The 121896-nt window shown below is 35.7% G+C and overlaps 7 protein-coding genes across 14 annotated transcripts in view; 3 read left to right on the forward strand and 4 right to left on the reverse strand.

The window, feature by feature from the left end:
- LOC123528696 (uncharacterized) overlaps window positions 1-10713 on the forward strand; it is a 52416-nt gene extending 41703 nt beyond the window's left edge. For all 7 annotated transcript variants that reach the window (XM_045308629.2, XM_045308633.2, XM_045308630.2 and 4 more), the window contains 9 exons: window positions 1-163; window positions 422-631; window positions 2554-2686; window positions 2812-3035; window positions 3433-4740; window positions 4920-5175; window positions 5557-5703; window positions 6294-6704; window positions 6983-10713. The exon at window positions 1-163 is cut by the window's left edge and continues 12 nt beyond it. In XM_045308629.2, the coding sequence (XP_045164564.2) occupies window positions 1-163; window positions 422-631; window positions 2554-2686; window positions 2812-3035; window positions 3433-4740; window positions 4920-5175; window positions 5557-5703; window positions 6294-6704; window positions 6983-7440 (3310 nt within the window). In that variant the 3' untranslated portion in view covers window positions 7441-10713. The remainder of the gene's footprint in view (window positions 164-421; window positions 632-2553; window positions 2687-2811; window positions 3036-3432; window positions 4741-4919; window positions 5176-5556; window positions 5704-6293; window positions 6705-6982) is intronic.
- A 1286-nt stretch (window positions 10714-11999) lies between these two features.
- LOC123528698 (protein mab-21-like) lies at window positions 12000-13971 on the reverse strand. The gene has a single exon (XM_045308637.2). The coding sequence runs from the start codon at window positions 13019-13021 to the stop codon at window positions 12164-12166; it is 858 nt and encodes a 285-aa protein (XP_045164572.2). The 5' UTR covers window positions 13022-13971; the 3' UTR covers window positions 12000-12163.
- Window positions 13972-22645: 8674 nt separating this feature from the next.
- LOC123529950 (protein rolling stone-like) lies at window positions 22646-31618 on the reverse strand. 2 transcript variants are annotated; one of them, XR_006682237.2, is made up of 5 exons: window positions 30858-31618; window positions 29854-30088; window positions 26905-27015; window positions 25024-25612; window positions 22646-23961 (listed from the first exon to the last, which is right to left on the reverse strand). XR_006682237.2 is itself a non-coding variant. In XM_045310571.2 (4 exons), exons 1-4 carry the CDS (start codon window positions 30948-30950, stop codon window positions 25209-25211), a joined length of 843 nt encoding a protein of 280 aa, XP_045166506.1. In that variant the 5' UTR covers window positions 30951-31618; the 3' UTR covers window positions 24858-25208. The 2 variants fall into 2 exon arrangements, 1 of the variants encoding a protein (XP_045166506.1); XM_045310571.2 differs by lacking the exon at window positions 22646-23961 and having other exon boundaries at window positions 24858-25612.
- A 10498-nt stretch (window positions 31619-42116) lies between these two features.
- LOC123530276 (uncharacterized) lies at window positions 42117-43337 on the forward strand. Its single transcript, XM_045311046.2, has one exon. The coding sequence runs from the start codon at window positions 42117-42119 to the stop codon at window positions 43335-43337; it is 1221 nt and encodes a 406-aa protein (XP_045166981.2).
- A 3693-nt stretch (window positions 43338-47030) lies between these two features.
- On the reverse strand, window positions 47031-52570 carry LOC123529176 (protein rolling stone-like). The gene is made up of 4 exons (XM_045309399.2): window positions 52347-52570; window positions 51772-52006; window positions 51024-51134; window positions 47031-49709 (listed from the first exon to the last, which is right to left on the reverse strand). The coding sequence occupies exons 1-4, from the start codon at window positions 52437-52439 to the stop codon at window positions 49318-49320; spliced, it is 831 nt and encodes a 276-aa protein (XP_045165334.2). The 5' UTR covers window positions 52440-52570; the 3' UTR covers window positions 47031-49317.
- A 5858-nt stretch (window positions 52571-58428) lies between these two features.
- LOC123530600 (protein O-linked-mannose beta-1,2-N-acetylglucosaminyltransferase 1-like) lies at window positions 58429-111850 on the reverse strand. The gene is made up of 26 exons (XM_045311381.2): window positions 111751-111850; window positions 110281-110344; window positions 105642-105719; window positions 104762-104806; window positions 102697-102799; window positions 101802-101860; window positions 100608-100658; window positions 98528-98612; window positions 90022-90148; window positions 89307-89373; window positions 87570-87753; window positions 85495-85604; window positions 84583-84667; window positions 82682-82808; window positions 81881-81950; window positions 79773-79871; window positions 78901-78999; window positions 78393-78469; window positions 77263-77356; window positions 76727-76776; window positions 75505-75631; window positions 74537-74669; window positions 73708-73866; window positions 70519-70677; window positions 69234-69362; window positions 58429-66085 (listed from the first exon to the last, which is right to left on the reverse strand). The coding sequence occupies exons 2-26, from the start codon at window positions 110312-110314 to the stop codon at window positions 65989-65991; spliced, it is 2448 nt and encodes an 815-aa protein (XP_045167316.2). The 5' UTR covers window positions 110315-110344; window positions 111751-111850; the 3' UTR covers window positions 58429-65988.
- A 2510-nt stretch (window positions 111851-114360) lies between these two features.
- LOC123530274 (uncharacterized) lies at window positions 114361-115563 on the forward strand. The gene has a single exon (XM_045311045.2). It carries the CDS (start codon window positions 114361-114363, stop codon window positions 115561-115563), a length of 1203 nt encoding a protein of 400 aa, XP_045166980.2.
- The last annotated feature ends 6333 nt before the right edge of the window (window positions 115564-121896 follow it).

Below are 121896 nucleotides of genomic sequence, written 5' to 3' on the forward strand. Positions count from 1 at the left end.
CACAAGTGGAGCAGGCAGTATAAGTACAGAGACACCATCAGAATCAAATGAAGAGAACAGTAACAGTGCCCCGCCCCAGGCAGTCAGCTGTCCAGTGACCCCAGCAGTACAGATAGAGGCCGCAGCAACACCTCCCTCTTTCCTCCTCCGTAAAACTAAAAGAGTAAGTTTCAGTTTTTGAGAAGAAGCTAAATGTTTGACTTTATACATTTTAGCAGGACAGAAGCTTATTCTTTGAGTATTTGAGAGAATAGTAAAATGCTCAGTTTATAATAATGTAAACTTGCAAAAAAAAAACTGAAAAAGCAAAGATTTTTTTTTTCACAATTTCTGACTGTGAGGCTCATTTTGGTGTTTTGTTGATAATTTAATTGCTGTTTTCTTTGTTAAAAAAGTAATGGATAATTCAATTTCTTTGTAGCATTTGATGAATGAGTGGTTAACGGAGAAGAGTTTTGAGACTAAAGCTGAACCCTTGGAGGTTACTGTTGAGGAAGATAACATGTTTGTCACTTGTCTGCCAAGTCCCCGCAACTCTATGGACAGGTTGAGACGTAACAGTGCTTCTGCAGGTGTCCGGGAACGTTCTTCTTCACTACTTGTAGAGACAAGTGCTGGATCTGCAAAAAAGGTACTTTACTTAAAAGACTGTTGTTATGTTGATATTGCTGCCGTCTTATAAGATATTTATGTACTCGTTGCACTGCCAGAGATCTAAAATCAAGAATGTTTACTTCTATACTTCGTGTTTTTTTGTTTTTTTTTTACAGAATTAGGACTGTTAAAACTAAACTTAATCTCCATTGATGTATTTTTAGCTCACCTGTCACAAAGTGACAAGGTGAGCTATTGTGACCGCTTGATGTCCGGTGTGTGCGCAGATTATACACAGGTATAGACGATTTTCCAACTTCAAAACAAGTTTGTTTCCGATGGTCGCCATTTTGGTAAAGGGAAACTACTCTCCGCGCTAACTGTCACCGCTAAAATCCAAGATTGTCATTACATTCTGTAAAAGATAGAATGGTTTAATTTTCTTTCAAACAAAATTTAATCAGTAAAAGAGCTTCAAACTAAAAAGAAAAAAAAACAGACGAGGAAAAGTTGTTGAACACAACTCAGCATGAAATTGTTAAAAAACAAAAAGAATTAAAATCTGTGTGTCGTGCATCAACAATTTGTAAAAAAATCTTCTTCTTGAAAACCACTGGGCAGAATTACACATTCACAGGAATGTTCCTTGGGTGGTCCCCTTTCAAAATTGTTCAAAGAATTGAATTCCATGGAGAACTGTGGTTGCCATGGCAACCGAAAGGAAAAACTTTAAAAATCTTCTTCTAAAAAACCAGAAGCCCTAGAGCTTAGATATTTGGTGTGAAGCATTGCCTAGTGGACCTCTACCAAGTTTGTTCAAATCATGACCCCGGGGTCAAAATTGACCCCGCCCCAGGGGTCACTTGATTTTACATAGGAATATCTTAAAAAATCTTCTTCTCAAAAAGCAGAAGCCCTAGAGCTTAGATATTTGACATGAAGCATTCCCTAGTGGACCTGTACTAAAATTGTTCAAATCATGACCCCGGGATCAAAATTGACCCTGCCCCAGGGGTCATTTGATTTTACACATGAAAATCTTCAAAAAAATTCTAAAAATAAACCAGAAGGCCTAGAGCTTAGATATTTCACATATGGCATTGCCTAATGGACCTCTACAAAATTTGTTCAAATCATGACCCCTGGGGTCAAAATTGACCCAGCCCCAGGGGTCACTTGATTTACATAGGAAAATCTTAAAAAATCTTCTTCTCAAAAAGCAGAAGCCTAGAGCTTAGATATTTGACATGTAGCATTGCCTAGTGGACCTCTACTAAAATTGTTCAAATCATGACCCCACCCCAGGGGTCACTTGATTTTACATAGGAAAATCTTCAAAAAATTTCTAAAAATAAACCAGAAGGCCTAGATCTTAGATATTTGACATGTAGCATTGCCTAGTGGATTTCTACAAAATTTGTTCAAATCATGACCCCCGGGGTCAAATTGGCCCCACACCATGGGGTTACTTGATTGTACATAGAAAAATCTTCAGAATTTTCTAAAAATAAACCAGAAGGCCTAGACCTTAGATATTTGACATGTAGCATTGCCTAGTGGACCTCTACAAAATTTGTTCAAATCTTGACCCAGCCCCAGGGGTTACTTGATTGTACATAGGGAAATCTTCGTAAATTTCCTAAAAATAAACCAGAAGGCCTAGATCTTAGATATTCAATTTGTAACATTGCCTAGTAGACTTCTACAAACTTTATTCAAATCATGACCCCCGGGGTAAAATTGGCCCTGCCCCAGGTGTTACTTGATTGTACATGGAAAATCTTCCAAAAAATTTCTAAAAATCATCAGTTTGACATTTGAAACATGTAGCTCATATTACTCAGGTGAGCGATCCAGGGTCATCATGACCCTCTTGTTTATATGCATATACGTATGATGTTCAATAGTGTATTTTCTTTTTGAACTGACTCGCAGATAAATCTCTTGTTCATATTTCAGCGTTGGTTGAGGCAAGCTATGGGAGAAGGTTCTAATGAGGGCAGTGGGATGTCCTCTCCTGCCCCTGGGTCTGGAGGCATGAGTCCAAACCCACAGGCGACAATGCCAAGCCCAGGAGGGTCTCCACCTGTAGGTAAGTAAATAATACTTTTATACCTACTTTCATGTCCATTCTCTGCATCGTTTACCTCATGTGAGAAGTTATCTTGAAAAAAGGTAGATATTTTTCTTTGATCATTATCCTTTTATCAATTTTAGATTTTGTGACACCTTTGAAGAAACGTCGACTGGCAAGGGAATCATTATCACATGATTCGGTTTCAAGTGATTCGCCAGCCCAGACCCCAACACCAGCACCACAGGCTGCAAGCAGTTACTTTGCAAGTCTTAATGAATCCTTTGAGAACTTCAAGAACAAAAATGGTTTCAGTACTCTTTTCTCCCCATTGAAGCCAGATGTGGATACAGATGTCAAAACTGAGGTAAAAAAAGTAAACATGTTAAACAGGTTGATTATCCTGTAAGGTAATTTCAGTTAAAAGATTTTCCTGCCTTTGATTAATGCAGAAGTTGGTGCTTCATTGGTTGTTCAGTGAAATGTGTTGCATATGAGATATTGTCTTAATGTTAGTTAATTAACTTGCGCTACATTTGAAGTAACGGAAATAATAGTTAAACTTAGAGCAGTCTTGTACATTCAGAGTTTAAAATACTGAAAGGTAAGTTTTTGTCCAGAATTTTAATTCTCGAGGTTTTGTGAAGTTCATTTAGGATTTTAGAACTTGTGATCAGCAGATATGGACACTTTGGCAAATACATGTCAGAATTCAGACATCTTGAACTTGATCATGTCTTTATCAGTAGTTTTCTTTTAAACAGAAATCTGAAGAATGTGCACTGCCAGGAGGTAGTCAGATCGAAGTTTCTACTATTGAAGACCTTCCACATGAAATTGCTGGGCCTTCAGATTCAAATACTGACCAAAATATGGATGTGATTTCTGATAATAATACTGGGGAAAATGGAATAGTTGAAGTGAAAGAAACTGAAAAAGACGATGTTAGTTCTTGTGCAGAAATGGACTGCTCTGTTTCGTGTGACACGGGTACGGAAGTTTGTCACGATGTGGCAGACGCTCAGATCTCAAACACAGAAGTGAAGTCGTCTTCGGAAGTGGAAGATATTCGGAAGGTAAATAGTGAACAAATGAATGTCTGTGATCAAGATAAAAGTGCTAATTCTGAACCAGATAGTAGTGACAGTGTCTGTCGAGGTTCAGAAACTGTTCATGTGGAGGTGGAGTGTGACAGTGGTTCTAGTGGATCTCAACCTGTTGTAGTAGACACAGGTAATGAAGTGGACAGCACGGAAACAAGTGTTTCTAAACTGGAAGTAGAAAGTGTGTCAGATAACACTCGGTGCGATAGTTGTAATAGTGAACGAACAAGCTCTACTTTGTTAGATAGGAATAATTTACCTGGACCATCTAGTATCACAGACAATAAAGTGTGTACATCTTCTTCGTTATCATCCTCATCTTTAGTATTAAACAATGTCAGTGACAGTAGTTTTACAAATAGAACTATATTGGATAGGCTAGCACAAGTAGATTCAAGTACTGATCAACCTCGAGCTAGGAGTAACAGTGTGTCAGGATCACTTTTATTAGAATCTGCTGTAACATCAAATTCTACTTCAAACATTTTATTGACAGATCACAATATTCATACTAGTGCACACCATATTCATGATACATTAGAAAATGAAGTTTCTAATAGCTTTGCTATTGATAATGTTCAGTCTAATATTAACCGAAATATTGTAGGGAATGTAAATTTCACGGACCCGTTTTCAGTTTCATCAAATAGTTCATCAGAAATAGCACCAATGCCAAACCGTCATCTAAAATTCTTAAGTGACAGTAGTTACGGTGCAGATATGACAGTTGATTCAACAACTCAATTTGTGTCAGGCGTTGGAACCAGTAATTTAATGAATTCATCAGTTTTACCTGGCATGGTGGGGTACGACTCAGATTCTATGGATGTGACGTCTGCATCAGAGACAGGAATAGGAGCTGGGTATGATGAAACAAGAAGAGGCAGTGAGGATTCCCTTACTGGTTTTCCAGAGCCCCTGTCAAGTACCAGTCATGATTCATCACAGATTCCAAAAGAGAAGAAAAAGGTACTTTATTGTTAGCTTTACTCCTTTGTTTTTGGGTAGTGAGTAATACATTTTGAATGAAACTTCACTGGATAAGGATACATAAATACTTCTGAAGTTGTCTTACTGGAAGTCTTAACTGTATTGCTTCACATTTAGAAATATGTTTTCAGTTAGACATTGTCCTGTTTTATTTGTAGGTGAGCTTACAGGAATACTTAAAACGGAAGAAGGAGAAAACTAGCTCTGCAGTTCCCATTGTATCACCATCTTCATCAAGTTCAGCAGCCATTGCAGGACCAAGCAAAGTGTCAACTGTTTCCAGTACAACAACAACATCACCACTGAAACTCTCTAACCCTATCACACTGAAGAAACTTGATGAGAAACTACCGCCTCTTCCATCATTACCCTCCTTACCCATGTTCGAAAAAACTGAACGAAAGGAATTTAAAAGTGAGTCAATTATGTGGATACTTTATGTTGGAAATTTGATTATTTAGTTGTGATAATTTTCAATATTTCTGCGTAATGTGCTACAAGTGTGAGATACAGTGGTGCAAAAAGTAGAACTTTTAGGCATACTAGGTCACTAGTTCTAACTCTGATGAGGCTGAGATTTGATCATTGTCACAATATCCCTCGGACAGGTACTGATAAGACCATGGAGCATAGTAACATTATTTATGAGAACTTCAATCTATGTCAGATAAGTTTCTGATGAAGTCAGACAAGTATTAGTGTTTAGCAGAGATGTGTATACTTTGAATACTAGATGAAATGTGTTTACTGTCTTGGTTAAAGGGAACATTTCATTAAACTTTTGTTATGTTTAAGGTTCGTCAGACTTGCTGTCTCCAATATTCAACCGTGAGAAGAAACAGGAAGAGGTGCGGAAGCCAATGAGTTTATCAGAAAGATTACGTCAAGAGTTTGGACTTGATGACAGTACTGACAACGACACTGACTCAGATAATAAAAATGGTAAGTTGGTAGTACAACTTAAATGTTCCCTTCTAATTTCAGCGAAAAGTCTTTATTCTGTAAGTGTTTGAACAGACTGATTTCTGTCATTTAGGTGTCCACATCTTCTTTGCCCCACTGCTTCAGACTAAGAATCCTTGCATCTTGAGTTTACAGATGTTCTTGTCCCCTATAATTTATGTAGGTCTTTGTGACCTACTCTGAGTTAGTTTGTATGATTGGAAATAGAAAGATGTACTGCAAAGTCATTGTTAGTCATGACTCACTGTCACAGTGGTGTCTGTCCACACTGAGAAACAAGTAAAATTCTATTCACAAATCCCAAATATTTTCAAACAAAATAGCTTTCTTGGCCAAATCATCATAATTTTATGCAAAGAAAATTAAATGGTTCTACAGTACTTTGGCTTAGGGAGGTCTTTGGTTCTAAAAATTTCACTCTAACTGTTGAAAAAAAGGAATGAATTGGAGTAGACATAGTCGTTGTACTGGTAATTCCTTTATATGTGAGATAAGATTTTTTATTTCAAGTTATTTTGGGTTAATATGCGATGTCAGACATATGTAAATAAGCTGCATTTTATGTTTAGACCAGTCAGTGAAGGGATCAACAACTAATGGTGATGGAGCAGATGTACCACCCCCACCCCCTCCACCTCCACAAACACAGGGGTCAAGGTCATCAAGGATCACAAATGGAGGTGCAGTACAATCACTTCTCAACATTAAGACATACCCGACTTCTTCACTAAAAACTGGAGACTCGGCATCATCAGTTATGGGACCGTCTAGTGCTGTACCCCAGATGGTTCCACCCCCGCCTCCTGCAACGGGGCCAGCAAAGAATAACATTGGGGCAGTTCCCAGTATGGTTCCACCCCCTAACAGCAAACCCCAATTAACGTCAGCACTTCATGCACCTCTCACTAACCTGTTGTCAAATGTGAAGAACCCTCAGAAATTGCAAAATGATCTCACTGCACAACTAGCCGCTATCAAAGGTAAACTTCCTGTTATGCAAAAGTTTTATCATTTCTTTAACAAAAATCTGATGTCTTATGCTTGATACAGTTGAACTGTTACTGGAAATGTACTAGATAAAATAACTTGATAGTAATAACAGTATTATGTAAGACTTCCTTGAATGTTTTAGTAATTTAATGTGTGTTTTCTTGCATCTGTCATGAGTAAGTTATTCCACGTAAACTTTATGTGCCTTGTGAAAGTTGTTTTCTTGACTTTTAGGTTTAGCTGACTTAGTGTTATTTCTGTATTTCAGCTCAGATAAGCAAAGTTCAGAAATCACTGCCAAATCCATCATCATCTGTCAGCTTATCATCGGGTGTTGAGCAGATGGGTAACAGTACTACTGTAAATGGGATATCATCAACTGGTTCAAAACCCCAGGTGTTTGACTATGGTCATCAGTCAAGTGCTAATTTCCTCAGGCAAAACTCTCATCCTGGTAGCTCTGGTAAAAACTTCCATGGCTACAATAAGTCTTCACCATCAGCAAGTTTCGGCAAAGTTTCTCCACGATTGAAAGTATCGCCAACATTGTTGAGTCATTCATTCAATAACTCAAACAATCACTCTCAAAATGGACCCGGGAACCAATCATTCAGTAATCATAGAGACTTGTCACCATCATCATGGAACCAGAAACGTGCTGCTCCTACTAATAATCACCCATTGAATAGGAAACCATTTACAAAACAGACTTCACATAAATACTGATTCTTAGTAGTTTTGTATTTTACAATTGAAGATTGGTCATTTAAAATAAGTAACTTTATTTTAGAGATACAAAATTGAATGTTACGGACGTTTTGGTGTGCTTTTCACCAACGATGATGCTTTTTTAGATGATTTTATTTCAATGTTTTGTGTGTTTTGAGGGAATTGGAGATAAAGCACGGTAAAGGGATAGTTAGAGAAATAAGGCAGCATTGTTTATACTTTGTTTATAGTTTGTAAAGTAAGCCAGTTTCAAAACTTGTTATTGTGTAACGTTGTTGAAATTGCTCATTTATGTTGTAAGCTATCACATTTACCATATTGCTTGTTTTATGATGTTACATTTTAGTTTCAAGTCTGAAATCATTGCTTTGTCATTTTGTACAATATTTCTTACGTAAGAACATCAAGTATCACATGAAATGTGACAGGAACCACAAAGTTGTTTTTTTAAGTGTTCATGTCATTCATTTTACTTGTAAATAACACATTAGGAAGTATTTATTGTTGTCACTAGCAAGGTAGACTTTGTATGAAAATCCACAGGTGAGGGAAACATTAGTGTCCAGAAACAAAGTGCACTCCAATATTTTTTGTTCAATGACTTAGGAAAAGATAGATCCTTGTGTGTATGTAGAACGTAGAGGTATAAAGATGGGGAAAAGTTAACATATTTTAAATGTACAGTTTGGGATAATCAAAGATAGAAAAACTAGATGTTTTAAAGATACACTACAGCTGTAACACAGTTTGTTAATATCCTAGTACAATATTTCATAAGTTGTGTGTAAATATGACTGTCTGACAGCAAAGCTGATTCAGTTGACACAAAAACTGTCCCAAGAGAGATATGTACCATGTTTTATGCCCTCTTGTATTTGTCTGTCTGTACGTTCTGTCTTTCTGTGTTTTTGTTCTTTCCGTCCCCTTTGAAGTTCTCTTTTGTAGAAAATGTAAAAAAAATCTATCCTATTTATTCTATTTATCCAAAGGTATAACAAAATAATCTATACGTTTGTATAGTGCTCTTCTTTGATGCAAAACCTGTGCAATTTTACTTCAAATTTACTTCAATATTGATGTGTCAGTTTGAATCAACTTTGTTGGAGATTTCTGTATATAAGCAAAGGAAAAAACTTTATATTGTAGAGAGATGTCTATTTTTGTACATGTACATACATTGAGATAGAAATTTTTGCAGACCGATGTTACTACGTAGGGCATTTTGTTTTTGTATATTTTGTTAGATATATAAACCTTCATTTTGTGTTGTTATACCACTCAAATCTTGGTTGTATTACAGAGACTATTTCTTCATATTTACTGTGTGATGACCCTAACTTACAGTCGTACCAATTCTGGTAAAGTTTGCAGACACATTAAGGATTTTTTTCCTTTGTTCACCCAAATGTTTACATGGTTTGGCTAAATTTATTTGTTTATTTGCCACCAAATAGATACCTTAGGCGATGAGGAAATAATTGGGCTCTTTTGTAAGTGATGAGAAAATACTGTGGATATACAACTTCATTTGGATTTTCGAAATAAAATTTCAGTGAAACACATGAAATCGACTATTGACTGTAATTGCATGCTTTAAATAGATAATTTGTAATAGATACTTACCATTGAATGGATCTTTTCTGTTGAATGGATATGTCTCAACCTCCACTGTTCTTAAACACCATTACCACTTTTTAGCTTGTTTGGTCGAATAACAAGAAAATATATTTTTTATTCAAGCCTGTTTGAGATGAAAAGTTTGTATGGTTAGAAATAGTTCAAAATTAATGAAGGAACTATAGTTACACACTTCCTGAATTCTTTTTAGTTAAAAATTTGTTTTGAAAGAAATCTATGAGGTATTGTTGTCACTTGGTAGTCGGCATTGGTTAAAAGTTTTGTTTAGGTCCACCTTTTCTCAGAAACTGTAAGAGCTACAACTTTGAAACGGTCATTATTAGATGACTTTGTAGGCCAAGAACTATAACTGCCCGTCTGTTCTCAAAAACTTATTATAAGAGTCACAACCTTGAAACTTTGCAGACTTGTTTACATCATTAAGTGACTGTAGGCCAAGAACCATAACTCTATCCTGCAATTTGTCAGAATTATGGCCCTTTCTGTACTTAGAAATTCTGAACTATAAGTCTTTTCTTCACACTGACCAGCACTTGCAGATGAGCGATGGCACTTATGGGCGGTGCTTTTGTTTCTTATATTGTCAATGCTAAAATTATTTATTTGAAGGCGATTATCAACATTTCAAGACATTTGGAGTTACACCGGGCTTTCTGAACCATAAATAGAAGTGGAAAACTTGACTTTAGTTTGGAATCTACAGCTATTTTAGAATCTTTCTTCTAAAATTATGATGACTACTTAGGCACAATAACATCATTGTCTTAGCCATGTATGGGCATAATCTCGTGTGGTTAACTTAGATGAATTATTTAAATAACTGTACCTTTTTGTCTGTAGTCCAGTTTTTCCACTTAATATGTTTCAGTAAGTTCTGTTGAAAAGTTGTAAAATGTTGCATACTTCCCTTTAAAATGGGCCCCAGGTATAGGACTGATCATAATTACATAGAAAGGGATGTGTTTTAACTTTTCAGAAATTTGTTTTTATGTTGAAAATATGAGAGGTGTTCTTTTTTTCCCTTTGTCTATTTTCAATATTAAAAATAATGATCTGCAAGGTTGAGGTAACATTTCTTCATTAGATGTTTAAATGTGGGAAAGTAATATTAGTTGAGCTTTATTTTCATTTTCGTAAGCCTTTTAATACTTAGAATATTGTTCCTGTAAAGATAGATTTTTGATTGATATCACATTTTGAGGCTCTTGTACTTGGACAGAATATAATCAAAACATTAAAGAATTGTGATATAAAGAAGAACAGAAAAACTTGGAACAAAATGGACGTCTTTGATAAAAGATTTATTTGAGGTTTTGTCTTAATAGACTTTCAGATATTAAAATATTCTTGTTTTTTCCCATTAACATTAAGGTGATTGCATAAAAAATTATGTTTTAAACAGTCATTGGTGCATATTTAGGGAAATGTTCAGGCCAAAAATCTCTTGTCTTTTGACTACATCAGTTACATTGTTTTGTATACAAGCACAGAGAGGTGTATATTTGTTGTAGGGTAGCTTTGTGAACAGCTCTATCTATTGTACTGTATAGTTCATGGTTTGAAGACAGCTACATAAATTATGTACTGTACTGAAAACTAACCTATTGAAAAGTAAATGAAAATTATACTACATTTACCATCTTTCTTATTTCTCAGCTTTCCCTAAATTTTACTTTTGTTATAGAACCTTGGTATACCTCTGGTATGCGAGAATGTATAACAGACAAATGTTCATTCAACTGCATCTTTTCTTCAGTTGTCAAATGAGCCGAATAACTTGGGGGTCACCTTGCTTTGATTAAGTTTATTACATGTACTCGCAGTGCCAGGTGTTCCAATATTGGATCACATCTCCCAACAAAATATAAATTAAAGAAAATCCTTCTGAAAAGGAATGGCTTGGCTTACTGAGGCAATTGTTTCAAGCAAGTTAGTGTACCGGTGCTTGAAAATATAGTATTTGTTCACAATATCCTGAAAATACAATTTTTGTTACCTATTTGCCCAAGCTGCATTAGTAATGTGATCTACCAAATGGGTATCGCACAGGAATTTGCTGCATATTTTTGTGCTTATGTTGTGACCTGTCCAATTAGTGTAAAGCACCCTTGAACATGTCTATCATGAAAAGAGTGTTATATTAATCTGGCGTAATAATAAATATCGCTTAGTCTGTAAAGGGGTAGTGTTAATCGACAAACAGAAATCTTTCATCCCTGGTCAATATTCTTCCGTTGAATATCACATCATTATGATCAAATTCAGTGGCTCAAAAGTCAACAATTGTTTCATTATATCCGAGTTCCTTTTTAGGCTAAATGGTAGTAACTAATATATTAATACGATTACCACATTTTATCTCCGGTCAGATTAATACAATGACGTCATTACGGAAGGCGAAAATACAACGATTGGCGGGGCGATTGGTCGAGAGGGCTAAGACGCTTTCCAAGGAGATGAAGGCCCCGGGTTCAATTCCTGGCTACTCCTATTGCGGTGTGTCCTTGGACAAGGCACTTTATCATGATTGCCTCCGACCCAACTGTAAATGGGTACCAGCAAATTGCTGGGGGTAAGGTATAATTGGTTTTAACAGTTAAAATAGGGCCGCTCAAAAGCTCTACCTGAGCTTATGTCCATTGTTTTACGAAGCGACGGTAAATAAAATTTACCTTTAACTTTACGACCAGAGCATACTTGAGGCCGAGTTACCTATAGCGGCCCATCTTACTGGGCGGGACTTTTGGGCATATGAGTTTCACAAATATCTTGTATACTCATTGAAATATTGGAATTAAATGTATTTACATTTCTTGTCCGGCAACAACTGCAGGAAAACCTGAAAGTAAATGCATTCACATTGTCTTTTATCTCTCAATTAAATAAGTTTCATTGTAAATTGCATTATGGCATTGTCCTTGGGGTTTAAACATATTTTATTAGCGTAATAGGTGGTTTACAAATTGTATACAATGTAACAAATTCAGAAATACCCTTAGGATAGGATCGAAAGCCGATGGCTTATATAGACATTTTCCTGCATTGTCACATGCTTCACGAGCACAAATGTCATATACTTTGGCTAGTTTCTGAGATGCTTGAATGATTTACAGCGGAGAAGAATCCTCCAGTCGTCCCTTTCAAGTTCTGCTATAAGCCACTCTCGAAAACCCAGAATAAACATTCTGTGTAATTTTGTTCTGAACAGATTGTAATCAGGGATGAAATAATTTGGACAGAACCCGACCTTCAACCACCGTTTCAACTTCTCTAAACACAGACTGAGACAAACTGTCATGTTGCTCTCCTCCCAAACTGACGCATCCGTTTCTTCTATAGTCCAAAACACCAGTGTTTTCATGATATAACTCGACATAAAATCTTTATCCGGGAACTTGGATTCTATGTGCTCCTTGACCAGAACCTTGAGTGTAATTAGGCACAACCTTTGACATTCACTGAAAGACTGAACAAGCATAGTTTCCGCAGTCCTGAAAGATATCCTCCATTCCAAGTCCGGGTTTTCAGTTCCTTGTATTTTAGAAGCTATTGGAACAACGTGAAACCCCGAATTAACAATTTTTGTAACTAGGTCTTTTTGTGGCCACTTTCTCGGTCGATTTTGCCATTCCTTAGCTGAGTCAGGCCAACCTTTTGAACAGTTAAAGGAGTTGACAATATCCACGTCGAAACATCCAAAATACGTTTGTTTGAATGCCGGGCCATGATTCATCCATTTAGGGAGCATTTTATTGAAAGTATTTAATACCGTTAATCCATTAGTGGAGTCAAATTCTTCAACCATTTTTCTTGAGAAGTAATGATATCCATCTTTATTCGCTTGTAAAGCAGGTGTACTGCAAACAGAATAGTCAAACATTGATTTGCGTGGTTCATGTGTGTCCATCAATTGTTTTAGCACGACATACAGTGTTTGCATATTTGATTTTATCACCGCACTTCAAAAACCATTCTACACCGTTTCTGTGTTTTGGTGGATCCGAATATCGGTCAAACCTGGTCGTATTATGATATCGAAGCCAACATGAACCAGGCGGCATTCTAGAATGGTCTGTGGTGACTATTAACCCACTCATCCTGTCATTTGGTATATCATCAGCGTCTGCGAATACCTCACCAGTATCACGCATGAAATCGACGTCAGAACTATTCACGCACGTTTTCTCTACGTAACTGCCAACAACCGTCGACCAGTCCTTTGCGTATATGTTGTCGTCTCTGAAGGAGTTTATAAATCCTTTATGGATAACCTCATTGTAGAATTTGTTGTATAACACGACACATCGTACTTTAAATGGTACTCTTGAAAGTTTACTTGCAATTTGGCATATGTGTTCAGATACGAGTTCTCTCTCGTTTCCTGGCGTTCTGATTTCCTTTCCTCCACACACAGAACACAACGTTCCCATTCTATTATTCAAAAATGAGATTAACTTAGGACTATAAATGAGATAACTTGGAACTACGTGTGTTTATTATTATATCTCACAAAGTACCAATCCTTTTTGGTTTCCCGAAATTTCTTAAAGGGATAAGCATTATTTTATGACAGTTTTCACCTTAAGGGATTTATTCAAGGAACAAGAAGACCCGGGATATAATGTTAGGTAAAAATGACTTTAACAAAAGTTTTTAATTATCCCCTTTAATATCGGGATATTTCAACAATATTAACCCAAACTGTGCCTAGCTTCTGAATTTATTTATTTCCAATCAATGCAATCCGGCTCGACAAGGCAAAGGGGGATAATGATATAACTGCCAATCTAACAACAGGTCTTGTGTATTTATATTCCTTCTAAGCAAAGTATGTTTATCAAATTTATACTTACTCTAAAATAGTGCTATCTTGGTAGGCATATCAAAGTTTTGAAAATACCTCCTGTGAAAATCTAGATTTTGTGATTTTGTGTGTTAGTGATCAGATATTAAAGTTTGGTAATCTTTATGCACCTAATGTTTCTTATTTTTAGTAATTTTGTTATTAAGTAAAATGTGTACATGCCCTTCTTATTTCTTTATAGAAAATCTGACCGCTATCGATTAGTGGCCGGAGGAATATTCTTCGGTATGTTTATGACTAGGCCAAAATCTGGTTAACCCCCTTTAAGCTGCGGCTCCTAGTATCTAAGCGAGACTATGATTATATTTCTTGTGAAACCTTTAATGTTTTTTAGCTGTAAAGTAGACGCCAGCCACGGCGCAGGGAAAATTGATATGGTAGATTATCTTTTCCTCTTGTTATTGTTGGTTACATTGTTTGCTGAGAATGTTGAGCATTAAACCCCGCCCCATCTCCACTCCCAAGGTTTAAGTGGTGAAAGGAAAACCCCAGCTACCCATCCTTGCTTTTTCAGTCATAGGCAGATACACATATCAGCTGCTTCCCGTAGGCTATCTGGATGGAATCTTCGCTGGAGACTCGAACCCATATGCGATGCGAAATTAGTAGTTCGAATCAGTAAAAAGAAAAAAACGAGGCTCCTTTTTATGAGTTTGAACTTCCGCACTGACCACTGCGCTGCGGAGGACTCACTGGTTTTTACCTATATATGCATGTCTGGTTTGCTGATTCTAAATGCTGGTCCGGTTGTTGCAAAGGGAAACAAGCCACCCGCTGAAATATTGGTACATAGCTACAGAAATCACTGATGTCATGTATTTGTATACTAGTATACGATATGTTACTATGTCATGAAATTACCTCCATAAATTCCGAAACACTCGACACATTCAGGGAGTGAGAACTTGATTATAGTTTATATTTAAAGTTTATACGACGTGTGTGTCAAGTCAGAAATATATGTAATTTATTTTTAACTCAAACATCCGCTTCTACTTGAACTTCTGGTGCATATTTCAGAAGTAACCGGATATACACCACTCCGAATTTTTGAAACATCAGAGGTTTCGGACGAGTTACATTTCTAACTTTTGAAATTTATGTCAGAAGTGTGCCATTTTACTTTCATTCGGTATATAATTCAGTTCTAAGTCTAACCCCAATTCTTAACCTTTTGGTACATATTTCAGAGGGAACCCCAGTGTTACCCATTTCCAAACTTTTGGTATATATTTCAAAAGTAATTTCAGAAGTATAAACCCGGATATACCTCATAACTATCTTCTGATAGTCACATTCATTCATCAAACACTCCTGCATCAAAAACAATATTTGTACTGTTGTGGCAACGCCAAACATGGGATTCCGTGCGAGCTATTTTATCTGCCTTTGAAATTAAATGATGTATAGGTAATTCGATACGTATATTAATATGTTTACTGTAAAGTATGTACAATGTATACATGCATAATTTTAGTTTCATCAAATAGTATTATCTCATCTTAAGAAGGCATAAATTTAACCACTTGTATGAGGTTTTAGTGTAAAAGTTAACGACGTTGGAATGTCTGAAATCTAGTGATAAATTGCCTGTGCTTACAAATCAAAATAAAAAAATATGAAAATACTGTAACTGCTTTTTGAGGGTTTTTTTTTCAACAATGTGTAAGTGCTGACTCAGAATTACAGAAAAATCAAAGAAAATAACAATTGGAAAGCAGTCAGGACGATCCTTTTGGTGAAACTGGACATATCCATTTAGATTCTGTTGAAAAAAAAATAGTCATGACATGTAACATACGTGTACACAGGTTTTGAAATTGAAATGGAAGGGGACATTGATGGCACAGTATCAAACTTGATGCTGGTTGTACTAGTTATCAAAGTGTTTGTTTTGTTTTGGGTTTAAAGACCTGCTCCAGTCCTACCTTTTGACCTTAAATTGTCACTGAAAAAGCATGAAAATCCTGACTATAAACAGTGACGCCTGTCAAAATAGAGTCTATTTTATATAAAATTCTATATAAAATACCTGTGGTTTTGAGTGCTAAGTGTGGCGCGTGGCCGTTAACTGTTACATATTGTAATCATGGGTTGCATACACACAACAGAATTTGAATAGCCGCGGAGCAGGGCTTTAACGCCGTTTTTCAAAAGTATATCAGTTATGGAACGGCGGGCAATTAACCTAACCAGTGTTCCTGGATTCTGTAACAGTACAGACCTGTTCTCCGCAAGTACACATAAATCAGAGGTGGATGACGAATGATTTCAGACACAATATCTTTTATCAAATCGTCACGGACAACATACGCCCCGTTCGGCCGGGGATCGAACTCACGATCCCGCGATCGTAGATCTGCGCCGCTCCCTAGACACTAAGAATTCTCTGAAAACAAGTCTAAGTTTTAGTAAGCTGAGGCTTAGACCCGAGGGTATCAAGCTGCGTTTGAAGACCATTCCTAAAACTCTAGCATCTTGATGCAATCTTCATACTAACCAGTAGCAAGCTCACATCCCAAAGCAGTGTTTATAGCCTCGGATTAATATCCCGTATTCGATTAAAACTCCTTCATTTATAACGGCAACAATACTTATATCGTCGTTTTTTCCCAAAATGGTTTTGTTTTTGCTGGATTTAGAGTCACACCGACACACTTGAGGTTATTATATCGACTTGTCCAGCTTTTGATGGTAGGGGAAGATTCCAAGTGTCCCAAAGCATTTCAGGTATGGGCGAGCACCTGAGTAGAACCACCGGCTTGGATGACTTCCTCGCATGAAGAAATCTACACCATATGCAAGGTTTCGAACTCACATCGGTGAGGCTCGAAAAAAAGACACTGTTAACTTATTTATTGTTTTGTGTATACGTAAGTAAAAATATTGGGTACCATTTGGTTTGACAAATTGAGAAATCGCTTTTATCGCACCATTTATCTGCGTTTGACTGCCCGCACCGGTGGCATGAGGAACGGTCTCCCACGGGAAAAGCTTCGCGGGTGCAATGTCATTACCTTTAGTACAAGTTGACGCAAAACAAACAACTTCAATTAATGCCTGCTTATTAATTCAGTAAAATCAAATTATATGAATAAGATAATGGACATAGATTAACTGACCATTGCGTGACAGATAGTTGCGGACAACGTAACATTCTTCCAGAAATATCCGCTTAGGGAGGCTTGTCGGATAAATTTCGTATTTATTGAAATAAATTTCATTACCTGTTTGACCAGTACAACAGTCAGTATGGAGATGTTTCTACATGTACTCAGTGTTTTGGTGACTTTTACTGTCTGTGAGTATAGTTTTCTATTCTGTTAACGATAAATGCATTTAGTTTCATTTAAACATATTTACATTTTTGAATATGGGCATGTTCTAATCTCTGGCCTGGCCTGGCCTGGCCCGATGAGCCCAATTTTCGACTGGGCCAGGCCAGGCCAGGCCAGATTTTATTGTACATAGAGAAATGAATGGCATGAAATCTAAATATACAATTACAATAGCAGGCAGTATTAACCGGAATCCTGGAAAACCTGGGATGGGCTCATGGGATGGGCTCTGGGGATGGGATGGGATGGGCTCAAGGACATGGGCTGAACTTATTTGCCCCTAAAATTTTCTCAGATTCTCGAAGGTTTCTTAAGGTGAACAGTTCTCTATAAAATAAATGATACTTCTGGGAATTCATGCCATACTGTCAATAAGATCTGGCCGAGAGTAACAAAATGGGTTAATGTCTTATTCTGTAGGCTAATAACAGTATATTGCTATTATTATTATTGTTAATTCTCTTGATTCAGTCAGTAATACACTTAATAAAACAGTAACAATTTTAAAGTAATATTATGAAAAATAAAAACACGTAGAACAGTAATAATTTTAAAGTAATATTATGAAAATTAAAAAATATATACTTCTTGCATGTGTATTTATAATTGATACCTTTATGAAATAAAAGTAGACTTATTTTTATAGCAGAAGAAATTGAATATCAAAACAAAACAATTTGGTATAATGAAGAATTATGAAGATAAAGGGTAGAATTACATGTATATATGTCACAGGGAGAAAAATGATGAATTCAGCAGTTGACCTCTAACCCAAGTAAGAGAATGAACCTACAACATTAATGTTTGATGAAAATTCATTTTGAGAGAAAATATGAAATGGAGCTTATGACAAATCAGTTCTGAAAAAAAAGTTACTGAAAAGAAAACAATAATTGACAAATTTCAGAATAAAAAGATGACAGAAATGAATTTAATGTATTAGACATATTATAACATACGAAAAGGGGGATTCTCAAACATATGACAGTTTTCAATTTATTGGTAATAGATTTTGATGTTTACATTAACACCAAGTGGACAATAAATGATTATATTTTATCCAAATTAATTGCTCTTTTTTTTGCTTTAAATATAATAAAAAATGATGTTTATATTAACACCAAATGGACAATAAATGGTCATATTTTGTTAAAAATAATTGCTCTTTTGCTTTACTTATGATAAAAATACAGTCCATAAATTTTTCATCACTTATATTGGAACCGTAGAAGTACATTCTAACAGGTTAGAAGACTAAGTGTTGGTATTTTCTTTCTTTGTTTCCCTTCTTGGCAGCCAATACAGTGTGAGTCTCACTCTGGGAATTGTAATTACAGGCTGTGTCCCTGTTATCCTTAGCTGACCTCTTAATTGCCCAGTTGAACTTTTAATTCATGTTTCTCACTATATATTTTTCTGACCTTGGGCCCACGATCCCATGACCTTCAGCCCATCCCATCCCATCCCATGAGCCCATCCCACGAGCCCATCCCAGGTTTTCCAGGCTGCCGTATTAACCTGCATTGTTTACTTGGTGCATGTCAAACAAAATGAGAAACCAGTCCCCTGGAGAATCATTAATTAGCCATCATTCATCTTATTTGAAATACAGATTTGCACTGAAGAAAATGGTGTAACTAAATGATAACTACCCATTTTTTTCTGTGATCAAATTATTTAAAGTCAGCTTTAACACTTGGTTTTAAAACTAATGGCTAATTTCATTGATAAGTTTACCTGCTGCAATATAACTGAATATTTGCATGCATCTCTTTGGGAATTGTAATTACAGGTTGTGTCCCTACTATCCTTAGCTGACCTTTTAACTGTTCAGTTGAACTTTTAATGTGTTTGGTTTAGTTAAGCTGATGTTCAATTTATGGAAGAGTAATAAAAATAATATTCATTGTGGGACCTCTAACTCATTGTCAGGGTGTTTGCATTTTAAATTATTGATATTTGTCTTGCACAAAAAAAATAATGGTGCATTGTGTTTATGTTATTTCTAAGTGATATATTTAATGCTAAAAGATGCTCTTGAGCCTGTTTTACAAAACTTTGTAGGATTTTTTTCCACATACTTAGATCAATATAAAAACAATCTTACAAAAATATTCAGTATATGTATAACCTAAACTACAAAATTCATATATCGCTTTCCGCACTATACTATCCCAGGTTCTAGAACGGATGTAGCATTATTTTAGAAATTGAAAGTTGTTGTCCGTTAGTATTGACAGGTGCCACTCTTTATTTTACACCGTATTTGTAACCTGAAAATATCTAAATTGACCAAAATAACATGCAAAGTTTACCAATGACACAGTGGCGTAGTGATAAGTTCTGCGACTTTCACACATGTTACCATGGGTTCGATTTCAATTCAGATTGTTTTCATTAAATCAATATAATGTCATTTTATTGATACCGGTTTTATAATTTTATTCTTACAACATTTCATGGTAATAACTTGTATGTAGAAGAATGTCAAATACTTGTGTATTTCTTTCAAAAAATGAACAATAAATCATAAGTGACAATTCCTGCATTCTAAGTTTACAGAGAAAAAATGATAATGAAAATGGTCAAACAGGTCACGGTTTCGAACTTACAGTCCCGAGATTGGTAGCTGAACGTTTTGTCAGCACAATTTTATCTGCATGTACGACCTGGCAGTAAAGAAATGTTTATACCGGTATCTTATTTGGTTTTCAATATTTATATATTTATTTATGTTTGGGCACCGATTTTTTATGGAAGCATATGGAATACTCTTGAGTGCTAGTTCAATAATTTCGGACAATACTAAATAATCCTCAATAGACAAAATAATGAACTTAGTTATCTTATTCAATTGGGGGAAAACCAAGCCACCAGTCAAGAGTCAATTGAGGTGGAAATCCCCTGATAATAGTCACAACAATTAATCAGGCATCACCTTTAAATTAAACATAATAGTTATGTTAGCTACAGGCTTATTCCCAGGTGTATAATTTTACAGAGTGGGAGTTCAAAATGTATTTATATAATGTCTGAAATATCTAAACTTATTCAAAAAGTCAGATTTTAAAGAAGCTATAAAAATCACTTTCACCTTTTACGAAATTGAAATCTATGGCCTGGCCTGGCCTGGCCTGGCCCGGCTCGGTCGAAAATTGGGCTCATCGGGCCAGGCCAGGCCGGGCCAGGCCAGGCCAGAGATTAGAACATGCCTTGAATATGTATAGTTTATATATCTCTAATATGTCTAATTTCTGTTATGAAAAATTTAATTTACGTTTGCGCTCATGTGGCAACGAAATTCAAGTGAAACTACTTTTTTGTTTGTTAACTAGCCTATACCCTTTTCTTGCTATTTAAACTCTCAACTCCTTCGTTCTGCAAAGAGGAAAAAAAGGTTGAAAACTTGAGTGTGACTGAGTGTATTGAAAAACGGAAACCGGTTTAGATGGGATCCATCTGCATGCTAGATATATTTTATTTCCAAATTTTGATGGTACAGAATTCTATTCTATGGACCTTTATAAATGATTTCATCAGAAGAATGCGCAACTTAAAAATCGGGTGGAAACCAGGTATTTACTTAAAACTCAAACTACATTCAGGCCTACCGTTTATATCTGGAAGTGAGTGCGACTTGGCCGAAGTAGAGATCTGCGCTAGACCCGCCGCTGACCTGGTTCCTCGAATCTATTTCAACCCGACAAGCTCCCAACTTTTAAGTGACATTAAAGAAAACTACTGTGGAAAAGGGTAAGAATTTATTTTCTTTTAAACAGTAAATCAACTAATTCCTTCAGTCAGATATCCAAACCAGGCAATTAAGTGTTGCGGAGCTTGAAGGTTCAATGATCAATGACAATACCTTTCTATTTAAAACCATGTAGGCCTATAGGCTACTTTTGCATGGTTAGAAATTTCGTCGATAATAATTGTCATAACAAACAAAAAACGCTGATTTCATTTGAACGTAGTTGAAATATTCTATATTCTACTTTTGAAACAATATATGAGCCGTGCCATGAGAAAACCAACATAGTGGGTTTGCGACCAGCATGGATCCAGACCAGCCTGCGCATCCGCGCAGTCTGGTCAGGCTCCATGCTGTTCGCTTTTAAAGCCTATTGGAATTGGAGAAACTGTTAACGAACAGCATGGATCCTGACCAGACTGCGCGGATGCGCAGGCTGGTCTGGATCCATGCTGATCGCAAAGCCACTATGTTGGTTTTCCCATGGCACGGCTCATATATCTATTTTCTCCTTATTCATTGCATTTTACAATGTATGCAAGTACGGCAATACTTCAAAGATAGAGTCAGAGCGCGCGCTTTGTGTGACGTCAAAATAAAGAAAAAAGTTTCACCACAAAGTGAATGAATGAGGCGGGGTTAACCTGTCAGCACTGCTCCAAAAATAGCTTCAGCTTCACCGTTTTTGTGACGTAAAAGAGTAACTCTATCGATTTCAAAAAGGAGGAAAGGGCAATTTGATCTGCAAACAGTAGTACCAATATCCAAAGCAGTGAAGGAGAAACTCGATGACTTCAACTGGGTTTACCTGGACAACTGAACTTATCTTAAAAACATGTTACAACTTAAGTTATTTCATTTTACAGTAAATGTATATATTGAATCTTTACATTAAACTATTTTCAGGATAGAGCGCTGTCTGCAGCACGGATATGGTAACTGTTCAATGAATGCACTGGCTCCATACCAGACCCTCACCAACACCATCAACCTCATATGCCGCACGGGTAAGTCGTGCAGAAGCCACCCGCTGTGGGCGCAGCTTTACGCTGTTTCATTCCGACATGTGCTTAGAACAAATAGTGCAGCAAGCAAGCTTTTTCGATTGCAGTAAACACTAATCGTATTCTAAAACCATTTTTCTTTGTCCAAGAAGGAGAACAATCAATTATGGTTAAAATAATCTAAAACAAATGTCAAATATACAATAGCTAACATAAATTGAATTTTTCTTGCATGCTAAATTATCAAAAAATGTTTCCCTGTAGCAAAAGTTTCAGAATGAATGTTGTTTGCGGCCGCACTATGAAAGTCACTTTTAACCGCGACAGTGAATGAGTCAAACTCGACTTCTACCTTTCTGGCACCGTTCATGTTTTACAGAGTTGGTCATTGAGCCGTGCCATGAGAAAACCAACATAGTGGGTTTGCGACCAGCATTGATCCAGACCAGCCTGCGCATCCGCGCAGTCTGGTCAGGCTCCATGCTGTTCGCTTTTAAAGCCTACTGCAATAAGAGAAACCGTTAGCGAACAGCAACGATCCTGACCAGACTGCGCGGATGCGCAGGCTGGTCTGGATCCATGCTGGTCGCAAACCCACTATGTTGGTTTTCCCATGGCACGGCTCGTATATCCTTTTTTTTTCAGATATAGTCACGAGTTCGTGCCTAGCACGTGGTGACCTGCAGCACACGTGCACCTACTGTTTTGAGTTATTCAAAATTGTAGTCGACAATGTAGTCAGCGACACTACCCTCAGTTCGGATGAGCTAAATAGAGGACTCTGTGGGTAAGGTTTCAGATTCATTTCTGTAATCATTTTTTTTTTGCAAGTGTTTCTTAGGATTACGTGTTTCTACGTAACTTTTACGTATTTTCTACGCGATTCTGGTTTATCAGCAGTTTAAGTTCAAGCAATATATAAACAGAAGAAAATAACTCAATCAATTTTATGCGTAAAATGACCTCAAATTAACATGCATTGTGTGCAATTATCATAAATTTTTGAAATATATTTTCATTAGAAGTTGACGATACCAAGTCAGTGAATAGTACGGTAAGAAGTGTTTCTTCACCCTGTTGTTAAAGTATCTGTCTATAGCTATATATGTTTTTTTCGTCCGTTACAGGGCCTATTATGACGTAAAGTCCTGCTGTATGGATGCTGCCTTCAGTGCATGCGACAAACGTGCACAGGGGTATCTCGCCACGTTGCTCAGTACAACGACACGTGCAAACAGAGAGGTGCTAGGATGCTAGGATGTTGAATAGAATTAGCCGATAGATGAAATAAATACATGTAGATAAAATATGAGCCGCGCCATGAGAAAACCAACATAGTGGCTTTGCATCCGCGCAGTCTGGTCAGGATCCATGCTGTTCACTTTCAAAGCCTATTACAATTAGAGAAACCATTTGCGAACAGATGGATCCTGACCAGACTGTGCGGATGCGCAGGCTGGTCTGGATCCATGCTAGTCGCAAAGACACTATGTTGGTTTTCTCATGGTGCGGTTCATATGTAGCGACATCTGTTTTGTGTTGTTGGAAACTATAATTTGCTGAATATATCTTTTCTCTAAAAATGTATTGTGTGCATACTCATTTGTTTCTACATCATGTTAAAGTGGGAGTTTACCAGAAACATATAAATCAGTGTCCAGTTCGAAGCAGATACGCAGTTAACTGATTAAATCGAAATGTTCCCTACAGCAAAATGTTGTTCCGCCAACATGTTCCCTTGAGAGTATACATGTAAACAGATGCCATAATGTTGACAATTATTTAACCCGAGGTTATTGCGTTGTCACGGATGCATTGCTTCATAAAACTTTAATTAAACAAACGGCGTTGTGGCAAAAAGTCGCAGACGTTACTTCTAGTGAGCAATCACTGGTCATGGAAGAATCGGAGTTGTCCAGCAATCTATACAATACAAATAGAAGATAATTTATTATTTTTCTTTTCAGTTTTCTGCCTTTTATTAAATTTTATCATCACGGACAAAGAGCGTTCAAGATACGAAACGTATTCACGCTTTTGTAGCTACCACATATATATTAACTGTTTTCATGTTTCTCTTAATTCTTTTTTACATCATTTTAAAATCGTAGTTGATAACAGCAGATCCAGTGAATAGCACAGTGTGAAATTTTCATGAACATTTGTCTGAAACTAAATTGGGGCTCAGTATCGCGATTATTGCAGACAGGACAAGTGCTATAATTAACTTATAAATGAAATACACAGTTAAAATATCCAGCTAGATCCGTGTAATGTTGCCGGAATCTCTCATTTACAGCATTCAAGGTGGTTAATCCACACGACATTTAGGTACCGTAGATTCTACACACGCTCAGGTAAGAAATAATAAATATGTCCCTATATTTTATCAGTTAATAAAATATGGGCAGGAGTTCGGATGCGTAATAATAAATTAAAACACGAGTGCGTAGCAATAGTGATTTAATTTGTTTGCATCCCAACGACTGACTGATAAATCTATTGGAACATATCTATCATTTCGATTCCGACCGCGCAAATACTTCGCATTTTACATCATCACATTTTAATTAAGCCCGATACGTCATTCGGTGGGCCGTATGCTACGGTGTCCCGTTAGGACCATCGTCGCATCCTGTGAGCTCGATACTACGATAATGAAAACACGAAACTACGATGATGAAAACACGAAACCACGATAGTGAAAAGTCGAGGTGATTGCGTTATCGTGGATGTATTGTTTCATATTAACTGAAATGTTTGGCAAAGTTATAACCTAACTAAACTGGAGTTTTTGTATCAGAAAGCGAATGCAGACGTTTATAAAGTAAGTTTTAGTCGTAAAATGCACGTACTAAAGTTCATAAATGATAACTATATAACTAATATCAATGTTAAGAGCACCGATATCGGTACAAAATAGGGGCGGATGTGTATCAAATAAAATTAATTATTTAATTAAGTCTCACAAACGGCATAACCTACCAAACCTCCAACGTTCGTGACATCCTATAAACGAGAGGGTTCAATATTTTATGCTCCAGCACATTTTAACACGATCCACCCAATGCCCGGGCCCCTATGGTACCAAAGAGCTATAAAATTTTTTTTAGTTCTTTGTTGGTACGTAGTATTTGAAGAAAAACTCGGGGCATCTTGTTATTCTGTTCCTAATACGGATATTGTTGTTTCATTTCCACGGTAGAATCTCTTTCATTTCTTGAACTTCTGCAACAGTCACATTTCTGGTACAGCAAGATTTTCAGCCGATGAATTCCATATAGAATTAAATGAACTACTGGCACCAAAACAAAACACACTATTACACAGTACAAAGTAGCAGTCCCCGGTGTCCTCCAATCAAGTGCCGGATACACATACGGGTTCTCATTATGGTTGGTTCCCCCAGCCAAATAATAAAATAAGGTGAACAAAGCGTAAACCACACCGAATACAACAGAGAACCAGAAATGTAAGACTCGTTTCGGCATTCCAGTCACACTGATATTTAAAATCACATACAAAGTGTTGATTATATGCGTTGCAATGTTAACTGATGTCATAGGCTGACTTCCTGTAATGAAATAAACGGTATTGCTTTACCTTTATGCATAAATAGACGTCTTAAAACATTATTAATTACTACAAATAATAATTTTATTAGTTGATGTAGCTACCAGTTGGCACTACCGGTCTAAGACCGGACCTAAACTTCTGCATTGAAATACCATATATTGGAGGAAAGACTGGTGTCTTTGATATATTCAGAATCTCTTTTTTTTAAGATACAACAAAAATGCGGATTATACTCTCTAGCCTAATACGGCATCTCATAAGCTATTGTTATAGAAACCTTATATATTCTATAATAGTAATGTGCCACTGGGGTGCAAAACATGGGATCAATCAATTACGTGTCATTGTATTGTCATTACTAGTGTTGGGCCAGTAATGAATCAAGTTACCATTATATATGGCCTAAGTAATGCATATTACATTAATCTGAATCATTACAGAGAAATTTTAATGTTATTAATCGAATGATTTCACAATGGCTATAATTATTTTTCCCAGGAGGTCGTATTGGTTGTTGTATTCGTCCAAGGCTGAAGGCGAAGGGCAAATACGACTATCAGATGAGAAATAAGACCTACAGTCATGAAACCGAATTATTAATTCTAATAATATTATTCAACTCCGTGTTACACCCTTCAATTGAACCAATGAAAATGCTTGAATTCTGTATTTGTCCCGATTTCTCATACTGGCCCTGAATTTTCATACTGGCCCGGATTTCTCACATTGGCTTAGTCTGTTTCATGTGATTTGTACCATTTATCTATTGAATACTGGAATAATAATCTAATTAATAAAATTCAGGGTGTGGCCATACTGGCTAAAGCTGAAGGCCAAGGACAAACAATGAGGTAAACTTGAAATTACTTTAATGAAAACATTATTAAGCAACTCCGTATTGACCGCTCTTACAATTTTTTCCCCATCTTTACTGTACTGGTTCTGATGTTTTCATATAGGTCTTGGTTTTTCTCATACTGTCTCAGATGGGTTTTGTATGGTTCAGTCTGTTATATATGACAAATTACCTCATAGTGTGTCCAATAATTCATAGTTTAATAATAATCGTTTGTTTTATTTTTGATGTTTATTGTGTAGTTCTTTTGGACATGTATCCATACGCATGGAGAGAGGAATTCATATGATATGTGTTTTTTTCACTAATCCACTTAACAACCAGGACATTTCTTTTCTTTCCAATATAATCATGCAAATAAACACATTTCAACTTCGCCCGTCCTGTTTAAGATTGTGATTTTTTGATAAAAGAAAATGAATATTATACTTTACCATCATATACTAGCGCCCAATATGCTACTGATGTTGAGACACTTATAACGTTGCCCATGTTGAAAATGCACCAATCAGCTCGTATATACCACGGTAGGCCAATCTCTATACCTACAAAATAGCGCTATGTACAGCTCATTACACTCGTATAACGAAAACTACTAATTTATTTAAACAAATCGATCAACATGTTCATCTTATTTCCTCCAACAAGTGCTCCTTTGAACACAACAGTATCAATTAAATTCAGTAGTTTATTTTCGTCTCGTCCTATGGTACAACACAATAAACCATAATAAAATCTATTCTAATATGCTTTTCTCTGTTAAAACACTCACGCTAGAATGACATTACGTTAACGTGCGGTGACGTCAATGTTTTTGTTGCGACCAAGAAAGAGCGCTGCTATATTTTATCTACTGTTTTAGATTAAGGGCATATTAGGATCGGAATTATTTATACCAAAACCGTATTTTAACACTGTTTATACACTCGGGCGGTAATACGCCGTACAAATAATTTCACGAGGGCTGCACCCTCGTGAAATTATTACGCCCGACGTATAACCGCCCATCGTGCATAAATTAAGAAATAATATATCTCAACCAGTGATTTGTCGTTGAATAAATCATTGCTTGGAGTTCAGATGCGAAGGAATTATATCACGAGGGCGTAGCCCGAGTGATATAATAATACGCATCTGAACGACAAACAATGATTTATTCAAGAGCAAATCACTAAATGAGATATATTATTTCGATTCTAACACGTTATAAAGGATTTTAAAGTACATCCTTGATGGCATGAATTAAATATTTGCCCATTTTCAATCAGTTTCTTTTCCAGCGCGCCGCTATGCCGCTTGACGCCATGACGTAATAATTGTGACGTCAGAACAGTGATTTGTTGTATGATAATTCACTGCTTTCTTCCTTCTTTGTTTAATAAGTGTAAAAACACCCCTTTGCTATAAATTATTTCTTAAATTAAAGTACATAAGCCATTCTACGGGTTAGCATAGCTTATTTTCATTGATAGGCTATAGCTTTTATTACATGTTTTTCAGTGAACTATCAAAATATTTGAGTGAAATAGAGGCTTGTATTTTCACAGTGAAGGTATCACTGGTATGGGTAAATAAAGTTGAAACATGAAAAAAAAAGAGAAAATTTGTTTGTTTTACATGTTTTGTAAGATCGAAATATATTTCACTCGTGGACACCATAATTAACATTTGCACTCGTGGCCGTGCCACTCGTGAAAATATAGAATTAGTGTTTACCCGATGAAATATATTTTGATCTTTTGACTAGGAAATCCCACTTCCCAAGTCCATCAAGGGCTACAACTCCAACAAAATGTAAGTCACAGTTACGGTTCTTGGTCTAATTCTAATTTAATGATGACAGAAAAGTTTGCAAAATTGCTCTAATAGTATTCAAGTAAACTGTACCTGAACAAGACAATTAAAAATAGTAATTACTGAACCAAGAAAGAAAAAGGGATTATAACTCTGACGAGCAACACTTAACTTATTCATATAAGGCCACACCAAATTGATAAGTTGTTCATCGGATTTTTTTCTGAAAAAATTGAGGCGGCGAGCGAAAAAATAATTTAAATATTTCTTTAGGTTTTTGAGAAAATCAGGAGCAAGCGAAGAGCGAAGAAATATATTTATCTTCATTTGGCTCTCGGCTGACTAATAAAAACCTTAAAATAGAATGCATAGCCCTTTTAAATTAAAAAGTAAGTCCCCAGGGATTGAGAAAATCTGACCTGCAGACGCACAACAAAGCGAACTCGTGGAAAAAATGTATTAACAGTGTCATACAGTACACTGTAATCAAATAATGCATGCTTTTGAAAATGCTGTTAGAAAATAAGTAATAAACAACAATGCATAACCTTACACCATACTTATCACATACATAAATTATATGACTTGAATATTTACTGCTATGAAAATGTAGCATTCTTAGCTGACTTTACAAAGTTTTTGATACATCAAATATTAAGTTTTATATAATGACCAATAGCTCTGTACTTTCAAAGCTTCTGACTATCATGCCCCTTTTACTGGCAAAGCTCTAATTCAGAAAAGTCGAGCATGATGTCTTATTGTACAGCTCTTTTTCTAACTTTATTAAATTAAACTTTCATAACATATTAAATTTGTTGAAACAAAGTCTCAATTAAAGTCTGAAATGGAGATTAATGTGCATTCACATTAGTCAACTAATTGATTGGAAAATTTGAAAATCGAAACGGTTCTGAAAACAATTCATAATGTAAATTTCTTACCCCACCAACTTTCGTATGCAAATGCTGATCATTTGGACAGGAAAAACAGAAAACAGATAAGTGACATGCATCAATAAGTATTTACCCTTACCAAAATAATGTAGATTGATGTTATCAAATAAATTAGTAAGCTTTTCTTCATCCAGTTTTCAATGAAATAAATCGATTTTTTAGCATGTAATTTGGTAAACATTTGAAGAAAATGGCCTAACTGCATAAAGGGGAAACAACTTTAATGCAACTAAATATAAGTGTTATGATTTATTATAGACGATGTGTGCGTAGTATGTGTTTATTTCGATTAAAATCCATTTGAGAACAATCTAGGACTGGAATTATAAGCATTTACACACTTTTACGTCCGTAAAAAGTATCGCACCAAAAAATTTTGGATTGATTTTTTTCAATGGGGCGAGCGCAAGCCAAAAAACAAAAAAACAAAAAAAATTTTTTTGTGTTTCTGAAAATATACGAGCGGCAAATCCGATGAACAACTTTTTAATTTGGTGAGGCCTAATGATCTTATTATTTAAAAAAAAAAAAAAAAAAGAAAACGTCTGCAATAAATAGTACTAAAGCTTTTGCTCTTATAATATTCAAGACAAAATGACTTTAAAAATGTTTTGACATCTGCGCTGGCCTTACCTTCCCGAATGTCTGTTCGTCTAACAAACACATATGTGACCATTGTAGCGTCCACAATTGTAGACAGTGTCAGTATAAAGTAAGCCCAGTCTGTGAGGAAAATGAACCATTTTATATACTGGCTATTGTCTTCTCCGGCCCACAGATCAGACTTGACCCCTGACACTATAATCCAGGCCACGTGGTACAGAGCCCAAAATATCCGCCACACTAGGTACAATTTCTGGGAACCAAACTGAAAAAGAAACTGCTTATTACAATACATTTTGCTAACATATATATATAACTTTAAAAGCGCTGATCTTTCACGAAAATAACTTGTCATTAGACATGATTTTATTATCATCGCGGCTATAAGTTTATAAACTGTCTATGTAATAGTATATGTATACTCTGTGCAATAGTATATGTATACTCTGTGCAACAGTATATGTATACTCTGTGCAACAGTATATGTTTACTCTGTGCAATAGTATATGTATACTCTATGCAATAGTATATATATACTAAGCTTCGGTCACAAATATCATTCATTTAGTTATAGAGGATATGTGTTTGATTCAGTAAATACGAGTGGATTATAATAGTAGCTGTAATTTTGGCAGACTGGATCTCACGAGGCAGCTATACGCGCCTGTAGAAACATACATGCATATACATACATACACACATACATGTACATGTATGCATCCATATATACATATTCAAATAGTACATATAGATTCATGAGGTTATATAGGCCTGTGTACAGTCGTATAATATGGTCAATTAAGCTGCTTGTAAATTACAAATATTCAGTATTTATTTATTTATAGTAATGATTCGTTATGTAGATACATATTATTATATCATTATTTTACATCACGAACAAACCATGACGAGTGGGCAGCTAAGGCGACTAAATGGCCTCATATAATTTAGGTTTATCAGAATGTTATAGTTATTTCTAGTTAGCTCTCGCAAAACAGTATTACAAGTAAATGTAAACACAATAACAGACTTGCCTGAAATTGAATGAAAGTTTGTGGATCTTCGTGCTGTAGCAACAAATTCTTCACTTTAAATTCACTTTTACACCATTCTGTACATCCTCCCATGATATATTTCCTTGTCGTGAATCAACTCCTTCAAACACAATAACCTCTTAATATAATTTATGAACAACACATTCCAGATTTATTGGTATTGACCTGGTTACGATCAGTTACCGTGAGGCCTGAACGTATTCAGCAAAATGGTTCAGTAACTGTTGATGTTTGTAACGTAGGTCACGGTCCGTAGAGAGGCTGTTTTAAAAGTGTGTTTCGGCCCATCGATTCTTCAAAACAATAACCTCTTAAACTAATTTATAAATAACACATTCCAGGCTGATTTGTATTGACCCGGATACGATCAGCTATCCGGAGACCTGAGCTTTCAGGAAAAATGGTTCAGTAACTGATGTCGACGCTGGTTTAAAAGTTTTTCGGTCCACCGGTTCATTTTTATATCCTTTATATACTAATGTACTATTAACATCTGCTTGAAACATCAACACGGGCAGTGCTCATTCATTATTTATATTACGTAACGAGTACGTACTAAACAAGGTGGAAGATGATTGTCAAATACGGCGTGCATTACGCCGGGAGCATAGTAAATTAAGACATGTTCAAACTTGACAATGAAAAATTTAGTGTTTTAAACCGTTAAATACATGTCAAATTAAACACGGCTGCAAAACTGTCGAAGTTAACAGATTGAGACAGCTGTCCGTAACTATGAACACGAAGTCTAAAATTGATGCGATATTTCACTTTTATTCACTTGTTTTTTAAACGTTATAAAATGCATATAACAAGACATAGAGGATATTTGTTTGTTTTTCGTGAATATGGAATATATCTCACTGAGAAGTGAGAAAACAAATGTGAAAATTTTCTCACTTCGAGGTGACATATATTCCATATTCACGAAAAACAAACAAATTTTCTTTTTTATTTTATGCTTAATTACGTTGAGACAAATTTTAATCTCAGCGCGGGAAACAGGCGCGCGTAAACAGACATGACGTCAGACGTGTTGTGACGTTAGAAAGACGCACACAACATAAAGTTCTATTTTATTTTATTTTTTGCTGCATAACGTTATGAATTCTCATTAAGTAAAATAATTTGAATCGAGAAATATACTATAATGAACAAAGTGCGACTACAATTTTCATCCTGTTTTAAGCAAATAATTTAAAATTCATACACAATGTAGCTATATCTCTCGCCTTTTTGTAACGTTTTTTTATATATTTAAATTTAAGGAATCTGTGTAATTTTGTATGTTGAAAAAATGAAGCAAAATCTTAAATTGGATATACCATAGTAGTGTTGAAGATAATAAAATTTCCATATGTTGCTTACGACGTATGGTTAGTACGTCAAATTATATCTAAACAAACATGTACGACTTGCATCCATATTAAACTAAGTCTGCCTCCCGCGTGGGATTGACAGGAGCGATACTATTAACAAGCCGGAGTCACGCATTTACTTTCACTTATCATTTTTTTGTTTGTTCAAATGCAGACCGAATGTGTCTTTCTTCTATTTTCTGTGTAACTACCGAAAACTATGCAGAAACACTGAAATTGGACATACACAAAACACACCCTGTTAATTCATTTTGCAAAAATTCACACAAGTTTCTGCATATTCATTGTTCTGTGAGGATTTTCCGTATAAGTGCGTAAAAGTCCGAGTTTCTATGTCAGAGCACAAAATGATATCATAAATGACACAAAAAAAAAAAAAATGAATTTCCGAGATTCAGCGTAGGTACGCAAAAATATTTCACGTTTCTATCATTATGTTAGGAGAGGTTTGCTTACATGTATGCAGCTCATCCAAAGTGAGTTTCTGTGCATGTACTGAAAGTCACTGACTGGACGCGTAAACGTCCAATTTCAGAGTTTTTCGAACTTGTACAGAAACTACGACCAACTCTATGCTATGGCAAATGTTATTTATGTGTAGTTAAAGGTCCATTACTAAAACCCGAACGAGTATTATATGAAAACCAGAGTTTGTAGCTGGGACTTCCTATTTACTGAAAATATGGTCCACTGCATCGGTTCTGACCAAATAGTCATGAATATGTTCAAGAATAACTAACAAATAAACAAAAAATGTTGCCTATGTCAAACCGAAAGTATGCTTTCCGACTGCTTACGAACCCGTCGAGCATCTTCGGACTTTTTCGGAAGAATCCTCCGAAACGAGGCTATAATTTAATATATCATATGCCCAAACGATAACATGATTTTTACAAACTTAGCACCTGGAATTCAACAATTTTGTAACTCACAAAAACTTCATGAAAACCATTCTTATAATACAGGTAATATACAGCTATCTACTACAAGTTTTCATAAGGACAATTCAGGCCCTTCCCGAATAAAAGTGTTTTTACAACTTCATCTGTAAACTTTTTCAGTTAATCTCTTTTCAGTTTAATTTTAAGAATATAAATGAGTAACTGTCTTACACTGCAGAAACAAAGTATGATTGAAATTTACCTAAATACACTTATTTATGTACACATGGCTACATTAATTTTATGTGCATCTACTGACCCTGAGGACTATGTATGGGAAAATATAAGAGTGAACTAAGTGTTGATTGAAAAAGGGCAATATTTATTTTGCCGAATAATACCTTAACAAATATATATTTTCACATATCGCGAAAAATACCGCCCCATACCTTAACAAATATATATTTTCACATATCTGGGCGAAAAATACTTAACAAATATATATTTTCACATATCTGGGCTACAAATACCGCCTTTGCTAAGTAATACATTAACAAATATATATTTTCACATATCTGGGCGAAAAATACTTAACAAATATATATTTTCACATATCTGGGCTACAAATACCGCCTTTGCTAAGTAATACATTAACAAATATATATTTTCACATATCTGGGCGAAAAATCCCGCCGAAAAATACCTTAACAAATTTATATTTTCACATATCTGGGCGAAACATACCGCCCTTAACAAAAAGATATGCTCTCATATCTGAATGAAGTTACAGTCCAATACCATAACAAATATATATATTCACATATTAGGGCGGATAAAACCGCCGAAAGCATATCACGAAATGTAGATGAAATTGCATATTAGGAGAAATCTTTCAAAATAAGAAAATTGTCACTTGAAAGAGGAGGTGGAATGGGAGGTGGTGGTAAGTTAAAACCAGAAATTAGTCAAAATAAAATTAAAGAAAGAAGCGTGCTATTCACTCTTGAATGCTGACGGAGATGGAAGATGCCGTTTCTCGATTGGTTCAACGGTATCACGTGATAAAAGGAATTCATTGATTGGCTTTTATCGTAGTATATAAATTAACATAATTCAGAATAGGGCCGATTCGCCCCAAACAATGACATAAATAATTTTATCTACCTATAAAATTCATTTATGTGCATCTGTTCACAACGAAGCACTGACCCTGAGGACTATGTATGGGAAAATATAAGAGTGAACCAAGTGTTGACTGAAAAGTTACCTGGGATGCCGCCCAGAGACAATTTTTTTTAAAATTTAAATTTTGTACATCTCATATTTTTCGTGCAAGTCGTGCATAATCATGGAAATATAGTTATTTTGTTGCGCGTCTTAAATGGATATTCGTTTGAAACAATTTTAAAATCACGTGATCCCGCAGAATTTCCGACCGATTACGGAAAAGCGATAAACACGAAAGTAGGACAAAATGACCCCCCATGTCAGTCTAAGAAAATACAGAAACAATCATTTGTTTCTCTGTACATGTGTTGATTTCAAGGGAATATTGCACGGCAATCGTAATGTTTAGTACTATATTTCAAAATGTGTAGTCTATTTTTAAGATTTAGCGAGACCACTGTCTTGTTTTGTCTCTCCGCGTGACCAGTTATGCAGAAGACAAGACCGTTTGTTTTTTTTTTTGATAGACTGTTTAAGAAACAACATTTTATTCAATAAATTTTAATTCCATTTATTTATTTTTTTAATTTAAATAAAACATGTTTATAATACACATGTATCTTTACAAAATTAATAATTTAGATGAATTAACAATAATAAGGTGAACATAGACACATTTTTTTAACTGCATAAATTAAAATATATAAAAATATTTACATGGCGGATAATACTAAGGGTTTTCAAAAAAGTACATTATGCTTCTAAAAGCAGATCCAACAAGAGACCATACTGTTTTCTTTTAACTAAATAACATCATAAGGTAGGCCTAGTATTACCCTGTTAGTACCAATGAAAACCCTCACTGTCAAAATTTACAGCTCTCAAAAGTTTGTGGAGACAGTTTCTCACCTAATATGAATAAGTATTCTAAGTAAAGTTACTTATTAGTAAAGGTTTTCCTTTTGGTTGCCATGGCAATCAGAGTTCTGTATGGAACTAGAAAATGCTTTTGTAAAAAAGCGCATGTCTCCCCCAATGCAAAGTCCTATAGGCAAGAAGTCAATAGGGGTCAGGAGCGAAAGTCAAAGAGACACTGATGGTTGGCTGCAATAGGGATCATCTACTTGGCATGTCCAGTCATCCCGCTAAATTTCAACACTCTTGGCCTAGTGGTTCTCAAATCACTGTTCATGCTCCTTTGACCTTGACCTTTGATCAAGTGACCTCAAAATAAATAGGGGTCATCTACTCTGCATGTCCAATCATCCTATTAAGTTTCAACGTTGTAGGTCAAGTGGTTCTCAAGTTATTTCCAAAAAATGATTTTACATGAAGAGGCCACTGTGACCTTGACCTTTAATAGACTGACCCCAATATCAATAGGGGTCATTTACTCTGCATGTTCAATCATCCTATGAAGTTTCAACATTCTGGGTCAAGTGGTTCTCAAGTTATTGATCGGAACTGGTTATCAATGTTCAGGCCTCTGTGACCTTGACCTTTAACGGAGTGACCCCAAAAACAATAGGGGTCATTTACTCTGCATGAACAATCATCCTATGAAGTTTCAACATTCTGGGTCGAGAGGTTCTCAAGTTATTGATTGGAAATGGTTTTCCATGTTCAGGCCCCTGTGGCCTTGACCTTTAACAGAGTGACCCTAAAATCGTCAGGAGTCATCTACTCTGCATGACCAATCATCCTACGAAGTTTCATCATTCTGGGTCAAGTGGTTCTCAAGTTACTGACCGGAAATGGTTTTCAATGTTCAGGCCCCTGTGACCTTGACCTTTCACAGAGTGACCCCAAAATCGTTAGGGGTCATCTACTCTGCATGACCAATCATCCTATGAAGTTTCAACATTCTGGGTCAAGTGGTTCTAAAGTTACTGATCGAAAATGGTTTTCCATGTTCAGGCCCCTGTGACCTTTACCTTTGACGGAGTGACCCCAAAATCAATAGAGGTCATCTACTCTTCATGACCAATCATCCTATGAAGTTTCAACATTCTGGGTCAAGTGGTTCTCTAGTAATTGATCGGAAATGGTTTTCAATGTTCAGGCCCCTGTGACCTTGACCTTTGATGGAGTGACCCCAAAATCAATAGAGGTCATCTACTCTTCATGACCAATCATCCTATGAAGTTTCAACACTCTGGGTCAAGTGGTTCTCTAGTTATTGATCGGAAATGGTTTTCAATGCTCAGGCCCCTGTGACCTTGACCTTTGACGGAGTGACCCCAAAATCAATAGGGGTCATCTACTCTTCATGGCCAATCATCCTATGAAGTTTCAACATTCTGGGTCAAGTGGTTCTCTAATTATTGATCGGAAATGGTTTTCAATGTTCAGGCCCCTGTGACCTTGACCTTTGATGGAGTGATCCCAAAATCAATAGGGGTCATCTACTCTTCATGGCCAATCATCCTATGAAGTTTCAATATTCTGGGTCAAGTGGTTCTCTAGTTATTGATCGGAAATGGTTTTCAATGTTCAGGCCCCTGTGACCTTGACCTTTGACGGAGTGACCCCAAAAACAATAGGGGTCGTCTACTCCAGCAGCCCTATGAAGTTTGAAGGTTCTAGGTCAAATGGTTCTCCAGTTATTGCTCGGAAATGAAGTGTGACGTACGGACGGACGGACGGACGGACAGGGCAAAAACAATATGTCTCCTGGGGGAGACATAATAAAATTATTTGAACAATTTTTAAAGAAGACCATCCAAGGAACATCCCTGTTACGTTACATCAAAATTGGATTGTCGGTTTAACAGGAAATGTTGTTTAAAGGAAAGTGTGGACGGATGGATGGACGGTGAGCGATCACAATAGCTCAACCCGAGCATTTTGTGCTCATGTGAGTTAAAAAGCAAACACAGGTACATGTAGTTTAATATTTCCTTTCCACAATGTGCACATTCAGGTCATTTTTTTACACTCTAGATTTACTAAGACCATGATTTTTTTTCCAAAGCTTCTGAACATAATAAGCAAATCTGGCAAATAAAAAAGTGAGGGTCCTTGATTTTTTGCAACAATGATCAGAACAATTTGGACCTCATGCAAATTTTCATGATGATCAGCATATCACAATGTCGATGACATTTTTACCAGATTTTTTTTTCAACAATGTAGATTTTAATATTTCATACATTCAAGTCAAATACATTCTGAGATACACGTGACAAAAACTTTAGGGCCCTTTCCATGACTATTTTTACTTAGTCAAAGGCCATCCATAACTCTGGTGTTGCTGTGTGAAATCTCCATTAAAACAACAGATGAACAAATTAACATGCTGAATGGCAGTCCTGTGAGGTTTGATGACCTTGGTTCAAATACTTTCAAGATATGCAGACACAAATTTGGTTAAGAAGACATGGAATGGCCACAAAAAGTAAAGCTATTTTAAAGCTATTTTATGAAAGTTTGACCTCAAACCTTGACCTCGGACCTAGTGACCTGGGTCATGCATGATTCTCATTATATTATGATGGTGAACATTTATGTGTAATAAATTTTAAAGCTATCAAACTGTTTGAAATAAAACTATTTGAAATCTGATCTCCCAATAAGAGATGTACATAGTGAAGATTGACAACGGTTTAGCGATGAATAGGGGAGTTTCTCAAAATTATTGTATGTCCAGTATAGACCATTTGTTTTCGTTTGTAATGTTGTTTCTTTATTTTTCGTTGATGTTATGCCCGAGGTAGGCATATAGGGCCTGAACTGTCTGTCCGTTTGCCATTCTGTTCGTCTGTTAACGTTGAAATAACTGACAGTTTGAGGTAAAATGTATGTACAATTTTGTATGTTTTTGTAACAGTGTGCTATTTAATATTGACATTGAAACTGCAAGTCCATTTGTCTGTTATAGCTGCACGTACACTCAACCCATCAATCGTTCGACATTTTTCAAATGGAACTTGGTATACATCATCAACTTGAGGCGGACATGAGCAAATTTTCCTGAACTTTCATGTCAATTTATTTTTCTGAAGTTATGCCCCTTCTTTTGGACTTCACTATATATATACAACTACATGTATACGTTATATATTTAACTCCTCCTATAGTTTTCATCCAATTAAAACAACAACATTACCTTTATTAAACTCAAATCACAAAGTGACACAAGAGTATACAGTAAAACATTACATATATCTGAAAAACGTGACATGGTGTAGAAGCTACAAAAAAAAGGACAAAATTTACATTGACTTGAGATATAAGATACAATATATTATAGAAAAATAGAAAAAAGAAACTGAAAAAGAACTAAAAAGCGGATTTCATTCAAGAAAATGAAATGAGGGGGAATGTATACTTTGACCTATTTTTTTTTAAACATATTTGATGCACACGCGATCTAGAGAAACAGACTATAATTTTGGATTTCCAAACAATTCTATTTAAATAATCTATTTTGATTGGTCGTTATGTCACGCGCTGTGTCAATTGAAACTGTGTCAGTTGTGTATTAAACCCAGATACGGGTCAGAAGCGTGCAATATTCCACAGGAGCCTGAAATTCTATCTATAATGCTCCAAATGGCTAAATATAAAAATTACCCCTCCTATATATATAAAAAAAAGAACAGGAATGAAACAAAACCGTACCCCGCCCACTTTTTGTAAACAAGAAACTTCGAAAAACAGAAAAGCATCTCTATACGAGCGGTCTTATTTTGAAGAGGACAAAAAAATCTACTAGAAACACTGCTTACTGTAAACTGTCTTCCTTTTAACTAACATAAAATCATCATTTTCAATACCTTTTCGTTCATCGCCGAAACCATTGCGTGACGTCACATACATGTACCTGTTTCACAGCCTCGCAGTTAATTCGATATACTTTCACTTCGATGTGTCATAACTAATTAAGGGTCAAATGCAACATTTTTATAAAAAACAAAGGATTTCCATACCATATCGCAGCGCTCAGGTTATCTGCCATAATAAAAAATAGTCACTATGGAAGTTTCCAATTTTTAAATTTCCCTCCAGTGAATAATGGAGTTACTTCCCCTTTTGTTTACGTTTTTGTTTTGAAAATATTAGTTGAATACATTGACAAACAAATGCAAATATATAATTTTTATTCATGGAAAAATGAACAATAAAATATAGAACATAAACAATATCTTACCTTTATTTCTTATCGAAGTGAAAGCACATCGAATTAACTGCGAGGCTGTGAAACAGGTACATGTATATGTGACGTCACGCAATGGTTTCGGCGATGAACGAAAAGGTATTGAAAATGATGATTTTGTGTTAGTTAAAAGGAAGACAGTTTACAGTAAGCAGTGTTTCTAGTATATTTTTTTGTCCTCTTCAAAATAAGACCGCTCGTATAGAGATGCTTTTCTGTTTTTCGAAGTTTCTTGTTTACAAAAAGTGGGCGGGGTACGGTCTTGTTTCATTCCTGTTCTTTTTTTATATATATAGGAGGGGTAATTTTTATATTTAGCCATTTTGGAGCATTATAGATAGAATTTCAGGCTCCTGTGAATATTCATAGACAAGAAATTTTCGTTTAAGTAAATTCAAAAGGAATAAAAAAGTGTTTTAAATCTATATGACGCGGTGTGAAAGTGTATGTTCGTATTGATTAACATTGGAATAAATTTTGCATCTCTCAACATGCTCAATATGTGGTCAAAAACAGAAAAATCAAGGCATGATGTAACAGTACAATTAAATTGATACTTGGTATCAAAAGAGGATAATACATGAGTATCTCTTCATATTTAATTCATGATTAAACGAATTGAATAAAATAATAAACTGATAGGACCTGCCGAGCGTTTTATCAACTTTATTTGAAACGAATTTAATAAGACACAAATGTAATATTCTTTTTATCTCATGTATTACATGATGTAAGCTTTTCCTGCTGAAACATTATTACAGACTAGTGCATTATCAAAGTTATGTAATGGCTTTATTTCACTCTTACGACGTCAAACATATGATTTTTAGGTAACTTCTTCCTTATTTACAAACATTCATAATAATACATCTATACATCAATGTACATGTATACAAAGAATTTCAGACAACATGTATATATAATATGGTATACATACATACATGAATACATACGTCAAACATATAGAGAATAATAGGTTAGTGCCGTAGATGAGAAAGTTTATCTGGCGAGGTGGAGGAGGTTATCGGGTGAGCCGAAGGCGAACCTGATAACGTCCGGAGCCGAGCCAGATAAACTTTCTCCATCTTAGGCACTAACCTTTTATTAGATTTATCTTGTCATTACTTCATTTTCCGATATTTGGCAATTTATTTTACAAAAATAAGTGTGCGACAACCGCTTTAATGACGTCATATTCGTAATGACGTCACTTATATAATGACGTGATTACCGGCAAAATCGCAATAACTTCTTCGTTTTTGAATAAAAACTCATTATTTGACCACTCATTTTCTTAGTTCGGACATTTCCAACACAATGATGATGGTTTCGTTGCAAATTTTCTTATGACAACAATATCGATCATAAGGTCACATGATCAACTGACCGTATATCACTGGTCACATGATCAACTGACGGTATACTATTTTAAATAAAATACTGTTTGTTAATACCCGTTAATGTTCTGCGAAATTCATTGTGATATTATATCCTGGTCGAGCTTGAGCTTTTTTCGGTTTTAATGTGTTGCGTATTGCGCTTTGTTGTTGAAGGTTATTTTCATGCCATATTCATTCCAAACTTTCAACATTATTTATAACCTAGAATTTGTATTGTAACGTAAGCCGCTGTTTAGTATTAGCAAAAGCAGATTCAGCTCTTACTCATCTTCTGTTTCATCAATATCCGTTACAAGTGAACTTTCTGTAAATCATGCATTTTTGTAATGTTATCATTATTACCTACTGGTTTTATGTTTATTTTTTATATCTGCATGACACGTTATATGTTAGCATGCACGCAATTTGAATCTATCATACCGTACTCTAGGTTTCTAACAAACCATGATAATAAGAAATGTATTACTTCGTAAAACATACGGTATCAAACATTATTTCGCTACGCTTAGTTACTAATTTTTTAAAATCTTATAGAAGTTCATTAAGTCTCTATCTCTTATTTTTTTAATGCACGATGGAATTAAAAACAGTTCATACTAATTATTCTAATTATCATTAATCGCTACATATCTTATTCTCAAAACATTAGTCCGATTTCAAATACTGATTAGTTTTATCATTCAAATCATGTTTTGTTTTGTTTCTTTTTTCGTTTGTTTTCTTTGTATTGTTCACGGTATTGGCGGGGTGTTAGAACCGACAAGCATGATTTCCCTTCTAGGTAGTCCTGTTGTCTATTACTGTCTGGCGGCGCAGCACGTAACAGTATGTATGATATTCGATCCGCCTTGATTATGTGTATGTCCTTTAACTATTGTGCGCGCCGTCCATTGATTTTGAAGTCCTACTACCTGTTACCGTATCTTGTAATAATCAGCGATTTCTTATTTATATTAACTTCGGTATATATATACTATGTACTTCTTTTAATCTCTGGAGATGTTCAACCCAATCCTGGCCCTGACACTACAGTGTCAGATACATTATCAATTTCTGGATACAGTGAGGTGTTGAACAGTGGTCTTAGTGTTTTGCATCTAAATATACAGAGCTTGAAACCAGAGATCGAGATCCTTGAAGTCGAGTCTCAATCATATGAAATTTTAGTTTTCACGGAGACTTGGCTGAATATGTCTGTTGTATCTGATGACCTACTCTTGCCAAACTTTCAACCACCCTTTCGATGTGATAGAATGAACCGTATTGGTGGTGGTGTCGCCATTTATGTCCGAGAGGGTATCATTGCTTCAGAAAGAGTAGATCTTGCTATTACTGGTCTTGAGGCGCTTTGGTTAGAACTTATTGTTAACAAACGTAAAATTATCTTGGGAGGTATCTATCGACCACCTGACTCAAACAATAACCATTGGCTTCTCTTAGAACAAAGCATAGATCAAGCCTTCAACCAATCGTGTGATAACATACTTGTTACAGGAGACTTTAACATCAATGTTCTTAACACCACTTCAAATAAAATAACAAACCTAATGGCATCGTACAATGCAGAACAACTCATAACACTCCCTACCCACTTCACTGAACACTCTAATTCTCTAATTGACCTTATGTTTGTGAAGAACACAAACCAAGTCATTTCTAGCTTTGTTGCTGACCCTTTCATTCCAAACCTCACTCGTTTTCACTGTCCAGTCGTCGCGGTTCTAAAATTAGACAAACCTAAACATACTTCATTTAAGCGCAAGATTTGGCTGTACGACAGAGGTAACTATGATGACTACAGAGCAAAACTCCAAGCAACAAACTGGGAGACTCTGATGGACAGTAATGATCTCGAAAAGGTTACTCAAGACATTACAGAGAGTATCTTATCAGCTGCATCAGAATCTATACCAAATAAAGTAGTAACCATCCGACCAAATAACATCCCATGGCTAAACACTAAATTACGTAAACTCATTAGAAAACGCAATAAGATACATAAAAGGGCAAAAAAGTCTAATACAGTTGAATCATGGGCTACATTTAGGCAAGTACGTAACGAGGTCACTAATCAGATACACAAAGCAAAACTAGATTATCAAAATGAATTAATTGAAAAAGTTAACTCATCCAATATTTCAGCCAAATCATGGTTCAAAACAGCAAAACAACTTACACACAAACAAACATCCAAAACTATCCCAACCTTATACGAAGGCAACATGGAAGCGTCCACAGACCAGGGAAAAGTAGAACTTCTTAACCAGTACCAAAATCGTCCCTTACCACATAGCCAAATGTTAACCAACTCATCTTTATCTAATATTACTGTCACTCCCCAGGATGTAAAAGATGCTCTTACTCTTATAGACCCATCAAAAGCCAGTGGTCCAGACCTTGTCAGTCCAAAACTTCTCCGCGAAGGCACATCAGCACTATCCGAACCACTTTCCAAATTTTTAACAAACTATTGATGGAATCTTACTTTCCAAATTCTTGGAAACTTGCAAATGTCACACCGTTATTCAAAAAGTCAGATCCGTCAAAACCATCTAACTACCGTCCGATATCCCTACTCAGCTGTCTTGGCAAGCTCATGGAGCGCTGTGTCCATAAATACCTTTACAACTACCTTGTCAACAACAACCTCCTCACAACTTTTCAATCTGGTTTTATTAAGGGCGACTCCACCGTCAACCAGCTTACATTTATCTACAATGATATTTGCCGAGCCCTTGATGAAGGAAAGGAAGTGCGTGCAGTATTCTGTGATATTTCTAAAGCCTTTGACCGGGTGTGGCATCGTGGACTTTTACAGAAACTGTCTTCACTGGGTGTAAAGGGTTCACTTATTCAGTGGATTTCTTCCTATCTGTCGTCCCGTAAACAACGTGTCGTCTATGCAAACGCCTCTTCTAGTTGGTCTCAGATTAATGCTGGCATTCCTCAAGGGTCCATACTCGGACCTCTTCTGTTTTTGACCTATATCAACGACATTGTCTCTATTACCAACTCTAACATTCGTCTTTTTGCTGACGACACCAGTCTGTACATAATAGTCGAAAATCCCAATCAAGCATCAACTGCCTTAAATTCAGATCTCCAAAGTATTCATTCTTGGTCTGAGTCCTGGTTAGTATCTTTCAATCCATCAAAGACTGAATCAATGGTCTTCTCACGCAAACACTCCAAACCACATCATCCAATGTTATCTATGAACAATGCAGCAATCACAGAGGTATCTACTCATAAACATCTTGGACTAACTTTCTCAAACGACCTGAAGTGGTCAACCCATATTTCCATCATACTTAAAAAAGCATGGCAGAGGATTGGAATAATGAGGTCGCTGAAATTTGTGCTTAACCGCTCTAGCCTTGAACGAATGTATTTTTCATTCATTCGCCCTCTTCTTGAATACTCAGATGTAGTCTGGGACAACTGTAGTGAAGCTCTGAAAAATGATATTGAGGCAGTCCATAACGAAGCAGCTCGTATAGTAACCGGTGCAACAAAATTATGCAATATCCAGAAACTATTACATGATTTGAAGTGGGAGACCCTCGCAGAGCGGAGGAAAAAACATCGTCTCATCTTATTCTACAAAATGCTTTATGGTCTATCTCCATCTTACATGTCTGATCTCATTCCAGGTCGTGATCAAATTAACGATGAAGGCTACAATCTAAGAAACATAAGAAGTGTAAACGCCAGGACACAGTCTTACAATTCTTCATTTCTGCCCAAAACAATCCGTGACTGGAATGCATTACCACAAACGACAAAAGAAGCAGCTACCCTAACAGCTTTCAAATTAGCACTAAACAAAAACTTATCTAAATCTTCTCCTCTGTTTAACTGTGGCTCTAGAAAGGGACAAATTCTACATACTCGACTGCGTCTTGGGTGCAGTTCTCTGAATTATGACATCCAAAGAAGATCTTTAACTGAATCCGCTCTTTGCACCTGTGGAAACACTGAGACTGTCGATCACTACCTGCTTCGTTGTCGTAAATATCAAACAATTCGTGAAAGGTTTTTCTTAAATACTCCATGTCCATTGTCAGTAAACAATCTTCTCAATGGCAACGATAGGCTTTCTTTCGAGCAGAATAAATTTCTAATCGTTGATGTTCAGTGTTACATTCTCGCAACAAAAAGGTTTACTACCTAATTCGGCCCTGCTCTTTTCGATTTGCACCCCGGTACCGTGAGTATATACTTGATTCAAGCAACACTCCTTTTTATTTTACAAAATTCAGTAGAAACAGATAGCATTACAACCATGTTATATAATTCTTATTTGTCATATAAAATTAGTTATCACTAGCCATGATTCCTGACAATATGGTATTTGATGATTTGTAGTTATTTCATATATGGAGAGGAATTTATATAAGTTTTAAATAACTTGTTTTCCGATCCATTAATTTCATGTATTTATTGTTGTATACCATGTATGTCAAACTTGCTGAAATAAAGTTTAAACCAACTGACGGTATATCAAGAAAGATATACGGCACCCTGATATCGGGTCGAAAATACTGCAAGTGACAGGATAAATGATAATACACGATTAACATGGAAACAACGATCATACTACTACGATGATGAAAACACGAAACCACGATGATGAAAACACGAAACCACGATAGTGAAAAGTCGAGGTGATTGCGTTATCGTGGATGTATTGTTTCATATTAACTGAAATGTTTAGCAAAGCTATAATCTAACTAAACTGGAGTTTTTGCATCAGAAAGCGAATGCAGACGTTTATAAAGTAAGTTTTATTCGTAAAATGCGCGTACTAAAATTCATAAATGATAACTACATGACTAATATCAATGTTTAGAGCACCGATATCGGTACAAATAGGGGCGGATGTATGTAAAATCAGGCGTGTAGCCGGAACACATTCTTCATAGTACGCATAGGTAATGGGGTGGGGGTCGTGGTATCCTCCTCTTGATTATTGTTTAATGCGAGAACTGCAAATGGTGCATTTTGACGTGTATTTGAAGCAAAAACATTGCATGAAAACCTTATTCGTTCTTAATATATTTTTTTTATATAAAGGGATTTTTACTAGGTATGCACGTAATATTGCACGTGGAATCTGTGGTTCGTTGATCCGTGTTATATGTATGCAAGTATTTATTGAAAACAGATGGTTGGTGGTAACACACTTTCGAACTGTCATCATGGTTGGATATATTATTTAAGACATATGTGTATAAGTATATATACGCTAGTTGTTAAAAGGAATTTTGCCATAACTCCGAACTGAATACTAATACAAAGAAGCGTGAATGAAACGCGAAACCACGATGACGAAGCGCCAGATCACAATGCGAAAGTATGAACATTTCAGCGTTGGGTAGACATTGTACCAGCAATATTGAATCATAAAACAAATATTAAAAAACGAAGCGTGGGGTCTTTTGAAATATAATACATCTCACTGTGAATTCATAGGCGTAGGAGCGGGGGGGGGGGGGGGGGGGGGCGGGGGCCAGGCCCCCCCAAAGCTAGGAGAGGGGGGGCCAAAGTATAGTTTGGCCCCCCGAATATTTTGGAAAAGAGATATAAATTGCAGTCTAATATAACATTTACTTAGCATCATATAATTCTTTTCAACCTGATTTCTGATTTGGCCTTCCCTTGTATTCCGACTAAAAATGTATCTTTCCGTAGTGTGAGTACTGAAATCTGTACACGCCACGCCAATAATTGTTTATATTTTATAAAAATAATATATCATTGAGCGCAATCACTACAGTTCCGGTTTGAGCGTCTGCAAAATCAATGTAGGCCTAACTATTAAGCCTGTTTACGCATGTAAACATTATGTATTTTTTTGTTTTTCATTGTCCATTCAAGGGAAATGATATTTCCACAACTTTGTACCACAGTTAGACAAATGCAGTGCTAATTGATTGTATGTCCAGGGCTTTAACAGAAGAATGTAAAAAATGGCACACTTAATTAGAACAATGATTGCTAAAACATAAAGGTTTGAGGGGCCTATGGCCCAATTAATCCCTGTACAAGGCTTCGAGTCTTTGTCACGAATAATGCACCGGGGATACCTTGCCGCTAACCCCTCCCCCCCCCCCCCCCCCCCGCCACAAACCGCCGGTCGAAAAGGTTTGCCCCCCCCCCCCCCCCAAAGTTAAACTCGCTCCTACGCCCATGGAATTGGTTGTCAAATACTGTAATATCGTATGACTTGTACCGGTGACAATAGCGTATGATTTAACTAGGTTTCATTATAGAATTTCTATTGGATTTTATTTTCTACAACATTGTGACCATGGAATAAATGATAATTTCATACATTTAAGTCAAGTTTCTTTGTTGCTATCAAAGCCTTAATAGCTATAATAGAATGGTCTTGCAATAGTTTGTTAATTGTACACTGTACTAATCCCCAATGATAACGTGATTCCCGCCGAAACGCGAGGACGAGTCTAATTCATGATAACTGATGAAATAACCATTCATAATGCTTGCACATTACTTGACACGCAATTATTAGTATTTCTTTCATTTCAAATATCCACTAAGTATATGGCAACATAGCTCAGTTGGGTAAAATGCAGACATTAATTGGGTGTAAGCAGATCGTTTTGTGGGTTCGAATCCTCACGAGGGTTGTTTCTTTTCAGATTTTTTTTTCCTATTCGTTTTCTTCCGTATTTTTGTTTCTTTCTTTGATGGTTTGTTGTCGAGCACGCTTGCGGTGAGCTCGATATAGTCGCCACTTTCAGTGTATGCGTGTGCGTGCGTCCGTCCAATTTTGTCCGGACCATAACTTTGACATGCATGGACCAATCTTGTTTATATTTCGCATTAATGTTTAACACAATGAGAAGGTATGTCATGCGCAAACCCCATTTTTCTGTCTCAAAGGTCAAATTGAAGTTTGTCCGGAGCATTTCTCCTTCATGCATGGTAGGATTTTGATGTAACTTGGCATAAATGTTCATCATTATAAGACGGAGTGTCATGCGTAAGAAGCAGGTCCCTTGGTTCAAGGTCAAGGTCGCACTTAGAGGTCAAAGGTGCTGGTGGGCTCGACATTCTGCCCGTAGGCATACTTGTATTTGTATAATTTATATGTCTTTATATAAGACACTAGTATGTTCATTATTTGCATGGCTAAGTGCATGCATTTATACAATATCATCTTTGTTATGTAATAAACTATTCTGAACTGCCTTTAGATACCTCTCTGTGGTATTGTCACAGAGCTGATGAAGGAATCTTAATTTTTATGCAAAAGTGAAATAAAAATTTAAAAAAAATATAAATGTCGGTGCTGAGTTTCGAACCCACACGGGAAAAGATATGTTGAACATGGACTCTATGCTTTACCACTGAGCTAATTCGTAACTGCTACAAAACCTGCAAGTACATGTATTTAGATTGTAACATGTTAGGAAAATGTTGAATTCCCTATGTTCCATTTTAATCTATTTATAGTCATGTTTGTAAATATCAAGTTATCGTTGGGGCATAGTAATTATATGTTGTATGCAAGAAAATAAAGATATAAAACTACATTTAAGTACATTTATAAGATATATCTATGATATCGAAGGCTGAGCTTGAAACTATTGTATCTTGTTCTTTATTTATATACCGTTACAATAGTTTTGCGCTCAGCCCACAATAAAGTCATAATTGTTATGCGTGACAAATTACGTCTGCAGTGTTATACAAACAGTCATATTCAAAAGTTTTTATACAGGCTTCCCGATTTCTCAACCAACATTTTATCAATTGCTAACACTGTTTATAGAAATTTCCACCTATAACCGTTAGCATAGACGGCGTATGATTGTAATATTTCACATGGTCATGATTATTACAAAATAAGCAATCAAATAGTAGGATAATGAAATAAATTGCAAATCTGTACCTTAATTGTTATAAAACTACAAAGACAATTGGTGAATTTCAATGCACGTTAGATACTAATCATATAAATCAGTTTCCTATACAAATAATGTCTATAAGAAAAATGTTCGCTATATGTTTATAACAAACTCTGGCTATAACGAAACCACACTTGCTTGTCCCTATGAGTTCGCTATAACCGGAGTTTACTGTACTTCAAACAAAATATGAAGTAAGCAATGATAGTGTATCAAGCCATCTCCGTTGCATGACAATAGCCAATGAATTGTGTATGGTTGCCAGATTTTCCCTACGCAGCTGCGTATTTGCGTAAAGGTAGCTACCCGCTTGCAAATAAAATGACTTATTTAAGTCTTACGAAGCCTAACCTACCAAACCTTCTACTGTTTTGACTATCCCATAGAAGACGAGAGGGTTCAATATTTTAGGCTTCAACACATTAACACAATCCACAATTCCCGGGCCCCTATGGCTCGTAGTATTTGAAGAAAAAACCCGGGGCATCTTGTTATTCTGTCCCTAATATAAATACTATTGTTTTATTTCCACGGTATAATCTTTCCGATTACTTGACCTTCTGCAACAGTCACATTTCTGATACAGCAAAATTTTCAGGCGATGAATTCCATATAGAATTAAATGAACTATTGGCACCAAAACAAAACACACTATTACACAATATAAAGTGGCAGTCCCTGGTGTCCTCCAATCAAGTACCGGATACACATACGGATTCTCATTATGGTTGGTTCCCCCAGCCAAATAATAGAATAAAGTGAACAAAGCGTAAACCACGCCGAAGACAACGGAGAACCAGAAATGTAAGACTCGTTTCGGCACTCCAGACACACTGATATTCAAAATCACATACAAAGTGTTGATGATATGCGTTGCGATGTTAACTGATGTCATAGGCTGACTTCCTGTATTGAAACAAACAATATCGCTGTACCCTTAAATGCATACATACACGTCTTATAACATTATTAATTAATACAAATAATAAGTCTATTTGTTGGTGTAGCTGCCAGTTGGCAATACCGGTTTAAGACAGGACCTAAACATCTGCATTAAAATACCATATACTGGAAGAAAGCAGTGTCTTTGATATATTTAAAATCTTTTTTTTCTAAGGATAAAACAACAAAAATGTGGATGTGTATACTTCGTGTGATCCAGACTCTAGCCTAAAATTATTAACGACATCCCATAAGCTATTGTTATAGAAACCCTTATAAATTCTATAATAATAATGTGCTACTTGAATGCAAAACGTGGTATCAGTTACGTGTCATTGTATTACCATTTACTACTGGTGTTGGGAACAGTAATGCATCAAGTTACCATTATATATGGCCTAAGTATTTGCATATTACATTAATCTGAATCATTACAACAAAATTTTAATGTTATTAATCGAATGATTTCGTATTGGCTAGAAGTATTTTTTCCCAGGAGGTCGTAGCGGTTGTTGTTTCGCCCAAGGCTGAAGACGAAGGGCAAATACGACTATCAGATGAGAAATAAGACTTGATTAATTATAATAATATTATTCAACTCTGTATTACACCCTTGAAAATGCTTGAATTCTGTATTTGTCCCGTTTTCTCATATTTGACCTAATTTTTCATACTGGCCCGGATTTCTCCCACTGGTTCAGTTGGGTTTGAAATCGACTCAGTCTGCTTCATGTGATTTGTACCATTTATCTATTAAATATTAGAATACTAATTTAATTGATAAAATCGGTCATGTTAGTTACGTACCAGAGGACAAATAATAAGGCAAATTTGAAACTACTTATAATCAACTCCGCATTGACCGCGCTTCAGTTTTTGCCCTTTTCTCGTATTGGCCCTGATGTTTTCATATAGGCCTTGATTTTTTTCATACTGGCTCAGATGGGTTTGGTATGGTTTAGTCTATTAAATATGATATGCACGGTTTACCAATAATAAAGTGTCCAATATTGCATAGTTGAATAATGATCGTTTGTTTTATTGTTTAAGTTTATTGTGTACAAACTACCTGTATACAATAAACTTCTTTTGAATATGTATATATACATTAAGCACGAAAAGAGGAATTCGTATGTAATGTTTATTTTTCACTAACCCACTTGGCAACCAAGGCATTTCTTTTCTTTCCAATATGATCATACAAATAAACATATTTCAACTTCGCCCGCCCTGTTTAAGATTGTGATTTTTTTATGAAAAATTAATATTATACTTTACCATCATATACTAGCGCCCAATATGCTATTGATATTGACACACTTATAACGTTACCCATGTTGAAAATGCACCAATCAGCTCTTATATACCACGGTAGACCAATCGCTGTACCTACAAAATAATTTACAAAATAACGCTACGGCTCACACTCGTATAACGAAAACTACATGTACTAATTTATTTTAACAAAAATTGATCAACATGCTCATCTTATTCCCTTCAAGAAGTGCCCCTTTGAGCACAATATACGATTGTATTCAGTTCAGTTCCGATCGATTTTCCGATATATCGATGTTACTAAAAGTTGGTAATGTCAATTAAACAGTTTATTTCGTCTCGTCCTATGGCACAACACAATAAAACATAATAAATTCTAATAAAAGTACATATGCCATTCTACAGGTTAAAGTATAGCTTTTTTTAGTAAATAGACATAGCTCTTATTTCATTGTTATTTAAAAAAATAAGAAAATATTGTGAATCGATCCTTATCCAAACTACTAGGAAAGGGTATTTATACACTTAGATCCTAAAGGCGTACCTTGGCTTTGCTTTTTACAAGTTTGTGCTTGATATATGGCAATATGCAAGAAAATTCGTAGATACTTGAATTACTCACTCGTGCCATACTCGCGAGACAATATGCATTCAAAAAGACATTCGCGACCATAACAGGTAATTACAGAAAGCCGCAACAAGGGATGTTCGCAGCTGTACTTGAATGTTTTGAAAGATGGGCTAGCCTTACCTTCCCGGATGTCTGTTCGTCTGACAAACACATATGTGACCGTTGTAGCGTCCACAACTGTAGACAGTGTCAGTAGAAAGTAAGCCCAGTCTGTGAGGAAAATGAACCATTTTATATACTGGCTACTGTCTTCTCCGGCCCACAGATCTGACTTGACCCCTGACACTATAATCCAGGCTACGTGATACAGAGCCCAGAATATCCGCCACACTAGGTACAATTTCTGGGAACCAAACTGAAAAATAAACAATGCTAATACAATACATTTTACTAACAATCATATAATAATAAATTAACTTCATGAGTTAGCTCTAATCTTTCACTAAAATATTTTATCATTAGACATGAACTTATTATCATCGCAACTATCTGTGTATGCATAGCTTCGATCACAATTATCATTCATCAAGATAATGAATTCATGATTCGTTATATATATATATATATTTAATTTTTTATTATTATTTTATTATTGTACATCATGAACACCACAATAACGAATGGGCAACTTACGCGGATAAAATGGTCTCATAGTTATTACAAGTAAATGCTATTAATAAATACAACGAACTTACCTGAAATTGAATGAAACTTTGTGGATCTCCGTGTTGTAGTAACAAATTTTTCCCTTTAAATTCACTTTTACACCATTCAGAACATCCTCCCATTATGTATTTCCCTGTCGTGAATCAACTCCTTCAAAAACAATAATTTATTGACAATACATTCCAGATTTATTGGTATTGGCCTGCATACGATAAAATGGTTCACTAACTTTAGATATTTTTAGTGTTTGAAATTATTTTTTGTCCAATGGCATTGCAGTATTATTCAAATTATCGGGAAATTTATTTTGGTTAATCAGTATTTACTTCCAGTCGTTTATTAACCCGGTAAGTCACATATTTCACAAACAAGAGGGCCAAGATGGCCCTAAGTCGTTCATCTGAGAAACACACCATAACAGTATAAACATGTTTGAACTAGTGATTTCATGGAAACAAACATTCTTGTCCATTTTCATTAGGACTGGACCAAAAATGCAGTCTCTTTAAACAAGTATATTCTTTGATATGACCTAGTTACATAGTTTTGACCCCAGATGACCCACATTCGAACTTGACCTACATTTCATCAAGGCAATCATTCTGACCAAATTTCATATAGATCAATTGAAAAATACAGCCTCTATCGCATACACAAGGTTTTTCTTTGATTTGGCCTAGTGACCTACTTTTTAACCTCAGATGACAGATATTCGAACCCGACCTAGATTTTATCAAGGCAATCGTTCTGACCAAATTTCATGAAGATCAATTGAAAAATAAAACTCCTATCGCGTACACAATGTTTTTATTTGATTTAATATAGTGACCTAGTTTTTGATCCAAGATGACCCATTTTCGAACTTAGCCTAGATTTTATCAAGGTTATCATTCTGACAAAATTTCATGAAGATCAGTTGATAAATACAGCCTCTGTGGCATACACAATGTTTTTCTTTGATTTGACCTAGTTTTTCATCCCAGATGAACCATTATTGAACTTGGCCTAGATTTCATTAAAGTAATCAATCTGACCAAAATTCATGCAGATCAATTGAAAAATACAGCCTCTATCGCATACACAAGGCTTTTCTTTGATTTGAGCTAGTGACCTAGTTTTTGACCCCAGATGACCAATTTTCGAACTTGACCTACATTTCACTAAGGTCATCATTCTGACCAAAATTTATGAAGATCAGTTGAAAATACAGCCTCTATCGCATACACAAGCTAAATGTTGACAGACGACAGACATCGAGCCATCAGGTGAGCTTAAAATAATTTCAAACACTAGATAGGTTAGTGTTTATTAGTTTACGCATTTATTATATTAAATTGGCCGCGCAGCTGCGCGCCGCGCCAGACCAATTTACTTTCTTGTTTACTAATAAACTAACATATACGTAACGCAGGTCACGGTCCGTAGAGATGCTGTTTTAAAAGATGTTTTTGTCCATCAATTCATTTTTATATCCTTTATATACAAATGTACTATTAACATCTGCCTGAACCATTAACAAGGTCAGTGCAGGCTATGTCACGTAACGAGTACGTACTAAACAAAGATTCAAAGATTTATTTGATCTCATGGCCACAAAAACCCTTATAAACAGCCTGGTTACTTCACGGTTAGACTACTGTAATGCCTTGTTAAGTGGTATACCAAACAGCACACTTAACAAGTTGCAACATATCCAGAACACTGCAGCTCGCGTAATCACTAAGACGCCCCGTCGCAATCATATAACACCGGTTCTGAAGGAGCTTCACTGGTTGCCAGTGAAATACAGGGTGCAGTACAAGGTTCTGACCCACACCTTTAAGGCGTTACACAATCAGTCCCCTGCCTATATTAGGGATATGCTAGAAGTGTATAAACCGGTCAGGACCCTAAGATCGCAAGACACGCTGTCACTGGTTATGCCAAAATCTAATACCATGATGTATGGCAATCGCAGCTTTTCGTGCACTGCTCCAAAGCTTTGGAACTCTCTTCCTATCAAGATCAGGGAAGCTGACACGCTAGCTGCTTTCAAAAGCCTGCTCAAAACCCACTTCTTTGTACAATATTTTGTTAACTGACCGATACATTTATTTTTTTTTTTTTTATCTTGTTTTTTTTTTAAATTATACTTGTTTTCATTCATGATTTTTGTTAATGTGGAATGCATTATCTTTGTATACGTATTTGTTTGTATTTTTGCAATTTATTCTGTAAAGCACTTTTGAACGTGTACAAGTGCATGAAAAGAGTGCTATATAAATGTGGTATAATAATAATAATAATGGCCCGAGAGGGCATAAGAGAATACAAACATAAAACAAGAGCTGTCAGTGGACAACGCGCTCGACTATTCTCAGTGCTTGATAGTATAATATAAGCAATGAGTAAAACTTTAACATTACAGTAAACATATTCTAAGTCGAAAAGGGGCCATAATTCAGTCAAAATGCTTGATAGAGTTGTCTCCTCCTTTTAACAGACTGGGGTCATGATGGTAAACAAGTATGCAAAATATGGAAGTAATATCTCAATGGACTTTGAAAATATTTGGGGTGGTACGCAAACTTTAACATTTATTCCAAGTCGAAAAGGGGCCATAATTCAGTCAAAATGCTTGACAGAGTTGCTTCCTCCTTTTTACAGACTGGGGTCATGATGGTAAACAAGTATGCAAAATATGAAAGCAATATCTCAATGGACTTTGAAAATATTCATGGTGGTACGCAAACTTAAACATTTGTGTGGCGCTCACGCTAACGCCGGAGCGAGTAGGATAGCTCCCCTATTCTTCGAATAGTCAAGCTAACAACAAATATGACAAAACATGTCAAGAACAAAATTACATAAAGATTTTGTAACTGATCATCTATTCCAGGCTACCCTGGATCATTTATGTGTACTGTATTCACTAATTTCAGTAATTTGCATATATAACAATAATAATTCAAGGAATACAATATATTAACTATAAAGTGTCTAAAAGTTTTTAGTTACAGCTTACTGATATATATATAAGGAAGATACTAGTAGTTCGTTAGAATTTCATCATTATTAATTTTACAAACTGAGCTAATTTAATCAAGTTGTTTTTATCAGTGCTACACATAAGCCGGTCACCGTGGTCCAGTGGTTAAGGCGTCTGCCTCAGGATCGGGAGGTCGAAGGTTCGAGTCCCATGGGGGGCGTAGTTCGTCCAGGGGATGTTTGTATGGGACTCGTTCTGAAAAGGCCTGTTCGTGAGCCGCGAGCTAGTTAAATGAATGGTTACCGACTTCTATCCGTCTGGCACCTGGCATAGTGGTAACAGTTGGGAGGTAATTGGTACGCACAATAAAGGTGTCTCATAAGTTAGAGATGGTACCTAAAAAAATTCGAATTCATCTTTACATATTTTTTACAGAGTGAAAAGATAGCTAAGTGCACCAAATTACTAAACATATTTTAGGTTTTCCTCCTTTCCATGTAAAAACAAAAATGTTCTTAAAATATCTGAAGCAAAATGAACAACTCTTGTATTGGCCGTTTTTCAATGGTTTTAGGACAAGAGTGGAAGAGAATGACATGCTTTTTATTATAAGCTTACCAAAACCATACCAAAAATGTACCTGAAAGAAGATATTAAAGATTTAATAATGTAAACAAACCCCTACACCATTTTGCCATCAATATTTTTTATTCATGAAAGCACTCAATTCAGGTGATAATTGTTCATATATTATAAATAAGAGGCCCCAACGGTATTTTTTTTTTCAGGTTGTGTAAGCAGTTTAAGTTGTAAATTAATGTTGATATCTGAAGTTACCCGCTTACCTTGTTTACAAGATTAAATAAATACCTTGTAGTTAATAGTAACGAAAATCATCAAAGTAATCTCCATAATATTAGGCTTTTTCAGTATTTATTTAATTTTCATGGAAAACAATGATCGTGAGAGTTCCATCCAGAAAATGTTGAATTGCTAAAAATACATTGCAGTCATTACCTATCAGTTACCTTAAAATGTTGTACTTACAACCACTACCTTAAAATGTTGTGATTTCATTTGATGATAATGACTTTTTGTGTTACATTATTTGCAGGAAAGTACACTTGGTAAGTATGAGAAAATTCTTTAAAATTACTAAAACATAAGAAACAATTCGAAAACGACCGACTGAAATGACAGTTTGGCTATGTTGTTACACAAACGTGATACCAGTTATGTTTCATTGTTGGATATATACATTTTATGTTTTTAAGATTTAGTATGTAAATTCTGAGTAAGCCAATGTATCATCATTGGGAACAATAAATAACTTTGGCTTAAAGTTGCTTAATGTCGTAAAATTTCTTTAATGGAAGTTCTGCATTATTTTACTTTATTTTCATGCACTACCAAACTTTCTTTCAGGGCCTTACTACAACTTATAAAATAACTGTCAGTGTAAGCCATGAGAAAAGTGTGCATATTGTACATTGAATACAATGAGATTTAAACAAATGTAGGTCATATTTTGTCTGCCTGATCAGTTGTTGTTAAAAGGACCTATTTGATTTTTCTTTCATTTTTGACCAATGTTTTATGTTGGCTTCAGTTTATTGGTCAATTCAGAGTTGTTCCCCTTAGATTTTCTTGGGTAGGTACCATCTCTACATAAGTCAAATTGGCTGGACCTTTCAATACGGGTGAGACTTTAATAAACAAGACCTTTACTTTTACCATTAGCTTTTGACAATTCGCCAAATTAAGGTTCTGAAAAGTATTCTGAGGGATATAAGTTTGTCTGTCATTATCAAGATAGTCACACTTAAAAAGATAGTGTGATTCATCCCCTATTTCTTGTCTATTACGGAGTGTACATAGCCTAGCTGTTTTCTCTAGCAACACCAGAGTGTCTATCTTCTACAAGGTGGAAGATGTGCATTACGCTGGGAGCATAGCAAATTAAGACATGTTCAAACTTGGCAATGAAAAAGTTAGTGTTTTAAACGGTTAGATACATGTCAAATTAAACACATGTGCATAACTGTCGAAGTTAACAGCTTGAGGCAGCAGCTGCTGTCCGTTATTCAAACTACACTATTGCATTTTTGTAATGAAGTCTAAAATCGGATGATGCGATCATGCACTTTTTTTCTCACTCGTTCTGAATAAAACGTCATAAAAATGCATATCAAGACAACGTTATATTCACGCTTTTCGGTAAGGTTTTTTTTTTTTATTTAAATTTGAGGAATCTTTTTTTTTTGTAAGTTGAAAAAAGGAACCAAAATCTTAAATTGATAAATTTATACCACAATAGTGTTGAAGAAATTAAATCTTCATAAGTTGCCAACAACGTATGGTTACTTTAACGTCAAATTATACCTAAACACACATGTACATGGCTTGCACTTACATTAAACTAACTCTATCTGCCTCGTGAGATTGACAGTGGTACTATTAACAAGGAATCATGGATTACTTCCATTTATTATTTATGTTTTCTTTTTTTGTTCAAATGCAGGTCGATTGTGTCTTTCTTCTACTTTCTGTAGTTATTTTAACAGTATATAAATTTCAGAAAACTACGCAGAAACCCTGAATTTGGACGTACACAAAACACACCTTGTTAATTCATTCTGCAAAAAAGCACACAAATTTCTGCATATTCATTGTTCTATGAGGATTTTCCGACATACAAGTATGTATAAGTCCGAGTTTCTATATCAGAGCACAAAATGATATCATGAGTGACAGAAAAAATGGATTTCCGAGATTCAGCATACGTACGCAAAATATTTCACGTTTCTAAAGGTTTGCTTACATGTATGCAGCTCATCCAAAGCGGGTTTCTGTACATGTACTGAAAGTCACTGACTGGATGTGCAAACGTCCAATTTCAGAGTTTTTCGAACTTGTACAGAAACTACGACCAAATATATGCTATGGCAAATGCCATTCATGTGTAATGTTACATACATAACAAGACACAAAATGTACCAAGTACTACTTGGGTCTTTAAATTCTGACATTGACCTTGATGCTCGAGTTACAAGCGAGAACTCTGTCTTGTTTTGTCTCTCCGGATGGCCAGTTATGCAGAAGACAAGACCGTTTTTTTTTTTGTTAGGCTGTTTTAAGAAACATTTTATTCAATAAATTTTAATTCCATATAAATATTCAAAATTTAAATAAAATATGTTTATAATATACATGTATCTTTACAATTAATTTAGATGAATTAACAATAATTCGGTTAACATATACATATCTTTTCAACTGCATAAAAGAACATATATAAAAAAAAACGAAAACATGCATTTACATGGCAAGACAACAAAACATGTTGCTCAGCAACGGATAATACTACGAGTTTTCAAATAAGTACCTATGCTTTTAAAAGCAGTTCCAGCAAGAGACCATACTTTCCTTTTAACTAAATAACATCATTATGGTAGTATAACCCTGTTAGTACCAATCACTGTCAAACGTTACGACACCCAACAGTTTGTGGAAACAGTTTTTCACCTAATATGACTAAGTATTCTAAGTAAAGTTACTTATTACTAAAGGTTTTCCTTTGGTTGCCATGGCAATCAGAGTTCTGTATGGAATAAAATTATCTGAACAATTTTTAAAGAAGACCATCCAAGGAACAACCCTGTTACGTTACATCAAAATTGGCCTGGTGGTTTAGGAGGAAATGTTGTTTAAACGGGAGTGTGGGCAGACGGACGGTGGGCGGACGGACGGTGACAATAGCTCACCCTAAGCATTTTGTGCTCTGAGGAGATAAAAATCAAAACAGAGGTACATGTAGTTTAATATTTCCTTTCCACAATTGTGCGTAAGTACTTTAAGGTAGTTTTGCACATTCAGGTCAATTCTTTACACACTAAATTTACTAAGATCATGATTTTTCATAGCTTCTGAACATAATAAGCAAATCTGGCAAATAAAAAAGTTAGGGTCCTTGATTTTTTGCAACAATATCAGAACAATTTGGACCTCATGCAAATTTTCATAATGGGATTCTATTAGCATATCACAATTTCGAATACATCTTGACCAGAATTTTTCAACAATGTAGATTTTAACAATATTTCATACATTCAAGTCAAATACATTTCGAGATACATGTGACAGGGCTCTTTCCATGACTATTTTTTACTTAGTCAAAGGCCATCCATAACTCACCTGCTGAAATCTCTATTAAAACAACAGGTGAACAAATTAACACGCTGAATGGCAGTCCTGTGAGGTTTGATGACTCTGGTTCAAATACTTTCAATATATGCAGACACAAATTTGGTTAAGAAGACATGGAATGGCCACAAAAAGTAAAGTTATTTTACATCTGACATCAAAGTGTGATCTAGACCTTGGACCAAGTGGCCTGGGTCATGCATGATTCTCATTATTTTATGATAGTGAACAATTTTAAAGCTATCAAACTGTTTGAAATCTGACCTCCCAGTTAGACCTTGACTTTGAACACAGGGTCCTAGACTGTGTACCATGCATTTTGTCCTGAAGAGGTTATATGTGTTGTTAGCTTAATAAAATCCTTGGACCTAGTGACATGCATAATTCCTGTTGTTCTATGAAATGAATATGTGTAAGCGTATAAGCAAAAAATACAGGAAAACGGTTTCAGAGACATACCTGTCAAGAGGAATTAGAGACAGACAAATATGCACGACTCCTACAATAGTCTCTATCTATTTTGTTACTAGGGTATGATAAAGGACCATAACACTGAGAACTATGATCCAATTATTCATGCAGAACATCCAAAAAAATGAGTACTTTCTTGGACTTTTCAACCACCATTTTTCACTTTTACAATCTAAGTTTCAGTAACTTTTATAAACTTTTTTCAAAAATGGTATTCTAGTAGAAACTGAATTGGGTAAACCGCGGCAAAATCTGTACATAGGGTTGTAGTAATTTTTCATGGAGTTTTCAAGGACTAGCCTCAATTTCCATGACTTTTCTAGGTCTGTGTACACACTGGGTCCCTTCAAAAATTCCTTCTTTTACATACATAGACAACAATAAAGAGGCGTAACACAGAAAATTGTGGCTTCCTAACATTCCTTCCTTTGCATATATCAAAATAACACAGGGCTAGAACAACATCAACAATTCCTTCAAACACACTTATATACATAAGGATCTCAACACAGAATTATTGCTCTCGAACATTCATTTTATTGCACATACTGAAAAAACACAAAGGTTTAAAACACAGAATATTATGGTCTACTGAAAGTTCTTTCTACACAAACATAAAACAAATAAGGTCTTTCCCGTGGGCCATGCTTTTTAAAAATTTAACATGACTTCAAGGAATTTGGTAGTGGGTCACCATTGCTGGGAAATCATTTTGAAATCCAGTCAGTAGCTTTGGGGAAGACTGATTTTGTATATCTTTTTGTTTTCCATGGCAAACAGGATTTTGCATAGATGGCCTATTTTTGAATGAACTTGCAAGAGGTCTACCCAAGGAACATTCCAATTATGTCTGACTGAATGTGGTTCATCTATATAAGTCAGAATTACTTCCACAATGAGAAGATGAACACTGAACTTTTGAGAATGGCAAATCTATACAGTCTTACATTTACCTTTTTATGTATATAAATATCATCCATTCATCAAACATGCATCACTCTGACTTGTGTGAAACTTATTTACATAATGATATGCTATAAAATAATAAACAATACAAGAGGACCATGATGGTCCTGAATCGCTCACCTCTTCCCACATGACCCAGTTTTGAGTATGACGTCGTTTTTTCTATTATTTGACATAGTGACCTAGTTTTTGAGCTCATGTGACCCAGTTTTGAACTTGACCTAGATATTATCAAGATAAAAATTCTGACCAATTTTCATGAAGATCCATTGAAAAATATGGTCTCTAGAGAGGTTGTAAGGTTTTTCTATTATTTGACCTATTTTGACCTAGTTTTCGAAGGTACGTGACCCTGTTTTGAACTTTACCTAGAAATCATCAAGATGAACATTCTCACTAATTTTCATGAAGATCTCATGAAAAATATGGCCTCTAGAGAGGTCACAAGGTTTTTCTATTTTTATACCTACTGGCCTAGTTTTTGACCGTACGTGACCCAGTTTCGAACCTGACCTAGATTTCATCAAGGTGAACATTCAGATCAATTTTCATGAAGATCCATTGAAAAATATGGCCTCTAGAGAGGTCAAAAGATTTTAATAATTTTAGACCTACTGACCTAGTTTTTGAACGCAGTTGACCCAGTTTCAAACTCGACCTAGATATCATCAAGATGAACATTCAGACCAACTTTCACCCAGTTTTGAACTTGACCTAGATATTATCAAGATAAAAATTCTGACCAATTTTCATGAAGATCCATTGAAAAATATGGTCTCTAGAGAGGTCGTAAGGTTTTTCTATTATTTGACCTACTGACCTAGTTTTTGAAGGCACGTGACCCAGTTTCAAATTTGGCATAGATATCATCAAGGTGAACATTCTGACCAATTTTTAAAGAGATCAATTCACAAGTATGGCCTCTAGAGAGGTCACAAGGTTTTTCTATTTTTAGACCTACTGACCTAGTTTTTGACCGCACATGACCCTGTTTCGAACTTGACCTAGATATCATCAAGATGAACATTCAGACCAATTTTCATACAGATCCCATGAAAAATATGGCCTTTAGAGAGGTCACAAGGTTTTTCTATTATTTGACCTACTGACCTAGTTTTAGATGGCACGTGCCCCACTTTCGAACTTGACCTAGATATCATCAAGGTGAACATTCTGACCAATTTTCATGAAGATCTCATGAAATATATGGCCTCTAGAGAGGTCACAAGGTTTTTCTATTTTTAGACCTACTGACCTAGTTTTTGACCGCACATGACCCAGTTTCGAACTTGGCCTAGATATCATCAAGATGAACTTTCAGACCAACTTTCATACAGATCCCATGAAAAATATGGCCTTTAGAGAGGTCACAAGGTTTTTCTATTATTTGACCTACTGACCTAGTTTTAAATGGCACGTGGCCCAGTTTCGAAACTGACCTAGATATCATCAAGGTGAACGTTCTGACCAATTTTCATGAAGATCTTGTGAAATATATGGCCTCTAGAGAGGTCACAAGGTTTTTCTATTTTTAGACCTACTGACCTAGTTTTTGATGGCATGTGACCCAGTTTCGAACATGACCTAGATATCATCAAGGTAAACATTCTGACCAATTTTCATGAAGATCTTGTGAAATATATGGCCTCTAGAGAGGTCACAAGGTTTTTCTATTTTTAGACCTACTGACCTAGTTTTTGATGGCATTTGATCCAGTTTCGAACTTAATCTAGATATCATCAAGATGAACATTCTGACCAACTTTCATAAAGATCCCATGAAAAATGTGACCTCTAGAGTGGTCACAAGCAAAAGTTTATGGATGCACGCACTGACGGACGACGGACACCGCGCGATCACAAAAGCTCACCTTGTCACTTTGTGACAGGTGAGCTAAAAAGTATTTACTATAATAAACAAGTTTTCATGAAAAAATATAAAATACTACACAATATATAATTTATATAACACAGCAGTGTCAATATTAACACTTGAGACTAGGCAGACAACAGACTAGCAATCCAAATTTACTTTTCAGGCTTTTTTCCATTTTAAAACAAGTGTAATACTGATAAATACATTTTGTTTGAGGAGACTGGAATACTATAATAAATTAATCAGTGATCATCTCTGTGTCATTTCTATCCCTTCTTGTAGTGTGCCAAATTCATCCAATGAATATCTCCTTATATACTCTAGTTCATATAAAAACAAAGGTAAGTCTACTTTACCTGCAATCCTTGTAAAATTTATGTTTATTAAATATATGTTAGAAGCTATATTTAGCCTCTATTCTTAGAACTGGATTTCTTATTTGGAAAAAAGTTTCCACGAGTTTCCATGAGATGAGAGTGGTTGAGATGGAGTATTGCTGAAACATATTATAGGTTTAAAATGAATGTTAATAGAGGTCCATAAATTTTGATCTGCCTCAAACTTTCATTTATGTCCTACTGTACCCTGAATAATTGCCTTCAAATGTACATCACAAATACATACTTTTTAATACAAATAGCTATGTCTATAAAACATAAAAAAGTTCATAAATTAATATTAATTATCATAATATGTACAACTAAATTCCTTTGATTTTACACTGCATTTTAGTGTGGGACTAACACTAGTAGATAGTTTTTTTTCTGGTTTTACAACAAAAAGAAGTTTTCCTTTTGTAGATAAATAATCACCTCATCACTTTGTTTTTCATTTTCATTACTGATAAAATTTATGTTTCCTAAATTTTGAAACACTGGACGTAAATATGAAGCTTTATATGAGCATAGGCAGTAATTTGGCACATTATCTTTAATAGCACAAACATCTCAAAACATCTGTTGAGGACACTGTTTGGAGGTTGCAGTAAGTAAAGTATAAACAAGAAGGCTGTGATGCCAAATTGCTCACCTGACCCTGACTGTTCGACCTTGCTTATGTTTCATGACAAACTGTATCATGGAAGGTATCAACTGTATTTAGTATAAAACTAGATGGAGAAAAAAGTTCCATAAGATCTATTCAAAAATGCGATTTCTGATTTTCTTTTTCTATTATCTGACCTAGTGACCAAGTTTGTCATTGTATTAATTAAGGGAAAGGTAAAAATTGTGACCTCTATCCTGATTGCAAGTTTTCAAAAGTGTGACCAAGTTTCTATGTCACCTAGCTTTATATTTAATCTAAGATGTCACACAAACAAACATTCTGACCATGTTTCAGACAGATTAAGTAGAAAATATAAGCATTTTTTGAGCATGTGACCCAGTGACCCAGTTTTAGATCTCCAAATGATCAAGTTTCAACCTAAACTAGATTTCATAAAGACAATAAAATATGGCCTCTAGAATGTAAAAAAAGGATTTTCTATGACATGACCATTTTGTCCCTAGTTTTTGACCCAGTTTCATAACTGACCTAGACTTCATTAAGGCAAACATTCTGACAAGGTTCTATGTAGATTAAGTAGAAAAATAAGCATCTAAAGTGTTAAACAGGTTATTCTATGATTTGATCTTATGACCTAGTTTTTGACCTCAGATGATCTAGATTCAGCCTTCATCTAGATTTTAGAAAGACAAACATTCTGAACATGCTTCATACAGATCAAAACAAGAAAATACTTCCTATAGACTGTAAACAAAGTTGTTTCATGATCTGAGATAGTGACCTTGATTTTGCACCCAAATAAACCATCTGAGATTATTTTCAGATTCAAACTATGTACTCGAGTGTAAACAGTTAAACTGTTAACAAGGGACAATGGACACAGAGTGATCATAACAGCTCACCTTGAGTACTTTGTGCACAAGTGAGCAAAAAACTACCACTAAAGTGCCAAACTTGCATTTTCTGTATCTAAGCTGTCTGCTATTTGGGATAAAAATGGCTATTTTGTGCAGGTATGAATTTGTGGATTTCAACTTTGAATATAAAATGAGTCATAACTAGAGATGCTTTTGAGAAAAGCGCATGTCTCCCACAACTGCCCCATAGATAAATGTCTAGTTTCTCTCGATGGCTTTGATGAGTGGACCCCATTACATTGAAAAATGTCTAGTTTCTCTCGATGGCTTTGATGAGCGGACCCCATTGAAAAATTTCTAGTTTCTCTCGATGACTGTGATGAATGGACCCTATTGAAAAATTTCTAGTTTCTCTCGATGGCTTTGATGAGTGGACCCCATTGAAAAATTTCTAGTTTCTCTTGATGGCTTTGATGAATGGACCCAATCAGTAATTCAAGGGCCATAATTCAAAAGCGCCTGGGCGGATTTGGCTAGTTATAGAACTTGGCCCAGGTCTTATGGTCAAGCCCATTTTGTTCAAGTTTGGTGACGATCGGATGAGAAATGTTCGACTTAGAGTGCGGACAAGCTTTGTGACAGACACACAGACAGACAGACTGGAGTAAATCAATATGTCTCCCACACCACTGTATGGTGGGAGACATAATTTTACTTGTACACTGGAATTTTATGTCATGGATTGAAACAACCATGAAAATGAGTCCCTCAGAAATACTACAGATTTCCAAAGAAGTATAAAATACACAGAATGGCAACTGGCTGTAATCTCGCGTGAGCTCGTGTCAGAGCGTGATTCGGCGTTATCTTACTAAAAACAAACATCGGCAAGCATGGAGTTACAATTTGTGCCTTTAAAACTACATTTAAAATACATGTTAGCTTCTAAAACAAAATTAGTTTAATGTGAAATGGTCTTAAGACATGAAGTACACGTTTTTTTTTGCCATCAAAAGAAGCATGGTCATACGGTGATAATTATTTTACCGATGAATAATTGCTTTCGCATACAAAATGGCGCGTGGAGAAAGCGCCACTTCCGGTAAACGAGATCTCGTTTTTTTGTCATGGGAGGTTGGCGAGATTTGCTCTATATGCCTTTCAAGTTGCCAATCTATTTATTTTTATAGCTCTTTGAGATTTCACAGTAGTGATACTGAAGCTTCAGAATAGTACTTGTCATTTCCCTCCCTGCACATCACAATCACAGAATATTATTCAAACACACTGAAAATAAAAGATATCACTCTTAATGTTCTGGAATCATCTGAAGTTGTAATACTGTATTTCGGTTGGTTTCAATGCAGCAAAGTCTGAGCTTGATCCAATAAGCATTATATTGTTCCCCGTGTATGTAAACCTGAAACAGAATAACAAAATATACACATATTTCATCCTTAACTCTTACCATACTGAAGTTCTATAATGAACTTGTCCATCTTTCAATTTAAAAAGTACCACTGATTTTTAAAAGGGGTGCTTACAAAAAAGATACTGACTGAATAGCGAACAGTGCAGATCATGATCAAACTGCACAGACATGCTGGCTGATCATGATCTGCACTGGTCGCAAAGGCAAAACCAATCGTGTCCAGCATGGTTAGGGTTAATATGAATTGCATTCATAGAAAACAATCTTGCAAAAGCTGAAAAAAAATACACAGGGCTCGAGCTAGGGAGCGACTTGAGCGAAATAGTCGCTTTGTAGCTCCCCACTTCGCTCTAATCTAACATCAAAGCGAAATTCAAGTCGCCCGATTTTTTTATTGACACACCTCCAGTTATCCGCTAGCAGCCTGTTGACACTTGACTGGAATACACGAAAGCATAATTTAAGCTCCGCCTACTTCAGATTACGGAGAAGTGCAAAGGTGACACTTGTTTTGTAAACTGACTGCTGATAAACAAAGCAGTAGGGATTTATATTACATAAGCTTACACATTCTTTTTTGACCTTTAGAAAGTATCTTACCATGATCAGCTCGAGTAATTTCCTCAAATCCACTTAATTTTACTCGTTTAGAAACATAATATTATCACTGACACTTTCTGTGAATAAAATAACGTAACTGAAATTTACGCAAATTTTTGACACCTGCCATCAGAAACTGGGTTAAACCTGTTTGACAACTGTTTCTTTTAATGTGTGCCGACACCAGCAAATCAAACAGACACCAGCAGATCAAAGAAGACGTGTATTCTGTGTGATGTCATAGTGATGTCTCTGCTATTGACATGTATTTAATTAATACTGTACACTTGTTATTTAAAGTGACTGACTTTGGGGGCTTGATTTATTTTTTGCTGATATGGAATTAACTTTTTTTTTTTTTAAATTCTTTTCATATTTAAAGGGTTTTCTTGGTTTGGGCAATCATTGCAAGGGTGAAAAAAAAACTTGAATTTGCAGTTTAAGCACATTAGATTCACAAGGTTTAAAATGATAAGAAAACAAAATCACTGACATTTTCAGTGAATTTGTTATTTACTTTAAATTAATAAACAAAGACAGGAAATAATAAAAATAGTAAATTATATTAAGTGTGGTAAACCTCGGTTTTGGCCGTGAATTATTCTGATTTTTGTAAATATCTAAATAAATAGTTTTAGTTACCAAGTTCTTTTAACATACATTAAAGAATACATTATGACGGAGCTTTGCTGAAAATTTGGACCTTAACAAGCAAATATTGTTCGAGCTATTCCCAAAAATATATCTTAAAAACTCCCGACTTCGAGAAAGTTTATCAACAGAAACCATTAAATGCTCCTAAAGTCATATTTTATATTTTCTGGTGCCATTTCTCATTATATATATATATATGTTGTAAATATATGCCTTTAGGTCTATGTAAAATTTAGGGACATGACATTCTGTAGTTTTAGAACAATTTTGGGAAATGCCCTTTTGTCTGCAATTTCTCTAGTCAATTCCTTAGGTGGCTAGAGCTGGCCAATTAGAAATATTTATTAAAAATATTTAAAGAAGTTTTTCATGAAGGAAATTTTACTGCCATGTCAAGAATGATGTTTTTTAGTTGTAGTAAATTGTATAGATTTTTTATCAGCTTTGTTCTCTGGTAATCCTTAAAAATGGCCCTTTGAAGTGAGTGTGGAATTTTGGCGGCCATATTGGATTTTGGGGACAAATTATGCAATTTCTTTGACACTTAATTTTATCATTTCAACAGAGTTATCTGTTATTTAAAACATATTGTTATGATGTAGTTTTTTCTGTAGATTATGTTTATGTTATTTGTTTTTGATGACACTTATCCTAATTCTTGTATTAAATGGGGAAAATATTGAAATTCCTTTAAAAATTATTAGCCAATCAAAACGCAGCAGTCAGGCTCCCTGTCTATATAAGGAAACAGAATGTAGGTCAGTTAACTTTACACTTTTGGATCTTAAAGCAGCAACATCTTTTTGGAAAGCTTAACTGGTAAAATTATTTCTGTGGATATAAATAAGAAATTTGGACTTAGAATTATTTAAATATTAATTAATCAATTTGTGAATTGAAAAATGTGGCTGATAACTATTGCACTGATTCTTAACCTTTTTCTGAATTTGACAGTTTTAGGAGCCATTATTTTGGGTGCAATTCTGTATTTTGCTTTTTATTATTACCAAGAACAGTGGGTGGCAATTTTTGAGAACTGTAGAATTTTTTGCAGACTTTAATTTTAAGTTTAACTGGGAAACTTGTGGAACTTTTATGACTCTAGTGCACTTGCATTCAAACTGAATTCTGTTACCTTTTGTGACTTTGAACTTGTACAAAATAAATATATCTGGAGAAAGAAAAAATATAGAAAAGAAAAGACAAAATAGATTTGTAAAACTGAAATTACTCTTGTGTTTTCATTTAATACTACATAGTGTGTTGACTTTTCCAATTTATGATCTAAGTGATGTTATGATAACTGAACTTATTATTACAGCACTTGGCATTATATATATATAATAACTCTGAAATAGCCCAGAAAGTGGTCTCATAAGGAATCTGGCTTTTCCTGAAATTAATTAAGCCAGTGGTGTCGGTCGTCCTGAAGAATTTACCAAACAACCCGAGCAATCAGAACATTGCAAACAACCATATTTTAGGTCCTCGTTGAACAATTTAACCCCGGGACTGGGGTTTACTACATAAGCATAATTAGTTCCTTTTTCAACTTGCATGACATGATGCTAAAATCTTTCCCATTTTCCCAAAAACTCTCGCCACTTCTCCCTAAAATCTCTCCACTTCTCCCTAATCTAAGCTGAGGGAGAAGTGACTTCTCCCTAAAATCTTAGCCTAGCTTAAGCCCTGATACATTACATGCCTTCACTTCATAGAAAAGAATTGATGAGGAGTACAAAATTTCATTTCTTTACAACAAAGGTGCACCAGTTCTTATTATGGACATAATGTGACCCATACTTATTTATTTTCATGACACAACAATGACAAATACATCATTATCTAAGAATCTCTTCAAAATACAAAACATGTTGTATACCTTAGAACACCTTTATACAAGTGTTTAGGTGCATGATTGACTGTCACTAGTAAATGAAAACAACTCCTCAGCTTCAGCAGCACTGAATAATCTGTTGGTTTTGTTTGGTTATAGAACAGTTGAAAATTCCTGCAATAAGAACAGAAATTGATCATCAATTATATTTTACAATCAGATATGCTATGACTTAACACATACCAGAGAAACAAGGAGATTTCAAATGTGACCTTAAACCTTTAAGGATTTTTATAGGAAAGATGTTGTGTAGGTTGTCAGCCATTAAAATCCAGAGTTGATGGTTAGAAACTAGCTGGGTTCGTGATTGCTCATAATACATCTGGTCCCAGTTGTTCGAAACTTTAACAGGCGATTAAGCTAACGGTTGGTTAAATTTTAGAGTTATATTTCGACATTTTAGAAGACTCAGAAAAACAAATATACGAGTTGAGGATAATGATCACTAAAAAGTCTTTGCAGTAAAAGCAAACATCATGCAAGTTTTTCCCACCAAGATAAATATTTTTAATCAAAATTTAACAGGCGGTTAGTTTAACAGCTGGTTAAAGTTTCGAACAACTGGACCAGGAATAGTTTGTGCTGCCAGCTTAAAAACTTCATTATTTTAGTTTCATTTGCCACTTCTGAAAGAGTCCAAAATACAATTATCTAAAATTGTGTGCCATCGTGAAATAGTGTATATTTTTAACATTCAAAATGAAACAGGTATCTTCAGTTATGTCCTCCCTCCTTTCAAATCTGACTTGACACCTTAAACTCTGTCAACTACTGTCAACTCCAACCCTACATATATGATACACAACACGAAAGCCCTAAACATTAAAAAAGACTGCTTTTCCTCTATTACATCATTCTTGACATAATATATATACAAACTATTTGCCTTTTAAAGTTAACTAGGTAACTTACATGGATAAACATATATTTTTTCACAGAAATTGAATGTTTGAAAATGCCTATGGAAATATCTGTAGTGGAGATCTTCTGTCTCCTCAAGTTTACAACCTCAAGGTGACAGAATAAACAGAATGCAGCATATGGTAGTACAGAAATATATATGAGCCGTGCCATGAGAAAACCAACACAGTGGCTTTGCGACCAGCATGGATCCAGACCAGCCTGCGCATCCGTGCAGTCTGGTCAGGATCCATACTGTTCGCTTTTAAAGCCTATTGCAATTTGAGAAACCGTTAGCGAACAGTCTGGATCCATGCTGGTCGCACAGCCACTATGTTGGTTTTCTCATGGCGCGGCTCATATAACATACCTTCTAGATTCAGGTAGTTTTATAGGAGTATTATTTGAAGAGCAGTTCTTTACATCTCTGTGATTTAAATGTGATGCTGTTGATATAAACTTCTTTATCACTGAGTCATACTTGGACCCTGTAAGCTCCTCTACACCATGTAATGTAGGGTCCTTATCCCTGAAATTATACAGGACATTTATATAAGTGATTGTGCTTTTTAAATTAGAGCAACTCAATGCAGCCTTTAACATAGTTCGGTGTTGCTCATTCTACATGCCAAAAAGATAAGGTAATACAATACTTTAAAGTTTCATGGAGCAGTATTATCATGGATTGTAATTTACCAGTATACTACATTAGGTCTTCTCTAGCAGCTAGCAGATATGTGCACGTGCACATGTATTGGTGAAAAGGCATACGGCATCAGCTGAAGCAGGTTGTAAGATATTTGAGAGCAACAGCCAATGTCCAAACGAAAGCTGGAGGCAGTTGTACTAAAATGGACCATTAGCAAGGAAGGCTACCATCAAGTACATGTCATCACTGATGCCAAGCAGCGATAAATGAACACAGACCTTCAATTTTCTACTCAATATTTGTGCTAAGATGGCAGGGCGGAAACATCTATATATTGTATTGGACTTCAAAAACACATAGGACAGTACAAGCTTCAACATTAATCTTAAGACCATAAGACCAACATCACTATCATAATAACTCTACTTTGGTTCAAAATAAAGACTTGAACAGTAGGCCAGCAAACACATTGGGGATTTGTACTCTACAAAGGTTTGTCTGTATCTGTACTTATGGCAGTGTGCGACATTAACGGTAGCCCGATCGCCAATGGCTACGAAAATTCGGCTCGGGCGACAGAAAATCGGCAGACCGTAGCCCGTCGGGCTATGAAAAATTCTGAGGAATAAATTTACCAAAAAGATCAATGCAAACGTGGGAGCAAAATAGTTGCTTTGAAGCTTCAAACTTCGCTCTAATCCAATCTCAAAGCGAATTCAAGTCGTCCGAATTTTTTTTTGGATGCGCACCCGCTAATCTTTTGACAATTTGCACCATGTCAAAATGTGCGTTGAATACACATACACACTCGCCGATAGCATAATTTAAGCTCCGCCTACTTCAGGTACTTGCGAGATTTTCGCGAGAAGTGTGAAAGCAAATCAAATTACCGGTTTCACCAGAGACAATTGTAATAGGCCAATCAGCGCCGCGGTTACGTCTTTGACACTTAGCATTTAATTGTCAACACGTGCGAGTCGTTTTCTAAAGAATTGTCAATTACATATGCGATTAATTAGAATTATCGCATAGTGCGGCAATTTTCCTTTGATCTTTGCAGCATGTTATACATAGTAACATATATTATTACTACAAAACTGTGCTGATATCTTACAAAACTGTTGCGATATATATCAACACGGAAATCTCTATGGAGTTTCATAAGAAAAAAAGTGTTCCGATATATATTAGCACAGTAAAACTGTTCCGATATATATCGGAACACTTTTACTCTATTGAGGTCCTATCAAGGGAGTATAATTTTTTCCTTTCAAAGAAAAGATGATTTTAGCTCCAATTTACAGTTCACAGAGAAAGAATTGTCACAAACACCTACATTTATAAAGTAAAAGAATAAATAAATTAGAATATTTCAAAAACTTGATAGTTATTGCCAAATTCAGAAATACATGAAATATATGAAATTCTGAGATTTCTCAAATGTTTCTTTTTCTTTGATTTTTTTTACAAACAAAACAACAAGTTTTACAATATGTCTGGCCAATGAAATGCAAAGATTTAAAACCAATGCAGAAATTTGTTGGGTACTTTTATCTGGGGAACACATTTTCTAAAACAGAAGTTTTAGTGTTTCAGTCAGCGAGGCGCAGAAAGGGAATCAAAATAGTAAAAATAATAATAAACAAATTTAAATGAAAATAATATATAATTTTTAATTATAAACTATGCGATAAAACAGTTATAATATGTAATGCTCGTGTGTTACCAGGATATATCAGAGCTAGGGGTACATCTCGTTATTTTTCTCTTCACATATCTGTCTCGGCCTACCGGCCTCGACGATATGTGCAGAGAAAAATACCCCCGATGTACCCCTAGCTCTGATATATCCTGGTAACACACTCTCACACATACTATAACTATTACTTATCGACACAATTATTTGGTATCCATGGTAAAAGAACGACATGTAAAGTATTAACTTCGTAAAACTAACTTTGATGGATGAACTGATTTGAATACCGGTATGTATTTCTAGATTTGACACAGTTTACTTTCAGTTTTATTCGAATGAGAAACTGTTCACACAAGTGGTGACTGGGTATAAATGTGTATGGTAAAATGATGTAACTAAGAAAATGAATGGTCATTGAATCAATTCACAGCGTCGACGTAGAAATATAAAAATTAATGGAGTCTTCCAACTTCTCCCTAAAGTCTTCCCACTTCTTAAATCAGTTTGAGGGATAATTGACTTCTCCCAAAAAAATAATGGGCCTAGCGAGACCCCTGGTCAGTCTACTGCCAAGCTATTTCTTGTCTACCATGTCTACAAAGCTGTTTAGATCTCCTTTCATGACTCTGTGTCTTTGACTTTCTGCACAATTTTGTGAACACTGTTTCAGATTTTGAGATCAATTCTGAAAAACTCATACAAATTTCTGAAATATATCAATATTCACCAACCTACAGCAGTATATTGAAAGAAATTAAATATTACTAGAATGAAAGTCTTGTTCATTCTTGAGCGAAAAATTAGTGGGGCTACGAAAAATTCTGTCGGGCTACAAAAAATTGGAAGTCCGTAGCCCCATTGGCTGCGGTGTTAAAAAGTTAATGTCGCACACTGTTATGGTTAGATAAACCCTTAATAAACACAAACAAGAAGGTAACAGATTAACCATATTCTTCTTCCTACCACATTTTCACAGCTTATTTGTCAGAAATGTTTAGTTTCTTCATTTTTCCTTACCTGCTTAAAATTCAACCTTTTTTTGCTTCTTATAACTGTCAACTTTAAATCTAAACGGTCAGCACAGAAAAACACAAGACAGAACAATCTTCAAAAATAACTAACAAAAATTACAATGTTACACTGCATTTTTCATAAAGGTCTCTTAAATATTTTCCTTAATATTTTCCAACTAATTAAAGATAAAATTTACATACAGATTTGTCTCCCTTGGTTTGTTGAAGAGGCTGACAAGGTAGTCTTCATCAGAATTAAATCCTTGGTAAGGATACCTATAGACCCGTGACACGTCGGGAACCAACATGTACCCAGCATGAGACTGATTGTACATTGGCAGTGACCATCCATACCATGCTCTGAAAAAAAATTGTTACACCTCTAGTTTAATACTTCACATTCCAATAAGCATAAGGCCACCATGAAATGATTTTTTTTTATTTAACTACAGTTTGTCACTGATTTGCAACAGAATTTCAGTTATGTAACAGCAATCAAGTTACTTAACCCCTGTTCCAGGATTCTTAAGCAGAACTGATTTGTTCTTTTAACGTACTGTACAACTTCCTCACATGACTTTGAGGTGAAGGACAAATAGCTTCAGATACAATGCATTGTCAAATCATCCCAGAGAACATACATCTCACAAACTCTGGTTTTACCTATTGAGCTCACCAGAAAGACTGGTTCAAATGAACTTTCAATCTTTGTGGCTAAAAGGTAAAGTTCTGGACATAAATCACATATCAGTGCTTAAATCTGCCTTATCTGAAAGCCCTCCTGTTGCCTGCTTGAAATTTTAAAGGTTAAAGCAAGATGGCAGCAACTTTCTGTCTTCATCAAATTAAGTTCAATATTATCCGGATTGTTGAAGAATTATTACACACTTCTCTTCAAAGTAAATATTTAGCAATGTCCTAGTGTTCACAAATATGTAAATTTTCATCAGTCCAATTCAGCTTAGGACTGTACCAACATCAAGTTTAAGTCTGACTGGGATTAAAGTATAAGCAATATAAAAAAATTTACCTCTCATTGCAGCACGATTTGAGACCTCCCTTCATTCTCTCTGTATATGCAGTCATTTTTATCATGAAAGCCAGGCCTGGAAAATCTTCTACCCTATACACTAATGACTTGTTACTAGATGTCTCCACAAAACCTGCAATTCAAAATACTGGGAAATCATCAGTATTCTGGAAGGACTAAATGTCATGGTTGGGTCAATCCACAAAAATGTATCTCAACAAACAAGTATAATTACCACTTATTTTAGATTCAACAAAGAAAATCCACAAATTGATATGAAGTATTACCAAACAACAAAAACATGCAACTGAAATTAGATAATTTTATAGTACTGGTTTGAAAAATGGGAAGTTAAACTTGTTTATTTACAAAAATTGAGCAAAAAATACCATGAAGTATAATACCGGTACACTGTTTCTTCAACCTTTTTTCAACGGCCAATTTGACTCCCCAGCCCATTAGCCCATCCCAGTGTTGAACTCTTTGAGAAACAGGAAGCTATCCCACTGACTTATAGAAGAATAGTGGTTCCACCCCAATGCTTGCCTTTAGTAATATACTAAGCTCAAAAGCTGCCAAATCACATAAACTATGTTGGTATGACTTCAATCGAATTATTTTTTTGTAAGGTTTACAGTCACACCAACAAAATTAAAGGTCAAATGGCAACTTTTCTAGCATCTGATGAAGGGGGATGAACCCATTGTCCCACCTGGCATTATTTCAGGCAAATGTGCAGGAACCTATGTAGAATCATCAAACTTGTGTAAGCCAGCTGGATGGCTTCCTAACATGCAAAAATTCTACACCCAAACCAAGTTTCCATAAAACATTGAGGACTGGAGTGATTCAAAGTCAGCAAGTATGAAGACCAATCAAACTTTTTCCATGGTTATACAAAAATAATGCATCAACAAAAATACAAAATCAACTAAAACATAGTATTACCAAGCATGAACTTATCTCACCATTAAAGTTGAAAGCTGAAACTCCCAGTAGAGAATGGTCTTTTTCCAATGCAGATGTACACTTTGCCAGGAAGTATAGGAAGTCAGGAGACAACACTAACTCCTCTTCTATAACTATCATGTACTTCTGAAATAGTAATCATCAAGAAGTGAGTTATATCTTGTCTATAGCTTCATTAAAATAACTGATTCTCCACATACAATTACGATTATTTATAAGGGCATAAAATTTTACGCAATCATTTATGACAATGCAAGAGTATTTTGAACAAGAGCTGTCTCCATAGGATGACACATGCCCCCGATGGCACTTTGAATGAATAGTTATGGCCGATGTTAGAGTTTAGGACCTTTGACCTACGGACCTGGGTCTTGCGCGCGACACATTGTCTTACTGTGCCACACATTCATGCATAGTTATTTTAAAATCCATGCATGAATGACAAAGATATGGACCGGACACACCCATCATTGCACTATCATGAAATATGACCTTTAACGTCTAAGTGTGACCTTGACTTTTGAGCTACGGACCTGGGTCTTGCGCGCGACATGTCGTCTTACTGTGGTACACATTCATGCCCAATAATTTTAAAATCCATGCATGAATGACAAAGATATGGACCGGACATGCCCATCAATGCACTATCATGAAAAATGACCTTTAACGTCTAAGTGTGACCTTGACCTTTGAGCTACGGACCTGGGTCTTGCGCGCGATATGTCGTCTTACTGTGGTTCACATTCATGCCAAGTTATTTGAAAATCCATCCATGGATGACAAAGATATGGACCGGGCACGAAAATTGCGGACAGACTGACAGACGGACAGATGGTTCAAAAACTATATGCCTCCCTTCGGGGGCATAAAAAACTTCACCAGACAAAAAGAATATCTGCCAGCACAACCTTTCACTTGAAGTTGTCAATGAGAACATGGGGTCATGACACCTCATTTTATCATATCTATCATCTGTGTGTATGAAAATGTGTGACAGAAAATTATATTTTTATATAATTTAGAATTACAACTTGGACAAGGGCATATCCACAGATGGATGTATGGAGAAACAGACATGGTTAAACATAAATTCACTCTCAACATCATCAACAAAAGTGCATTTCTTAGGGACAAAAAAAACTTTTTTATAAAAGCTATCTAATTTCATAAAATAGATTTTACTTGCATTTCCTCCCAGAAAGAAAAGATGTTCATACTTACAGCAGTGGGGAAAATACTGGCTGCTTTTTCTAAAGCTTTTATCATCTGATCTGTTAGACAAAAATCAAAGAAGCATTTAAAAATGCATAGGTAAAATAGGTGAAGTTGTCTTTGTGTAATAAGCACATAACTATCTAAAATGAAATTCTGGGACTTTATAGTCAAGCGACTTATAGTTCTTAAACCATCTATATAGTTCAGTCTAAATCTTAAAATTAAACTAGGGCATAAATTTGAAAAACAAATATATTTACATTCAATCAAAATAACATAGTTTGCAGAGCATAAATTAGAGACACAAGGTCTAGAACTTTCTAAAGCATGGTCTGGGTTGTCCCTAATACTGTCATGGCTATCCTTTGATCTCGGTTTTCCCAGTGCCCAAAATATGTATTTTGTTTATTTAGAAAGAATCATTAGAACTTCAAACAGAATAAGTATATTTTCCAAAGATTTTCAGTGAGTGGTATATGCAAACAAGCTAACAATTTTTTATCACATGTAAACCAATGCAAATGTTTCTAATAACATACTACCTGTATATACCACACTGCTGTCTAAACTGACATTTCGGAATCCAAACATGTTTGCCAGTTCTGCTAGTTCAGGAAACTTTTCATCCCAGGCCACCTGAAACAGGATTTTTATGATATCTTATTTAGTTTATCTCCATTTTTGGACAGTATTTCAGTTCAGTCAGTTAACCATACCTCTATCAGACTATTCTCCTATTAACAAATCACTAAAAGCTTACGTTATATTGTTTCAATTCCAGTCAATTTCAGAAATTTTTATCTGACTTATAAACACAATAGGTCATTTTATCATGAAAAATCATCAAAAGCTTTGATGGTATATCTTAAGAATATTGTTATCGAAGAACCCTTATACAATTATTCGTCACATTTCTGATAGTGCTGGAGTGAAGAAAGCGCTAACAGTATATTTTTTCTTGCAAAAGTGTACTAACATTTTGATGCTGTTTCAAGTATAGGAGACATGAGTCTTTAATAGGTAAAGAATGATTTTTTGGTGTTTCAACAGAAAATATTAACATGTGATAAAATATATAGTCATGAACATTGTATTACTGCACACCTACAAAACACATTGTAAATCTCTGCACCTTGAGTTTATTAGCTGGTGTCTCTATTGTATAATGTATATCTCTCTGTCAAGCATCAAGAATAGCTTACTTCCAGTTCATTCAAGTAAAGGAAATGAATCGAAAGTATACAGAAAACAGGACATAATGCAAGACAGTTGTACCACTGCTCACTAATCTTGCTTCACCTTCAGACTGCATAACATCAATTTGACAGGCATATCTTCTAGTGACAAAAATAATGCAGGTCTACATCCACTGTCACAGTTTTCTCAATAAATATTTCATAACTGAAATATTATATCATTACCATAATCTATTTATCTATTTTGAGACCTAACCTTTAGCCTGCTGGCAGCAAGTGATTTTGCCTTTGCGACCAGTGCAGACCAAATTTAACCTGCACATCCGTACATGCTGATCATGGTCTGCACTGCTCACTATTCAGTCAGTAAATTTTCAGTGAACACCCCTTCGAAAAATAAATTCTATTGCCCAAACTGAATGACTGACCAGTCCATTTCAGAAATTTAGCAGGGTAAAGGTTAAGAGAAGACTAACGAGGATATTTTCCAGCTTGACTCCTTGCTGCATCACTGTAGTTTCCATGGTTCTCACAAGAGCATTGTGGTTCAAACCTACAACCATAGAAAACTAGATTTAATACTAGTTCCAACAAGCGGACAAAAACTCAATGAGCTATGCCGCCTTGCTTGACATGAGGCAGATAAGGGGCAAATCTTTATGAGTAGTGGTCTCGTCTGTTCAACCTGGGGGTTTCTGAGTTCAAGAATGATTCAGATAAGCTTGAAGCTTTCATTACAAGCAAGTTAAAATAATATAGTATGAACTAAATCTTTATGACCCATTTTGAGGTGGGACAAACAGCCAGATATGTCTCTTGTCTAACAATGTCAAATAATTTTGTCAGATGCTCTGCAGTACAATGTAACTTTATCAAGATAAAATATGACCCATAATAGATAAATTACATATAAAATGAGGAAGAGGCTTTCTGACTGATAAAACTGGTTATGATTCCTTGAATAAAACTGCTCTAATATTTTACCTGGAATTATAACAATAGGTGAGGAATATACAAGGTTTTCCTTCAAATGTTCATCTGTCAGTTCTGCTGGTTGTAAAAATGGATTATCTACATGTTCAGCTGAAAACGAAACAAAATAAAATCCAGCTTTATTCTCTCCAACTCATCTCTCATTCAATACCCTGTCCAGGCAAAGTTTCTACATTATATACATAATTTTACCTCAAATTAAATTTCCCCAACTGAATTAAAACTAGCATGTAGCAATATAATAAAATACATGTATTGTTCACTGGTTCTGGTTCGCATTTTCAAATATATATACATGTATCCTTTATTTGTGGATTACATATACTTCTGCAGTTTGACTCTTATCACTTTTTGAAAACAGCAAAAGACTTTTCATGGGTCATCATGTTCAATTGAACACAGTTTGACTTAACTACTGCAGTAATTTGAGGAACTCTAATACTGCAAAAATCTAGCATGATTTCCATGTCACTATACTGGTTTAAACAATAAATGAGCCGTGCCATGAGAAAACCAACATAGTGGCTTTGCGACCAGTATGGATCCAGACCAGCCTGTGCATCCGCGCAGTCTGGTCAGGATCCATGCTGTTCACTTTCAAACCCTATTGCAATTAAAAAACCATTCGCGCAGGCTGGTCTGGATCCATGCTGGTCACAAACCCACTATGTTGGTTTTCTCATAGCGCGGCTCAAATTATTTTGAACTCTATTTTACGGTATGCACTGTGTAAATATACCTTTAGGATTTTTCAACATACTACCCATTTTATGACTATAAGAATTGTCTTATCTTATGCTAATCATTTCTTTCAGCCTTAGTTATCTGTTGTAAAAATGAACTGAAAGGAAAACATATCTTACGGTGACAAAATTCTCCATATCCATCATATTTCTTACAGAATTCTCTGCGAACATCATTTCTGTTGGCTGGAGGATCAGGTATCATATCACTGCCTTCAACTGGAAAAATATCGCAAAGTTACTTAACCTTTAGCCTAATGGCGGCAAGTGGTTCTGCCTTTGTGACTGTGCAGGCTGATCATGGTCTGCACTGTTTGCTATTCAGTCAGTAAATTGTTAGTGAACACCCCTTCGAAAAATAAATGGTACTACTCAAATTAAATGATAGACCAATCCATTATAGAAATTTAGCGGGGTAAAGCTTAAACTGACCTCAAATAAATTTGACTATATAGCTGAACCTCTGTGAATGGTACTTCTATAAAAGTAGTTCCCACCTCGAAATGAATAACATTCCCCCCTCCCCCCAACAATACCACTACCTGCGTATATAAACCTTTCTTAAGAAACAACCTTCCGTCATCCAAGCAATGTTTCACTACAGACGTTGTGCAGAACATACCAATTTTTGAAACCATATATCAATCTACAACATTTCAGTAACAACTGTCCTTAAAGTGGAAAAATGCGCATTTTTCAAGTACAAATCAAGCTGAAGTAGATGTGTGAGAAAAAAAGGGTGAAGGAAATTACAGCTTTTAACCCAATATAACAAACTCTTCCTGTTACCAGTACAAGATAATTACTTTCCAAATATGACTTTTCTTATTTTGACTGGGGCAGTCATTTTAAGAAAAGTCAAACTGCACGCAGGAGTTGCTTCCCTTCAACTACAGAAATCTCTACCTATAGGTAAGGGAGATCACTGCGTAGAAGACTGAAGAAAAAAAGTATTATCTTATTAGTCTGATTTCTTTATTTCTAGAGCATCAACTTCAAATACTTATACGGCATTATCGTTAATTTAACACATTTAAATGCACAGCAACCGAAAATTGCTTTTATAAAACATTCGCCAAAAACACACTATGTGCAGTAAGATGCGCATAATGCCACTTTAAGGTATTTGACCTGTAATAGAGTACCTCCTTTTTGAAGAGTATTCAATTCCTACCATAAACCTATTCTGACTGCAATTTTCATGGGGGCGTAGGTTCAAGCCCCACTAGGACCAAATTTTTTTTCCACATTTTCCCTTTTTTCTAGTAAGTTTTCACTACTTTCAATACTTATTATGGATGTATTGTACAAAAGTGGAAAATTTTCATTTTATAAGCGATTTCTCGGATGTTCAAAGTGAATTTACCTCTGAATCAGGAGGGGTAGAGTTAGACATCTTTAAAAATACCGAGTTACATGCGGTAAAAGTTCTCTATTTTGCCTTCATTCTTTAGATAACATATTGTGGAAGAAATGCAGGTAGGTTTTACTTCTGCCCCAGGGTTATTTTTGAATGAAGTGAGCAAAATTCAAAACAGACCCACAGGATTCGACTTTAATTTTTCAATGTTGGAGTTAGAATTCTGTCTCATTAAATCTGTTTACTTGAGGCACCCTAGAAAAAATGATATTTACATTTTTATTTTGTGTTTTATAATTGTTTAACAATAGTTTGATGTTTCTTTTATCAAAATTAATGCTGTAATGAATTATCTGCAAACGTTTTAGATAGTGGCCATCACATTGAAATTTGTCTCTACTTGAGCTTGAGGAGATACCATAAATTATACAAAATTTACAAAAAAAAGGCATGGAAAAAGTTGTTTAAAATTGCAATACAGTGTGAAACATGGTCAACTTTAAGAATATACCAAGCAAATGCCATTTTTTAAACATTACTATTAGGGGTCCAATACCTTAATCAAAATACACTACTCTTAATTCCTAGTAAACTTGTCACTGACTTTTAAACACTCAATAACAGGTCTGGTCAGGAAATTCTTTTTCATAAGGATGCTATCCCAGTAGCTTAGAAAAGGCTTGTAGTTCAAACAAAGTGTCAGTTAGTACCTAAAGAAATATACAAAGAGGCACCTACAGTCTGCCTCCATAACTGAAACTGGTAGTTGTAATACAACTAAACCTTGTTTAAAAGGATAAAACTTCAAAAATAGAATGACTTATCTATTCAATAAACAATGCAATATTAGTACTAAAAACTAACATACTTTTACTTGGCACACAGAAGGCATCTAAGATAGGTGTTGGCCACTCAGCATCCATCCCAGCATAACTTATCTGACAATAAATATTTAGACATATTTTAAACAGTCTAAGTGTTACATACATCAAACAGAGTTTGATTCATTCTAATGTGTTTAGTTGATTTTAAACTTTAGTTTAAATTCACTTTGAATAAACTTTTTTTGCATTAATTTACATTCTCCGGCCTAGCACAATTCAGCGCTGGGGCCAGGGTACCAAAAACTGAGTTTGGAGCAAATACTCAGAATGCGGCCTTGCCAATGGTCAAATTTGTGACCGAGCTCAGAATCAACCAATCAGATGCTGTCCTTTTGAGACAGGTCTCCAAAATCAGTTTTATTACCTTGGGACTGATATCCTATATGAAGACTAGATTTTACTAAGTAACTATAAAATTAATATGTCCATCTTGCATGCTTTCTCCCAAACCTCCCAGATCATGATCTCACTAAATGGCAAAATAACCAAGGGTCATATCTCAAAAACTTATCACACTTTCGAATGATTGTTTCTCAACATACATTTTACACATCATTGGTAACCAATCATCTGTGATAGCAATCCTGCACAAGAGGACATTTGAACAGCTGAATGGTCAATTGCAAGATAAGCCTGAAGTCTGAAAACCCTCGAAATTTTGAGGGGATGAAAATTTAATGATTGACTTAGTTCAGCATAGGAATGAATATTGTTCAGTAATACATACCATATACAGGAACAACAAAGTTAACACTGATTTTTAAAGTAAATATAGTGGTAAATACCTTTTCCATGTTGGTGAATCCTTTAATGCCTTTCTGCCCTACAAAGTACCAGACATCTCGGAACTTAATATTCTGTGCCATACTACTGCCTAATTCATTTAGAATCTCTCTAGTATGAAAATTCAGTCTGAAATCAATTTAAACTGGAGTCATTCTTGTCTGAAACTGTCTGTAGGTTCATTCATACACAGCAACATTAAATGAATATATGACTGAAATCAGTTTGTAATCAAGTTCATGTAAGAGTGGACAAGTTGGGATTAATAGCAAAATTATTCTTTTAGTTTTAGACAATTTATACTGTAACTGTTCACTGGTCCTTCAACTCAAAGTCATGAGGAGAAGTAGCCTATTACTTGAGTAGAGCAAGTACTGATGTCCAACCCAGGTTAGAATAAGTGACCATAAAAATAACAAGAGGGTCATGATGACCCTGGATTGCTCACCAGAATAATATGAGCTACATGTTTAAAATGTCAAACTGATGATTTTTAGAAATTTTCTGGAAGATTTTCCGAGTTACAATCAAGTAACCCCTTGGACGGGGCAAATTTTACCCCAGGGGTCATGATTTGAACAAAGTTTGTAGAAGTCTACTAGGAAATGTTACATATGAAATATCTAAGATCTAGGCCTTCTGGTTTATTTCTAGAAAATTTATGAAGATTTCCCTATGTACAATCAAGTAACCCCTGGGGCTAGGTCAACTTGAACCCTGGGGGGATCAAGATTGAACAACTTTTGTAGAGGTCCACTAGGCAATGCTCTAGACCTTCTGGTTTATTTTTAGAAAATTTTGAAGATTTTCCTATGTAAAATCAAGTGACCCCTGGGGCGGGGTCAATTTTGACCCTGGGGTCATGATTTGAACAAATTTTGTAGAGGTCCACTAGGCAATGCTACACGTGAAATATCTAAGCTCTAGGCCTTCTGGTTTATTTTTTGAAAATTTTTGAAGATTTTCTTATGTAAAATCAAGTGACCCCTGGGGCGGGGTCTGTTTTGACCCCGGGGTCATGATTTGAACAACTTTAGTAGAGGTCCATTAGGCAATGCTACATGCTAAATATCTAAGCTCTAGGCTTCTAGTTTTTGAGAAGAAGATTTTTTAAGATTTTTCTATGTAAAATCAAGTGACACCTGGGGCGGGGTCAATTTTGACCCTGGGGTCATGATTTGAACAAAATTGGTAGAGGTCCACCAGGCAATGCTTCACACCAAATATCTAAGCTCTAGGGCTTCTGGTTTTTGAAAAGAAGATTTTTAAAGTTTTTCCTTTCTGTTGCCATGGCAACCAGAGTTCTGCATGGAATTCAATTCTTTGAATAATTTTTGTAGAGCTTCACCCATAAAAACATTCCTGTGAAGTTTGGATGAAACTTGCCTAGCGGTTTATGAGGAGATGTCGTTTGAAGTAAAAGTTTACAGACAACGGACAACGGACGACGGACGGTGACCCATCCTAATAGCTCACCCTGAGCCTTTGGCTCTGGTGAGCTAAAAAGTCTTGTTGAAAAATAAAGTTTAACCAAAGTTTTCTCTACATGTAAATTGCATTCGTGTTGTAACATGATTTTTTTTCTAAGAGAACAAAGAAAAATCCCTCTCAATTTTTTAGCGTGTTCTAATGTGAAACCCTCAGCACTACTTGTTCGTCCCTATACTGCCAGACAATCATGCAGGACCAACAAACTAAATACTTAAGAACATAAATTTTGCTTTGCCAATTAAGTCTTATTCTGTATATGGAAATTACTTGTAATTATGACAAATCTGATTTTACTGCAACTGTTACTGAAGACTAGATAGATATACTTTATTCCCTCCATTGATGAAGAGTTACATAAATGTTTAAGCATCAATCATCAATTTAGAAACAATGTATAGCAATGTTCACCTACTTTCTGGATGCATCATCAAATGCTACTGCTATAACAATATCACCTGCCATCATACTTTCTAGATGTAACTCCAGGTTTAGACTATCTGAAATATTAAATGATTCTATGTCAATTATTGTTATTGCCATATAAAAAGAAACAAACTAGAGCTATCACCAAAAGTGACCACATCCTATGGTTGCCATGTTTTTGACAAATTAAAATAATTTAAACAATATTGGTAGTAAGTCACACAAGCTTCATTTGTGTGAAAATATTTTAAAATCCAGCTTGCAGTTCCTCAATCCTGGCTATTGAAAGTCTATTGAAGAACCATTTCTGCCATATTATTTTAGATTTTCAAAGTTTCCATAAAGATATATCAGCCATATTTTTCACTCAACCACAATGACTTGAACAATTTTGGTAGAGAGACATTTAAGAAACATTCCTGACAAGAAGTTCCCTCTATACATACCTCTATACATACCGGTACATATGGAAAAGTGACCACACCAACTAGCTATAGTTATCTGAAGAATCTTATTGATAAAAGCTAGGTAGAGGATCACCTCAGGAACATTTTTGTGAAATTATTTAAAAATCAAACCAGCAGTTGAGGAGATACTGTTTGACTTTTTTTATTTCAAGCTCTGGCTGCCTCAATGTGCAGTTGTGCAGAACCAACATATGAAGAGGACCATCCGATGAGCATCAATGCCAAGTTTCAACATCAATGTTCACCAAATGGCTTCAGAGGAGATGTCATTTGAAGAAATAGTGGATGCAAGAATGACTACAAATGATGGATGGTGAACAATTACAATCACTTACCATGAGCACCTTATGCTCTGGTAAGTTAATAAAAGCAACAATTAAAGACAAAATTATCTTATCATGGTGACACAGAACTTCTGAAACAAATAATTTTACCTTTTTCATAAGTATCAAATCTTGTGACTGACTTTGCTTTTCCAGTATGATGATCTACAACCACAACATTCATCCCTCGACCAGCATTGTTTACCTCACTATCCATTATCCTGCAAATATACAACATATATATCACACAGGTAAAACTCTCCAAACTGAATACATACATATTTTTATCTCTCATCTGTTGATGAAGATTATACTTGGATCAAATGTCTTTTTGTTACAAAAAAACCCCAAAGCATTTCAGGTTTCAAAAGATTATATTTAAACATTACTGTAAAACTGCTATGGCAATGTACCCTGTAGCTGTCATATTACAGTTTAAACCAAAATTCCTGGCACATCAGATAACTCAGTTTCAAACTTGATCTAGATTTCAATGAGACAAACATTTTGAAGAAGATTTTAGATAACATAATGGCATTTCATTATTTAATTTTATTTTTTATTTTTGCTGGTTTAACATCACACAGACACAATCATGATAGTCAAATAATGTTTTTGACCAAGGAGATATTGTGGCCTCCAGAATGATAACAAGGCTTTTTCATGATATGTTCTAGTGACCTAGTTTTTGACCTTAGATACTCAGTTTCAAACATGACCTAGATTTTATAGAGACAAGCATTTTTACCAAGTTTCATTAAGACTGCACAAAACTCCACAAAACTGGAGTCTAAGGAACAATAAAATTGTTGATGACATGCGTACATATTTCCACAGATACATTACGTTTGGCATCTTGGTACTATCTTAATTTGCATATTTTCACTGACACATTATTCCTGGCAGAGTGGTACTCCCTTTAAATTTTACTTAAATATTTCCACTGACACATATTCTTGTAGCCTGGAGCTTCCAGTACTTACATATATCTACTAACAACATACATCTGGTAGTATGGTAATGCCTTAATTTATACATTGACAGATATTTTTTTTTTTTTATATAACTTCACTTACATAAATCTGATGACACATATTTCTGGAAGTTTGGTACTATATTTACTTACATATATCCACGGACACATATTTCTGGTAGTTTGGTACTATATTTACTTACATATATCCACTGACACATATTTCTGGTAGCTTGGTACTTATTTACTTACATATCCACTGACACATATTTCTGGTATTGGTACTTATTACTTACATATATCCACTGACACATATTTCTGGTAGTTTGGTACTATATTACTTACATATATCATGACACATATTCTGAGTTTGGGACATTACTTACATATATCCATGACCATATTTCTGGTAGCTTGGTACTATATTTACTTACATATATCCACTGACACATATTTCTGGTAGCTTGGTACTATATTTACTTACATATATCCACTGACACATATTTCTGGTAGCTTGGTACTATATTTACTTACATATATCCACTGACACATATTTCTGGTAGCTTGGTACTATATTACTTACATATCCACTGACACTTTCGGTAGCTTGGTACTATATTACTTACAATATCCACTGACACATATTTCTGGTAGTTGGTACTATATTTACTTACATATATCCACTGACACATATTTCTGGTAGTTTGGTACTATATTTACTTACATATATCCACTGACACATATTTCTGGTAGCTTGGTATACTTTATATTCATATCATTACATATTATATCCACTGACACATATTTCTGGTAGTTTGGTACTATATTTACTTACATATATCCACTGACACATATTTCTGGTAGCTTGGTACTATATTTACTTACATATATCCACTGACACATATTTCTGGTAGCTTGGTACTATATTTACTTACATATATCCACTGACACATATTTCTGGTAGCTTGGTACTTTATTTACTTACATATATCCACTGACACATATTTCTGGTAGCTTGGTACTATATTTACTTACATATATCCACTGACACATATTTCTGGTAGCTTGGTACTTTTTACTACATATATCCATGACTTTGTATTTGTACTATATTATACAACCACTGACACATATTTCTGGTAGCTTGGTACTATATTTACTTACATATATCCACTGACACATATTTCGGTAGCTTGGTACTATATTTACTTACATATATCCACTGACACATATTTCTGGTAGCTTGGTACTATCTGAGCCAGTGCTGACCATCACAGAGAACTCTCTATCAGAGCAGTCAGTTTTCAGGCCACAATATTCCATAGGTTTCCCAACATTGACTATTTTACTAGACACAAGCTGGTACATGACTTCCTCAACAGGTAAAACTGGTCCCACTGACAAAACAAACAAAAACAATCAAATGTCTAAATACACCTGAACATGCAAAGAAACTTAAACACTTTATACAGATAGACTATATCATAAAGGGTTACATTCCAGACTACATTCAGACCATCATAATTCTTATTTTATCCACAAAACATACAGCCAAGAATCAATTTTTGATAAAGCCTTTTGTCAAAGAACAAGAATCAACTGTTGTTTTTTATGGGTCACTTTATCCATCTAAATTTAAGGGCACATAATTCAAAAAGTCACAATAACCAACAATTGAATCTGCTCTATTTTTTCTTTCAATATCTGTTTTTCACATTCTTCAACTAAAACAATATGTTACAAGGCAGTCTGAAAGACAGCTAAATCCGCCACCACTGTTATGGATAGTGAAAAGGTAAACCTTTGACCTTGAGCTGTGACCTTGACCTTGAACTAACATGATGTACTACCGTGAAATCCTCAGCTAAACAATACACATTGATGAGGTGAATCATTTGACCCAAAAGATGATCATGAAACAATGCTTCCATTATAATCTCAAGGGGTTTAGGAGATAGAGTGGACCCAAAATGGAAGGCTCAAACCTTTGTGACCTTGATTTTGAGCTGGCATGGCTGACTCATAAGTTCTGCAAATCGTCTTGATGAGGTGATCATTTGACCCAAGTTTCATATGAATCCTTCATGGGGATTAGGAGATACAAAGTGGACACAAAATGGAAGACTCAAACCTTTGACCCTGAGTTGTCACCTTGACCTTGAGCCAACATGGCTAACTCATGAGTTCTGCACATTGTCTTGATGAGGTGATCATTTGACCTAAGTTTCACGAAAATCCTTCAAGGGGTTTAGGAGATACAGAGCGGACACAAAATGGAAGGCTCAAATTTTTAATCCTAAGTCTTGACCTTGACCATGAGCCGACATGGGGTTTAGGAGATACGGAGCAGACACGAAAGTGTTACGGATGGAAGGATGGAAGGACGGACAGAGACCATTCCTATAACCCCCCACCACTTGTGGCGGGAGATTAAAAAGCAATTGTATGTAAAATTCTAAACCATACTGAACACATTCTTATCTGAAATAAGTATAACTAAAGTTGATGTCTGATAAACATTGCCTAAGTTGCCACAAAACAGGCAGAATTTGGAGGATAGCATCAGGAATGTAGAAAGTTACCATTAATAGTATTAGAATCAGAATAGTGTATCTCAGCCTGTGATTTTCTCATTCATATAATCATTGTCATTCTGATGCATATCATATTTCTTGGATTGTGCCCTCATGTTATAATTCCTTCACATCTGAACTTTAAACAATTATCAAATTCAATGATAAAATCATTGTTTGTGGTATTAGTTCTTTAATTTTAAGATTTTAAGTATAATACCTGAGGTAACTTAATGTCACATTGTAGCAACGAAACTTAAAGCTCAGAGCAATAAAAAAATAATGGTACCATATAATATAAAAACAACTTTTATTACTGTCACAGAAGTTGATATTTTGACACAATTCCAGTAAAACAAACTATTTTAAATACTTACAAGGCAGTGTAAAGCACCCTTGTTTCTCTATACCATCACTATATAATTTCTCCCCTTTGTTTTGTGCCTGTAAGAATCAAATGCATAGTAATAAATTACTTGTTAATTACAACAGCAGAAGCTTTACATTTTTGTGTTTTAACTGAACTCTCAGCCTGGATAGGTTGGTGAAAGTTCAAAGTTGCAGTGAGATTTTATAATCTGCATTCTTTATCATATTACTGAAATTTCACATAAATTGACAGTTTAATATGTCTTTTGAAAATTGCTTCCTGCTTTAATTTGCGCGTAAGCAAAGAAAGATATTACCTAAGCAACAGAATTTACAGCAACTATTGTTGGCTGTAACTTTTCAAAATTTTTTAATGCATCAAGTAAGACTTATGTTCAAATTACTGAGTCAAATGCTTTGATATGCAAGTGGTAGAGCATCCGCTTTGAGCGAAGTAGGTTGTGGGTCCGATCCTGACAGTGTCATACTAAAGATGTGAAAACTGGTACCAGTAGCTCCATTGCTTGTTGCTCAACATTAAAAGGGAAACTGGCTTCTCTTTTCTCATACCCTCCTGGCAATGGATTCCATCAGGAATGAGGTGTCAAGAGTGATTAGTATAACTTGTAGAACTTGTTTCACAATCAACCTAAAGTAAACTAGTATAAACTTGATGTGAAATAAAAGTCTAAATATATAGAAAATCTAATGTAATGAACTTACAAACTCAATGGCATATCCCTGTTTCAGGCCTTTTTGTCCAATCAGCATGAAGGAATCCCTAAAGTTGACCTGATCAATGAGTTCGCTACCAAAGATCTTTACCCATCGGTGACCCTCTTCACTCAGACTGTAAAAATATGTGAACATAAACACATAAACTTTAAAGTAAATTCTTGGCATCCTGTTGGAACTAAATGAAGATCAACTTCTGTTCCCTTTGAACTCATTAATTTTCGCGGGGAACTAATTTTCGTGGATTTCATTGTGCATCAATCCATGAAATTAATACCCAATGAATAAGTAAATTTTTCATTCATTTTATCATTTAAATTTTTGAAATCCACTAATCTAAGTTCCCCTGAAATGATCATGTTTGCTAAAACAATATAATTTTATGTCCACAAAATTACATGATTTCAAAGTACATTATATATGAAATAACACCAGAATATGCATTGCTTGCCTGATAATAAACAAGTTATTCTTTTAAAATATTTAATTAATTTGCACAATTGTAAAAAGTATCCAATTTGATGCATGTTAAACAAAACAAACTGTCTACTCAAGTTCTTTTACTACTAACAAGACTTATATTCTTCAAACACTTACACTGTTAATAGAGTTAGTGATCTACATGGGTATGTAGCATTTGTTTGGTTATATTAACAAAGTAGTGCCTCATGACAATCAGCAAGTTCCGTTCAATTACATCCACAAACACCTATTTCTTTTATCTTTGTACTTAATTACATATATCCATGCTCCATATGCAATTTCAGCTTTCTAGACTGTGCTCCTATGACCTACATTTAAGAGCTGAGAAAGCCAAGGCAGCATACCAGGGAACATAGGAGCATGGAATAACCAGCCTATTACCTTAAAATCCTCAAACAACAAGGCAGTCTATGAAATTTCAAAGACAGTTTACTTTCTGTCAGGAAGAAAATCTCTTTTACTATACTGAACTCATTGACATTATGAATTCCTTTGAAAGTCTGACTTCTACACTTATGAACAAAAATTTTGCACAGTAAAAAAACAAGAACTGTCACAGGAGACAGTGCGCTCGACTATTTCGAAGCTGGATAGTGAAACTGGGCACATCTGAGGAAACTGGAGCTGTCACTGGGGTGTTTAATGACTCCAATGGTGGATGAAGATATTGCAAAATAGCTTGAGTCTGTGTCAAAAATATGAAGTAATAAGAGAGGTAAAGATAAAGTGTATCAAAACATTATATAAGAATAATTCTAAGCATAAAGAGGACATAATTCATTAAATATTGGTGCAAGAGTTATGCACCTTGTGTCATGATGTGGGTGATAATGTGGAACAACTACTTCAAGTTTGAATCAAATGCATTTCATAAGAACTGAGATACACTGAAAATGCACTAAAATTAACATTAAATTAAAAGTAAAGGGGACAAATTTCATGAACAAGGGGACCATGAAGGCCCCGTATCGCTCACCTGACCTATTGGCCTAAAGATCATCAAGATATTTTCATTAAGATATCGCGGGCTTAGCGCAAAACAGTTGTAACTCCTTCTTTATTTCATATAAGTTACAACCGTTTTGCGCTAAGCCCGCGATATGGTCATAAATGCTGCTTCTAAAGTGTTAACTAGCTGTTCCTTAGATTTGACCTGGTTACCTAGTTTTTGACCCCACATGACCCAGATTCAAACTTGACCTAAAGATCATCAAGATTAACATTCTGACTAAGTTTCATAAGATACAGTCATAAATGAGGCCTCTATAGTATAAACAAGCTTTTCCTTTGATTTGACCTGGTGACCTAGTTTTTGATCCCACCTGACCCAGATTTGATCTTGACCTATAGATCATCAAGATTAACATTTTGATCAAGTTTCATTAAGATATGGTCATAAATGTGGCCTCTAAAGTGTTAACTAGCTTTTCCTTTGATTTGACCTTGTGACCTAGTTTTTGGCCTCTAGAGTGTTAACAAGCTTTTCCTTTGATTTGACCCGGTGACCTAGTTTTTGACCCCACCTGACCCAGATTTGATCTTGACCTAGATCATCAAGATTAACATTCTGACCAAGTTTCATTAAGATATGGTCATAAATGTGGCCTCTAGAGTGTTAACTAGCTTTTCCTTTGATTTGACCTCATGACCTAGTTTTTTACCCTACATGATCCAGATTCAAACTGGACTTTGAAATCATCATGAGTAACATTCTGACCATGATTCATGAAGGTACAGTCATAAATGTGGCCTTTATAGTGTTAACAAGCTTTTCATCCAAGATTTTATTAAAGGTAACATTCTGACCAAGTTTCATTAAGACTGGGCCAAAACTGTGACCTCTAGAGTGTTAACATGCTTTTCCTTTGAGTTGACCTTGTGACCTAGTTTTTGACCCTAGATAACCCAATATCAAACTCATCCAAGATTTTATTGAGGGTAACATTCTGACCAAGTTTCATTAAGACTGGGCCAAAATTTTGACCTCTAGAGTGTTTACAGTCAAATTGTTGACGACGATGGCAACAGATGGACGACTGACAGACGATGGACACAGGGCGATCATAAACGCTCACCTTGAGCACTTTGTGCTCAGGTGAGCTAAAAATTGGTGCCAGAGTTATGCACCTTGTGTCATATGATGTGGGTGATGCTGCTGAACAATTATTTTTAGTTTGAATCAAATCCATTCAGTAGTAACAGAGAGAGAGTGAAAGAGCATCAAAACTTTAACCTGAAATTCTAAGTGAAAAGGGGGAATAATTCATGAAACATTTGTGCCAGAGTTATGCACCTTGTGTCATATGATGTGGGCGATGATGTTGAACAACCATTTCAAGTAGGAATCAAATCCATTCAGTAATAACAGAGACAGAGTGAAAGTGCATCAAAACTTTAACCTGAAATTCTAAGTAAAAAGGGGGAATAATTCATGAAATATTTGTGCCAGAGTTATGCACCTTGTATCATATGATGTGGGTGATGATGGTGAACAATTATTTCAAGTTTGAATCAAATCCATTCAGTAATAACAGAGACAGAGTGAAAGTGCATCAAAACTTTAACCTGAAAATCTAAGTGAAAAGGGGGATAAATCTTGAAATATTGGTGCCATAGTTATGGCCCTTATGTCAGATAACGTGGGTGATGATGAGGAATAACTATTTTAAGTTTGAATCAAATCCATCAAGTAATTACAGAGATAAGAAGGAAAAATAGAAAGTGTAAAAAAAACTTTAACCAAGGTGGGGATGCGGAAGGACACCGATGCTGGGTCGAGTAGGATAGCTCTCCTTATACTTCGTATAGTCGAGCTAAAAATTAAACAAGAGGGGCATGACAGACCTAGACTGCTCACCTGAGTTCCACAGCTTGCTTCAACAGTTTTAGTAAAGGATCACATATGGAAGTTGGGGGAAAGGGATGTCAAGAAGTATTGATTTTTTTCTTTCTGGAGGTGGCAGGATGCAATTTAGAGGGTTACTTAAGAAAGATTTGTGCGAAACTTATTTTCAATTCCGGTCAGCAGTTTTTCGAAGATTTCCATACAGCCATATGGAATAAATTAACACTACCCCCTGGCTGCCATGTTGTTTTTTTTTAACAAAATCAAATGATTTAACGGAAATCTGGAAGAGATCGCAAAGAAACATTTCTCTGAAAATGTTTCAAAATCAGGCCAGTTGTTTTTGAAAAAGAAGTTCCTTATGGTTGTCATGGCAACCAAAATTCTGCATGGATGACAAATATTTGAAGGAATCTAAAAGGGGACCACCCAAGGATAATTCCCGTGAAGCTGGTTTGAAATTGGTATGATGGTTACTTAGGAGATGTTCTTTAAGAAGTTGTAGATAACAGATCGATGACAGACAACCAACGATTCTAAAACCTCCTCATGTGCACTCTGTGCTCGGGTGAGCTAAAAAGATTTGTGACAAGAATACATATTTCCTACATTTCCCACTTTTAATGTAATAGTCAAACGATTTCATTAACGCATATTCCAAAATTTACATGAATTTGATCTAATGAAAAAGATTTTATGAAGCACCTCTATCAAAATCAGTGTATCATATAAATCATCATTACAGTTAATACTGTGTATATCCACCGTTTTGCCTTTAGGACAAATATCACTAAACAATCTGCATTTGGTAAGGAACATAACCAGCAAAAAATAGGCTGCTTTGATGCAGCAATTATAGTAGAATCTAGTTGACAGAGTGTGTCACTCTTGTTAGTTATCTTTCAGTGTCAGTAACATATTTTTATATCAACTTTAGGAAAATACATGTATAGCCATTCAAAATTTTCACCCAACTCTAATTCAGTAGCTTTAAAAGCATATACAGTAAGTTTCAAGAGATAAGTATACAAATTTCTATTTGTTTGTACTGTCTTCATAAATATTAATATGTTACAATATGCTTATGCAAAATCAAACTAGAGCTGCTTTTGAGAAAAGCGAATGTCTCCCACAACTGCCTGATCATCTAAATAGCAAGTCAGTGTTTATATACTGTTTACTCACTACAATTCAAGGGCCAGAACTCCAAAATGCCTAAACCGATTTGGCTCATCATCGAACTTGTCTGAGGTCTTATGGTCAAACACATTTTGTTCAAATCTGGTGCAGATCGGATGAGAAATGTTCGGCTTAGAGTGCGGACAAGAGCAAAAAGGCTGATTTTTCGTTAATTCAAGGGCCGTAACTCCAAAATGCCTGAACCGATTGGCTAGTTATTGAACTTGGCCAAGGTCTTATGGTCAAACACATTTTGTTCAAGTTTGGTGAATATTGGATAAGAAATGTTCGACTTAAGAGTGCAGACAAGAGTAAAAAGGCCGATTTTACGGTGATTCAAGGGCCGTAACTCCAAAACGCCTGGACAGATTTGGCTAGTTATCGAACTTGGCTGAGCTCTCATGGTCAAACATATTTTGTTAAAGTTTGGTGAAGATCGGATGAGAAATGTTTGACTTAGAGTGCAGACAACAGTAAAAGGGTTGATTTTTGGTAATTCAAGGGCCGTAACTCCAATATGCCTGGACCGATTTGGCTAGTTATCGATCTTGGCCAAGGTCTTATGGTCAAACACATTTTGTTCAAGTTTGGTGAAGTTCGGATGAGAAATGTTTGACTTAGAGTGCGGACAAACTTTGTGACAGACACACACACATACACACAGACTGGATTAAATCAATATGTCTCCCTCGCCACTGTGTGATGGGAGACATAATTATTACAAAGCATTGCTTTTACTGGTGTTCAAAAGTTGTGACTTTTCTGCACTCATTTGTAAGCTGTAAATTTGATTGATTATCCAATAATACCAATATATTTTACCAAAGATCTTATAAAAACATTGCTTAACTTCATTGATAACCAAATAGGATATTGTTATCAACAAAGATATTACAGCTATTCTTTACCTAGAAAGTTTCCGGACCTTTAGGAATGTACAGTATGCATTTCATATACTTATCAGTATTATACATGTTTACATGAGAAAACAGCCAATTATGACTGTGCTTTGGTTTTACTTGATGCATATATTTTGAGTTTTAAATCCCAATGACAAAATGTCATATCGTAACTTTTTAATCTTTTAAAGTGGAGGAAGACCCTGTGTGCCCCTCCTGACATTAGTTCGAGCACTGGTGGACATCTTGGTAGAACTAGAACCTGTGACCTTACGTAAGCCAGCTAGACTGCTTCCTCACATGAAAAATTCTATACTCAAAGCAAGGTTTCAAACGCACTGCAGTCACGGGCAAGTGATTCGAAGGCAACAACCTTAACCACTTGGTTATCGAGATTCACTGTTTTTTTTTCCTTTAAGCAAGACTTCCTCCAGACCAAAATATCTTAGATGTTCAAAACACCGAACGTTAAGAATAATTTTAACTTTGTAACACAAGTAAAAGCATGGCTTTGCTAGTCAACAAATTCACCTCATGTTAGGGACAAATTCTTAAACAAATACTCATACATGTAGGAGTGTTAGAAATACAGAGATGTTAGCCCAAAATAACCTTCAAACAATATCAGGATCTTTTTAGTACAAGAACAAACATATTTTGACAAGCATCTTCCTAATCAATCAGTCACAAAAAGAAACAATTTTATAACTACACTGACATAAATTAAGAATGCAACATCTATTTATGGTAAAGATTTCATTTTGAAATTAGTGTCCAGATTTAATGATGCTCCAACAAATCTGATCTTAGAATGGTTTCACTTGAGTGCTACTTGAAAATTTTTACTGACAAACTGTGAAATCATTAAATTTTTGGTTCATTAACTTTCGTGGTTTTAGCAAGAATGACTATTTCGGGGGTAAATGAATTTATAGATTTCAATTTTCTAACATACAGTTAATAAGAGTTTTTTCTTACTTGTTGCGTTTTCCTTTGATATACTGACTCGACTATGAATTATTTTTATTCACTTTTTTGTGGTGGACTTAAACATTACACTGAAACACCTATAGGTTATATGGCAACTTTTCAGCTTTTTCATGGTGTAGGTGAGGCTTGAACCCACATCAGAGAAGAGCAAGTGATTTGAAGTCAACGACTTTAACCACTCAGCCACCGTGCCCCCTGGCTCAAGTATGAAATCAACGTATATTATTCCCCATAAAGATGAATGATTTTACAGTATTCTTGTCAAAATTATCCATATCCCTCAAGCTGGAAATGAAGTACAAAATGCAGTAAAACTTTTAAATAAAGGGGACTGCCACTAGCTGTAAGCATTGTTTCATTTCCCTTTAGTGACCTATATCTTTTCTAGTGTGATATTCCATCTGAATATGCAACAACTTTATAAAGATTTACGGATATGCAATATTTGTGACAGACAACAAAATGTCTGCATATCCAAATGTAACTAATCTGAATATGAGCTTCTCAATCACTGGTCATGTAACACAGAAACAAGAGCATCGCAATGCGGAGCAATATACACCAGAAGGTATGACCTTTAACCCTTAAGTGTGACCTTGACCTTGAAGCAAGGCATCTGAACATGCGCTCTGCACATTGTCTCGATGTTGTGAACATTGTGACAAGTTTCTTCAAAATCTTTCAAGCAGTTCAAGAGTTACAGAGTGGACACAAAACAAGACCTTTGACCCCTGAGTGTGACCTTGACCTTGAAGCGAGCCACCCAAAACATGAACTCTGCACATCATCTCGATGTGGTAAAAATTTGTGTCAAGTTTCTTCAAAATCATGCAAGGAGTTCAAGAGTTACAGAGTGGACACAAAATTGCTAAAGACGGGCCTCAGAACACCCTTCGGTGTATGAAAATCACTACTATAATACTCTTATTCATTAGAAATATTAATGATATAAGCATTAGGACAAACTTCCAGAAACAGATTCCTTCTAATTTTAATAATATAGATGTTGCATTTTTAATTCAAGCCAAACTAGTAGTTATCATAGCATCAAGAAAACCAAACTTTCCAGTAACTGTCAGAAATTATAAGAACATTTTTCTTTAGGAACATCTTCTAGAAGGACTGACCAAAATAGTCACTGTCCTTAGTTTTATGAGGTGAAATAGTGAGCTACTTTAGTACTTGTCAGAAATTTTGTTTCGACTGAATGATTGCCAAGTTAGAACAGAAATCCTGAAGAAGGACCTTTAACCAAAACAAAGAAAAACACAAAATAAGATTTATATAATTCTAAAGATCCTGGCAGTGAACTAAATACAAACCATAACTATATGTATCAGCCGAAATCTTACCTGTTCATCTAAAAATAAAAAGTATACCAGACTTTCGCAACAAATCTCATAGCAAAACAATTACTAACCAGCCGGTTTTTAGAAGAGTGGTTTTCAGGCACTCTGTGTAATACTCCACAGAGTGGTTAAATTATCATTTATTACTTAATTCCTTGACAGACTAGATGTTTTATATACAAGATTCATGCCTGAAATTTGGACTTATTCTTTAAAGGAAAAATTTTCTTCGTGATCTGACACCATTAATACAGCACACACTGTAACTGCAAGAAGAAGCCATTTATCTTACAATGTGTAAAATGACTGACAAAAGAGATATTTTAGAACCAAAGATATGGCAGTGCTATTAAGTGTAACTCTTAACTTCAGACTTAGAATTTTGATGAATATGATCAGAAGTAAATTATAATGGCTAATCTAAGCTGAAAGAACATAATTTTAAGATTTCCAGAATAAATCAAGAGAGGTTTGCAAAATTTACAGAATTAACATGACAAGCTGCAGAGATCAACCTTTAGCCTGCTGGCAACAAGTGATTTCTGCCTTTGCGACCAGTGAGAACAAGATCAGCCTGAACTGTTTGCTATTTAGTCAATTTTCCGTGAACACCCCTTCGAATAATAGATGGTACTGCCTAAATTGGATAGACCAGTCCATTTTAGATATTTAGCAGGCTATAGGTTAACAAAGAGCCATTAAGCAGAGCACAGTTTCTCCTTGCAATTCACAGAGATATGCTCACTTACTTCTCTGATATTTCATCATAGCTTGCCAGTATAATAATGTGCCCTTCCTTGACCAATGTTTTCATGTCTTTATGGAACTCATAATCTGTAAAATGTAACAAAACATTATAAATAAGTAAGACCAATTCAAAGTCAAATCATTTTTAAAAACTGTAAACGAAGTCCTGCACAGAGTCCTGTTGAAACAATAAAAGAACAAGTGACATTATTAAGTTATTTTGCTGTAGATGTAGAATAACTTTATAATCAACATTTTAATTTCTGTGAACTTCAAGGCAAGATGGCAAAGACAGTACTATATAGCTCACCTGAGATTCACAACTGGACTGAATAACTTTAGTTGAGGGTCAACCAAGGAACAATGCTGTGAATGCAGGGATCAGCGGTTTCTGAGGTGGCCATGTTTTTATACAAATCAAAATAACAGGGTCACTATTGCTGCGAAATTATGTTGTAGATAAAGGCAACGGATTCAAAGGTAAAGATTTTCAAAGTTTTCCTTCTAGCTATACAGAAACAAGTATGCCCATGGACAGAATGTCAAGCCTGCCAGCTGTCTAAGTGTGACCTTGACCTTAGACCTGGTTCTTGTGCAAGACACTCCGTCTCATAATGGTGAACATTCATGCCAAGTTACATCAAAATCCCAGCATGCATGAAGAAGAAATGCTCCGGACAAACTTCAATTTGACCTTTGACCTCCAACTGTGACCTTGATCTTTGAGATAGGAACATGGGGTTTGGGCATGACATGCCTTCTCACTGAGGTAAACATTTATGCCAAATATAAACAAGATTGGTACAAGCATGTCAAAGGTATGGTTCAGACAAAATCGGATAGATGCAAGCACGGACGGACGGACGCAAACACATACACCGACCCGCCAAAAGTTACGACTAAGTTGAGCACACCGCAAGCTCAACAAAAAATAGGTCCAACCCCTAGCAGTCATGCTTTAAAAAAATCAGAATGACTTGAAGGAATCTGGTAAAGGATCACCCAAGGAAAATTGCAATGAAATCATTTTGAAATCAGGCCAGTGGTTTCTGAACAGAAGATTTTTAAAGTTTTCCATATAGCCATATAGAAAACTAGCCCCTCCCAGCGACCATGTTTTTAAGGCAGCAGAATGATTTGAAGGATCTACTAGAGGGTCACCTAAGGAATATTTCTGTAAAACTATTTTGAAATCGGGCAACTGGTTTCTGAGGAGAAGTTTTTGAGGTTTTTCTTTTGGTTGCCATGGCAACCGAAATTCCGTATGTATGACCTAAATTTGAAGGAATCCAAAAGACCACCCAAGAAACATCTTTTTGAAGTTTAGTTGACACTAGCTCCATTCTTTAGTAGTCATACTTGAAAGGAATTATGGATGACAGATAGACAACAGACATCCAAGATTCCTAAAAGCTGAACATGAGCATTTTGTGCTCATGTGAGCTAAATAGATTTAGCATTTAGAAGAAAACAAATAAAACACATGCTTTTAAGGCTCAAACCATCTGATTAGTTGGATCTGATGCTGTTTATAAAAATTATTTTAATTATATATGGCAGTCAGTTAACCTAACTGGTTTTGCTGGATTCCGAATCAGTATTATAAACCTGTTCTCTGGAGTAAAAGACTATTTCTCCAAAATAATCAGATGTTTTTGTTGGGTTTAACATTGCACCGACACAATTATAGGTCTTATGGTGACTTTCCAGCTTTGATGATGAAGACCCAAGGTGCCCCTCCATGCATTATTTCATCACAAGCGGGTACCTGGGTTGAACCATCAACCTTTCATAAGCCAGCTGGATGGCTTCCTCACATGAAGAATTCAATGCCCCCGAGTAAGGCTCAAACCCATACTGGTGAAGGGCAAGTGATTGGAAGTCAGTGACTATAACCACTCAGCCACAGAGGCCCCTAAAATAATCAGATGTAGACAAAGTGTTAGCAGTCAATTTTTTATGTACCTAGAATTCGAACTTGTAACCTCCTTTGAAAGTTTTGTGCTCAATTTCTTGAGCTACCTGGGCATGCCGAAATGTCAATAACCCCCTGAATTGTTTCACTAAGAATCAAAGTCTTACCATCAACATAGGTATCATATGTCTTAACATACTCCACCACCAGTGTTTTATCTGAAACAAGATATTAAAAATCCTCTTCATCCACATTTAATTTCTGTAAAATCAGAAACATTACTGTAAAATCACAAACATCAGCAAGGGATTACTTTTTGCTAATTCTGTGCTTCTTAAAATTTTACAAAAATGAGTAACACTGATATATAAGTCATTTTTATGTGAAAAAATGTACAGTTTACAAAAAGATTAAACATTGCATTATTATGACTGTTTTTAAAGTTAACAAAAATTTCTTCACTTGATAACAAGCACATGTTATGTTTATTGAACTGTCAATAGTGGAACCTAAAATCTCCTTATGACTTCCTGTCAAACAAGTCAACAGCATCTTCTTAACAGACAAAAATAACATCAAATTAACCTGTAGTTTCTAGGTCAACTATCAATCATCCCTGTATAACAAAATGTGACTGTATTACATGAATTAACTGACTGAATTAACATTTCAAATACTTTTAAGGAAATTAGGCATCGAAGACCTCTTGTGTTATTAAAGATATGTAGGCTATCTACTTTGTAACACAAAAATACAATTCCAACATTTAAAGCATGTGCGTTAAACCAGTATTTTATTGTACATAATAAATATTTGTTGGAGGAAAAATTCTTTTAGACTTTGTGTTGACTGGTTGTTTTTGGTTAGTTTTTCAACGGTATTTTAGTTATGTAACGGCGGGCAGTAAACCTAACCAGTGTTCCTGAATTCTGTACCAGTACAAACCTGTTCTCCGCAAGTAACTGCCAACTTTCCCACATGAATCAGAGGTGGAGGACGAATGATTTTAGACACACTATCTTTTATCAAATCATCACAAAGAACATATGCCTCGCCCAGGGCTCAAACTCCCAACCCCGCAATCCATAGATATGCGCACTCCCTATTGGGCTAAGTAGGCGGGCTACTTTGTGGTTGGCTCAATCAAAAAATTAAATTAAATTAATAAGGGTCCTGGGACATAAAAATGTTTACCTTTAACATTTGAATCCCAAAATATGTATCTTTAAAATTTGCAATCAATGAACTTATGTCCCACCAAAAATGCAGCTTTTGCAAAAAGAACAGAAGTTTATGCCTATAAAATTAAATCATTTCACAGTTTGTTACTGGTTTACTAAGAATATACTGTCTGAGCTTACCATTTATGATAACAATATTCATTCCTCTGTCAAAGTTCTTAAGTTTGTCACTTACAACTCTGTAAAATAAAATCATTTACTGTTTTACAACTGTATGTAAATTTATGTAAGTGAGATTTATACTGTTTATGTTGGTTTCAGTAATACTGCAGTCAGTGAACCTAAGCAGACTCCTGAATTGAGCCGTGCCATGGGAAAACCAACATAGTGGGTTTGCGACCAGCATGGATCCAGACCAGCCTGCGCATCCGCGCAGTCTGGTCAGGATCCATGCTGTTCGCTAATAGTTTCTCCAATTCCAATAGGCTTTAAAAGCGAACAGCATGGACCCTGACCAGACTGCGCGGATGCGCAGGCTGGTCTGGATCCATGCTGGTCGCAAACCCACTATGTTGGTTTTCCCATGGCACGGCTCAATTTTATATTGGTACTGACTTGTTTTTTGCATGTACCTGTTGACAACTTCTCCACATCATTCACCAAAGGAGGACAAATGACTTAAGACACAGTGTTCTGTCAAATCATCAAGGAGAACTGAATACTTATCAATATATAGTATTGTGCTTTACCAACTGAGCTAATTGGACTGGTTTTATATTTTCAAATGATGAATATGAAATATTGGGCTGCCGAACATTGATCAGTTTTAGTACGTGCAACGTGAAACAAAACTGGGAATGATAATAAAGAACATCAAAAAGAAATTTTAGCTGAATGTGTAACATGTAACATTTGACAACACGTTGACACATAAACATGTATGTTAATTAATTCTAACTCAGAGATTCTGAAACATTAATTTATATAAAACTATTACAATTAATTTATCTGACTTGTTTTTACCAATAAAACTTTGATTTTACAAAATGTCTTAGCAATAAAACAATTAAATTACATTTGATTTTGATAACATATAACAGGTCCTTCTTTTATTTCAACCCCAGTCTTCACATAGAAACCAATCTGACCATGCCCACATTTTACACCACAATGTCCATCTGAAATAAAGTATAAACACACAATAAATAAGCATTCTAAAACTTGCCAAATGATATAATCCCATGATATCAAGGATGAGTGAATAATATGAAAACATCTGGTCATTCCTGCAAAACCTGCTTTTACGCAAAACTGTCAAAATTGTTTCTTGTTCTTTGACCTACTGATCTAAGTTCATGTGCTCTGCACAATGTCTCATTGCCACCTCCCTACTACACGTCAAATTCAATGTCAATACCTTGAATGTTTATTAAGTTATGCTTTGGACATAAAAGATGAAGGCAGCTTTGACCTTGCTGTAACCTTGACCATTGACCTACCAACTCCTAGTTCATGGGCTAGAATACTGAAGGGGGGACCTTGACCTTGACCTTTAACCTACAGACTTGGTTCATGCACGCTGCACATCATCTCATTACCTACTACTTGAATTGTTATTAAAGTGGAAAAATGCGCATTTTTCAAGTACAAATCAAGCTGAAGTAGATGTGTGAGAAAAAAAGGGTGAAGGAAATTACAGCTTTTAACCCAATTTAACAAACTCTTCCCGTTACCAGTACAAGATAATTACTTTCCAAATATGACTTTCCTTATTTTGACTGGGGCAGTCATTTTAAGAAAAGTCAAACTGCACGCAGGAGTTGTTTCCCTTCAACTACAGAAATCTCTACCTATAGGTAAGGGAGATCACTGCATAGAAGACTGAAGAAAAAAACTATTATCTTATTAGTCTGATTTCTTTATTTCTAGAGCATCAACTTCAAATACTTATGCGGCATTATCGTTAATTTAACACATTTAAATGCACAGCAACCGAAAATTGCTTTTATAAAACATTCACCAAAAACACACTATGTGCAGTAAGATGCACATAATGCCACTTTAAATTATGCTCTGGACAAGACATATGAGGGTCAAATTTTACCTTTGAGCTCCATTTGTGACCTTGACCTTTGACCAACTGACCTGATTAATGTGCTCTGCACATTGTCTCAACACCATCTACTTGTCTGCTAAGTTTAAAATCAATACTTTGAATAGTTACTATGTTATGCTCCAGAAAAGCAATACGAGGGTCAAATTTGACCTTTTAGCTCCATTAATGACCTTGACCTTTGACCTACAGACCTGGTTCCTGAGCTCTGCATATTGTCTCATTGCCATCTACCTATACGCTAAGTTTAAAATCAATACCTTAAAGGGTTATGGAATTTTGTTTTTCTAAAATGGGCATATAAAACGGGGCAGAATTTTGACAAAATAGAAGCTATAGTTTGTTATTAGTTCTGCTAGGTCACAGCATTATGCTTAAGACAAGTCTGAAGTTTGAAAGCATTCGGTCCGGTAGTTTTAAACAAACGTGCTTACATGCAAATTTTTTACGATATGAATTCTGATGCCAACAAAAGGGTGACAACAATAACTCTTCCATTTGAAAAATTTCAGACAGTCAAGCTATAACCACAGAACCACTCACCTGTAAACAAATCTGGTAGGAGTTCTTACTTCTCTAAACACTGTAAAACCAAAGAAGTATAAAATACACAGAATGGCAACTGGCTGTAATCTCGCGTGAGCTCGTGTCAGAGCGTGATTCAGCATTATCTTACTAAAAACAAACATCGGCGAGCATGGAGTTACAATTTGTATCTTTAAAACTACATTTAAAATACATGTTAGCTTCTAAAACAAGTTTACATTAGTTTAATTTGAAATGGTCTTAAGACACGAAGTACATGTTTTTTTTTGCCATCGAAAGAAGCGTGGTCATACCTTGATAATTATTTTACCGATGAATAATTGCTTTCACATACAAAATGGCGCGTGGAAAAAGCGCCACTTCCGGTAAACGACATCTCGTTTTTTTGTCACGGGATGTTGGCGAGATTTGCTCTATATGCCTTTCAAGTTGCCAATCTATATATTTTAATAGCTCTTTGGTAAAACATAGTGCCACTCACCTGTAACATTTACAAATCCTGTAGGAGTCCATACCTCTCTAAACCCTGAAAAAGTAAATGTGTGTAACTAGTGTACATCCATTTATTCAAACTGAAACTAGAATGTGTCTGTAGGATACAGGGTGTCACCACTAGCCCCCACACCCCCCTGCCCCACTGGTACATTTGTCACAAATAGGGGGAAATAATTCAAATGTTTGCAGCCTTATGAAAAGCATTCATTATTCTAGGCCATATACTGTTTGAGCTATGAGCATCACAAACAAAAAATCCACTATTTTGGCTATTTCAACCAGCACAAAAAGTATCAAGCATTCATATAAAATGATAACTGAATCAAAAGTTAAAACCAGTACATAAACATATTTGGTACTGCCGTTACGTAAGTTTGATATAATTCTCATTATGTGAAGACGACTCTTCATTAATTTGATCAAGATCTCAAAATATCTAAACCAAACTGACCACTAAAAACTAGAACTATCAATAAAAGCTATTAATGCCCCCATGCCAAACTTAGTAGCCTGAGATTCTAGTATTATTTTTGTGCTATTACTTGAAAATCCATTAATTGGTTTGAGAGATATGCTTCTGGAACTGAATAAAAGATGGACTGACCAACACATCTGGGTGTATAATAATGCCAGAAGAGAACCTGTGGTCTTCTGTCAATTTAAAAGCTGAAAACACTGACTGTATTTAAAGACTAATAATTAGAGTTCAAATTTACTGCCTGTCACAGGTGCATATAGTTATACAGTAGGTGTCCTTGTTATTTGTTTATAGATTCTCGGTACATTATGTGCACAGATTGTGTAATTATGCTTTTCTGACAGTTTAAAAAACAATGGGACTGTAACATACATAAACAGAAAAATACCTCTTGCTCTGTGGACTACAGATCCAATATATAGAGCCAAACAGCATAGTATTGTCAACACAAACAGCTTTTTCACTCCTGAAAATGGGAAAATATAACATGTTTGATTTTGCAAGAAAAGACAACTCTTTTGCTCTTGTGAAATAATGACAACTGTCGACTAAAATGGGGAAAACTATAACCACTGCACAATATCAACTGGTCGTGGAAAAACATTTATAAAGAAAAGACTCATTTCTGACCTCTCTACAATGTTTACTCTTTAACTGGAAATGTCTGAAGCTGAAAAAGGGAAAACATTCACTTAATAATTCAATTATTAGAAAGGTGTTCTTTTATGACTCTAAGATGAATGGATGGAAATTGTTGGAAATTACATATTGGCAATCGCAATAGACCTTGGAAAATTGAAATAATAACACAATCAACTACTGCTTGTATTTCAGGAAAAGGTGGGCACCTGGGCAGAACCACTGACCTGTAAGCCAGCTTGGCAGTCTCCTCAAGGATCAAAAGAACAAGAGCTGTCGGAGGACAGCAACGCTCGACTATTCAACAGCCTTGTCAATTGAATGAATACAAAATTCGATAAAAGGGGCGATAAAAGGGGCATAATTTTGTATAAATGGGAAAAAGGGTTATGGAACCTTCACAGAGCTTATCAGCTCATAAAGTGAACAAGTGCGTGAAGTTTCAATCCTTTCCCATAAGTGGATACTGAAATACCAGCTTACTTACAAAAACTTAACCAAAAACTGCTAAGTCGAAAAAGGGGCATAATTTTGAAAAAAATGCACAGCAGAGTTAAGGGACCTACACAGTGCATGTCAGATCTTGACAGTGAACAAGTTTGTGAAGTTTCAATCCATTCCCATTAGTGGGTACTGAGATACCAGCTTACATACAAAACCTTAACCAAGAATTTCTAAGTCGAAAAAGGGGCATAATTTTGACAAAAATGCAAAACAGAGTTATGGAACCTGTCCAATGTAGGTCAGTTTATCACAGTGAATAAGTGTGTGAAGTTTCAATCCATTCCCACAAGTGGTTACTGAGATACCAGCTTACATACAAAACCTTAACCAAGAATTTCTTAGTCGAAAAGGGGACATAATTTTGTAAAAATGCAAAATAGAGTTATGGAACCTGTGCAACGTAGGTCAGTTTAACACAGTGAATAAGTGTGTGAAGTTTCAATCCATTCCCACAAGTGGTTACTTAGATACCAGCTTACATACAAAACCTTAACCAAGAATTTCTAAGTTGAAAAAGGGGCATAATTTTGTACAAGAGCTGTCTGATGACAGCGCGCTCGACTATTCGAAGAATTGATTGAAGAATGGGGTCAAAATATTTCCACGGATATTCAGACAAAAGAAATAAATAGATTAGACAAACAATGTTCCTGTATTACTTTGATTTCGATACGTCTTGCACTAAATGGCAATATATGAGCTAATTTCAAAGTCCAAAAAGGGCCATAATTCAGTCAAAATAGTTATGTACTCTTGCCTACAGATGGAAATCATAATGATAAACAAGTGTTCTAAGTTTAAAAGCCATATGTCAAATAGTTTTGACAGAACATGGACTTGTATGAAAACAGAACCAATTTCAAAGTCCAAAAAGGGCCATAATTCAGCCAAAATAGATGACAGAGTTATGTTCTCTGTCCTACAGATAGAGACTATTATACTAAACAAGTGATAAAAGTTTCAAAGCCATATGTCAAACACTTTACAAAAAATATGAACTAGTACGGAAAACTTAACCAAGATTTCTAAGTCAAAAGGGGTCATAATTCAGCCAAAATCCTTGATGGAGTTATGTACTCTTGCCTATAACTGGACATGGTGATGGTAAACAGGTGTTGAAAGTTTCAAAGCTTTATCTCAAAAGACTTTGTCAAAATATGAACTGGTATGAAATATTAACCCAGATTTCTAAGTCAAAAAGGGCCATAATTCAGCCAAAATCCTTGATGGAGTTATGTGCTCTTGCCTATAACTGGACATGGTGATGGTAAACAAGTGTTGAAAGTTTCAAAGCTTTATCTCAAAAGACTTTGTCAAAATATGAACTGATACGAAAAACTTAACCATGATTTCTAAGTCAAAAGGGGCCATAATTCAGCCAAAATCCTTGATGGAGTTATGTGCTCTTGCCTATAACTGGCCATGATGATCGTAAACAAGTGTTGAAAGTTTCAAAGCTTTATCTCAAAAGACTTTGTCAAAATGTGGACTGGTACGAAAAACTTAACCCAAGATGTGACGCAGACGCCGTGGTGAGTAGGATAGCTCTACTTATTCTTCGAATAGTCGAGCTAAAAAGCAAAATAGAGTTATGGAACTTGTGCAATGTAGGTCAGTTTATCATAGTGAATAAGTGTGTGGAGTTTCAATCCATTCCCACAAGTGGTTACTGAGATACCAGCTTACATACAAAACCTTAACCAAATCGGGACGCCGCCGACGCATGGGTGAGTCCAATAGCTCTACTATTCTTTGAATAGTCGAGCTAAAAACTGTACACCCTAAGCAAGGTTTCATACCCACAGTGGTGAGGGGCAAGTAAAATGAGTTACTTTCTACGCCAAAGTTCATGAAAGTAAAATCTCTCATTTTTTTTAATACTATATAACATTGACCTATAATCAGGGTGTTATCTAATAAAAATCATTAAATCATTTTTCCATGTCAGTTTCCCTAAAAAGTTCTTCAATACTCACTTTAAGCATAAAACCACATGTATTCTTGTCATTTCTAATGAATAAATTGGTTTGTATTAAATCATATGATATTTTCACAAGCCAAATCAATTATAGTGCCTCAAATAGGTATTATCGGTCATGTAAGGATATCATCAGATGATACAAATACTCTAGATCAAACTCCACCTCTTTATTTCAGGTATATTCAGCTATAATTTCATTTTCTGATGGTGAAACATTTTCACTTTCCAGAGATTTTTCTTACCTTTCTGCACAAGGAGCAATTAACTGCTAATTAAATACAACACTTAATATCCCAACTTGTGCAATAGCCATCCTTGAGAAAGATGTTCGAGTATATATCCTATGTTTGCAACCAGAAATAGTTCAACTGTATACAGGCAATTTGTTTGTGCCACACTTACTACATTTTTGGTTTCTGCTTTTTTTTTGCACTTTGTAAATATGTGGAAAAAAACCAGGCTCTCACTAATAACCAACTTGGGCAACAAAGACGCATCAACTTCTTTAATTTGCAAAAGTGACTTCTCCCTCTGACAGCTAAATTCTAAGTCTAGCTTGAGCTCTGACATTACCGATATGTCAAAATTTAAGCAACACAACTGTTATCAATCCTGATCAATGTTATAAATTACAGAAATTACAAACTGCTAATTAATGGTTAATTTATAATTAATAAAAACCCTTACCTTGCTAAGTTTCTTAGATGGACTCAGGTCCATCATTCAATTTTGGCAGTACCATTTATTAATTGAAGGGGTGTTCATAGAAAATTTTGACTATTAGCAATTGCAACCTGGATGTGAGCTGATTTGGTCTTGACGCAAAGATATTCGCTGAAACTAAAGTTAATATGATCAGGAACAATTTTCAAACTAACCAAATTTTACATTTCTTCCAATGGTCCATCATAGATTAATTCAGGCTAAACAAGTAAAGAATTCGTATAATTTACACAATTAAATGAGAATATTTATAAATACTTGTCATCAAATCCAACACATTCAGTATTTTCTTCAATAAAGAAAGCTACAGCACACAAAAACTTGGTGAATCGATTAGGAAGTATGGGTGTTTTTTTTTCTATAAATCTTTCCTTCCTGGCATGGAAACCTAATAAGACATCCAATAACCATCAATATACTCATATTTCACGGCCATTTTGTTTCTGAATTGTCCAACAGCTGTATTACATAACCTAAAGCATCGAAAAAGTACAAACTTAAACGAGGTCGATTAACGAAGTGTACCAGACATATAAATAACGGCAGTCAAACCATACAAAAACGGCATTTGCTTTTAAAGTACAACGCAAACCTTATTTCTTGTCAAATTGTTCCATGTATTCTTAGACACAAAGATACCCAGTTTATTTAAAATATTTTTAATCACACCAGCTACTAAGGAAACTATAACAATTATTATCACCGACTTTTCATACATTAATGGTAGTTAAATACCAGTTGGTAATATTATTTTGTAATTGGAATCGTAAACATTTTCTGAGCGCACAATTAACAGTCTGCTTTCATTGGGTTTATTTAATATTAAAATTTCGATATTGACTAAAATTGCAAAATCATAAAAAATCAAATAAACTAATCGATAGTGAATGACTATCCTTGTTATTGCATAGATATTTAACTAATTATGACATTGCTTTTTGTACACTTGTATTTGCAAATTGCATGAAAGTTCTTGAGTCAATGCCCCACTAGGCAGTACCATTTATTAATTGAAGGGGTGTTCATAGAAAATTTACTGACTGAATAGCGAACTGTGCAGACCATGGATGTGCAGGCTGATCTTGGTCTGCGCTGATCGCAAAGGATGAATCGCCTGCCACCAGCAGGCTAAAGGTTAAGAGTTTGAAATAGATCAGGAAACAAGATTTTCAAAACTAACCAAACTTTCTTTTACATTTCCTTCCAATGGTCATCACTAAGGCAGTTCCAAACTTGTCAGGGGCCTGGAAAACAAATAAAGATTTTCGTTAATAATTTCATCAACCAATTTAAAATGAAGAATAATATTATGAAATAACCATTTTCAATCAATATTCACAAAAAATCACTACTTCAGTATTTTCTCTCAAATAAACAGAAGCTACAAGCACTACGAAAAACACTTGGGGTGACCATTCAGATTCAGGGAAGTCATTGGGTCAGAAATATTGTTTTTTTTTCTGATAAAATCTTTCTCTATACCTGTCAAAGTGAAACTCTTAATTAAGGCATCGCCACAGTCAAAATTCAATATCAGTTCATATTTTCAGGCCCAGTATTTTTCTCTTGAAAATTGCACTAAAGCCTTAACAGCTGGTCAAATTATCATCAACATAGAAGCATATGATGATAAATAGTACATATGCAGCTTGTAAAATGTCCGAGTCTCGTTCAGACCGAAAGTTTACCCAAAAATAATGAAATCTTACGTGCAGTCAAACTCCAATATAAAAAAATATTACAAAGACAAAATTTAGTTCATTTTAAAGTACATACTGCAAACTCTTATGGATTCTTGTCGAAATTGTTCCTGGTTATTGCATTAGACACAAAAAGACAACCCCATGTAAATTTAATTTAAAATATTGTTTGTACATGCATTACTGACCACAGCTAGCTAGGTAAACCTATACACAATCCTATTATATCACCTGTTTATATACATGTAAATTATGTGTGAACAGATAACACAAATTGGATAAATTGATGGTGTCGGGATTTTTGTGTATAATTCAGTAATCAGGTAAATTTTCAAAATAATTTCTGAAGACTTTATTCTTCACAGTCTGCTTTACAATTGGCTGTAATTATCTTTTAAATGTATTGAATATATATCGAGTTCAATTGCACGTAAAATTGCAAAATTTTGTCATTTTGGCAAGAGAAAAATATCAAATAAAGGCATAATACAGGTAGTGAAATGCACATCCTTTTACTTGCATAGATATTTAAAACATAATTATGACAAAATTATTGACTTTATTGTTACCACTTAGTCATCTTTTATTTTTATGAAAATTTGCATGTAAAATTTTGAGTCAAATGGCCGCCACTGTGGGCGATGCCTTAAGTCTCACTCTTAAAAATTTATTTAAAGAATTATACTTATAAATAACCTGCCTGGCAATAAAGTTACCATCCTTGGCCGTAATCCTAATAACCTAATAACTTTCACAACCCTATGACAAACGCCTCTTCATCAGCACGGATTGGTCGCAGTTAATTAGACGGCTACTGCTCTATCCAGAGACTGTATCACTACACGTGAAACAGTTATTTTAAGCTTCTGCATGCAATATGGTTACTTTTGAAGTCGGTGATGTTTAAAATAAGACAAAATATTGCATTCATAGAGGGATTTGTCACTTACCTTCTGGAAATTCGATATAATCTTCGAAAATAACCACTCCGTGTGTGATCAGTTGATTCGATATTTGACTCGAGTTACCTTCCTTGTCCCATTAATCCATCCATCCATCAATGCATCTCCAGCTGTGTGATGTATCAATGATGAAATATATCATATAGGCCAGTTTTGGAGTTTTCCTACAGCTGTCGCTATTTTTTACTTTCATTATTCTAGTAACAGAAACTCACAAAAACTGGATTTTGAAAAGCTATCTGAGTATCGTAAGATTTCTTAAAAAATATTAGATCTAACATCCATATATTTCTCTAGCAATAAATAAGTCACAATTAAAGCTGTTTGTTTGTTTTGTTTTTGTTTTGTAACTTTTGACAGACTCTCTATCTTTGTTTTTTTTAGTAACATTAGTAACAAAAGGTAGCATCCCTTTATAACTCTAGTAACAAAAGAGTCACAAATTGAAATTTACGATTTTTTTACAGACCCTCTGATTGTATTCTCTTAGCAACATAAACGTAACATTCCTCTATAACTCTAGTTTACAATGTATAAATACCCAAACAAAAAAATTCTCTAATAAACACTATACCTTATAAACACTATCAAAACTGCTTTTTCGGTGTTTGTTAGTGCGTTCCATTGATACAATCAAGAAATGGTTGCAATGGATCGCAAACGGAACGTGTTCCATTAAATGGATCGCGATTTTGAAGCGAGTTATTAACTTTACAGAGCCATTCAGAAGGCTTAAAATTTCTCCTCTTTTATCAGGAAATGTATGGTTTTAATCCATCCAATTTACCATTACAGCATATCTTCTAGTTGCTATGGTTATGTTACGTAATCTCATCGAAGGTATAATATATAGGGACAGAAATTGGTGCATTTTGTAGGTAATAACTTGAAAATGGTGGTTGTTATTTCGTTTATTTTCTATGATTTACAACTAAAGGTATTTTCTTAATACTTACAATTCAGTATAAATAAATGCGAGTTTACAAGATGAAATATACAAATACATAAATGAAATAGAAAGGTTATAATCTTTATAAGCTTAGATGTGATTTCGGTGTTTCCACGGTTAAAGTCAATGAGAATGGGCAAAATAATGAGAAAGAGCATATATCGAGGCCTTGTAAGGGACAGCGTTACTTCAATAAATAAGTTTACTTAACAATAAATAAGTTTAATTAACGTATTTTTAACAAAATATTTCATGTACATTTTTCCTGATGATAACTATTCCAAGTACACCAGAGTAAATATTTCTAAGGGTACATCTTAGTCAGTTGAAAAGCTTTCTTCAGCAGGACTGATAGCTGATTCGGCACGACACGATTCAGAATTTCATTTATATCACAGTTGAAACTCGGTTTCTCGAACTCGCTAATCTCAAAATTCCACCTTCGTGTTACCATTTGGTTTCAGGGATGTTTCATTATCATTTTCTTCCACCATGAATATCATACAACTACTTTATTCCTTCCCTGACGCCAATCAATATACAGTCTAACCTGTACTAACGGTCACCTCCGATCAGCGGTCACCTCCGTTCAGCGGCCATTTTATGACGCCCCCGACGGATTTTCCTCTATTTTATCACTTTATTCAGCGGCCACCTGCCGTCCGCGGCCAGCGGCCACCGAAATTGCCTCCCGACCGCCGTATTTGACCCCTTTCAGCGGCCATTTTTCTTCCAGATCCAATTATTTTTAGGCAATAATCGCCGAAGATACCCGATTTTGAGAAGCACGTGGTTGCTAAGTTTCGCGTGACTTCACCACAAGAACGACAAAATGACATGAGCTTCTCAATTAAAACTGATAACCAAATGTGTAATCCCCTTTTGTTATGATCAAATGGCCAGTAATTATCGGCAATTAACGTGTCACCTCGTGTCAAATTTGTTGTTCACAGTTTGACCTCGGTTAAAGATAATACTCGATAACTAATTAGTAGCATAATATTTGTGACTTTTTATACTTTTGTCATCAAAATACTATTAAATGTATACGAAATTAATTGTGTTTGAAAAAAAAAATATAAACCACTCTTATCTTTTACGGAACGTAACGGCAATCTTAGATTTAGCGTAGACAATAAGCGCCGAGAGTAGCTTCCCTTACAAAAATGGCGAAAATTGTAAACAAACTTGTTTTTAAGTTGGGAAATTGTCTGTAACAATTTTTGTAGTAAAAAAACCACGCCGGAGTTTTAGATTGCTAAGAATACCATTCGTATTGCGAAAGCAAATGCACGTCATTGTATCCTGGTAAAATAATAATAGAAAACCCAAAAAGAAATGGGCCTAAAGGCTATAGACTGGTCAGAAGTCTGAAAAATACATATACTGGCTGCACCTCCGATCAGCGGTCACCTGGCTTAAGCGGCCAAATTGTCTGCTTCCCTTGGCTGGCTGCTTAAGACAGGTTAGACTGTATGACACGTTTGGGAAATGTATACGTCTTTTCTCACAACCACGTCTCTCTGTTGGTTTATATTTTTCTTCCCTGTCTGAAAATTTTATTGTCTGGAGATGTCGAGTTAAATCCAGGCCCAGTAAGTCAAAACTCAGATCCTTATACCAAGCTTACTAGCGCCGGTCTTAGCGTTATGCATCTAAACATTCAAAGTTTGAAACCGAAGATTGACCTTCTTACCGTTGAAGCCGAACCATATGACATACTAGTTTTCTCAGAAACTTGGCTAAGCTCTAACGTACCAGATGAGGATCTTTACATACAAAATTTTAAACCACCTTTCAGATGCGACAGAAGAGATCGAGGCGGCGGAGGGGTCGCCATTCATGTCCGTGACACGATACACGCTGTTGAACGTAAAGACCTACATATGAATAACCTTGAGGCCCTTTGGATTGAAATCCATGTTAACCAGCGAAAACTCCTCATAGCTGGAATTTACCGTCCTCCTGATTCTAATAACACTCAATGGCTTAACATGGAACACAGTCTTGACCAAGCGTTCAATGGTCATTTCGATGACATACTAGTTACAGGCGATTTCAACGTTAACATCTTGGCCTCTCCTTCTTCTAGAATGAGTAGACTCATCGACTCTTATAACGCCAAGCAGTTGATTTCGACTCCTACATACTTTACTGAACACTCTTCATCTTTTCTCGATCTTATGTTTGTCAAGAACCCTTGCCACATTCTTTCTAGTTTTGTTGCTGACCCCTTTATTCCGGATCTATCTCACTTTCACTGCCCTATTGTTACTGTTTTCAAATTCCACAAACCCAAACAGTTAACTTATAAACGTCACATATGGTTATATGATAAAGGGGACTATCCTACATATAGAAACAATCTAAACACAACGGACTGGAACTCCATCTTAGATTGCGATAATCTTCATGAAACTGCAGATAAGATAGCTGATGCTGTTCTTAGCGCAGCTGCTGATAGCATTCCGAACAAATCGATAACAGTTAGACCTGACGACGTCCCATGGATCAATAAAGGTATTCGTATGATGATACGTAAGCGAAATCGGGCTCACCAACAAGCAAAGACTTCTAATAATGAAAGAGCATGGGCAAATTTTCGCAAAATTAGAAATGATACTACCAACCTTATCCGAAAAACAAAGAAGGAATACACAGAAAAATTAATAGAGGAAATTAATTCCGAAAATACTAATGTTAAAAAATGGTATAAACTTGCTAAAAAGTTCTCAATCAAAAAATCTCCCCCGATTCCTACATTAATAGACAATGGTTCTGAAGTATCATTAGACAAAGATAAAGCAGAGCTACTTAACACTTTCTTTTGTAATCAGTCTACTTTAGACTAGTGACACCAATCACACACCTCCTATTATACCTAATTTTACCCATTCCGTCTTGTCAAATATTTCTGTAACTGCCGAAGATATTCGAGAGGCAGCTTCAATAATAGATCCTTCTAAAGCTAGTGGTCCAGACCTTGTCAGCCCAAGAATGATCAAAGAAGGCATCCAGGAATTAGCCGGTCCACTGTCATCCTTTTTTAACACACTTACCTCTAACTCAGTTTTCCCAACTTCTTGGAAATGTGCAAACGTTTCTCCAATATTCAAAAAGTCTGACCCATCAAAACCAGTTAACTACCGACCAATATCTCTTCTCAGCTGCCTAGGAAAACTAATGGAGCGTTGTATCCATAAATATTTTTACAACTACCTTATTTCTAATAACTTCATCACACCATTCCAGTCTGGATTTGTTAAAGGCGACTCTACAACAAATCAGTTATCGTATCTCTACAACGATATTATAAAATGTTTAGACGAGGGTAAAGAAGTCCGTGATGTCTTCTGTGACATCTCTAAAGCGTTTGATCGGGTGTGGCATCGGGGTCTCTTAACTAAACTATCATCTATTGGAGTACAAGGCAATCTCTTGAACTGGTTTGAATCTTATTTCTCAGATAGAAAGCAACGAGTAGTTCTTGCTAATGCTTCATCTAACTGGTCTTCAATAAATGCCGGGGTCCCACAAGGATCTATCTTAGGCCCTCTTCTCTTCTTGCTCTACATAAACGACATTGTTGTTGACATAAAATCCAATATTCGCCTATTCGCCGATGACACAAGTCTTTACATTGTCGTGGAAGATCCTTTCATCTCTGCTGCTGCTCTAAATGAAGACTTGTCTCGAATTACCTCTTGGTCAAAATTATGGCTTGTTTCTTTTAATCCAGCCAAAACAGAATCTATTGTCTTCTCACGGAAACGAAACAAACCTTTCCATCCAACCCTTTTCATGGACCAGATCCCAGTAAACATGGTAAAAACACACAAACATCTTGGTCTTACTTTGTCTGACGATGCCAAATGGTCTTCCCATCTTTCATCGTGTATTAACAACGCATGGCAGAGAATCGGAGTACTCCGATCGCTTAAATTTAAATTGTCAAAAAAGTAGTCTTGAGAAAATGTATATTTCATTCATAAGACCACTCTTGGAATACGGAGACATCGTCTGGGATAACTGCACGAACGAGTTTAAAAACGATCTAGAAGCGGTACAGATAGCAGCAGGAAGAATTGTAACAGGGGCAACGCAATATTGCAACTCAGAACGTCTCTTGAAAGAATTAAACTGGGAAACTTTGTCTGAACGGAGAAGAAAACATCGGCTAATACAGTTTTATAAGATGAAAAACAACCTCACTCCTATGTATCTACGAAATCTCATTCCTAGCCATAATATTCAACCTTACCATCTCCGTTCTATTCACAGCATACCTTTGATCCATACAAACACCCAGTCTTATGCAAGTTCTTTTTTGCCCGCAACAATCCGTCAGTGGAACGCGCTCTCTCCAGATGTCCAAAATGCCTCCTCTCTTTCCGAATTTAAAAACAAACTTTCCATTTGTAAGAATAGCTCCAAACCACTCTTTAACGTCGGGGTACGAAAGTACCAAATTCAACATACCCGCTTACGACTCGGATGCAGTTCTCTAAACTTTGAGCTTCATCGTAGAAATATTGTTGAATCTCCTCTCTGCGAATGTGGTGCAGTCGAAACTCCGCTTCACTTTCTCCTTCAGTGTCCGAGGTTTCACCTCGCACGTCAACGGTACTTATCTGAACTCCCATGTGGTATCACACTTAATAATCTTCTTCATGGAGACGAGCATCTTGCATACGAAAACAACAAACTAATCTTCCTACGTGTCCAGAGCTACATAGCGGCAACTAAGAGATTTGACACATGACGGGGACATATTTGGTGATATTCTGCACTCCTTTTATCCCTTGTTTGACATCATGACCCATACCAAATCACAATTTGTTTCTTTTTTTTATTTCATATTCACCTCAGCTCTTAGTCTATATACTATTACATACCTTACACAATTGAATAACAATGATAAAGTTATTATAATATTTTTTGCGGTAAACGTAATGATATAAATCCTTTTTGCAAAAGTTTCAATTAAAAACTACTCTCACTAATTTACATTACTTTCCGGTCGAATAAGTGCAATGATAATTAGGCCAACTCCACCATGGAAAGGAATTAATATAAGCATTTACTTGCTTGTTTTCTAATCCAACATTTCATAAATGTATTTTGCACAATGACTATGTAACTTTATCGAAAGAAATAAAAATATGTTTAAACTAAAATTCCACCTGTCTCGAAAACATTTTCAAGTCCCGTCCCGAAAACACGTGCACAAAGTATCAATTTAAGTCAAATTTCGGTTATGTCATAGAAACACGCTCGATCCCTCGGAATGCGAGATACCCAGTTTCAAATGTATTTCTCATAAATAGCGATATTTAGCGAAATACCGCGAATTTTATCACTTGTTGGGCTATATATCAGGTGGTACACCGTGATAAAAAGAAATAACATCTCGCTAAATGTGTAACATACATATCTGCATGCGTTGTTCAAAGAGTTTTCAGTAACCAGTGTATTTTAGTCTTATACATGGTTGTCCATTTCAGGCAATGCATAAATTTGATAGAGATATGACGGCCCATAAAGATCGCCACTTTTCCCTACCATACCCACTCGGAAGCCAATAGTTTATTAAGAAAACCAAAGCGCTATAAAAAATAATGTATTTTATAGTTCTTTGAGAAAACAGAGGACGTTGCAGTTGCATTTGACATGAGCATCCATAAATGACCAATTGTTTAGTTTACTGAAATATGTTATGTTTGATGGAGAAACCAACAGAAATTACACTTCAGATAGTAAAACCGCGATCTCACTGTCACGGTTTGGTCTCGCGGTTTATCCTGGTTCAGTGATCCGGGATAAACCTTGTTCAATCTTGTTGAACCGGCGTACAACCTTGACGATTCCGTGAACGTCCTGGAAGATCCTTGATAAACCTTGTCGAACCGGCAAACGGCCCCGGTTGTTTAAACCGGGAATTACCGGGAACGATGGCCAAAACCCGGCATATTCCTTGCAATATTGGCGCAATGCCGGCAATTTCCGGGGTAACACCGGATATCCACCGTGTGTCTACCGTGATATTCCGTAGTTATCCGGGGTCACTGGCAATCACTTTATACACGGTAGAGCTGGGGCGAACATCGGCCCCGGGACGGCATGGCGCAGGCTAAGCACGGTATGGCTTCGTCTTGTACCGGTGGGGTTAGGGAAAGTTACGGTAAGCCCAGGTTTATCCGCCGATTAACTCCCGGTTATAGCCGGAAAATGCCGGCAAACCACCGGTTGAGTCCGGTAGAACCCCGTTTCACAACGGACTGTCCGGGTTTAACCAGGTGTGTGCCGGCTAATTCCGGCCACACGACGGTGACATAAGGTGAGGTCACGGATCTACGGTAACAGATGGTGAAGTTGCGGTGACATAAGGTAATATGATGATATAGTATATAAAACACTGAGTGTGAAAATCCTAGTTTGGGGAGGGAGGTTTTTGCCTTCCAGCAGAGTCTTCGTCCGTTGGGCTATGTGTTTGCCTCTCGGTAGAGTCGTCTTCAACTTGCCTTCCCACTGGTGTCAATTTTCTGGCAGGTTTCTTGGTCTTCGGCATGATGTTTCGCTTCAAGTAACTACAAGATAACTTATGGGGATCGACGTGCGTCCTGTTTTATATGCTACCGAGTAAGCACTGGTAGGCGCTGGTGTGTCACCGGAGCCGGGCTATGACGGGCACTACCGGCTATGACCCGGGTCACTCGGGATTACACCGGGATCAATCGGGTTCACGCCGGACAATCACCGTGGATAAACCGGGGTCAAAGTGAAGATTCTGCTTCATTATCGGGGATTTACCGGGACACAGTCGGGAATATGAGATCCAACTTATATTTTTGCAAAAAAATGTCACGGTTAATCCATATATACCGGCTAATGTTTACCGGGGCCGTACGATATCGTAAGACGGGCTCAAATTTGACACAATTAAATTATGTTTAAGCTGACGACAACAATTAAGTATAGATAAATAGAAAAAAGTATAATGACGTTTATACACTTAATTATAATTGTTATTGTTTTAAAAAGCAATAAAATATGATTCAATCAAAAAGACTACCTCGGATTACGCACGTATTTTCATATAAAAACCGTTATCATTACGCTACAATAATAAATATTACCGCACACTTTGAACACGTTACTGTTCGGTATTGTTAATTTAAATAATTATATACATATTACAATACATGTTTTTATATGAGGTTTAACCCCCCCCCCACCCCACAACACACACACACACACACACACACACACACACACAAACACACACCAGCTAGCCGGGTGGAGACTATGTTCGCATGAAAAATAACTCGATGGTGACAGCTGAAGACTACCATTCAAGAATAAGGTAGTTCGTTCTGTATTCATAATAATTAAACAATATTTCACAATATACACTGTATCCTGTAAATATATATCCCGTACATAGCGACTTAGCAAGGCTTGTCGAGCCTAATTTGAAAGTGTTCAAGGTTTGATTCCGGGGGTAGATTCAACAGATCGATTACTGGCAGAAAAAAATAGTGATATGTAGAATTGATATTGGATAGTTATGCCTGGAGTGGAGAGCGCGGACAGATGGAGGGATCGCTACAAGGACATGATGGTGCCCTCTGTTGTAGCGGTTCTCATCATGAACAGTTTGATGTCATCTTTCCACTGTTTTAGTTTCCATCATGAACACTTATGTGTCGGCTCTGCTCTGTTATAACGGTCCCTGTCCTTGCTCTCCTCTGTGGTAGATTCCTAAATGAACAGTTTGATGTCAGCGTCCTCTGTTGTAGTGGTTGTCGTCATGAACAATTTGATGTCAGCTTTCTTTATTGTAGCGGTTCCCGTAATGTCTGCTCTCCTCTGTTGTAGCGGTTCCTATCATGACCAGTCTCGTGCCAGCTCCCCGCTGTTTTAATTGTTTCTATCGCACCCATGCAGTCTCGAGTCAGGTCCTCTCTGAAATAGTGGTTCCTTTCTTGGCCAGTTTTGTGTCAGCTCCGCTCTATCGTAATTATTTCTATCATGACCAGTCTCGTGTAAGCGCTCAAGATACTACTCTATTGTAGCGGTTCTCATCATACCAGTCTAGAGTCAGCTTCGCTCAACTGTGCTGGTTCCCATTATACCAGTCTGGTTTCAACTCTGCTCTATTGTAGTGGTTCCTATCATGTCAAGTTTTGTGTCAGCGCTGAGACCTGACTCCTCTGTTGTAGTGGTTCCCATCATACTAGTCTGGTATCAGTTTCGGTCTATTGTAGTGGTTCCCAACATGTCAAGTCGGGTGACAGCTCTCCTCACGCCTCTGTTGAAGTGGTTCCCCTCCTATGTCGGCTATCATCCTGCCGGTATTCTTGAAATCTCCCGAGAGTGATCGTGTATCATTGTTAGTACAATTTGAGTCAATATTTTAATTATTAGTATATTTGGTTCTATCTTATATCAATTATTCTACAGTAGAAAAACAACAACTACTACTAAATAGCGCCTTAACTCGATCAGGACGCTACCTTTTCGTGGTATTTACTTTTTTTATTTACACTTATGAACAAAATAAATAAATGATTAATAATAATAATGATAAATCATTCTGAAAGTTCGAAAAATGGACGCCTTGTAAAATCTATTGTAGCTTATTTTTAGTTACCAACCATTCATGATGGGCGGCACCTCCAAAAGATGATTAGTAATTTTTGTTGGAGGAGAGTGCAAGACACAGAAGACGCTAAAGTTCCCGGAAAAGAATCCCTGGTTCTTTAGCACGCAAGGCAATGAAAACCCGTATGTTGGAATCTTATCCCAATTTCAGTCATTTCAGACGAAGGAGCTGGGGCTTGAACACCTGATTCAAGTCTGTTTCATGATCAGGCAGTGTTAACACTAGACAGTGCTGCTACTAAGTCTGTTCTGGTAAATTTTTCACATGCACAAAATAAATTTCCTGTAGATAGATAGAAACCAAAACTAGAAATAACACAATTGCAAAGTCATGTAACATTCAGTCATTGACGCCAGACATAACTACACACTATCTCAAAAAAGAAAAGATAACAGAATAGAACCACATTTTTGGCTGAGGTGAGAATATCATGTTAGCACGGTTATGCAGGCTAGGCGACATATATAACGTACAAGTGACCGTTGTAAACTCTGAACGTAAACAATTTCAAGAGGTTCGT

This window comes from Mercenaria mercenaria, chromosome 13 (genome assembly GCF_021730395.1).
Source record: "Mercenaria mercenaria strain notata chromosome 13, MADL_Memer_1, whole genome shotgun sequence".
Lineage (NCBI taxonomy): Eukaryota > Metazoa > Mollusca > Bivalvia > Venerida > Veneridae > Mercenaria > Mercenaria mercenaria.

Bases quoted from the DNA above. Each gene is read 5' to 3' on its own strand.
- LOC123528698 (XM_045308637.2), bottom strand. From the start codon at position 13,021: ATGCAAACACTGTATGTCGTGCTAAAACAATTGATGGACACACATGAA.
- LOC123529950 (XM_045310571.2), bottom strand. From the start codon at position 30,950: ATGGGAGGATGTACAGAATGGTGTAAAAGTGAATTTAAAGTGAAGAAT. The intron at 27,016-29,853 runs GTAAGGCCAGCG...GCTATTTTGTAG, and splicing joins ACGAACAGACATTCGGGAAG to GTATAGAGATTGGCCTACCG. The intron at 25,613-26,904 runs GTAAAGTATAAT...ATTTCATTACAG, and splicing joins TTGGGCGCTAGTATATGATG to GAAGTCAGCCTATGACATCA.
- LOC123530276 (XM_045311046.2), top strand. From the start codon at position 42,117: ATGAACCGTATTGGTGGTGGTGTCGCCATTTATGTCCGAGAGGGTATC.
- LOC123529176 (XM_045309399.2), bottom strand. From the start codon at position 52,439: ATGGGAGGATGTTCTGAATGGTGTAAAAGTGAATTTAAAGGGAAAAAT. The intron at 52,007-52,346 runs GTAAGTTCGTTG...TTTATTTTTCAG, and splicing joins AAAGTTTCATTCAATTTCAG to TTTGGTTCCCAGAAATTGTA. The intron at 51,135-51,771 runs GTAAGGCTAGCC...ATTATTTTGTAG, and splicing joins ACGAACAGACATCCGGGAAG to GTACAGCGATTGGTCTACCG.
- LOC123530600 (XM_045311381.2), bottom strand. From the start codon at position 110,314: ATGACCATTGGAAGGAAATGTAAAAGAAAGTTTG. The intron at 84,668-85,494 runs GTAAAATTATTT...TTAATATTTCAG, and splicing joins ATTTGATACTTATGAAAAAG to ATAGTCTAAACCTGGAGTTA. The intron at 66,086-69,233 runs GTATACAACATG...ATTCTGTTTCAG, and splicing joins TTGTATAAAGGTGTTCTAAG to GTTTACATACACGGGGAACA.
- LOC123530274 (XM_045311045.2), top strand. From the start codon at position 114,361: ATGCATCTAAACATTCAAAGTTTGAAACCGAAGATTGACCTTCTTACC.